This window comes from Ascaphus truei, chromosome 2 (assembly GCF_040206685.1).
Source record: "Ascaphus truei isolate aAscTru1 chromosome 2, aAscTru1.hap1, whole genome shotgun sequence".
Classification (NCBI taxonomy): Eukaryota; Metazoa; Chordata; class Amphibia; order Anura; family Ascaphidae; genus Ascaphus; species Ascaphus truei.
In genome coordinates, this window is record NC_134484.1 from 245,932,485 (window position 1) to 246,076,663 (window position 144,179).

Consider the following 144,179-nt stretch of genomic DNA (forward strand, 5'->3'; position numbering starts at 1 on the left):
TTGAGAAAGTTCCGCAAATTTTTTTGTCAATAATGTAGCATACAAATTTTGATCCTCATCTAAGGAGCTTCCATTGTAGACAAAAAGAATGGGGACAGAGGAAACACAGTGATAGAAATAATCTTGTGTTGCCGATGTTTTATATCTGTTTGTTCAAAGCTTAACAGCTGAAATGTGCTTCTCTGCGGAGAGTTGTTATAGAGGAGGAATTGTGGTCACAAAGTAGACATAATGAGATGGGGTTAAGTATGTATTTATGTACAGGAAACCTTCTTTTTAGACACTGTGCCATATTCTGTACCAAAATTGTGTTATATTTAAGTACCAAGTCTGTTGCTCCAGATTATTACATCTGACACAGATGTCTAAACAAGAAAGTTAACACCATCTCAGATTTTACAGAAATGTTGACTCAGCTTGAAAGGAGAAAAAGTTACACAAGTGCGCATAATTTCATTCATCTCATTATAATCTGTCCGTCATTTAACTCCTCATTTTTACACTCCCAAAATTTCAAGGTGAAACACATGGTGCATAAACTGGAGCAAAGTCCATTATACATTGAAACTAAGAGACACAACACAAAGATGTCAAAAATTATGGCAGTTTGATTAACAACAAATATGTGTAATATGTGTAAAGAACATAGTGAACATGGCATGCTTTATGCTTTAAAACACCAGCAGGTATTTTTTCTTTTTGCATTTAATCAGGGGCGGTATAACCATTAGGCGAACTAGGTGGCTGCCTATGGAGGCAAAATTGAGATGTTGGGGGGTATGTGGGAAGGGTGTCAGCCGCATAGTTTGCCTAATGCAGTTTCCAACAAGGCAGGGGATTTCCCTGAGCAGGGAGAGAACAGGGCTTTTGCTAGGGTGCTGGGCAGTTTCACCATCCTCATTGGCTGCTGCTTGTTAATGCAGCCAATCAGGAGAAGCTGTCAGGAGCCTGGCGTGGGGCCAAGAAGAGGTGGCAGCAGCATGGACCGGAAAAAGATGAGAAGTGTGTGTGTGTGTGTGTGCGCGCATGCACATTCACTGGCTGTGTGTATCTGTTCAGGTGTGTGTCAGTGCGGGAGTGAGTTTCAGTGTCAGTGGTGGGAGCGAGATTGTCAGTGCCAGTGGTAGAGAGAGAGTGTCAGTGTGGGTATATAGAGTGTCAGTGGGGGTGAGAGATTGCCAGTGTGGGGAGAGAGAGTGTCAGGGAGAGTGGAGGGAGAGAGAGTGTCAGTAGGGAAGATAAACTGTTGGGGTTAATGGGGCAAGAGGGGGTCAGGGAGGTGGGGAAGAGATAGTGTCGGGAGGTGGGGAAGAGAGTGTCGGGAGGTGGGAAGAGAGTGTTGGGGTGAGTGGGGGAGAATTTTTTAGTAGAAATTTATTTCTGAAAGTTAAATGGTGGGTGGGGAGAGGTAGCGCATTGCTGAAGGTTCCCCTAGGGTGACGAATACCCTTGCACCGACCCTGCATTCAATTAAATTATTTTTCACCTTTGTCCTTCTGAAACCTTATTGTTGGAGTTGCTTAGTTGTAATGGGAAGAACACAGCTCCATGTTCACAATGGATCCATTTTATATCCTAGGGAAAATAAAGATTCAGTGACTTTTCTTATGTCATTTGAATTTGATATGTCACTTTGCAATGGAACCATGACATTTCTAATTTATACATTAAGCTTTGCAAAATATTGAAAGCAATTTTTGCAGCCTATTTTTGTGTCACCCGGAATTTGCCTATGAAGTTTTTAAGGTAATGAGATTTTACATTGTAAACATTCAATGGAGAATAAGCACCCTTTTCTTAGAACTCACTGACTTGCAGTTTGTGTTGTGCTGCACATTATACATGTAAATGCAGTCAAGTGTTTTGGCCATGGAAGAGTTCATTAAATTATACATAATGTTGAAGTATTCAACACTTACTGAACATTAAATCATCAAACTGGAAAATGCTGTGCCCCCAGAGAAGGTTTTAGAATTAAGGGATACTGATGGATTAACACATGCATTTTGACATTTTAATTTCAGAAAATAATACTTTTTTGTGTATCTGTCATTGCAAAAACCTAACTTAGAAAGAAAGGTTGCCAATATATTGCAGTATTTTACCAGTAGATATCCTTGATATTTTTGAAGTTTCATTACAAATCATACTAATGCACTGATGGCATGCTTGATATTTCATTTGTAAGGAATATAATAAACTGTTTCCCAGTATTGATTGAGGAAATATAGTGCTTATTTTTTTGCTTGGCTTTCTAGTAGTTATTCAATAGGTCAAAGAGCAATGCCATCAGTTTCCTAATAGGACATTTTGTGTAAGATTTGCAAGTCCTACAGGTACCTTTAAGCATAGATAAATATGGACTCGTGGTTTCAGTTGGATAGTTTTTCACCACCAAAGGATGATTATGTTGTGTGCCTTGAGACATTGGCTATAATATATTTCCTGTCCCTTTATTGCATTTTGGAATCATAAACAATGACTGTTTGGCTCAAAGCCATTTATTCAGCCCAAAAAGACATTATTTGCACAACAAAAATCAATAAAAATGTTACTAGGTCTGGCTGGATATTTTGCTTAACTGTGATATTTGTCTGTCACTGATGGCATGCCATCTCTCGTAGGAGACTGGGGCCAAAACACAGCTATTGATCCAGTCATCAGTGATGGATACTGGCATTTGGAAAGAGCTGCAGCAGAGAATCTCGATTAAAAAATATTTCTATGTTTCGCCTGCAGCAGAGTCAAGATAACCTGAATGAGGAGATTTTCTTTGTTTTATTGGGCTTCTCTCTCTACTAGTTGTTAAATGCTCCAGACCAAAGTTCATTATTGAAAGAATTAAGTCAATCTATGTTTAGCCAAAGGCTGTGACATCACATCAAACCTAGCTGATTTAACCAAGACCTACTTGTCCTTTTCATCACCTTAAAAGTGCAAAGGAAACATTTCATATCTACTCATGTGCCACGGTCTGTGGTGATCTGTGGAGGTGCTAAGTCTGTTATTTGAGCAGAACTTATGCTATTCCACACAAATACTAGACTATAACATAGCATTTTACAATCTAGCTGAAGAAACCAATAAAAATACTTCAATGTGAGTGCTGTGGTGCACAAAGAGTAGCTCAATTATATTTTATTCGTTTTTTTCTATTTTGTGTTGGCTCATATAAGAAGAACAAGAGAATGCCGTTTGTCTATCATCCTATATAATGGAAGCATTATCACCGAGGCAAATTAATCTCTTCCTTGTGTAAAACATATTGTTTATTGGATCTGTTTTAAATTACTGAGTTACTTCCTAGAGACTAAGTCATGATGTAAAGTAAGTATACAAGTTGAAATGGGATAATACAATATTTTTTGCTATACATAATGTATATTTTCTTAATATTCAGAACTGATATTTGTATATCATGGGTATTTTAGAAGATTATGTTTATCTTTCTGTTTCTGCTGACAGAATATTGTATTCCCTCACCCAGTATAAACACACCACTGTACTTCATCCCACAATGGCAGGCTAGTATCTCATGACCTTTCTCCTTTACCAAGCTTCTGGGTCACAATGTTCATTATGAGTGGCAGCCTTTAGTGTTGCAATAAAAGTGTGTGTGTGTGTGTTTGTGTGTGTGTGTGTGTGTGTGTGTGTGTGTGTGTGTGTGTGTGTGTGTGTGTGTGTGTGTGTGTGTGTGTGTGTGTGTGTGTGTGTGTGTGTGTGTGTGTGTGTGTGTGTGTGTGTGTGTGTGGCAAAGCCACCCATGGTTATTACTCTACCCAATGTGCTGGCAGTAAACCCTGGTACTATCAGGTTGCCAGTAGTTGGTATGGGGTTTTCCCCCTCACCTTTGGTACAGCACTTGAGTGGCAGCATGGGGTGGTACATCCTGTTGTAGCTTGGACAACGGGGTGCCTGCCTTCTGGCTGTACTTAAGGGCAGGACCGCCCTAAAGTTAGTGTAGTTCCTTCTGCTCTGAGGAAGGCAGGTCACACAACTGGGAGCCTGAGATTGGGGCCTTCCCATGTGCTCTTCACCATGTGCGGGTGCCCTTGGCCTGTAGTGACGGTCCAGAGATCATCTTCAGTGATAGCTGAACTGACAGACTGTATCTGGCAGAAGATTGCATGTAACTGTTACAGCAGAGTGTAGCAATAAACCCATTCCTGTTTTGCAATATACTTCCTGCCTGGTGTGTGACCTTACTGGGGGGGGAGAGGTAATATATTCTATCGTGGGAGATAACCTTCAGTTCCTGGAGCCTACGGCAGATGGAGGCGCTGCACTGCAAAGGAGATATGTGGGGTATGAACCCCAGAAGCCTGTTCCTGTGTCCCCACTTCCATCGGCAGCCCTCCTATTACCAGCAGGTATATACACCATACACCCTCTAATGGCCCCTATCTGTGATTGTGTGGGGGCAACACTGTTAATATATATATATATATATATATATATATATATATATATAATATATATATATATATATATATATATCCAATAAAGAATATCACTTGTAAGCACATTCACATGTCTTAGACAGGTCTACAACCCTGCCTTTAAACCATTATCACCTAGAATACAGTGCTTCCACTGCAGCAAGGGTGTCTGGGAAATGACATGCAAATGAGCACACAATGTGTCACCTTTTGCCAGAAATTAATTTACATGGAACCCATATAAGCAAATGCTCTGCTGTTCACACAGCTTTTCAGCACAGTATGGGATTAGATGCAAAGCCAGTCAAACCTCTCACAGACATGATTCAACCTTAATAGATCATCAGTGTGAGGTTGGTTATACTGGCTTTGCAATTTTCAAGGCTGGGTAGATTTACCATACACATTTGAAGTTATGGTGTCGCCTTTTTCACCCACCATAACTTAAAGTGTGTGTGTGTGTGTGTGTGTGTGTGTGTGTGTGTGTGTGTGTGTGTGTGTGTGTGTGTGTGTGTGTGTGTGTGTGTGTGTGTGTGTGTGTGTGTGTGTGTGTGTGTGTGTGTGTATGACTGCTCATGTAGGTAAAAGAGTATCAATTTAGGGAAAGACAAAAAATATATATATTCTATGGGGATAGGAGGAAGGACAGGATAAAGAATTGGGGTAAATGTGGAATTCAATGAGTGAATTTTTTCGGGCTGCTAACCTTTTAAGCAAGCTAAAGGATCTGCTATAAAGTACAGATACAGAAAACATTACTTAATTTCTACCAATTTTCCCTTTCCCCACACATCAAGCCTCCTCTTTAATTGCAATGAGTCTGCCTACCCATAGGTAAGTTGTGCACTGGATCTTTAGTTGGCAGTCTTAAATCATGTCACCAACAATTTTGTGATAAACTATATTTGTTTAACATATACAGTATATATTGCTGTTTTCATCCATTTTACTCTCAAAGTGAAATGTGAAAGTTTCCAGATTGCAACTGCCATTTCACCAATAATACTCTGTCAGCAAAAACAGTAGGAAGAAAACATTCTTACAGAAAATAATATTATAATATAGTATCAGTTTTAAAACATTCTAAAATCTACATTACATCTCAAGCAGGTAAATCCACTGACACAGGATGTCTCAATTTTTACCAGTTCTTACTTGCAGAACACATTACAAATATGTGATGGTATTTGGGTGTAAGCAATATTTGTCCACACGGCCAAATAAATGAATATTGTGTAAGTACTCCTAAGTATTTGGTTACTTTGGTACAAATCATGCAACTCACCTACAGTACTTTTAACATATAGAACATGCCGCTGTCTACCACCAGATCTCTGAGGTCCTACTCCTAGGTGGGCTTCCCTTTAATATAATAGGAAATTCTGGAAAGAAATAAAGGATTGAGAAAATAGCATATCTTTGTCATCTACCCAAAATCTCAATACATGTGGAATTATGTGCAATGTTTGGTCTTTTCGAGTATGGAACAAGTTTAGACAGCATGTCTGAGACATGAATGCACACTTCAGTACAATTGGTTTGATTGTACCCTGAATATTGGGGGCATTGCATTCAAAAGGATAAATGAGCTGCTATAGAGCAGGTTGGATAGGTTTTACAAGCTGCTTATTTTGCAGAAAGTAGCTTTACCCTTGTACCCTTCCTCGATCCCAGCCCATTCCGTGCTTACTTGCTCCTTGTACCTCCATTTAATAACCCACCCAAATAAAGACAGACCATTTTATTGGATAAAAATGTCCACCACCTTTTATTAAATATAAAGCAACCTCCTACACCTGGTCAGCAAATAGCCCCAACCAGTGAACTCACTTCTGCTCACATGACCCAATGAGCATTTATAGTTCGCACAACTTGGGGTCCCTGTTAGGAGTACACCCTTAGGGTACGGCCCCAGTCATGGCGTGCACGCGCACGTCGGAGAGCCTGGCGCGCCTGCACCAGTTTCAGCTGCGATCTATGGTCTGGGAAGTGCGTCCAGAGCAGAGCAGGAGATCACAAAGGAAGGGAGGGGTGAGGCGTGGCGGGGCGCGGCCATGATGTCACGCGGCTGGTTCGCCCTCATTGCCTGGATCGCCGCGTAACGTTGCTATCGCTTGTCTTTTGGGAAAGGTGGCATCGAGCTTTCTGCAGGCACGCGCAGGTAGGAACTGGGGCCGGCCCCATAGAGGGCTATATCTTGTTCACACTGCGCACGCCGTAGTGCGTGTTGCCGTGAGCAGTGGGGACGAGGCCTTAGGCCTGCCGCTCGTGGCCGTGACCCAAGAGTGCATCCTGTTGGACCCCTCACATTCCACCAAATTAACCACTCAGGAAAATCTGACCAGTCTGCACCTCTCCAGCTGTGATAAAAATAATAGCACCATAAACACCTTTAACCTTACCCTTTCTTTCTGTATTCTTTTTTTTTTAAGTGTAACATGTTACAACACAATCATAACAACAAGCATAACATTTCCCCTAAACCTGAACCCCAAAAGGGTCATGAGGCCCCTTAAATAACCTGTCCCTCAACCTCCCTCCCGCCCAATGCATTACTCCATGACCCCTCGGGCCAAGGGTCATGCTACCCTTCCCCTATTGTCAGGGTTCCCTTTATGGTATACCTCTGCTACAAGGGAATTGGAATACAAAATGTGATACACTTGAGCATTTCTATGCATTGGTTTCCTCTTATTTTTGTTCTGACCCCCAAATACCACAAGAAAGATCATATGAGTTAAATCCAGAGCCTTGGCAATATTCTCATTCTTACATCCTATGTTGCTCTCGGCTGCCAAATTTCTATGAAATCTAATGTAATTAGTGTAATATGCAACGCATTTTAAGTTAATCTTTTATAGGGGACAAAAGGAATAAAGATGACGTAATCCGACAGTTATCAATCAAACATCTCTGTCCTTTCTTTAGCATCTGTGATGTGCTTGCATTGTAGTAAACTGATAGACTTGTTGTATTCCAGCAAATGTTCCGCTCCTTCACATTAGCAACAATATACAAGCAAAACATTAGCTTGAGTACTGCGCTCCTGTTTGTATGTCTAAGTGAGAGAAGGTTTGCTCACTGTACTGTAAATGTTGGCAGCGTCCCTGGGCCTATGCTGGCTAACGGGCTACATATTAGAATATAACCCTTTTCGCTGCCAAAGGGGACAGCGATTCAATACGCCACAGATTGGAAAGGGCTATATATTGACAATACAGCCTTTACGATCAAAAATATATATATTACTCCCTCCTCCTTAACATTCAATAAAGCACTGATGCATTTCTACTACACCACTTGAAGCAGCAACATTCCCATATCCTAAAAATAACAAGCAAAATGTATTTAACATTTCACACAATATTGACAGCCAGGATACTTTTTTTATTTATTTTTTATAGAAGTTGCACACTGCTGATGCTTTTGGAATCCAAATAGAAATTGTAGCACATGGTAATGATTTTGCAAATACTTTTCTAGTCCAAAATCAATGCTATCGATTGTCATTAAAGCAGCAAGCTAAAAACAATGAAGTGGTTTCTAATTTTCAGGCTCCTGGTGGACTCGGCTCTCTATCTCTTCGTCTTCCTAGTTAAGGGTATCATTAAATAGTAAAAGCAAACAGCATATCGAGAGGCCCAAGTGTTTTATTAATTCATCATCAGAATTATCTCAGTGCATTAATATTAATAGCTTCAAATTGGATTCCATTTAGGAAGTGAAATAAATATGCCGCTAGTAAAAGCCGATGAATCTGTGGAAATGGCACTTACAGTATGCAGGCAATACAAAAATAGGTTTCATAAGTCTTGTTGACTTCCTTGAACACCGGGGCACTTTCTATATAAAGTTTCATGCTTTGGACAAGCTTGCAAATCCTTTTCTATTTTAAATGAGTTTTGAATTCCCCCTTTGTGGAGGCTTCTTGCCTGTCTATTGTTTTCTTACACATCCCTCCAAATATTTTCCAAAGTTTTTTTTTTAAATTCTATAAATGCTGTTTAAAATAAATAAATAATAATAATTAAAAATTATATATATATATTTGTTTTGCTCTTACAGCCATTACAAAGCATGCAAATGTATGATTCCCCACAGTAAAGAAAGGCCCTGAAATACGGTATGGAGCATTTTGCAACCAACATGTCATTTCGAATCATGCGTAGGTGGTTAATTACTGCATATTATTACAACAATTCAATAGCCAAGGACATTGATCCACTCTTTCATCTTATGGTCCTTTACAAATAGCACAGACGCACACTGATGCAGCATTATGAGAAAAAATTGATCTGCCACGACTTGTATGTAACTGATAATTTTAATGTTCCATTATGTCTCCCGTGCACTATTCATTAGCCAAATAGAAATTGAAATAACAAACGCTATAAAATAAATACTGTTATTTCTGGTGATTGCCAATGTATTTTTGGAGGTAACACACTTATTAGAATTGCTCACTGGCCCAGGTGTTATGAATTTTATTTTACCTCTAATTCTGGTTCCTTGTTTTTGTTCTAGTTTTGGATTACTGGGGGCATTGGGTTTAGTATATATATATATATATATATATATATATATATATATATATACAGTGTTCGACAAACCTATACATTTGCTCGCCCCGGGCGAGTGGATTTAACCCCCGGGCGAGTAAATATTGGCCCAAGCAGCACATGTTTGGTACTAGGTGGCGAGTAGATTTTTTTGTGTGGCGAGTAGATTTTGTGGTGATTTGTCAACCACTGTATATATATATATATATATATATATATATATATATATATATATATATATATATATATATTCAATTGGCAAAACAAGGCAGTGAAATAAAAGGGGGCTTATTTGGATAATACCTCGGAAATACAACAAAACACAAAATACAGAAATATACACACTTACTGTCTTTGGTATGAGATCTAGCCATTCCTAGGTGCACCCGCTTGCAAGGGCTTACCCTGATTAGAACCTTGTTCCGGACATCCTGGACCAAGATTCCACAGAAACTCCTGACCGGGACCTAGTTCCGATACTCCTGGAACTGTTTTCGGTAGAAACTCCGACCGTGACTGTACGTTCTCAGATGAGAACTTGGTCCTCTCTCGTCTCTGCAGGCCAGACTTTCCTAGCTTCAAAACGAAGCCGGTTGCTCTGAAATTTGGGACAGAGCAACTTTGAAAAGCTTGCCCCAGCTTTATCAACTCAAGCCACAAAATCGTCTGGTTATCTGACTGGGGCTTCTCCTTACATACCCTCCGCTGAGCTATGTTCAGCATGGAGGAAGGAGTGACCAATCAGAGCGTGGGAACTCCTCCCCGCCAACCAATAGAAAAGGGGCTCATCTCTGGGCTGACGTCAGAGGAGGAGGCGTGCCAAGCCAGTTCGAAAAGCCAGGTGGGCGGAAATATAGATTAGTCAATGGGGAAAGCGCCTACACTCGCCATCTTTCCCTAGCTTACCCAATGACACCTGCTGGGCAGGCTCCACCAAGTCTGGCAGACACAAAAGGTGCCCCTACAGGGTGCACTTTGTTCTCCAGACTTGACAATTTGCCCTTCCTCGCCCATCAAACAGACTTTTCACCTCTGGACATCCTCTCCTCTGGGAATTACGGACTCTATACAGACATACTGGTGTCTATGCTGATGCCCTGGCTGACTTATAAAGTCTTATAGTAATTGTAAAACATCTTATAAAGTACATTTTAATAAATAATAAACTTTGGGGAACCTTATACATACTGTATACAGGAAATGGATTGGGGGTATTTTGGCTCAAAATTCAGGGGTCTGGGGAACACTGGGTAACCCCAGTGTAATTCACCCGGCATACCGTCAAATCATGCCTGCTCGCCGGGGAGAATTAAACGACTACCGGTAACTTTGGCCCCCGAAGTCCTGCAAACAAAATAATTTCATATCCACCCAAATATCCCACCTAAAACTGACACACAAGAATTCTCAAAGTTCTAGGGCTAAGGGAACATGAAAACAGCTTTTCCTCATCGGAATAATATTATTAGCTTCATCTCTAGAAGAGATGAAACCACTTCTCCTGGTATTCCTCGCTTCAGCTGTTTTTAACAGTTTGCCTCAAATAATACTTGTTGTAACAAATAGATAAATACTAAGGCTGCTATTAATAAAAGTTAAACAATATACAACACAAAAGAAAGTAGCGCCAAATAAACGTATTATTAATCAATAGATCAGTTCAATAATACATAACCTGCTAATAGAAGCAAAAGGCATTTGTCTGCTAAGCACTGTATGCTAGGTGATAATGGTGAATGGCAGGGTTGACCTGTCTAAGACATGTTAATGTGTACACAAGTGAACTTTTTATTTGCTATGCTATACGGTGGAGGTTTCTTGTTGCCTTTTTCACCCACCATAACTTAAAATGTGTGTGTATATATTATATATACTGTATATATATATATATATATATATATATATATATATATATATAGATTGATATATAAAAATAGGCAGATGGCACACACATAAACTGGAAATGTGTGCTTGTCTCATACAGATAATGCATAGATAGGTTCCTTACTGAGTAAATCCAGGATCCCAAGATCACGAGGCAAGAAAGAGACAGCACACTCAGGAGGTACCTCCTGAGTGTGCTGTCTCTTTCTTGCCTCGTGATCTTGGGATCCTGGATTTACTCAGTAAGGAACCTATCTATATATTGATATATATATAGATATATAGATATATATCGCACTTTCTCCCACCCCCTTGGAAAATGTGTGGCTACGGTGTGTGGCTCACTGAAGGTCTGAGCCTCTGCTGCAGGGAGCCTGGGGTGTAACTGGTACTGTGTTCTTCAGCGCCTCCACCTGTAACGGATTCTACTGTGTGGAATTACCAGTTACAGGACCTATATACATATACTTACAATAACCACACACAATGGGTAAAACATAAAATAACAATTTTACTACAGAACGATAATATTCTCATCTCATCCCTAATTTCTCGCTATGCACCATCCCGACTCTTGCTTTCTGCTCAAGGATGTCTTCTCTCTACCCCCTTTGTTTCTACAGCCCTTCCCGCCTTAAACCTTTCTTACTGACTGCCCCACATCTCTTGAATGCCCTTCCCCTTAATACCCGACTAGCACCCTCTCTATCCACCTTTAAGACCCACCTTAAGACACACTTGCTTAACGAAGCATATGATTAGCACCGTAGTACCGTATACAGTACAACAAAGAATGAAGGAGCCGCAACTTTAATTCCATTGCTGTCAAGGAGGAGGATCAGCAATGCAAACAGGGCTGTTTTTTCTTCTCCCAACTAAGTTGCTAAAGCAGCAGAGTCATCTATACTTTTATTTAAAAAAATATATATTTCATATTATTATGAAAAAATGGACTGAGTAAATGGTACCATTTACAAAATTAATTACATTATTGCAAAATTCTCATTTTATCTTTGGTCCTATCTGTTTTAAGAGGAGTTAAAGTAACTAGTTCACAAAACAACATTAAGGGGGTAATGCTGTAGCGTTTGATGCGGCCGTCCTGTACAGAATAAGGTCCTAAATCGTAAAATAACACTTTACTGGCATCACAATAACCGTTGGATATGGTATCTCACCTCACATGCTATTATGGTTGCAATGTCAATCATGTTACGACTGAATATATTTCAAAAATTCATTGCACAATATGTGCAGCATTCCTTTTTTGCATTAATTGGTATGCATCTCAATTTTAACTTTTGTTATTGCATGTATGTGTATATAACAGTGTACGCAACACTTTACAAAATTACAATGCAAGGTAAATAAAGTACAAACAATGGAGATAAGTGCAGAGAGCTCACAATCTATTTTTCTTTTAAATAAGTAGGATATTTAATAACACAGGGTACTATTTAAAATATTGTACCAATAATTTGATAGTCTTTCTAGATGTATCAGAAGCATTCAACATTACAACATATTCATATTACAGTTTACGATGCTCTTTATCTGGCTATCTTTGCTTCTGTATTTTACTTACATCTTTAACTAGCAGTCAGAGTTGTAGTAACATCGGTAACCCTGGATTTCAGTAACATAATGAGGCTCTTTCTCAATGTATCTATTTTCTGTAGTGAGTGCCAAGATGTGTAAACCAATAATATCTATTTAGTGTCTTGTCCTATTCCACTTGTAATAGCTCCTTGTGCCTACAAGCTGAAATAATAGCTACCAAGGACATTTGACTATTTATTTGTTGTTTCACTATGGCTTAATCAAGTTCACGTAAAGTTCATATCAAAACTAAATTTGTCATCCTAGACTGCAACCTTAAGTAAGAAGACAATGGGAAAAAAAAAGTAAATAGCTGTAAGGCTACTGTAATGTTTTAAAGTAGTGGCAATAAATTGCATGGACATTTTTATGGAGTATTTTAACCCCTGGCCTTTGTGGGTATAAAAAAATCAATAAGATATTAAGAAAATCAAGAATTAATGCTTCCTATACTGTACAAAGATATAATTCTTACAGGGTGTACAGCAGTGAAACCACATCCAACACAAAACACAACATAATATTGCAGTTCTTCTGATTGTGAGTCATTTTATTGCCCTGAACTACCATCAAACGTTAATGGAAAGCAAACCGTAGATGGCAGGTGTTTGTCATTTTTTATTATCTTCAAGAATGTTTACTTTTTCAAGAAGGAGAATGTTTTGTCCCCTTGTGGATCAATATAATGCATGGGCTCATCTTCCAACATAAATTACAATAGCAGTGAAACATTGTCTTCTTTGGAACACATGCTCGTTCCCTATTTTAACATGTATTTATAACAAGGCAGTGACATAAGCATTTAAGTGCAAAGTTAGAATGACTACTACGGTAGGAAGGAAAAAAAAGAGTACCAAACCAAAGGTTATTGTCATACGTTATGAAATGGGGGTAGACTGTACATTACAACTTGTGATTTGACAAGTTTACTGCAAAGTTTATAATTATTTAAACTGTTAAAATAATTAAGGGACATCCATATAAAAAAACCAAAACAAAAAAAAAACCGCATAGTCTGAAACTAATTTTATGGCAAATCTGCGGCATGTGATTGTCATTTTCTTGTTACCTGGTCAGACCATGTAATATCCTCTTCTTAGAAATGTTGTATTACACCATAAGCGTCCTCTGTAAAGCATAATATACAGTACACTGCAATTTCAGTAATGCAACTGCATAAACAATGAAAGTGTAAATAAGGTAGCTAGTCATCATTAAAAAAAAATACATATTGTAATAATTCTTAAATAAAGGATTAGCTGATGCTTTGTCTAGCCTATATAGAGTTGTCAGTTGTATGAGAAGACGGATAATCAGAAATCAATGTGACTAAATACAGACAATGTTGAATACTGTGCTTATTAACATGTAGTCTTCTCCCTTTCTTTTATTAGCATTATGTCCATAAGTAGTGCTTCTAAAGGGGTGTAGCATTCTGGTAATTTGCAATACATACATTTTTATTAATAGTGACAAGCTCAGTTCAAATAAAAGTACAGATGATAAATGACTCCAGATCATAGACAAAAATTTCACCCACACAATTTTCCCTTCCCTTCTCCATAGCAAGTTCCCACCCTTACCTGCAATTATACTAATCATTATTGCTCTGCTGCTGCCAGTGAACAAAGGCAAGGCAGGAGCAGCGGAGGCTATAGAAGAAAATGCTATAAAATGTTATGTGAATTACTATTTTTCAAATTGTAGAGGAAGTCATTAAGACTCATTGTGTAAGATTAAAAAGTAGACTTTGCATTGAATATGGGGTGACTACAATAATAGTTTAGATTCCTATGAACAAGCAGATGTTAATTTTAACAAACCTTTTTTTATCGTAGCAGCATACATCTCTTTGGAAGCACAAGTGCAGAAGGCACAGGGAAATTGTGACACGCATGACAGAGCTGAGAGGGGAAAAGTCCTGACAGTGATTGAATTATGGTGATCTTATCAGTAAAACAACCATCACTGGCACTGGAGACTTGGGACCATCAAGCTGTCTCTTGGCAGTGATCAGTACTCTGTGTGACACCTGAGGCGCGCTATGTTAACTCCATTGCTGAAAAGGGGCTATGAACTATGATCAGAGATAGAGACCCATCTATAGACATCTATTTTTCTGCTTAGCCATTAATGTCAAAGTTCTTAGACCCCTCACTCATACAGTATTCTATTGAAGGTTAAAGGCCTAGAACTGATATTAGACGCCTGTTATGACAGGTTTCATTTCTTCTTATCATACACTGTGATTAACACAATAATAAGCAGCAATTTCCAGCTTTTTTTAAACAACCTGTTCTTTTTTAGAGCCACCTCTATACACACCGGCCCCACACATACACACACAAATGACACAAAACGAATACAGTACATATAAATAAATAACTTGCAACACAAGCTATTGATGAGATGAGGGAGGCCATAAGTACATTGTTACCTGCACATTTCATAACCAATATTACAATTTTATGATGCAGCAAGCAAAACAAAATCGTACAAATGACAGGTTTTGAATGAAATTATTATGAATAATGGATTTCAGCACCACTTTGTCAAACTGTCATAGTGTGCGTACGTATTTTCTTAACACTGAATTTACTGGGAGGTGACACTAATGCTCTCAAGTTGTTCACACTTGTTTACAAATAGGTGCAGGCAGAAATGCGAAGTCCACACACTGATGTTGCTTGCCTGAAAGCATAGCCGGATGAAGTGCGCTCTGTTAAAAATTCATAAAGAACAATGCTTTTTATTTCTAGAGCAACAGGAGCAAAAGGATTTTGCAGTGCCCAGGGAAACAGGTTCAAAGATTGGGAAGTTGCTGGAGCAGATCAGAGCAATCCATTGACTGTGCCATTCTTTCTAGTGTCCTGGGTGATGTTGCTCAAGGAAAAGTGAGCAGGAATAGCCAATTTGCTGAGATTTGTTTAGTTCCCAAAATGACTAGTTCTTATTTACAATTTTGCATTAACTTGCTGAATAACATTATTACCCAAATTAAAGCACGTGTAAATATGCATGTGTGTCTATTAACATCATGCCTGGCTGGTTCTTTAACCCTTTGCAACACATTGTATGGAAGTGGTTAAGACTGCACATTAATCAGCTGCAAAACTAATGCTATGTACAATACTAAACGTATCAAAGAAAAATGTCCAGTTTAAAGCAATGTTTTCTTTTTCTTTTAATAAATGTAATGCTGCCTTTTACAGCAGTACTGTCCCACATCGGAATCCAAACGAGTTTAATAGATAATTCCCACTGTGCCTTTTAAAGTTAAAATTGCATACAGTACATTTAAATCAAAAACCCAGATGTACAGTGTCCATATTAGGACATCATCACTAATCAAGTATCAATTATCAAGAAAAACTTTGTCTGTTTTAGGCTGTGTCCATAGACACTGCAGCCGTGCGGAGGCGCGTGGAGGCTGAAGGAAAGCGGTGCTTTCCCTGGTCTTAGTACGCGCGCCTTCCGGGGGCGTGTCTATAGGCGGGCCAGTGACGTCACGGAGATGGTTCGCCCTCATTGGGCGAGAATTAAGTTTTAACTGATTTCTCGCGCATCGTGCGCCCACTCCCACTTCCGTGCGCATGCGCCCGCATGCTGTACAGATGCGATCACTGCCTTTAGGCAGTCTGAGCGCTCAGCGTGCGGACGTGTCCGCACAGTCTGCCTATCTATGGACGCAGCCTTAGTTGTCAGGTATGGGGAAAATGTCTACAATGTGTCAGAAAACGTCTATCATATATCAGGAAAACCTCATCACATATCAGAAAAAACTTCTATCATGTATCAGGAAAAACCTCTATCATGTACTGTATCAGGAAAACTTGTGTCAGGAAAAGCTCTATCATGTACCAAACCAATCTGTGCCTGTAAAAATTCCTTTGCGCTGCTTACCGCGCTCTATACTGTAGTTGTGAAGCATTTTCAATCCCAATGGGAGAAAAGCGCTATATGAAATAAAGTTATTATCCTTATGTATCAGGAAACTTCTGTCAAAAAAGTTTACAGGTATCAGAATCTCATGATTTTCGCTTCTGCTCTCTCTCCCACTATTTAGCAACCAACCTACTAAATAATCAGTGTAATGTCTCGTGTCCATACATATAATTGGCAATGTGCTGGTCATATAGGTCATGTGACCTATTTTTACAAATGCAATTAACAAAAAAGTTGGTGAAAATGAAAAAAAAATGCAATTTTCCTCAAATTTTGAAGAAAAAAAAAACCTACATTTTTTTTCTAATCTCCCTCCCCCCACAAAATGACACTAAATTGCAAAGTTTTGTGGAAAATCCACAAAATTAACCCTGTCAAGTTCAGAGATCTCTAGTTACCAGTCCCTACTCATTACCTAAATATAAAGAGAGGGTTGAAATCGGGTGCTCCTATTACTGGTCTATTATGTGATTCAAACTCATACAAACGTGCTCGTGCCCACATATATTTTATTTGAAATTAATCAATTTGATTGTACATGTGAAATAATCATTAATATAAACTAAAAAAATCTAATTTGACCACCACCAAAATAGTGATAAACCACTCAAGTAAAACATGTAAATACAAAGCAGCCCATTGAAGGACCGTCCTCTGGTCCAAAAATGACAGTAGTGTCTTCCAGATAAGGGGATTGTGAAGTGCCACAACGTGGATATGTGGAATAGAAAAAAATAACAGTGTAGCCAGTTATGACAATTGGTGTTGTGACAGGGTCATTGACTCCGTGTATGTGAATAGGAGATGGCAGTATGCATGCTATCAATTAAACGAGGGGTTAACTCAGCTTGTCAAGCAGACCACAGGTGATTTGAATTAAGCTCCTTCACCTGCTTTAAAAACAGGAAGAGGAAATACCTCTGGGGCGGCAGTCTCTCTCTCTGAGGCATAGAGGGAAGACAGAGGAATGTTAAGACAGACACAAGCTGCCCAAAGCGATCCTTTCCCAAGAGGGAAGAATAAAGCTCCCAGGTAAGGAGCCAACTGCGTTTGCTGTACTTTATTGGGCTGGAATAGGTTAGCTAGCCAGCCAGATAGTTAGCCTGCACTTTTGTTTAGCTAGTACCCCGACCGGGGTTAGGATTTTGTTTCGTTTCAATTTTAAAGGGACAGTGTACCCATTGTTTAGTTACCGTTTTTGGACAAATAAGCCCAAAAAGCATATTGTGACCTTGACGAAGAAGCCGCAGCAGACTATGACTGTCTGAAAAGCGAAATCCTTGCAAGGATTGGTGTGACTCCCGCAGTTTGTGCACAGAGGTTCCATAAGTGGAAATACCAGGAACAGAAGCCGCCCAGATCCCAGTTATGGGATTTGATTCACCTAGCGTCCAAGTGGCTAAAACCAGAGGAACATAGCCCGGCAAGGATCCTTGAGATGGTGGTGTTGGACCGCTTCATTCGAGCGTTACCCCAGGACCTTCAACAGTGGGTGGGACAGGGAGATCCCCTCTCTTGTGATGCCATGGTAGGCGCAGTGGAGCAGTTTCTGGCTACCCGTGAACTGTCACGCCCCACTCGCACCAACTACAACCCACGTCCCAACACGACCAGTAGAGGCCAGCGCTGGCGCCAGGACCCACGACCGTTCGCACGATTTGAACGGGTGGAAGAAAACCCGGATAGGGACAGAAACTCTAAATTTCAGAAAGGGTTTCAAGAACGAACTGGGCCAATTGTTTGTTTTGAGTGTGGGGAGACGGGGCATATTAAGGCTCACTGCCCACAGTTGTCTGAGCCAATGGAGTGAGCATATGGTTCTGTGAAATCTGAATTTTGTGGAGTGGTGGGTATGACCCGCGAGGGAAAATGTACCCACAACTTCCTCACCACGGTGATGTTAAATGGAAAACCAGTCTCCGCACTGGTAGACTCAGGGAGCAATATTAACTTGGTATCCGGGAAGTTGGTTAAGCCTCTCCGGTTACCCCAGGGTGAGAAGTTGCGGGTATTATGTGTACATGGGTGTACGCTTCCGTACACCACGACTCTGATAAAAGTAAAGGTCGAGGGGCAAGTCATCGAAACTATGGCAGCAATTGTACCAAAGTTACCCCATTCCCTAGTGTTAGGCTGTAATTTCCCTGGTTTTGACACCCTGATCAGAGGACAGCTCACCTTGAACAATCCTACTCCAGATGAGCTTTTTCCGTTTACAGACCCCGAATTAGTCGCCGAGGTGTCTAAAACCCCTAAGTCAAAACGAGAACGTAGGATCGAAAAAAAAAGAGGTACACCCCCACCCCAGTTAGCACTGGTCACTACTCTTAACGGAGAGAGACCAGAGGGAGAAGAGTTGTCCGAGACAGGGCCTGTTGATGCTCAGGTATATGAGTTACCCGTGGAGGTAACCGACCAAACTCCCGATGAGGAAGGTTTTGGAAATCTAGAACTGTCCCTAACTAACTTTGGTAGAGAACAGGCAAATGATCCCCAGTTGAAAAATGGGTTTAGCCAGGCGGTAGAAGTTAATCGGATCCCGGTAGAAGGAACCACAAAGGAATCCTATCCATATTTTTATATTAAGAATGATTTGTTATACCATGTGAGCCAAGAGGAGGGTCAAGAAATAGAAAAATTGTTAGTACCCAGTTCATTAGTGAGGAAGGTCCTAGAGCTAGCACACTCTCATTTGTTGGGGGGTCATCTGGGTGTAGAGAAGACACAGCAAAGAATCCTAAAAAGGTTTTACTGGCCAGGGATATATAATGCAGTAAAGAGATTCTGTGCCTCTTGTCCCGAGTGTCGGTTAACAGCCCCCCGACCAAGTTTGAGGGCCCCGTTGATCCCTATGCCTATTATTGAGGTCCCATTTGAGAGGATTGCCATGGATATAGTGGGTCCCTTGGAGAAATATGCCAAGGGTCATCAGTACATTCTGGTGATCCTAGACTATGCCACTCGATATCCAGAGGCACTACCTTTACGTAACACTTCCTTCAAAGCTATAGCTAAGGAATTGTTACAGGTGTTTTCCCGACTCGGGATACCGAAAGAAATTTTGACAGATCAGGGTACCCGTTTACATCTAAGCTTATGCGAGACTTATGTGTAGAGCTAAAAATACAGTCCCTAAGAACCTCTGTGTACCATCCGCAAACGGACGGACTAGTAGAACGATTTAATAAGACGTTGAAGATGATGTTGAGAAAGGTTGTCGCTAGTGATGGGAAGAACTGGGACACCTTGTTGCCTTATCTCTTGTTTGCTCTCCGAGAGGTACCACAGACTCTACGGGGTTTTCCCCATTTGAACTCCTGTATGGAAGTCGCCCAAGAGGGATTCTGGATAGCCTCAAAGAAGAGTGGGAGCAACAAGCTGTGCCAGGGAAAAATGTTGTCCAATTTGTGGAAGATTTGAAAGACCGTATTGCGCATATTACCCCCATAGTCAGACAGCATCTAGAAGAGGCACAGAGGGCCCAACGGAACCTTTACAACAGACAGGCTACGGTTCGTAACTTCCGACCAGGGGACCGAGTAATGGTCCTTGTTCCCACGGCCGAAAGCAAGCTGTTATCACGTTGGCAGGGGCCATATGAGGTTCTTGAACAGGTCGGCCCGGTGAATTATAAAATTCGACAGCCAGACCGGAGGAAGGTAGAGCAGATATATCACATAAATCTATTAAAAGCCTGGAAGGATAGAGAGGTATGTCTGTCCGTAGTAGCTAACGAATCCAGGAAAGGGGAGGAACCACTTGTTCAAATATCGGCAGAACTTACGCCTGAACAACACAGAGAAGCTGTAGATTTGGTAAAGAGGAACAGAGATGTCTTTTCCAGCGTACCAGGGAAAACTAGGATGGTTTCTCATGATATCGTCACCAAGCCTGGGGTAGTCATTAAGATAAGACCTTATAGAATCCCAGAAGCTAGAAGAGGGGCTATTCAGTCATAGGTAAAGAAAATGCTAGATCAGGCATAATTGAGGAGTCCCATAGTCAATGGTCCAGCCCTATTGTCTTGGTACCTAAGCCAGATGGGACAATACGGTTCTGTAACGACTTTAGAAAAGTAAACGAAGTCTCGAAGTTTGATGCCTATCCTATGCCACGGGTAGACGAGTTAATTGAGAAGTTGGCGAGGGCACATTTTCTAACCACTTTAGATCTTACAAAGGGTTATTATCAAATCCCCTTAACAAGGTCAGCAAAAGATTAAACGGCCTTCTCCACACCTGATGGTCTATTTCAGTATACTGTTTTACCCTTTGGTCTTCATGGGGCGCCTGCAACCTTCCAAAGGTTGATGAATAAGTTGCTACACTCACACTTGAACTACGCCTCAGCGTACTTAGACGATGTAGTAATTCATAGTCCAGATTGGGACTCACATCTAGTAAAGGTTGAAGCAGTGTTAAGAACCTTTCGGGAGGCGGGTCTTACAGCCAATCCAGCTAAATGTTCAGTCGGCCTAGCAGAGGCAAAATATCTTGGCTATGTTGTGGGAAGGGGGACAGTAAAACCCCAGCTCAATAAAGTTGAGGCCATTGAGAGTTGGCCCCGTCCCCTTAAAAAGAAACAGGTTAGGACGTTTCTGGGCATTGTAGGTTACTACAGGCGATTTATACCCCATTTTGCAACCCGGGCTGCACAGCTTTCAGATCTAGTAAAGGCAAAGGCACCTGATGTTGTAAAATGGAACGTTAATGCGGAGACCGCATTTGTAGACCTACGCACAGCGCTCTGTAGTCACCCAGTCTTGGTAGCCCCGGATTTTAAAAAGGAGTTTTTTTTGCAAACGGACGCCTCCGAAGTAGGTCTCGGAGCTGTACTGTCCCAGTTTGTAGGAGAAAAGGAACACCCGGTCCTCTATTTAAGTCGCAAATTGTGTCCCCGCGAACAAAGATATGCCACAGTGGAAAAAGAGTGCCTGGACGTAAAGTGGGCAACAGACACATTGAAATATTACCTTTTAGGCAGGTCTTTTACACTCATAACAGATCACGCACCACTACAGTGGATGCACAGAAATAAAGAAAAGAACTCGAGAGTTACCGTTGTTCCTGTCGTTACAACCTTTTAACTTTACAATCCAACATCGGCCAGGAATACTGCACGGTAATGCTGATGCACTCTCTAGGGTGCACAGTCTCGGTGCACGGGCCGCTCCACTCAGTAACGTTACGCTGGGAAGGGGGATATGTGACAGGGTCATTGACTCCGTGTATGTGAATAGGAGATGGCAGTATGCATGCAATCCAGTAAACGAGGGGTTAACTCAGCTTTAAAGCAGACCTGCTTTAAAAACAGGAAGAGGAAATACCTCTTGGGCGGCAGTCTCTCTCTCTGAGGCATAGAGGGAAGACAGAGGAGTGTTAAGACAGACACAAGCTGCCCAAAGCGATCCTGTCCCAAGAGGGAAGAATAAAGCTCCCAGGTAAGGAGCCAACTGCGTTTGCTGTACTTTATTGGGCTGGAATAGGTTAGCTAGCCAGCCAGATAGTTAGCCTGCACTTTTGTTTAGCTAGTACCCCGACCGGGGTTAGGATTTTGTTTCGTTTCAATTTTAAAGGGACAGTGTACCCATTGTTTAGTTACCGTTTTTGGACAAATAAACCCATCCGCATTATTTCACCGGAAAAGACGTGTTGTCTCCTCACTTACCACGACCATCCTGCCACAGTATATAGAAATTAAGTATGTGTATGGTTCCACTCACAAATTGATCATTAAATATCAGGCATATCAGAGATTCAATCTCTCTCTAATGGGAGCAGTTGTAAGGATTCCCCAAAGAGATGTGTCCCCTTTCTTTCCAGTTTACCGAGATAAAAGAGAAAAAGACAATTATCATATACTAAAATGTATTAAGTATACAATGTTAAACTCACATTTTGCACAAAGTAACGGGCATGGTAGAGGTAAGTGTTGGAGACCTGTGGTGTTCTGCCAGTCTGTACCTGCTCTCTTCCAAATCCGTTACTTCCTGTGATGTCTCAACTGTGTGCAGAAGCTGCAGGACTCGGATAACTTGGCTGCCAGGGCTCTAACTCAAGACCTCCACCCGCCGATAGATGCTTGATTCAACATGTTGCAACGGAGCTTCGTCAGGACTCCTGACGCAGCTCCTGCGAAACGTATTGAATCAAGCATCTAAAACTATACAAACATATGTCATTTTTAGCGTGTTTTATCTTTGTATAAAACTATTTTATATTAATACATATCAGATGATAAGAAGGTCAGTAGCAATTTAACATATAGACTAAATTTGATATTTGAGTGGGAGGAGTTAGGGTAGCGTTACATGTTGATGCAGGTCTACTGTAGATATTAATAAATGTGCGGCTTACATTACTTGTCTTTACAGCTTTCTATGTTTGTTTTGTCCATCACCTTAAAGGTGACATAAATCGTTTTTTAGAATGTGCCAAATTCTACAACAGTAGAAATAATCTAAGTAAATGTTGTATTTCAGACAAAAAAATATTTTTAACTTGTTTTACTCAAATGCATCGGAGCAGATCATCTTATTGATGCATAGACCCCACTGAGATTTTTTTAGGGCAAGCTTCATGAATGTAAAACCCTTTCTGGAAACAATAAAATAAAGTTGTGTATGGTTCAAAGGTCCAACAAATACGAAATTAATTCAAGAATATTGAATATTACAGAATAATAAAACAGAGGAACAGTTTTACAAGAGACAAAACAATTGGTTCCCAGGAAAAAGAAAAACAAGAGTTTTATTAGATGCACTCCAGGATCCAAGTGAAACAAATGGATATGACAATTTATTCCCAGCACCGTAAACATTCAAATAAAGACTAAGGCCCGGATACATCAAGCTCAGTTAAAACAGAGTTATTATCGCACCAGGCAAAAGAAAAAAAAAATAACCATGCCTTATTACCACAATTTTATGACAGAAGTCATCAAGATTGCGGTAGTAATTTACATGAGGTGATATTTGACCAATAGTCGAAATGCGGGAATTAACCTGACTGCTAATAACGGGTTTATTACAGCATCAACATTGTAGACTTCTATAATATCTATTATTTCAGAACCCTTTGGTAGAAATAATATTAACTGTTGAAGCCTGTGATTACCATGGTGTACCACAGGTATCAAAAAGTTTAATACACCCTAAAAATGCATTGCTTATACCCCTTGACTACTCCATTTGCTAGTAAAGCATTGCCAGACAATGTTTTACTAATCTCTCAGTCAAACAAGAGGTTCACCCCTACCACTCCATCCCCTCTCCCCCACTCACAGGGAGGCTTCACCCCCACCCCAAACCACACCCCAAACCATAAAAAAAATCCAAAGCCTGATGGCTAAAAAAAACCCCATCCTAAACCAGATACAATAAATCCAAACCCCGATGTCAAATATAAAATGTTAAAAATATATCCCACGCCCGATAGTCTATATAAAATCCAGTGCCATGGGGGGCTATAACATTTGGATCCACAATTTGCCAAGAAGCCATCAATCCTCTCTTGAATGAAGTCTTCTTCTGTAAGTTTTTCTGTTCTATCTTTATTTCATCCTCTCTCGAATTATGTCTTCTTTCTTCTTCTTGCTTCGGCCACCAGATGTGAGATCTTTAGTAACTTTGGGCCTTTTGAGAGGGCATAACTTTATATAAGGCCTTAACATCGCAGGATGTCTGACGTCACTTGGGACATCAATCAATCAGGTTGGTTTGTTTCCCGTACTTCTAGATGACATCAACCACTGGTGTAATCTAAAATTGCTGTAAACACATGGTACATCAACAAGTTAATGTATTTAAAGTAATATTTTTATCACCTATTTCAGGTTTGTGTAGCTTATCTTACCAATGTATATTATGGCCAATATATTGGCCATTATATTTGTAGGCAAGACAGGGGTAACACCAGCCTGGAGAAGGTGATAAAAAAGGTGCAGCATTTTTGCAATTATGGCATGATAGTTACATAATTACATTGTAGATGAGGTTGAAAAAAGATGTACATCCATAAAGTTCAACCTACAGTATGCAAATTTAGACAACAGATACTTTATCCTATATCTATACTTACTTATTGATCCAGAGGAAGGCAAACAAAAAACCCCAGTGTCATATCATCGAATGATATCTCATAAGGGGAAAAATAAATTATTTCCCGACTCCAAGAATTGGCAATCGGATTAATCCCTGGATCAACATCCTTTCCATGTATACTTATTTGGTATATATCCCTGTATACCTTTCCTTTCTAAAAAGATGTCCAACCTTTATGATAATACAAACAAAAGTAGTGGTGTTGATGTATTGATCTCACACTCCATTCTTCTCCTCACTTTTAAAACTTTACACTCTTCTGCCCCTCCTTACAACTCAGCCCTAATTTCTCGTTATGCACCATCCAGACTCTTGCGTTCTTCTCAAGGAGGTCTTCTTTCTACCCCCTTTGTATCTAAAGCCCTCTCCCGCCTTAAACCTTTTTCACTGACTGCCCCACACCTCTGGAATGCCCTTCCCCTCAGTACCCGACTAGCACCCTCTCTATCCATCTTTAAGACCCAACTTACGACACTCTTGCTTAAAGAAGCATATGAATAGCACTGTGGATATTCTGAACACATGATCACATTGGCACTATGTTCAGCACTATAATAAGGGAGTATTAGGAGACCAATGATAGAAAAGACTTAACTCACTTTTCTCAATAACCAGCAGTGGGAAAATGCATTAAAACATAGGTATAACTTCAAGCAAAGGCACTTCGTGTATGTGAACCATTACAAAGTGATTTCAAGTTGAGTCAAGTACTGTAGCAATTAACATGTGACAGTCGTTTTATAGCGGGTTTTATATATTACAAAATGTTATATAGTTGTCTGTCTTTTTTCATGTGCCGTTAGTAAAATACTGCATGTATATTTACCATCCTATTTTCAGAAAAACATATTAGTCCACCCTACAACAGACCCTTATCCAGTCTTAATATATGTTGTGTATCATTCTATAATACATTCCCACTGCCTCCGCTATACACACATGCTTGTTGCAGCATCTTCTTTATCTCGTCCCAGGCCATCCTTTTCTCTGAAAAATTTCAGACCGTTTTTCAAAGCAGCAAAATTCTATAAAAAGCAGTAAAACAAGTATCTTATATCAAGTGAGATGGGACCAAATATATTCCTATAATAAGAGGCCATAAATCAGAATTCAATTGGTAGACAAAATTATCTGTTGAATCTGATGATATGAGAACACTCATTTTTCATATTGTAAGAGTACAAAAATGACTAAACTCTGTGCTCTCTGCATATTCCCTCTCAATACCTTCTGAACTAAGTGTCAGATATCTCCAAAACCCCTGGTTTTAGTGCGCTGTTCAATAGAGGACCTATCATTGTAGGTCATGTGTTACTTACCTCCCCAACACCATAGCTGTGCATTTTTTTTTATCTTGTATGAGTTATAAATGGTGAACTGATAAAACTGTAAGGCATCCAATTAAGCATCTTAATGGCAAACAACACATTGTCCTTGTATGTATCTCAACTGTTATTCAAAGTCAATTAAATGTGTGAGCCAAACGCCTTTATGCCATTGTTAGCCATGGAGGCATTCTGAAACATTAGTCTATAAAAGTTTTAGAAAGCTAATTCACAATTTTATTTAAATATATTAATATATTTTGGATGTGTGTGGCATTCTGACACAATTATTACTGGAATATCTAAACTTCAGTGAATACATTTGATCTGCAAGTACTTGCACAAACTGTAGCTGTGAAACTGAAGTCAGAGCACAGATTACACTATTTTCACCCATAATTCTTTTTTTTTTCAAATAATCCTCTGTTACATATGAGTAATTATGATTTATCTTTCTTTTGTAGGGTTGCCTTTATTATAATATGCTGACAGACAAGGGCTGTATATATACATTCAGGCAATGGTAATCCATAGATCTGTGCACGTTTGTTATATTTATGGCCAAGTAGCATTGTTACCTATACATCCTGGAAAGGATTACATGTATGTTTTACTTTACAAAGGATTCACATTTTTTTCCCCCATGTCTTTTTTTATGTATGCCCTTTGCTTCTAACTTGTGTACAACCTACATAACCATAACCCATAGATGGACAATAAGCCATAATGACATCATTACATATTTGATTTATATTAAATGTCCAAAATGGTTTAAAAATATACAAATGATTTAAACTCCCCAAATTGCCTTGAATATTATGCACATATGTAGCAGAGAGCGAAAGAAGAAAAGGTAATGCACAGAAAGGAAAAGGGAGAGCGGTTGTTGGCAGGCAATGGATTGGAATGAGTTAGAATCATGAGGAGGGCTAGTATAAAGGGGGGAGGTGAGGACAGGAGCAGATAGAACTTAGACAGGGTCCTATATAGGGAGAGATCCCCAGAAGAAAAAGGAGAAGCATGGAAAGGAAGTGGAGGTGAGGAAGATTTACAAGTGTCCCCAAGGAGAAGAGAAGGGAAGTCAAATCAGATGCCAAGCAAAATCCTCTAAACTGCACTGCTGTACAAGTCCTGAAAGCTTGTTCTGATCTCATCAGCGCCTCCAATTGTAACACAGTCCCCCCCACCCCCTATGGAAGATGTACTACTGGTTACTGCTGTTTCTGGTGTGGTCATACCTAGGATGGTCCAGGAGAGCTGAGTGGTCCACAATGGTGTGTGGACCAGAATAGGCTTTTGTAGATCTTCAATGTTCACTCAGGTTGTCTGCGCCTCCAGTTCCATTGGGCTCCAGGATTTCCAGAGTCAGTCACCCACTAGGGCAGATTCCATCCATACCCATACCCAATAGCCTGAAAGCTCAGGCATAGGTATATAAAAAGGGATGATTTATTGTAGAAACCACTGCTAGCAGTACAGCGTATGCATGAGGATTGATCTGGATCCCCAGACCTTTGGATGGTGCCTTGGCTCTCTGGTAGACTTGAGGCCTATAATCTCTCTTGCAGGAAACATTTCAGTGTGAATTTTTACTAAACGTGATAATTTTTCATGCACAATATCTATCAGATACAGGAGACTAGTAAGTAGTGTGCCAAGATAAGCGTGCATTAGAATATTTTGAAAAGTGTATAAAAGCGTAGAAAAGTAATAAAAGGGACAGTAATATTTTGTTTTTTTTCGATATCTCATGCCATCATACTCATCATCTGATGGCTGTGTGCTGTGGATATTGATTTAGCATGCTATCGATTCTGGAAAAAAAAGAACAGGATGCTTAAAGTATACAGGTACTTGAGTTAATTGTATTATGTGAATTATGTTATTATCTTTACTACTAGCCCACCCAAAACAACCCAGTTAAGTAGGGCCCGAAAAAACGGGAAATGTCTCACGAACAGGAACTGAAGTACAGTACTGTATGTAACGGAGATCAACACTAAGAATGTATGTAATGTATACCGTATTCTGTGTCACTCGTTTGGAAAAAGTGCAATAAAATCTAAGTTACAAAAAAAAAAAGTATACAGGTACTATACACCAGGGGTGAATATTCTGTTGGGCACAGGATTTTTATCATATCAATATATGATCAGTATTAAGGGCTATTCGTGTCATAGGGCACAAAGGTTAATAAAATATTTTATATTATATTTAACTTCATTAGAATCCTTGCCAACCTTGCTGATGTGGACGATATTCAGCAGGATCATATTTGAATAGTTGTCCATACTGAGCATTAGAGGTAAAATCAAGGTTCGACTGCTGTAGATAGTAGTCAGGTAGGACCAGGTTACCAGGTGGACCTGTCAAGGTATAATCAGGTTGGGTCTGCTGTTCGCGATGATTTTCAGATGGTGTCCTTTTGCATGTTTGGAAAGTATGATTCAATCTGTTGGTCCAACTTCTTCTCCTTCTCCTTTTGAAGTTGCCATGATCAAACATATTCGCAAAGGATGGGTCCAATACCCAAAAACCTTCTCTGACACCCAGATTCGGGGGGCGGGAGGGGATGCGAATGATGCAAGCATTAATTGACAAAGTAAAGCGTACTGACTTCTTCCATTTATTAGTCAGCTGAATCCCTGAAGTATTCAGAATTGGCAATGAGATATATATCTGATATAGTGGCTTTCTTATCTACTGCATCATTAATTGCTGAATATATGAGAAAAATTAAGCTAGAATCTTGTTTCTCCAACTGACATTGCACTCTTTCTCAGCTCACAAAACAGTCAGAAGTGAGTGAACACAAAGTATAAGTCGAATACATTGAACATTTACATTTTGCAACAAAAAATTAAAACAACCACATTTTTATAATGTCTGTAATGGTCAAGAGCATAAAACAATGAGGAATTGTAATGAATTGTAGTATATTGCTGGATCAGTCTGGCACCTGCTTGAGACTTACAACACACTGTATAGATTAACTAACTTAACACATTCACTGTGCCATCTGGCGGACAGGCACTGAATTTCAAACAACAAATCTGAAACCTGTCTACCATATCCCTGTTTCATTCAGGTGTGAATAACAACACAGAGAGCTGTCTCCAGTTTTCTACAACTAAACAAGATATTTATTGATTACATCTTCAAAACAAAACTATTGATGTCCGGATTTTACTTAAGGAAAACTGAACATTCTGTACAGACTATATCTGTAGTAAGTGAGTGAAATTACTAAGATGACTATACAGTTCCCACCAAAGCAGCATTTAGCAATGGGTTATTACTGAATGAATTTACATAGAGACACTGAGGAAACAACAGACCTCAACTCCTCTGAGTTTGTAAGATAAGCTGCCACCGCCCCCAGCCAGGCTCATTGGGGCCTTGACTTTTTTCCACTGCATCATTGGTCACACCAGCATGAGGAACAAGAAAGCAGGGGAAAGTAAAGACTAATGTTCCAGAACAACCAGCCTGTCAGTCTCTCAACTCTTCTGTGTTCAATTGGGGTGCTAGAGCATGGAAATATGGCCCAGAACCACTTGGTAAAGTGCCATTGAGAGAACCATCGGCACTGCAAACAAGAATGGATGCTGAACTGGCTCTAGCACCACTTATACTAAGAGATGGGCAAATCCGCCCAAATCAGTTTCCCAGATTTTCGTTGATGTTACCCCCAAAATCCATTTAGCAGTGTAAAATCTGCGTACGGTTTGGCAATTTCAATCAGCGAGGATTCATCAAAATCCACCATTGGATACAACCAGTGAACGGATTTCTTGAATTCAATACGCGGATTCAGCAATCCATTGGCGGATTCTTAAGAATACGCCAACGGATTGCTGAATTCGCAGATTGGATTCTACAAATCCATCCACGGGTTGCAGAATCCATGGAATGTATTGGTAATAAAAAATCTGCAAAACGCGGATTGCCTTTTATGACATTGATCCGATGAAATCTGCAGACAAAAGGAACCGGACGATCTGCTGCAGATCCAGATTCTCAAAATAAATTCACCCATCTCTACTTATACTTCATATACTAATATTCCCGTACATTTGACGAAAATCATGGTCTTTCGCAAAGAGAACTGTGAGATATTTGCACATCTCTAAATATGGCTTAATGAGAAAACTTAAACATAAGGGTCATGTTTAGTAAGCGCTACTGAGCCATATTTACAAAGCCTTATAGTGGGGTAACACACGTTATGGCCCTTTCACTTATGCCTTAACCCCATTTAATAAATACTGTATCTGGACAAAATATCTTGTTGGGAATAACTTTACAATTGAGAGATGGTTGGTTTTTGAACAATCCTGTGTATTATTCGAACTTTAAATATTTGCCAGTATTTCCCATTTCCAAAGCTGATTTTATTACAATTTAGTATTTGTTCACTGTGCATCGCTTATCTGTGCCCTGATCTTGAATCTTTTTTTTTTTTTTTACCATTCTTTAAAAGGTAGAATATTTTTGTATTTTGCCTTCATGATAATATATAAATATATGTATTACAGCACGTGCCTTCAACCTGGTTGCAAAAGTAACTTGAAGAATGTCGATAATACATTGTCAGTGTTCTGTACAACACATTCTAGTTAACATGAAAATATTTAATTGACACTTTCATGATCTCCCTCGTCCATCACTGTCACATTAGCTGTGAATACTTCAGATCACGCACTTCTCTTAGCACTTCACCACAGATTAAGAGTCATTTTACAGGACATGTTACTGATTCATAAATCATGCACTACTCTGGTAATGTTATTATGACTTGGCTCCTGATTTTACAGTTGAAATATTATCAACTGTCTTTATGGGTTTTGCACCAAAACAAATTACACTTAAGCATCAGTCCTCTAATTAAAGGGTACTTAGGAATTATGCAATTGAGCACAGTTATTCAAGGGACAATCGACAGAATTCAATCATTTAATTCTTAATTTAAGCACCACAACAACACAGAATAGTTTTCCTTTTTTCAAAACAGTTAAGGGAGTAAGTTAAAAACCGGACGGTAGTTTATCTTACAATCATTTTTAAAATCTATTTTCACATGATTAATATTTCTTGATTTCCCATTACTACATATTTTGTGCTGATGGTAATCAGTGGCAACATTTTAGTGTTATTTAATTCCTAGATTGTGAGCTCTTGGGGGCAGAAGCTCCTTTTCCTAAGTGTCACTTTTATGCCTAACGCACTTCTTCCCATTAAGTGTTATTTGTATTATTTGTTATATATGATTGTCACGTGAATTACTATTGTGAAGCGCCATCTACATTAATGGTGCTATATAAATAAAGACACATACATACACACATACATACACACATACACACATACACACATACACACATACACACATACACACATACACACATACACACATACACACATACACACATACACACACACATACACACATACACACATACACACATACACACATACACACATACATACACACATACACACATACAATAGTCTACAAAAATGTAATGTATTGCATTCTCTCTATTAGTTTACAGAATGGGTAAAGGGTTGTTTGCATGTCAGAAAGGTGGGTTCAATCCACGCAATATAAATATTTTATTCCTATGAAATTTAACTTGATTTACCTACTTTCAACCCCAATTCTATTTGCTTCAGTTCTAAGGCAATAACAGCAGTAAAAATAATATTAAAGCATATATTATTGCGACACTGATATTTTGTAAAAATGAAAGCCCATTTCTGTAGTTAGTTTACCATATTATTTTACATTGTTCATCCCCCATTTGTATTTCACAAAATTAATAAATGGAAAAACATGACATGAAGAAATTGTAGCCTTACTACTAATTAGTGTAAAGTAAAAGGAGGAAGGAGTGAGCACTGCGAAGGTAAAAGCTTGGCTGGAGGCAGAAAAAAAAATCTAATAATTTGTTAGGCATAATAGCCAAACTACAAAAAAACTAAAAATAATCCAGAATCCTCTGACACTTTTCCCACCTCTATGACACTTTATCAAAGAGTGACTATTGTTTGGCAAGCAATCCTATAAGTAACAACCTCCCCGTGGACAGGTGCTACCCTCCTCCGCCTCTAATCAACCCGATATAGGAGAGTCAGGTAAAACTAGATGAAAACTGGCCAAAGAGGGTCCACAAGGCCACCTGGAGGCAATCACACTCACAGGATCATGTTAAGACATCTAGGAATCATCAACATATATAAACACAATTGTTGTTGATACCACTTCTCTCCTGAAAGGCACTGCCGCCACAGTTAAACCCTTAACTTTGAAAGTCATGATAAGTCATATGCATTGGCATAAATGCCAAGAAAGTTTGTAAATGTACAGTAACTAACCATAGGTGAATTAGACCACAGCAAGGCAGCCCATCCAGAAAAGGAGGCTACCATAGCACACCATAAACTAACATTACATTCAAACGTGCCATACGCATACAACACTATATAGAGAAAATACATATATACATACATGAAAAAACCCATATGTACTAAATATACATAATACAAAAACATGTAAAATGATACATGTAGTTATGTGGTGTCATGTGTAACACAGACATCACTTCACTCTCTAGCAATATGTAGATAGTTAATTGCTATTATACACAATAGTAACAAAATCACCAACAAATTGCCATAAATCCATTATTAAATTTTAGATCATGGGTTATTGATTTCCATAGGCATTTTGGTGAGGACAACAGGAGGATACAATGTGTCCAAAAATGACAGGACCTATTGTGGTAAAATATACAATTTAGCACAATGCATAAATCCAGCTACTTAACTACACCATTAGATGTGTACTGTATATTCATTATACATACCAGACCTAAGTTATCCTCAAAGATATGAGGAGGCATACAGTATTATCTCAGATTTAATATAAATGATACTCTAATGCATATACTGACTTAGTGACATAATTTTTGAGCATTCCCACCAAAAGACTTAGCACTAATACATATAAATCAGATATCATGATGACTGTAGACAATATCCTAGTCTTGTCTATGTCAAACTAGACCGGGGATAAACCCAAGAGGAGATCCAAAAAACAGGAGGGGGTGGGAGGGCGGGGGAAAGAAGGGATGGTAGAAGGGAGGAAGGGTAGAAGGTGGAGGGAAGGAACAGGAGGGGTGAGGGGTTTGGGGGGACAAGGAAATTAAGGGAAGGGGCGGGGGGAGAGGGAAGGGAAATGAATAGAGGGGGAGGGGGAGGGAGGAGGCCCAAAATGACCTGCATTTCATTTGGCATGAAATTGACATGTAATTCAATGAATATACCATCAACAGATAGATAAACCTAATAGTGTGATTCGTCATAGAAGCATATTCCACAATAATCAGTACTAAATAGTACTAACCTTATCAGTAAATCAGTACTAACCTTATATTATATAATCTATTTGTATAGAACCTTCTGCCTACAGAAAATGTGTAAGGTCCCAATCCACATTTATACCCGCTGGGTGTAAAGTGTCCATGCTAAATATCCAGAACATCTCTCATTTGTTGAGCATGTTCAATCTGTCACTTCCTCCCCCCACCCACCCCCTGATTGGGGGCTTGAACATACTCAACACCCGAAAAAGAGAATCCTCGGATACCACCCATCAGGCATTTGACAAAGTGCTTGGAGACTGGGTGTAGAAGATCACTTTTTTTTTATTGCATGGACATGTTCCATAATCCTCTTTTTAAGAGGTCTAAATGTCCGTGCTATGTACATTTTATGGCAGCCCCACTTAAGCATATATATCACGGGACTGGTATTAGAATGAATAAATGTCTGCACTGTCTTGCGTGTTTTGGGTTTGATACAATTTGTGGAAACCCCTAGAAATACTCTTTATTCCGCCATCAACATGTTGTGAATTGAATAAACTGGGGGACAGGAAAGTTGCCAAAGATTTGGCTTTCCTGAATACAAATTTTGGTCCCTCGTCTATTATCGACTTCAGTCCCTTGTCCAATTTCAATGTACCCCAATGCTTTGAAACAATGGATCGTACAGCATCAGCTTGTCTGCTCTGCTGTGTAACAGAAAATAGTGAAGAACCAATTTTTTGAGGCCGTTGCTGCCTCTAGTGAAGAGGACCCCCTGCTCATCTACACTAGTCTTAAAATATATATTAAAATATCTCCCCGGTCCATTTGTTTAACTGCATTGAGTGCTTAATTTAGATTTAGATTATTATATCCTCTGGCACAAATCCTGGCCATCAGATCTTGAAATTGCATTTCAAAGCTTTCGTCTGTGGAGCATAACCTCTTCAACCTTAGGAATTATCCTTTCGGTATTCCCTTCTTCAAAGGTATAGCATGGTTACTACTGGCCATGAGGAACAAGTTCCTAGAGTTGGGCTTCCTGTACATGTATGTCTGAATATTACCACAAAGATCTATGTAAAACATAAGAACCAAGTAATAAATGTGTTGAATATTGTGTTCATATGTGAAGTGCAAATTATAAGCCCCGAATACCAGTGATAGTAACATTTGCAAATTTGGTGAATAGCTGGCGACGAGATACTCGACCCCCTGAAAAGGGCTCACCTGGCGAGTTGATTCTGCTGCAGAGAGAGAGAGACGCCTCTCCCTGCGCAACTCTCGTCGGAAATTCATTATTTTGAATTTCAATTTTTATTACTATTGTACGTGAGCAGGGGTCTCCGCAGCAGAACCGCGTTGATTTCAGGACCGGGGACCCCCTGCTTCATGAGATACAGGCCCCGTTATGGGGTGCCAGTATCTCCTATGAATTTAAATATCCCAGTCACGTGACGTGGGACATTTCAATGCTTAGGAGACACTGGCACCCCATAACTGGGCCTGTATCCCGGGAAGTAGGGGGTTCCCGGACATGAAATCAACAAGGTTCTTCTCCGGAGACCCCCTGCTCATCTACACTAGTCTTAAAATATATATTAAAATATGTAGTAATTACCAATATAAACCCCACCCCCTGTGCCCCTACATTAAACCATTATTTATTTATTTTAACACACGATTGATAACATAGATTGGCGGGGGTCCCCACTGGTGTCTGGGGGCCCACAGAGGTCTTTGGGTAGTCCCCGTGGGCATCCAGGGGTCCTTGGATGGTCCCGTTCGTTTTGTAAAAATAAATAAAGCCTACATTTCAATAAATACACCTCCCCCCCCCAAACACATGCAGTACAGTAATGTGCAAAATAACTATTATCCAGATATGGGTAATAGATAATTTGCCCATTATTAAACAAAACATTAACCATACTGCATAATTAAAATAAATAAAACTGTTCTACTTACCCCTGCCATTATGAAGGGCATCCTTGTCAGCATACTGCAGGTCGATGTCCTCCGTTGTCAGAAAGAATACATAAAAGATACTATAAATAAGGTAATGAAGTTGCCTGTAAATGCATTTTTCATGCATCTGATTCATGCCAGGGGTCTCCGGTGGTGACATTAATGGGTATCAGAAAGTATAAGGTTTTTATCAGCACCTAAAATGAAGCATATAAACAGGTAAAGACAGAAGTGGTGCACGAGAACAAGGAGGGACCCTAATTTCCTCCAAAATTACAATGTAGAACATGGGGTATGTTACCAGCAAACAACAAGAATACAATTGTAATAAATTATCAAAAAGGTTTTTTCAAAAAATATAGTCTTTACTTATATATTGAACATTACATGGAGTAAACATCTACATATATCCAAGATACCAAAGTAGACTAAATAATATTACAGAAATATAAAATACTATGTCACAAAGTATATAGACATATAAGGTAGAAAAAATGCACTAGAAAAAGGGAGACAAGTTAAGGGGAGACAAGAGGAAAGGTGGGGGAGGGAGATAAAACAGGGGAATAAGGGGGGCAATGTTTTGGGGCTCCTAGCCCCTTCTTCTGGCCTGTTCCCTTAGGTCAATCTGATCTAGGTTCTTCCCTTACCCCTGTCACATACAAATGCTCCCAAACATTATGAACTCAGTATCAAAAGATATACAAAAAGGAGGAATGCCCATGCAAAGGTATCCCACTGAGAGAAAATACACTGTTCCTATTAAAAGTACCAAACACTGCATTAGTATCCAGATAAATACTCATAATAATAATAATACTAAAACAATATCTTAAACATTCTAATAACAAGCTAGCGACACATGGATTAACCTTCGGTTGTTTTAATGGGCAAAATTGAATATTTGTGTATTATACACTCTAAGCATTACACTGTATTAACTCTTTAAAATGTTTTTTCTCTTTAAAAACCTCAACTCAAATCATTGCACACCTTCCCCATAAATATGGAGATAATATGTGTTCATAGGGAATTTTAAAAATTATTATTATTTTAATTGAATACGATAACTTACACCCTACATTCCTAACTTCCATATATATCACATTTAAATTTAATTAGTATGACAGGAATTACAGAAATTACATTACTTGTGTGGGAGGCCTTCAAAAGTATATATTTAGACTTTATTATCATAAAAATGAAAAGAACAATTGGGGAGGATGGCCCCCCCCAAACAAACATGTGCTGCAGAGTGTGAATCCAAAAGTATAAAGTTCATGTAATAGATGCAAAACAGCTCCGAATACAGAGGAGTTAACTGGGTAATAATATACCATATGAACAACCTGTCTTGACCCCTATTTAAGGGACAAGCCTAGCGATGGGGACAGGGTTGACTGGAGCTGGTCTTTCGACCAGAAACAGACCCCTATAAGAATAAACCCCGCATAAATGGCTATATTCCCTGGGAGGTTTAAATAAAGTCACTTACTCCATGAAGTAATCATCCGGATAGGCGTGCTCCAGGCTGTAGGTGTGATTGAACAAAAAAGCCTCTCTACAGGGAAAGAGAATCCTACATTTTTTGCTCATGGATTAAATAAAAGCATTATTGTTTAGCACAGTCCAGCCTTCATTTTTTTGCCTGCAGTGCCCGTTGATTCTCTTTCCCTGTAGAGAGGCTTTTTTGTTCATAAAAATTAAACAAGATTAATTTCCTCATTGACACCTTTTGGTGAAAGAGAACCAAATTCATGAATCCAAAAGGTTTCTCTCTGCTGTAATTTTAGGAATCTGTCTCCTCCCTTCATTCCCATCTCAACATGTTCTTTACCTATCATGCAAAGTCCCCTTGGGTCCATATTATGCTTTAGTTTAAAATGCCAGGACACCCCATGTGTTAGAACTCCTTTGAGAACATTTTCCTGTGTTCTAAAAATCTCTGTTTAAGGGTTCTCTGAGTTCTTCCTACATATTGTAATGCACATCCACAAATTAAAACATACAGTACAAATTTAGTGTTACAGTTAATAAAACTTCGAATTGGATAGGTTTTGCTAGGCGTATGTAACAGTTACAGACCATATTAAAATGTGAGGCAGCTTTAGCTTTGAAAGAACTTAGACTGGTGGTGGTTGTGCACAGTAAGAGGAGGAGCGGCCGGATACTATGCTGAACCTTGGGACCATGAACAGTCTTTTGGAGTCATATGACTCAGATGAGTCAGATGATGTGCTGCATGTGGTAGGGGTGAGGAGCTTGTTCTGATAAATGAGTAGTTTGCCCAGAAAGTATTTAAAGGTAAGACAGGAAAGATGAACTTAGACTCAAGTGATGACAAATCTAGTTCTTTGAGCATTTCTCAGTGATGTGTGTTGTAGTTGCATTGGAGAACAAAACGGCATATTGAATTGTAGAGGGTGTCAAGTTTGCTAATTTGATTTTGGGGTGCCGAGCCATATACTTTGTCCTCATAGTCGATAATTGGCATTAGAATCTGCTGTGCGATACGCTATCTGACCAGCATACTTAGGGACAATTTGTTAATGTAGAGTACTCCTAGTTTGGCATAGGTTTTGATTGTCAGGGTATCAATGGGCATCCCGATTTTTAAATGGGAGTTAAACCATATGCCCAACTATTTAAAACTAGTAAGAGGAGTTAGGGTGGTTTTAGCATTGGTTCTGATCTGGAGCTCAGTCGTTGGAAGCTTTAGAAATGTAGCCTTGGTCCCAAATACCATTGTTACAGTCTGGTCAATGTTTAAAAACAGTTTGTTTTGGGAAATCCAATTTTAAAGTCTCAAAAAGTCAGATTGAAGTATGTGTTCAAGGTCAGAGAGGCTATGGATGTGTACATTTAAGATTGTGTCATCTGCATACATGTGTATTGAGGCTCCCTTACAAGCTGTTGGAAGATCATTGATGAACACTGAGCAGAGTAGGGGCCCCAAAACAGAGCCTTGCGGAACATCAAAGGTGATATCCAAGGGGTTGGAGTTAGAGCCTGTGATAGACACATGTTGGGATCTACCTGATAGGTAGGAATTAAACCAGTTTAAAGCATGCTTCCCTATTCCAGAGCACTGGAGTTTGTTAAGCAAGATAACATGATCAACCGTATCAAAAGCCTTTGCAAAATCTAGGAAAATTCCACCAGTGAGTTGTCCCTGTTCCATCCCACACTAGATTTCATTGCAAACTTTTAGCAGGGTAGTTACTTAGTACTAAATACAACTTCTTTAGACTTATCTTTTTTATTTTCCATGTTGTCCCTACTTTCCAATATTGTTGGTCTCTCTAGTGATAAAGATCTAGCGTATGCTTTGTCTATATTTGCTAATGTGTGTCCCTTAAATAAAAAAAATATTTTTCAAAGAAACAGTACCTGTGGGTGTCCTGTGATGTCAAATCACTATACAAGTATTGGACATAAATTTGGAATAGAGGATATGGAATTTCTCTTAAAGAAGGTGCCACAATATCAAATATACAGAGAGAGTTCATTTTCACTTGCGTGTATTTGATTTTAACTCATAATTATTTAAAATTTGAGGGATAATTCTACCTCTAAAAGAAAGGGACAGCTATGGGTACAATGTTTGCTCCCAGTTTTGCTAACATCATGCTGGAATACTGGGAGCAATCTTTTATTTGGAAGAATAATCAATTTTTTTAACATTTAAGAGATTTTAGTCGGTTCATACAAGACATTTTAATAGTTTGAGAAGGTAGCATTGAAGTACTGACTATCTTTGTGGAACATATGAATGCAAATCCTTTTAATCTCAAATTCACGTACAGTGTCAACGCACAGAGTATTGCATTTTTAGATCTCGTAATTTTTATAGCTGAAAATGGGAGTATACAGACTAGGACGTTCTATAAAGATGTAGACTCTAATAAATCTAGAAGCCTCAAGTAATCATCACCAACAGTGGATAAGAAACATACCTTTTGGACAATTCCAGAGAGTAAGGAGAAATTGTTTTAGAATGGAAGATTTTGTCAGTCAGTCTGCTTCTTTGAAAAATAAGTTTCTATCATAGGGACACACATTAGCAAATATAGAAAAAAAATATACACTAGACCTTTATCACTAGACAGACCAACAATATTGGAAAGTAGGGATAATACGAATAATAAAAAAGATAAGTCTAAAGAAGTTGTTTTAATTACTAAGTTCAATGGTGCAAGACAGATTAATAATATTGTGTCAAAACATTGGGGGATCCTCCAATGTGATCCAATCCTTAAAAATATTATTACAGAACGTCCAAAGGTGGTGAACAGGACAGCCAACACGTTTAAAAAATGTGTTGGCCCCTACACTTCTTAGGACTAACAAAAATGTAGGTAAAGCTGAACGTACCATAAATCCATCATTAAAGGGTTTAAATAGATGATGTGGGAGATGCCTGACATGCAATTATGTTGTGGACAAACAGATTTCTTTTCAATCAAATAACTCTAGCAAAACCTATCCAATTCGAAGTTTTATTAACTGTAACACTAAATTTGTAGTGTTGGTTATAAAATGTGGATGTGGGTTATAATATGTAGGATGAACTAAGAGAACCCTTAATCAGAGATTTTTAGAACACAGGGGAAATATTCTCAAAGGAGTTCTAACACATGGGGTGTCCTGGCATGTTAAACTAAAGCATAATATGGACCCAACGTGACTTCACGTGATGGGTATAGAACATGTTGAGATGGGAATGAAGGGAGGAGACAGATTCCTAAAATTACAGCAGAGATAAACCTTTTGGATACATGAATTAGTTTCTCTTTCACCAAAAGGTCTCAATGAGGAAATTGATCTAGTTTCATTTTTATGTAATAAAGTCTAAATGTGTACTTTTTAAGGCCTTCCACACGAGTAACATATTTTTAGTAATTCCTTTCATACTAATTTCAATTTAATTTGATATATATGGAAGTTAGGAATGTAGGGTGTAAGTTAAGTTAAGTTATTAAAATAATAATAATTTTTTTAATTCCCTTTGAACACATACTTTATCCATATTTATGGGGAAGGTGTGCAATGACTCGAGTTGAGGTTTTTAAAGAGTAAAAAGGTTTAAGAGTTAATACAGTGTAATGCTTAGTGTATAATACACAAATATTCAATTTTGCCTAATACAACAACCAAAAGGTTAATCCATGTGTCGCTATCTTGTTATTAGAATGTTTAAGAGATTATTTTAGTATTATTATTTTTATTATTATTTTGAGTATTTATCTGGTTACTAATGCAGTGTTTGGTACTTTTAATAGGAAGAGTGTATTTGACTGCATGCATTTCTATTTCTATATCTATATTTATTGTGTATTTGTATATGTATTTTTATTGTTAATAATTACAAGGCATGCAACTTATGCATGAATGATATATGGTTATGCTTAGTACATGCATCTGGATTACTTGTTTTAATTTTCTGTTCACATTTTGACTGTACTTAGCCTATACCTTAATCATACCAGAGGGGGAGGAAGACTATTTAAGTCAACTAAAGATGAGTTTGGATGATGCAAGTTACCCCATGGAGGGAGTTACCAAGAAAGTATAGTTGATAGGAGGACTAAATGTATTGAAATGAAAGGACTACCATGGGAAACCCCAACCCTGATGAAGAGGCCACACCTCGAAACACATAGGTTGGTTCCCATTGGTAGCGAAGAGAGGCTGGAAGTTGGAGGATTAGATTGCATATCACTGTGGAGGAGGAAGGGAGTGTGCTATCTTTGGAGCCATGCTGTGTTACGATCATCCCTGATCTGCCCCAAAGAAGCGACGTGAGGAGATAGTGGCATAGTGATGCTGGGACGCACCATTCTAAGATCACGTGGTGAAGAAGAACAGCTGAGGCACTACCCAAGCATCTGCCAGCAGTGGACGTGCCAACTAAATAGGCGAAGTATCCTTGCAGAGCATTAACGCTCTTCATATCCACACAACCTCTAAAGCTACTGCTTTTAAAACTTGGATGTTTGTGAGTGCATTTCTATTATTCTTTGTGTTTAGTTAAAGATATTATTGCACCATGAGGTGTGTGCTTTCCTTTCTTTTTCTCTTAGGAAGAGGAGTGAGCATGTTCTCATCACAAGTTCTTAGATTTGTAGCTTCGGAGCATAATCACATCGACCCCACCGTAAGATCATCCGTAAACTCCCAATCTGAAGTAATGGGATAAGCACCAACCCAGCACCCTGAACAAGTATGAGATACTGAGCACAGCCATCTATATATCCAACTCAATGTAAACTTCTCTAGAGCCAGGCAAGGAGGGTTACATTAGGAATAGAAAAAAAAGTAAATACAATTTGTTATTGTTATCACTCAAGCATTCCTGATTTTACTGCACAACCATTTGTCTATACTTGATTAACAGCCAACCACAATGTCTCAAATTTGAAGTTATGCAGTCCCAACTTGTTCTTAAATCAAATATTGATTTATTGTAAGAAGATGAAAAACTGAGAAAATGTCAACGTCTAGATTATTTATCAAGTCCAAAGTTGACGAAATGTTATCTACAATGAATGTGGGTAGCATCATATTTAGAATTTTTAGTACCTGTAACATCACCAGTGCTGCAACCAAAATGTTTACATTAAATGTAGTTTTGATAATATGTTTTGGTTAGAGATGGGCAATTTTTTGGGGGCGAATTTTAATCCGCAGCAGATCGGTCGGTTCCTTTGGTCCATGGATTTCAGCGGACCAATCTCAGATTTTTTATCTGTTTGTTCAGACTTATTTAGGCCTGTAGAAACAGGAACTGTCCCCAGCCATGTTGAACATGAGTTACACAAGAATGTCTTACACAATCTACTGTCCTGAAGAATAATATTTCCTTTAACGGCCTCCAAGCTCGGTACCCAAGCCACTTCCCAGATCGTAAACTGTCTAACTGTCATTTGCTGAGGTAGACAGACTATGACTTAAAGGGGAAGTAAATTACTCGTATCTGTGTTTTTTCTATGTTCAAGATGGCTATATAAACTGACTGTAAACCCTTTAATAAACGAGAGAACAGTTTTTGACAAAGCTTCACTGGTTGTCTGACTCAATTACTGCCCTCTCCCGAGCTCGTCCGCCATTTTGTTTTTCCAGATATCAACGCTTTAAGAGTGGGTTAAAGCCTCCGGAGGTGAAGTCATTTCGAGTGGCAGCAGGAGGGTTCTCACGCAGCGACGTTAGAGAACAGGATACTTTCAATTACCAATACACTCCACGGATTCCGCAAATACAATTCTTAAGAATCTGCCAACGGATTGCTGAATCCGCAGATTGGATTCTACAAATCCATCCACGGGTTGTATCCAATGGTGATTTTTAATGAGTCGGCGTGGATTGAAACCGTCCAAAACCGTTTGCGGTATTTGCATCAGTGAAAATCCAGTAAATGGATTTGGGCAGATTCGCCCATCTCCAGTTTTGATTTCTTCATCCCTTGTAAACACTTTTGATGCAACTTAGAACAATTCTAAATTGGTAAAAAATATGCATGAGCATGTTTGTGGGTTCAAAATTTAAGCCTACCTATCCCATAGATGTTAGTGGAACCAAATGTGGATCAGGTTTATGGGCCCTTGTTTTTGCTTTTGATTTGATCTAAGGTCCTACTCCTTCAAATTTTACTCCATAGACTTTACAGTTGTGGGTCTGTTCCACCTCTGGTACAACTGTAGGGTAGTTAGGGGTTAACTGTAGACAGAAAGCTATCTGTAGCCTGCTGGGCATGAAAGGTTAAAAGGCAGCCTCCAATCATCAGTTAACCCATGATCACCCTATAGTTATACCATAGGATGGGTGTTCACCCTCATGTAAATCTCTCCCAAAGTTCACCCCCTACATTCCTTTCTTTATCCCCTATGTTAACATCATGTATTTATCATAAAGATAGAAAGCAATTCAAATTACTGCATCTTTAAGAATCTTCATCAGGATGGAAAAGATGTGACCATGAAGCAAAATGAATCAGGAAATTGACTAAGCATCTGCAGCATGTTTTTTTGTCTAGCTGAACACAAGTTAAAGTGCAAATATACATTTTTCTATAAAGCAAAGTAATGCAACATCACTATAGTTAACAATCTTTATGACATGGTGATATATAATTGATGTAATAGGGATACAACAACTAGGATAAAAAAAGTAGTTTCTGTTTAATTAGCTTTTCTTTCCTTTTTGCACACAGTCAAATCAAAACAAACATGTCAAATTTGCTAGCACTCATTACACAGTTTCTGCATGTTGATGCTCCCTGTGCTGCTGAATTGTGGAGACAATGACTTGAAAAGTTTGATCATTTCATAGAAGCTATGGGAGGGACTTTTGACAGTAAGAAGAATCAGTGCTGGACCTAAGATTAATGAGTTATATGAAAACATGCCTGAGACAGAAACCAAATAATATATCAAATGCAGTGATGCTTAAACTGTTCATTTTGCTCCAAATATGCAGCTTATCATGTGCAAAATATATTTTTTGAACAGCTCTGCAACTGCAAGCGTAATCTGTTGAATATATTACCAGGATGGGACCCTTAGGAAAGTCATTAGAACGATTGAAGGAGAACACATAAACACACCCATATGGTGTAGTATCCTTTTTTAACTAGCAAAAGAATGAAAAACTCGGTCTCACTCACATATCCATCAAAGCACATAAGGTAGTTCATGCATTACATGTATGGTCCCGCCAAGTTGGTCCAGCTGGTGAATGTGACACCCTCATCACTTATCTTCCCCATGACCGACGGAACATGCTCTACCTTTGGTGCTGTGTTGGAGACAGCGAGACTGATTTTGTTTAATCACATTGCTGGGCTGCCTGCAACAGGAGAAGTTTACTGCCAGGGCCTGTTTTTTGCCATTTGACATTTCCTGTATTTACTGGACTCAAAGCTCTCCAGCGTGGGGCATTAACCCTTTAGCACCTGCTTTGCCAGCTAACTTCACTGCTACTTAAATAGCCTTTATATTGTTGATATATACCTTTTAGGTTTAGACCCTTATCATCCAGTTTCTCTGTTACTCACTTAGGGTTAGTTGGTCTGAGTCTTGTGCCTCACAGCCTACCTTCATTCTGTTGGGATATTCAGTGATAGTTTGTCACTGTGTCTCCCAGGGACATTGTTGCAGGGTTTAGGGAAGTACCAGGTGACTACAGTCTACCTGGGAACGGGCTTGTAGAAGGGGTTCCTATACCCCGAAACGTGACGTTGCCCCCCTTGCCCTGGACTTTTAACTCCCCGTGTTTTCCCTTTTCTTTCCCTCTCCCCTCTCCCTTTTCCCCTTCCCTGTCCTTGTCCCTGCCTTAGCACATAGTGCTTTCTTTTTTGGTCTTTGTTTGACCATTTTTTGCATCATTCGTGTACCATTAAATACTTACTTTTGGCTGATCCATTTACTATCTGTTCTTTCCGTTTGAGTGCTGGGAACATTTGTGTTTTATTGATTATTTGGGAGGAATCAGGGTCCTCCTTGTTCCCGTCTTGCACCTATTATTTCACTTTATACAGAGTTTTGTGTGCTGTCTAATACTGTTTGTTATATTTAATAAAGAGTATTCCATCATAAAGGTGTGTCTGTTTGTGCTCCTCCAATCTTTCTATTGGCTACTATTCTCAAAATCAGTCTGCAAGAATCTACCACCTACTAACTGTGATACATTGGTGTATGGACAATATGAACTGTTGAGTGACACTACAATATTGGTGTATTTGCTGAGCAAAGTGGTTCTCTATATATTTTTTGCTTAGGAAAGACGTCAGTTAAATGATCCTGAAGATGAAATCAAGCAGCAGTTAAATGCATTTGGAACATCTGGCAAGTTGTGCTGATATTCTCTCAAGTCTGAAATGACACTGACAGAGCTACAACAATATGCTTGGAGTCTTAAACTCTCAGAAATACATACAGTACTACAGACATGGGAATGAACATGAGCAAGCTGCAGGTTTTCAACAAAAAAACATACTGTTACAGTGAAAGTCAAGCACAATGGAGACCTGAAAAACATGGTACAAGTGTGGGCGATTTTATCCACATAAAGGCACAGGGTAAAACTACAGTATTGTGGCAAAATGAACCACTTTACAGCAGTGTGCAAATCTAACACAATAAAAGCTACTACAAATAATTCTAAGAAAAACAAAAAACTGTGCACTAAACCGTGATTTTGTGATACATGTAATAAATATGATGTAATCCAAAAATATATATTATACCAATAATTAATGATAAATAAAAAGTGCACTGAATGGTTTTTAAAAGAAACACAAAGTTGTTTTCTTAAATAGTGAAATAAGTGAATTATAATAAATTACATACAAAAACCTCTACTCATTTGTAGAGAGTCTGCAGCCTGTTAAAGTGGATGACTCAACATCACACAGGGATCATGCAAAAGAGAAGAAAACAAAGTGCACAACTCTCATAGGGTAAATAAGTAAATATATTGTGACAATATAGAGTGTAAGAAATGCACGTACTAGAAGGTTATTCAAACAAGCAGGGCATGTTTAGGGTACATGTTACCACTCCTGGATAAAGGTGACTTGCTTCACAAGGGAAAATCTGCATGCACAGCCTCCAGTCCGGTCAGAAGCCTTTCTCATCTTTTGCAGCATGAAACATCCAAGTATACTATGTAGCAAAGTCTGTGGCACAGTGCCCACAGGGACACTTGAAGGACACACTGGAACAAGCTCTCCTTGTCCACAATATCAAAAGACAATCCTACATGTTTTGTAGATTACTCTACTTCATCAGGGTTATTGGCTATGATAACTATGATAAAACTAATGGCATATAAACCCTACAAAAGCCAATGATTGGTGAATAAAAAAATCCAATTAACCTACCACAGCATAGGGCATGTAGCTAGCACAGGTGAAATCTAACTACCATAAACATTGCACAATCCAAATACTTATGCTAAACATATACAATAATCTTTATTATACAAAGTTAATTAAAACAGTAAATATAAAGTAAAAAGCCTTAAAAACAGACACTGAAACAAGAAAATAGAATTAGTATATAATAGTACAAATGTATATAATATACATCAAAAATGATTCTAGGCATTACAAATGTAAACAATAGTACGCTGTGTGGATAGGATTTTTTCACCATTCACACGTGAATAAATTGTCAGAGAGTTATTTAGCATCATAAGAGTATGTCTACATTATACATTAGTTTGACAAAATAAGTCCGGTCCAATGATTGAGGTAAACCTGAAAAAAAGTTTAACTTCTGTGACAGAAACCAGGGGTTGGTAATAAACTCCATATACAGGGCTCCCAGGATACTGAACAGTTTCTGTCCTGTCTAAGCTGAACAGGGCAGCCTCGTGGTACAGGCACTCCATTCCACAGTTTGTCTGCTGCCTGTTTTCTGTCACCTGTCATGCTGATTAGAGTTCAGGTATATAAGACCTGTTTCCTGTTTCCTCTGGGCCCCCGCCCAAGAGCCTGGAAGGCTGCTGAACTGCAGAGGGGTGAGAAAGCCTCTTTCCCAAATCGCTTCATTCATTCTGTTAGTTTGTCTAAAGACTGCAAAGGTACTTATTTTGTTGGTGGAAGTGGACAAGCCACTTCCAACTCTGAGTCAGGGACATCTAAGTTTAAGTTATCGCTCAGACGAGCAGTTTTTTTGTTTGGCTTTGTTTTCTGTTTAAACTGTGGCAGTCTCAGTGCCTGGGACTGAATAAACCAGGCATAGCCTGTTTAAAGGAACAGTACGTGACGTCTCATCATTTAAACCTACCCTAAAAGACCGTGTTCTAACAGTCCCGGACAGACGGCGGAGCCCCGGAGTAAGCCGTTTGTCACATATGGTGGAGAATGCGGGCAGAACACTGAAAGGTCTGGGGGTTAAAGAACTTTAAAAAAAAAAAAAAAAGAAGGTTTTTTTTTCTCTCTCTCCAAACAAGATGGAAGACGTGGTGAGTGCGCTGGTACGCAATGTCGCTGTCCAGAAAGACGCGAATGAAGCCCAGCAACAGGCGAGTGAAACCCAGCGACAGCTGTTAATAGCCCAGCAAGAGACTAATGCAAACCAGCAAGAGACAAACCGCCTGCTGAGAGAGGAGCAAAAGCGGTTCGCTCAGGGCTTACAGCAGGAACTCGAGATCCTGAGGGGGACTATCAGTAACCTTCCACTGGCAGAGGCAGCCCCAGTTCCGAAAATGACCAGGGCAAGCCACTACCTTCAGAAGATGGGACCCTCGGATGATGTGGAAGCCTATCTTCTCACGTTTGAACGCACGGCACAGAGAGAGGGATGGCCAGAAGCTGAGTGGGCTGGTCTAATCGCACCCTTCCTAAGCGGCGAACCCCAGAAGGCTTACTTTGATCTAGAGCCAGCCGAAGCTAACGTCTATGCAAAATTGAAGTTCGAGATCCTCGCCCGCCTCGGCGTAACCACGGCTGTTCGTGCCCAAAGGTTTCACGCATGGTCCTTCACGATGGATAAAGCCACCCGAAGCCAGATGTATGACCTCATCCACCTCGCCCGGAAGTGGCTACAACCCGAGATCAACTCAGCAAGCCACATCGTGGAACGGTTGGTCATGGACCAGTTCTTGAGGAAACTTCCCTCTGCCTTACGCCGTTGGGTCAGTCGGAGTGACCCCCACAATGCGGATGAGCTTGTGGCCCTTGTAGAAAGGTACAGTGCAGCAGAAGAGCACCCGCAACCCACAGTCGTGGAGCAACCCCACTATCCGAGGTTCCAGGACTCTTCCAGAGACGGTAAAAGGGTACCGGGGTTAAGGGGCGCTGAAGAGCGGCGACCACCTTCACGCCGCTCCAGCAACAGTGGTTCGCACACTAAGGGCAATAGCCAACATGGGGAGCCGGGAAAAGGCTCTAAGTGGGACACAGACTATGTACCTAAATGTGTAAATTGTCATGAGAGGGGCCACACAGCAAAAATCTGCCCACTAAATGATGAGCCCATGCAATGCAACAGCGTGGAACCTTATTCGCTGTTGTCCCAATGTATGGGCCCTAGCCCAGAGGACCCCTTGAATAACCATCTGTGGGCATTTGTAAAGGTTAATGGTAAGAGGGTTCGGGCACTTCTTGACTCTGGGAGTATGGTCACACTAGTGTCCGAATACCTATTGCCCATTAAGAAGAAACAGGTAAACAGTTCACAAAGAGTGGCAATTTGTTGTATACATGGGGATAATCATGAATATTCCACTGTTGATGTTTTTTTTGAAACAGAATTTGGTTCTTTAGATTTCAAGGTGGGTGTTGTACCCAAACTGGCACATGATGTGTTAATAGGGACCGACTTTCCCCATTTTCTAAAAATGTGGTCCCCAGCTCAGAATAGCGCCCAGAGTTCAATAGCAGACCATAACGAAGTGTTAGAAGAAACAAATCCTTTCCCTTTTTCAGAAATGGAGGTTGACGAGGGCCCAAATAAGAAGGGGGAAAAGGAGGAGTGCTGTGAAATTCCCTTCCCCATCACTACTTTGGTAGGGAATACCCCAAATCAAGATGTTGATCAGGCACTTACCACCCCAGTACAGGATAAGACCCTCGCTGACCTAGAGGTCAGTCCTGGGAGTTTTAAGAAGGCCCAGTGGGAGGACCCCACATTAGCGGTAGCAAGGGGAAATATACGGGACCAGAATAGTACTCATGGCCAACCAGATAGGTCACTTGCTTACCCCTACTTCGAGGTAGAGAACGACCTAGTATATCGGGTTGATAAAAGAAAATCAGTTACAACTAAACAATTGTTGGTACCACGGACATTCCGTAACGTAGTATTACACCTCGCACATAGTCATCCATTGGGGGGACACCTAGGGGTGGAAAAGACAAAAGAAAAGGTTCTCCGAAGCTTTTATTGGCCTGGGGTTCTGGCAGAAATTACAAACTATTGTTCCTCATGCCCAGAATGTCAGATCACCGCCCCGTTCAAAGCATACCGCAGCCCATTGGTACCCCTTCCCATAATAGAGGTACCATTTGACCGGATTGCTATGGATCTAGTAGGACCCCTAATAAAGTCTGCTAGGGGACATCAGCATATATTGGTAATATTAGATTATGCTACCCGATATCCGGAGGCAGTTCCCCTACGTAGCACCTCTGCTAAAAACATAGCAAAAGAGTTAGTACTTCTGTTTTCCCGGGTCGGAATTCCTAAAGAGATCTTATCTGACCAGGGAACACCATTTATGTCCCAAGTAACAAAAGAGCTATGTAAACTCCTAAAAATCAAGCATCTCAGAACCTCAGTCTATCATCCACAAACAGATGGTTTAGTGGAAAGGTTCAATAAAACCTTAAAGAGCATGTTACGCCGGGCGGTCGATAAGGATGGGAAAAACTGGGACTGTTTGTTACCATACCTGTTATTTGCCATTAGGGAAGTTCCCCAGTCATCCACAGGCTTCTCCCCGTTTGAACTATTGTATGGCCGACATCCAAGGGGCTTACTGGATATAGCCAAAGAAACTTGGGAACACGAGGTTACCCCTTACAGAAGTGTAATAGAGCATGTTGCCCAAATGCAGGACCGCATTGCTGCAGTCCTACCCATAGTGAGGGAACACATGGAGAAAGCTCAAGAAGCACAAAGGAATACGTATAATAAGGGTGCTAGGGTCAGAATTTTTTTTCCAGGTGATAGGGTACTAGTTCTGGTTCCCACCGTGGAGAGTAAATTCCTTGCTAAATGGCATGGGCCATATGAGGTCTTGGAAAGAGTGGGAGAAGTAAATTATAGGGTAAGGCAGCCAGGTAGGAGGAAACCTGAGCAAATTTACCATATAAACCTACTCAAGCCCTGGAAAGATAGAGAGGTCTTGTTAACCCTAGTACCCCCAGGTCCGTCAGAGAATCAAGAAACTGACCCAGAGGTTAGCATAGCTGAAACACTGTCCGTGCATCAGAAACGAGAGGTCCAGAGTTTAGTGAGAAGGAACAAAGAAATCTTCTCTACACAGCCAGGTAAAACTAACGTAATTAAACATGACATAGTCTCTGAACCGGGGGTCCGAGTTAACCTTAAACCGTACCGAATCCCAGAGGCCAAGAGAGAGGCTATAAGTTTAGAGGTTAAAAAAATGCTAAAACTAGGCGTAATTGAGGAATCCCAAAGTGGGTGGAACAGCCCTATAGTTTTAGTCCCAAAGCCAGACGGTACAACAAGGTTTTGTAATGACTACCGGAAACTAAACGCGGTGTCAAAATTTGATACTTATCCTATGCCCAGGGTGGATGAACTTGTAGAGAGACTGGGCAAAGCCCGATATCTCACAACCCTAGACCTAACAAAAGGGTACTGGCAGGTTCCCCTCACAGAAAGGGCAAAAGAAAAAACAGCCTTCTCAACCCCAGACGGCCTCTTTCAATATAAGGTGCTGCCTTTTGGCTTACATGGAGCTCCCGCCACATTCCAAAGAATGATGGATAAAATTTTAAAACCACATGTTCGGTACGCTGCCGCCTACCTGGATGATGTGGTAATCCATAGTGAAGATTGGCAGTCCCACCTTCCAAAGGTCCAAGCTGTGCTCGACGCAGTTCGGTCTGCTGGACTAACTGCTAACCCCGCTAAATGCACTATTGGTCTGGAGGAGGCCAAGTATCTGGGGTATTCTATTGGTAGAGGGTTACTCAAACCACAAACACTCAAAGTAGAGGCGATACAAAATTGGCCAAGGCCAGTCACAAAAAAACAAGTAAGGACCTTTTTGGGGTTAATTGGCTACTATAGGAGGTTTATTCCCAATTTTGCAACTAAGGCAACCCCACTAACCGACCTCACAAAAGCAAGAGGACCGCTAATGGTAAAGTGGTCCCCCGAAGCCGAACAGGCCTTTAGAAGCCTGAAAGAAGCTCTCTGTGCCCAACCAGTGTTGGTCACACCTGACTTCTCCAAAGAGTTCGTAGTCCAAACCGACGCATCTGAGGTAGGGCTGGGGGCGGTACTCTCCCAGGAGTCTCAAGGGGAGGAGCACCCCATCCTTTATTTAAGTAGGAAACTAAATCCCCAGGAGAAAAATTACTCCATAGTCGAGAAAGAGTGTCTCGCAATAAAGTGGGCTGTAGAGACACTCAAGTATTATCTGTTGGGGAGAAAGTTCCGATTGGTCACAGATCATGCACCCCTTACCTGGATGTGTCAAAATAGGGAGAAGAACGCTAGGGTGACCAGGTGGTTCCTAAGCCTACAGCCCTTTAAATTTTCTGTGGAACACAGGTCGGGGCACAAACATGGCAATGCCGACGGGTTGTCAAGGATGCACTCCCTAATATCCATGGTCGCTCACCCCTCGAGGTCTGAGCTGGGGGGGAGGATATGTGACAGAAACCAGGGGTTGGTAATAAACTCCATATACAGGGCTCCCAGGATACTGAACAGTTTCTGTCCTGTCTAAGCTGAACAGGGCAGCCTCGTGGTACAGGCACTCCATTCCACAGTTTGTCTGCTGCCTGTTTTCTGTCACCTGTCATGCTGATTAGAGTTCAGGTATATAAGACCTGTTTCCTGTTTCCTCTGGGCCCCCGCCCAAGAGCCTGGAAGGCTGCTGAACTGCAGAGGGGTGAGAAAGCCTCTTTCCCAAATCGCTTCATTCATTCTGTTAGTTTGTCTAAAGACTGCAAAGGTACTTATTTTGTTGGTGGAAGTGGACAAGCCACTTCCAACTCTGAGTCAGGGACATCTAAGTTTAAGTTATCGCTCAGACGAGCAGTTTTTTTGTTTGGCTTTGTTTTCTGTTTAAACTGTGGCAGTCTCAGTGCCTGGGACTGAATAAACCAGGCATAGCCTGTTTAAAGGAACAGTACGTGACGTCTCATCATTTAAACCTACCCTAAAAGACCGTGTTCTAACAGTCCCGGACAGACGGCGGAGCCCCGGAGTAAGCCGTTTGTCACACTTCTCATAGCCTTAAGAAGTTAAATACTGTAGCTACGTGCTTCTTTAACGTCAACTAATTTTCAAATATTTACTTATAGGAATTTGCAACCACTTCCATTACAATGGTCTTTTGAAGCTATGGTACATAAAAATTAAAAAGATATCTAGTGGTTTAATTCTTTGCAACCAATTATGCAAGAGGAAATCTCTTAGGATTTGATACTACATCAACTGTTGGTCTGATACATATATTGTGGCAAACACCCATAACTTCAGTTTGCACAAAGACAAAGCAATATCAACACAAATGACTTGCATACCTTAATTAGTGAAGTATATCTATCAAGTACATCTACATATTGATCACTCCATTGTCCCAACTGCTCGGGAACATCAACGTATTCCTAGAAATATAAGCAAACAGGTGGAGGATGAAATAAAGATGAAGTAGACATAGATGAAAATGTTTCTGGCCCAACACCATGAGTATCATCAAATATGGGTTTACCTAAGTCAAATCAACCAGATATAGTGAGAATGTGTTGATATGTGTTGTCTTAATGTAGCCTTTAAGAGGGAGCGCACTATAACTCCTACAAGGACATTATACATAGAATCAAAGGTGCATGATTTCTCAAAACTGGACTTGAACAAAGGTGATCACAAAATAGAATTGATGAAGGGTCATGACAAATACCAACATTGTCAAGCGATGTAGGGTTGTGAAGAGAAAACAAGCTGTCATTTGTATTGTATTGTTTTTTTTTTTTTGGGGGGGGGGGGATTTTACTCCGTAAATGACATTGCTTCATCTTTTATAAGGTAAGGAGCGATGCGTTATGGAAGCCAGCGGCAGGATGTTCAATACGTCTGTAGTGATTCCGCGCCATTGATCTCGATTTAGGGCAGCTTTTTGGGCTTCGGCTAATTTGAAGTGGAGCGCTTTGAGATCTTGCGCCACCTGGTTCGACCACGTTTTCTTTGGAGCATTTCGGTCCACTTTCAAGTCTATGGGTCGTGTGGTGTTGAGGCACTGGTATGGTAATCTGGTGATGTCCATACGGTAGATGTGGCCAAACCACCTAAGTCATTGTCGCTTAATGTACTGGTCGATTGTGGATTGGTTTTGACAGGCTAACCATACATCTTCATTTTTCCATCGGTATCGTAGCGTAATATGGAGTATGTTACGTAGACATCTTAGTTGTAATCGTTCGAGTAGATTGATATCGCTTTTGAGTAGTGTCTATGTTTCTGAGCGATACAGTAAAATGGTGCGTATTGAGGCATTACAAATTTGCATTTTTGTTACATTTGTCATGTCCTGTTGTTTCCACAAATATTTCTTTAAGGAGGCGAATGCAGAAGTGTTGCTACCGATGCGGCTTTTGATGTCGTTCGCAGCTGCTATGCTTTGGCTATCAATAATAGACCCTAGATATTTGAATGAGTCCACTCGCTCGAGTGGGTTGCCGTCCAGTTGAAGTTGAATCTGTTGGGTACCAGTTAATAAGCCGAGCTTCTTTTCATTGGTTTGCATGTCGTTCAAAGTTTCTTGTGCCTCTTGGGCTATATCCACTAAGAACACGATGTCATCGGCGTATGCAAGGTCTGTGATAAAAAAACTTGCTTCCCACTTGTACACCAGACCTGTCTTTAAATGTTTTTTCTGAGAATCCAATCCATGGTAATATTGAATAACATAGGCGATATTATGCAACCTTGTTTGACTCCCGAGGATATGGAGAATGGCGCGGATATGTTGCCTATGTGTTTGACTCTGCTTGTACCTCCTTCATAAAAAGCTCTTAGCACATTGAGAGTGGAAAAGACCACCCACAAATGAGGAAGAAATTCAAACAGCAATCAAATGCCTAAAGAATATTAAAGCACAGGCATTGATGCCTGTAAGGATCAGGGAGTCACACAGCCCTCGGCACGCTCTCCATTCACCCCTGCCTGCAACCAACAACTCAGCTTCCTGAGCTGATAGGGACACCTCTCCTTCGGGGACCACCCGGCAAATGACTTGTGCACACGCTCCCCACTCCAGGCTTAATGTCTCTCTCCGGTCCCACCGTTGGGCTCCGCCCACGTGGCTTTGTCAGGATGCGGCATGCACACGTGATGCGCGATCAGCGCTTGCAGGACACGCGTCAGCCTATCAGTACCTGGGTACCTCCCCACATCTCTCCTGCTCACCTGAACGGCCAATAGCTGCCAGCCTTACTGGAATACCTCCACACCTCCTCCTGCCTCATTGGTCGCCTTCTCCTTCATATGCTCAGCGGTGCCACTGGCACATTGTCTAAGCATAATCCTATGTTCCTTTGTGTTAATTTCTTCCTAGCCTTTGCAGTCACATCTTGTCCTCTTGTTCGCAGCTCTCTGTTATTGACCCAGCTTGTTTTGGACTCCGCTCTTCTGTACTCCTGACCCTGACTTTCTATGACAATTCTCATCTCTCCAACCCCGACCTCGGCACCCGTACAACGACTATTCTCCTCTCTCCAACCCAGACCACGGCTAATAGTACCTGCAACTATTCATACCTCTCCAACTCAGACCCCGGCAAGTATATCGACTATCCGTACTTTTCCAACCCAGACCCGGTTATCTTAACCAACCTACACTTCAGACACAGTCTTTATATATAGGGAACCATGTTAAAAATGGTTATTGAGGCAAAAAGTGACACTGTGTGCTCATTTGCATGTCATTTCCCAGAATCCCTTGCTGCAATGGAAGTGATGTATGCTGGGTGATAATGGGGAAAGGCGGTGTTGCAGACCTGCCTAAGACATGCAGATGAGCATACAGCTATATTTGCATATTTGCTTTCCTGTGGAGGGTTTTTGTCACTTTTTTTACTCACCATAACTTAACTCAGTATTATGGTTTAGCCTATCCCATAGCCTCTTTTGCATTCCCAGTAAAATCAACCCCACACTGATGAGACCGATCAAGGTCGAAACAGCTGTCTGTGGGTGGTTTTCTGGGTATGCACCTTAACCCTGGCTGTGCTCAAAGCTGTGACCATGCAGCAAGCTTAAGCCTATAGGGAACCATGTTAAAAATGGTTATTGAGGCAAAAAGTGACACTGTGTGCTCATTTGCATGTCATTTCCCAGAATCCCTTGCTGCAGTGGAAGTGCTGTATGTTGGGTGATAATGGGGAAAGGCGGGGTTGCAGACCTGCCTAAGACATGCAGATGAGCATACAGCTATATTTGCATATATATATATATATATATATACATATATATATATATATATATATATATATATATATATATATATATATATATATATATATATAAAGCAAGGCTCCTTATCAGGCATACCAGAAAATCCAGGAGATCCACGGAACACAAAATAAGGAAGAGACAGCACTCAGGGTAATATCACAAGTAGAGTTGTATTCAAAAGCAGACACAGTCACCCATATATATATATATAGTGAATTGGGTAGCCGACACTCCAATTGCAATGGGAAAAGACCTGGTGCTTGTTCCATAAATGGATACAAAAGAAACAATAGCATTGATGAGAACGACAATAAGGAGTCAGCACTCAAGGTGATGAGAAATGTATATTAAGAAGATCCCTCTGTGTGGATCGAAACGTCGGATTTTGTGTTATTATGTGTCATTTCTCATCATCTTGAGGGCTGTATCCTCATTGCCATTCTCATCAATGCTATTATATATATATATATATATATATATATATATATATATATATATAGTGCAGAATAAATGAGTTCTTCAGTATTCGGTGATACCTTTTTTATTGGACTAACAATTTATGTCATAGGACAAGCTTTCGAGAGTTATCCTCTCTTCTTCAGGTCAAGCAATACTGATATACAAAGGAATCTATGGCTAAAACAGTGTGGAGAGAGGGAAAAAAATAAAACAACAGATATTTACTGTAGATAAGGTAGGGTGTTAAGTGTTTGAAGCCAGGGGACAGTGTAAAAGAAAGGTGGGGAGGGGGAGGGATACTGGGGGGGGGGGAGAGAAAGTGTGGATAAGAATAGAGGCAAGCAGGATGATTACAAGCAATTTTGATAGGGTGTGAGAAAACCCATGTCCGCATTAAGTCCTTTGGTTTTGGTGTCAAAGAGTCTTATCATTCTGAGTTCAAATGTTTTCCGTTCTTGAGTGCTTTTTTTTTTTTTAAATATTTTTTTTCCTTTATTGGTGTCTTTTAAAGCACATACATGTGTATATTGATATAACATTCACAGCACAGCATAACAAATCATTGTGAAATACAGGCACATGGCAGTGAGGTATTCTGAGACACACAATAAACCTTTTTTCCTACTTTCAGTAGTGAAAAGAGAGGGGATGACGAGGGACGGGTGGATAGTTGGGAACGACATGGGGAAAAAGAGGGGGGTGGAGGGGGGGGGAGGGATTGTGGAGGGTAATGCGCATCGGCCCTCGGCCCCGAGGGTATCAGAGTTGGACCAGGGCTTGCATCAGTGTCGGGGCCCCCGAGCCTGGCCAAGGCTCCCAGGTTCTATAGAATTGAGGCATTCTTTGCTTCAACATGGCTGTCAGTCTCTCCATATTCATGACCCCGTCTATTCTTTTAATTACTATTCTCCTGGAAGGGGCCTTGACTTGTTTCCAGGCCGCCGCAATGCAGCATCTGGCGGCCGTAAGGATCGCAGAGGAAAGTCTGGCTATAGGGGCGGGAAGGTCTTCAATTGGTTTTCCCAGCACGTACGTCAGGGCGTCCAGGGGACCTCCAGATCCAAAGTTTCAATCAGGAGACTCTGGATCCTGATCCAGAACTTCTGGATCTCTGGGCATGCCCACCAAATATGGGGCATGTCCCCCCTTTGACCACATCCTCTCCAGCACACGTCTGAGGTGCCTGGGTAGGTCTGGCTCAGTCTACTCGGGGTTAGGTACCATTGGAATAAAATTTTATAAATATTTTTCTTCGTGATTGAGCAAATTGATGTTCTGGTAGCAGCTTCCCAGATATCCTCCCAGTCTTCCAGGTCGATTGAGGTATTTAGATCAGCGCTCCATTTTTGCACATAGTAGTTTGAGGGGGGGATTGAGATGCCTCTAATGTTCTATACACTTCGGAAATTAAACCTCTCTGATATTCCCCTTTGAGGCAGAGGGTCTCGAATCTAGTGCACACTGGGAATTTAAGGCTAGGGGATTGGGCTCGCAGGAAGTGCCTAATCTGAAGTTATTTGAAGATGGGGAGGTCTGGGGAAGAGAACTTATTTTTAAGTTCTTGGAAGGGCAGGACCTCATCACTTTCCAGCAGATCCACAATCACTCTGATATTTAGGCCCTGGAATTGGCCAAATTGGGTACGAGAGCACCCGGGTGGGAAGTCCGGGTTCCCGAAAATGAGGGTGAGTTGTGAGGCGGATGAAGCTAAGCCATGTTTCCCTTTAGCTTTAATCCAAGTAGACCACGTGCACCTCATTGCCCTGAGCTCGAATCTCAGGGGCCTTCTGCCTTTGTGAGCCTGAGACCATAGTAGGGCCGAGAGGGGGGTGGGGGCCGCGTGGTGTGTTTCTATCTCCAACCAGCAATTGGAGGTCGGGGGGTTATTCCAAACCACCGCCTGCCTCAGCTGGGCCGCCTGGTAGTATCTGACTACATCCGGGGCCCCCAGACCCCCTCTCGTCCTTGAAGCCAACAGCACCGATCTCGGCACCCTTGTCTACGCTGCTTCCATATAAAGCGGAGAATATGGGCCTGCATGTTTCGAAGTTCTACTAGTAGGACAGGGACTGGGAGGGTTTGAAAATAGTAAAGTAATCGGGGGAGGACATTCATTTGGGTGGACACAAATCTTCCAAACCAAGAGATCTGATGGGCATGCCAGGTCTCCAAGTCTCTCTTGATCTGGCGGAAAAGGGGGGGGGGGTAGTTGGCTTGATATAGCGAGCTGTACGAGCTTGCTATTTTTATCCCTAGATATTTAATGTGGGAGTTATTCCACTTATATTTGAAATTAGTTTGTAGGAGTTTCCATGTAGGGTCTGGGAGAGAAATATTGAGCGCCTCGGACTTGTCCTTATTTATTTTATAATCGAACACACTGCTAAATTGGTCCAACAGTTTCTCGAGGTTGGGAAGGGAGGTGTGCGGTTCGGCCAAGGTCAGAATGACGTCATCCGCAAAGAGGGATATTTTGTATTCCCTGTCTGCGATTGGAATGCCCATTATGCTGGGTTCAGCTCTGATCCTAGCAGCTAATGGCTCTATTGATAGGGCAAATAGTAGGGGGGATAGGGGGCAACCTTGCCTGGTACCATTTTTAATTGTTATTGGGTTGGAGTTCCCTCCTGGGAGTTTTAAGAGAGCGGTAGGGTTGTTATAGAGGGCTTGTACCCCTTCGAGGAACGGACCCGAGAAGCAAACCGGAGCATAGTTTGGTCGAGAAAGGACCATTTGATTTGGTCGAAAGCCTTTTTGGCATCATGGCTTAGAATCATGGCCTGAGACTTATTGAGGTGAACGTGGTCTATAATATTAATAATTTTGCGGGTGTTGTCAGAGGCCTGTCTTCCTGACACAAAGCCCACCTGGTCTATATGAATCAATCTGGGGAGAATAGGGTTCAGTCTGTTTGCTAGGATCTTACTGAAAAGCTTGAGGTCAGTATTGAGTAGGGAGATCGGTCTATAACTACCGCATTGTAGCGGGTCTCTACCCTCCTTGTGAATGATGGCAAGGTTGGCAGCCAAAATTGTGCCTGGAATTGGTTCTCCTTCTAGGAAGGAATTGAACATATCCAGTATGTAAGGGGAGAGGGATGCTGCAAATTTTTTATAATAAGCGTTGGAGAATCCGTCTGGCCCAGGTGTCTTGGCTATTTTAAGTGAGGAAATGGCTTGGGATAGCTCCTCTTGAGTTATTTTCTGGTTAAGGAACTCAAGCTCTTCCGCTGAAAGGGATGGGAGGTTACATTGGGTTAGGTATTCTGCGGCCGTTTTGGCACTGTCGCGTTCCTGGTTGGGGGGATGGAGGGTATATAGATCTTTGTAGAACTCAGCAAATTCCTGCGCTATTTCTTTCTCATTGTATTTTATCTGCCCATTTCTGGTGCGGATTTTTGTGATCTGGGCTTTGGTCTTAACACCCCTTAGTTTCGAGGCCAGGAGTTTATCTGCTTTATTGACCCTATCATAGAACTTCTGGTTAGTCCATTTCAGCGCTCTCTCTACCTCGTCAAGCTGCAGTACTTTTAGTTCAGTTCTTGCCTTATCTAGGGTTCTAAACACTTTTTTTGAAGAGGACTGCTTATGTTGGACTTCTAGGGCCAAAATCTTTCAAGTGAGTTTTTGTTGCGCTTTGTGTTTCATCTTTTTCTTATAGGAGGCTAGAGAGATAAGGTCTCCTCTAATGGTAGCTTTGTGAGCTTCCTTCCCAGAGCATTGCTGCTGCTGAGACCGAACCGTTATTTATTTGAAAAAAAGTGTTTAGTTTTTGTTTGATTGTTTTGACCACCTGGAGGTAATTGAGGAGCGAATGAGTTCAGTCTCCATTTGTACGCAGAGGTTTTGACGAACGGCAGAGAGAGGGTGAGTTCGATAGGGGCGTGGTTTGACCAACTAATTGGGCCTATGTTGGAGTGGGAGGATGCCTGGAGGACATTATTGGTACATAGAAAGTAGTCAATCCGCGAGTAAGACTGATGGGGGGCCGAGAAGAACGTATAGTCCCTCTGGCCTACGTGCTGGGTCCTCCAAATATCTAAAGTAGGGGGAGCGAGGGATAAGTAGATGTACAGATAGGACAAATACAGACGATTCAACAGAGTAAACCCAGTACAGGAAATGAAAGGGACGGTGTAGAGTAAAATAAATATAATCAATGATGTATGCTTACACGGCCTTGTGTAAACCTTGTCCCAAGATGGTATCTTTGTGATAGATGGTTACCCTTCCGCAGTTAAGTGCAGGAGGGGTCGTGGTAATGCACAATATAAATATATAAATACTCACACGGCCCAGTGTGAGTACAGTCGCAGGGCAGTTGTCTTTAAGGCATACACCTATGTTCCCCGTCAGAGATACTCCCAGGGGTGTTGTATGCGTTCCTGCTGGCGGGCAGGGGGTTCAATGCAGGTCTCAATTATAGTTCCCCCGTTCTGGGCTTCTTCCCCTCCCCGTTACAGAGAGGGGCGTGGGTGAGGCAAAATAATGTACTGGGATCAGCAGTGCTCGTTTTAAAACTTCAACGTTTAATGCACATCAATAAAATCCACAATAAATGCACTCACATAGTATTTACATAAAGCTGGTGTGTTCCCGTGGCTGCGGTTTGCACCGGTCCCCAGCTGCTCTCTCCTCCGCGTCCGGAGTTGGAATCGATGACGGTTCCTGGCGCGGCTGTGACTGTAGACTGCTCCCCTCAGCTACGGAAGCCCCAGTGGTCCAAAAGACTTCCACGAATAAGAGCAACGCGTTTCGCCGATTGGACGGCTTCCTCAGGCTCTTTTGGAAACCACGACCCCTCCTGCACTTAACTGCGGAAGGGTAACCATCTATCACAAAGATACCATCTTGGGACAAGGTTTACACAGGGCCGTGTAAGCATACATCATTGATTATATTTATTTTACTCTACACCGTCCCTTTCATTTCCTGTACTGGGTTTACTCTGTTGAATCGTCTGTATTTGTCCTATCTGTACATCTACTTATCCCTCGCTCCCCCTACTTTGTTTTGTCTATACGTTTCCATAAGGGCTTTGGATCATCCCTTTATTAGGGGTAGAAGCAGAAGGGATTGCAAGAACGACTCCGCACCATTAGCAAATAACCACAATAGTTGGTTTCAACGCTCTTCTGAGATTCTGTCACTTAAGGTAAGCGCCTGGTTCTTCTATATTGTTCGTCCTCCAAATATCTGACAGGGAGTCGTTTGTCAGGATTTCCCGAAACTTTTTGGCCTTTTTCTGTGTCTGAGCAGTGTGTGGTGTCGCGGGCTGAGTGGATTTGTCTTGGTCTGGGCAAAGGACCATGTTTGCGTCTCCAACTAGCAGTAGCGACAAGAGCACTGATTGATCTAATGAACCAAGTAGATTCTCGAGGAATTGGGTTTGGTTGTCATTAGGGGCGTACATATTCAGAATGGATATGGGGGTTCCTCGGAATACACCGGAATCACAAACTTATACAGTGCCTAAACAGTGCTCCTAACTACTGGGGGGAAGGGGGGGGGGGGGGCACCTTAATAGACATCGGAATTGAAGACCTATATAGTGCTCATACAGTGTTCCTAAATCCTGCTTCAGCAAGTCAGCTGGAGAAGGGCCACATAAACCTTTTGGGAGCTCTTGGTCCTGCATGGACAGTATTGCATATATAGGGGGAGGGGGAGGGGGGGGAAGGGGGGAGAGGGTAGGGGAGTGGGGAAGTCGTGACAGAGGACAGGACCACTTGCATGTGGAATGTTTAAACCGTGCTCCTACAGCCTAGATCAGCTGATTCGCTGGTCTGGGAACACAACCACAATCTGGGCTCTCTTGACCCTGCGTGGGCACCGTTACATGGATATACATGGATATACATGGATATACATAGAGCTAGCAGCATTTGTCCTTGAGGTAATGTGGGGGGGGAGTATGGAAGGGGAGGGGGGGTGGGGGTACTATGGCAGCGGGCAAAGTCAAAGTCAGGGGCCTATGCATTGTCCAAGCAGCGCTCCTATATCATTTATATACTGGGGGGGTAGGGGGGGTGGAAGGGTAGGGGGGCACAGGGGGGGTCTAGAAGCATTCATACGACCTGTTCTCCTCGGGACAGGAATGGGGGGGGGGGGGGTCCGGATAGATGTCTTTGGCTGACAAGTAATTTCGGGGCCAAATCGGTGTTCGAGCAGGATGGCAGCAGAACCGGGTTGGGCTTGAGGGAGACCAGCTGTGTGCGGGATCCCCTCCGGGGAGTGGAGTAAAGGCAGACGAATGAAGGCCTCGATCCGGGATCGTGATGGGCTCGATCCGGGTACATGCCAGCGGGGGACGGAGGGGTCCTCATCCTGTTGTCGGATACCTGGCAGGTGAGTGGCGAGGTTTCTTGGCGGGGGGAGGATGGGGAGAGAGGGTGGGGGGGAAGGTGGGGGGGACAGGACGTGGGGGAGGGGGGGTGGGGGGGACGGGATGGGGGGGGAGTGATAGAAGGAGTCAGCTTGCTGGGCGTTCATGGGGAGCCTGGGGATGCAGAGCTTCCATGGTGGCCATCTTTGGTGTTCCTGAGGGCTTAGCTGGAGCGTTCCCTGCTGGCAGTTATGCGGGAAGCTGGGTGGATGGAAGCCGTCGCGGCCGATAAGGAGTTGATTCTTCAGGTGGAGAGAGAGGGAGCGGCAAAGGACCGTACAGACCTGAGGCCTTGGGATGCGAGGTCAGTCTTCATCCAACCGGAGGGGGCCTTGTTCTCATGGGAGGTGGACTGCACAGTCACCGAGATTTTTGGCTGGCCAGCCTCTCGGATGCTCGGGGGGTGTCCGGGGGGTTCGACCCTGCCACTGGATGGGAGGAGCGGTTGTCGCTGTGTGGTGGGGGGATCCCTAGGGCTTTGAGGAAGTCCCTTGCATCCTCTGGGGCTGTGATTGTGAAGTGGCGTCCATTGCGGAGCACCACTAGCTTGAAAGGGAACCCCCAGCGATATTTGACTCCCTGGTCGCGGAGGTAGTTGGTGAGGTGCTTCAACTCCCGTCTCTTCATCATTGTGATTCTGGACAAGTCATTGAACAGCTGTATGTCTGTGTCGTCCACTTGTATGCTGCGTTGACCTCTGGCGGCATTCATTACTCGCTCCTTGGTGTTATAAGCATGTAGCCGTACTATTATGTCCCTGTGATGGTTGGGGTCTGTTGGCTTCGGGCCCAGGGCATGGTGGGCCCGATCCATAAGGAGCTCATGCTCAGAGAGGCCAGGCACCAGCTGGAGGAAAACTCTGCGGAGGTAGGCCTGCAGGTCCTTGTGGGAGATTGCTTCAGGCAGATTTCTGAGGCGTATGTTCTGCCTCCTTTCCCGGTTTTAAAGGTCCTCCAGGGCGTTCTGGAGGTCCCTGATTTCAGCATCGCATCTCACGACTTCTTCTTGGGCCTCAGACTGGAAGCTGATGGCTCCCTCGATTTTGGCCTCCAGCTCGTCTGTTCTCCCAGACAGGGCTCCCAAGTCTGCTCTGATGCTTTGAAGGGCCTTTTCTGTATCCTCTTGTACCCCTCTCCTCATTTTGAGGATCATGGTATTAAAGAATTCTTTATTTAAGACGGGGGGGTCCGATTCCAGATGGTCTTGGTGTTCTTCGAGCGCCGCGTGCTCCGGCTCCTCGGCGCCATCTTGGGAGTCTGGATTCAGCTCCAGCTCAGCCCGGCGTGGTGCGGGGGCAAAGAACTTTGCGACGGTGTTCTGTGTCTTCTTTGACTTGGCCGCCATCACGGCTGTGTCAGGGTCAGTTGTGGGAACTGAAATCGGGCGATTTGGTGTGGGGGGGGTTGCGTTTTCTACTCTTTTCTTACGAGGGTATTGGGAGCTCCTCAGCTAGTTATCCACCCGTGGTGACGTCACCGGAAGTCCTCCCGTTCTTGAGTGCTTTTAAACATTCCATTGAGGATTTAGATTTTTAGATCATTTATGGAATGATCTGGTTGTGAGAAGTGATGTCCCACAGGTGAGCAGTATCTTCCTTCTTCGTGATGGAGTATAGAGTGTCTGTGCAACTCCAGCTTCCATCCCACTCATACAAAACAAGGTATCATACACAGCCAGGCTATAAGATACCACCGCTTATGCTCTAACACTGAAGACAGATACAGGCATCTCACAACCCTGACCAAATCATTCAGACAGAAGGGATACAAACCAAAGACCATTGCCAGAACTATTACATCTGCAATAAAAGCCCCACGAGAACACCTGCTACAATACAGACAGAATGAACCTACCACACGCATAACATTAGTGACCACATACAACCCTACCCTAGAGGGTATACAAAAAATAATCAAAGATCTGCAACCCATGCTGACAGAGGATGCGACATTAAAAGAAATCTTTCCCAAACCTCCCATTCTTGCATTCCGGCAACCACCAAACCTCAAACAGAAATTAGTCAGCAGAAAACTTCACAACAATTTTAAAGACATGGATAATGGCACAAAACCGTGCAGCAACAAACGCTGCAAAATCTGCAAACATATTTGCCAGGATCCCACAGCCAGTCACAACCATAGAACATTCAATGTTAAAAGATCATGCAGCTGCACATCCAGGAATTTAGTGTATATGATTCAGTGCAACAAATGTGACCAATGTTGCTACATTGGGGAAACCAGCCAAAAACTACAAGGAAGAATGAATATGCACAGACACTCTATACTCCATCACAAAGAAGGAAGATACTGCTCACCTGTGGGACATCACTTCTCACAACCAGATCATTCCATAAATGATCTAAAAATCAAAATCCTCAATGGAATGTTTAAAAGCACCCAAGAACGGAAAACATTTGAACTCAGAATGATAAGACTCTTTGACATCAAAACCAAAGGATTTAATGTGGACATGGGTTTTCTCACACCCTATCAAAATTGCTTGTAATCATCCTGCTTGCCTCTATTCTTATCCACACTTTTTCTCTCCCCCCCCAGTATCCCTCCCCCTCCCCACCTTTCTTTGACACTGTCCCCTGGCTTCAAACACTTAACACCCTACCTTATCTACAGTAAATACCTGTTTTTTTTTCCTCTCTCCACACTGTTTTAGCCATAGATTCCTTTGTATATCAGTATTGCTTGACCTGAAGAAGAGAGGATAACTCTCGAAAGCTTGTCCTATGACATAAATTGTTAGTCCAATAAAAAAGGTATCACCGAATACTGAAGAACTCATTTATTCTGCACTATCGCAACTGGACTAACACGGCTATTTTCTGCTTTATATATATATATATATATATATATATATATATATATATATATATATATATATATATATATTAACACAAAAGCCCAGCAAGCTCAAACGCACACACCCACCTAATCTTGACTATATGTAATGTCACATAGAGTGCCAGAGGCCTGTGGCAAGTGAATATAGCAAACGACAGGGGGTGCCCAGTGCTACATCCAAATGACAGAACATACATGGTAATAATTACAAGAAATAATGCTTCAGTACTAATAATAATGCTAATACTAATAATAATAAAATATGTTTTTTTAGTTAGATATTTTGGCCAAAGCATCACAAGCCTGCACACCAAAGTCAAGGTAAACAATAATAAGTGCAAGTCCTACACTACACTGCATCTGTTCCCTAAACCTCTGTATGAGGGAGAAGAACCATAATAGATTCCTTACCTGCAGCAAAATGAGATCCACCATTAAAAAGGGGGAGGTGACGTGAGCTCTGGGGGAGGTGCCATAACCTCATACAACTGATTCCAGTCAGAAATTAATTAACACACAAGCCCAGCAAGCTCAAACGCCCACACCCACCTAATCTTGACTATATGTAATGTCACATAGAGTGCCAGAGGGCTGTGGCAAGTGAATATAGCAAACGACAGGTGCTACATCCCCTGGTGAAATCAGCTTAGTCTGAAGAAACGCATAGGGACGTGTTACTACTGTCATTCTATGAGTGCTCGCAATCAGTGCCAGTTGTGTGAGTGAAGCCAGACCCTGTTCCGGTGCACTGGGACTCTTTACCATGAAGGGAACTTACGCCCAAGAGACGGGTGTTGCCGGAGGAACCTCCAAAGTGTAACACCAACCAGAGAGGCGTGATGTCAGTCCGGAGCATCTCCAGTGGAGCAGAGGCACTGTGGCAGCTACACACGACGGGTCGGAGCATGAGTATTACTCATACAATGCTTTAATTATTTGGAACCTTGTGAGTTTTGAATCGTGATGTCCATGATTTATTAAATTTTATTTACGATAATTCACGAAGATCGGGCGCTTTTTCTTCTTCTTTTTTTCTGTTATATTTATATATTATATCTAGCTAGACAGACAGACAGACAGACAGACAGACAGACAGACAGACAGACAGACAGACAGACAGACAGACAGACAGACAGACAGACAGACAGACAGACAGACAGACAGATAGATAGATAGATAGATAGATAGATAGATAGATAGCAGGATAGATCTAACAAACACAAAACGGTGTTGCTCACACCACAAAAAATAAACGGTGATAAAAACCAATCAGAAATAAAATAATTATTGAGTTTACCATGAAACCAATAATCTAATGACTGGTGGTGCTTGGGAATATACTAATATATAAATACACAAAAGACGGACAGAATCCCACTAATAGCACTCAAAAAATAACCATAAATTACAAAAAAATTAAATAAATGTAAAGACTGGATCAGAAAATCAAATGAATTTTAATTGAGCCAAAAAAGAAACACTTACAATTTAAAAAACATACAGAAAACGGACCATGGAGAGAACCACCAAAAATAATGAAAGGAAAATGATACCAAAAACCAATGTTAATGCAGTGACCTATAGAACCACTATCAAGATTCCATAAGGGCAGACCGCATAAGGTCAAAAGCACAGACCCATCTAGAGTTATATAAATGAACCCCAAATGAACCACTGCAAAAAATGATATGGGATTGAGCTATATTATCATACCCTGATAAAAGAATCCATGCTGTTACTATAGAGATACTACAGCTACTGCTAGCTGGCAAGTATAATAACTGACCAGAAGAGATATGCTACTAAATAAGCTAGTAAGAATGCATGTAAAACAGTGCAGCTATGCATAACACAAAGGGTAAGGTGGATACACACTGACAAAATGGTTTCTCTTCTCAGGGTATTATTATATAGCTCCTATAGGTTACTACAAAGACAGTACTTGGGGGATCATGATCAACGCCTCGCCCTACATGAGAAACAACTGTGACGGATGTGTGGTGCGATGCAGGACTTAGTCACCCACACAGGCACCTATCAGCCAGACATGAGGGCTGCATATGCGGCACCAATACAGCTCCCGTTATCACCAGTGATCAGAGAACCTCAGATCCCATCTCCTCTATGGTATGGTGGGAACCCTACTGCACCGACACACTTTATTCGAGCAAATACCCAGTATGTACCTGGCAGATACCTGGAATGCGCCGCTCCTCACCGCTGACAAGCCTCGTTGTGTTTGCCTTCCCAGCCTGGGTTCATGCCTGGCTGACGGGCGGCTGATCTGTTAAATGATAATGATTAGGATTTAATAGGCTGCAATGCTTCGCGTGTCTACCAGATGGCATAAATTCATGAATTGTAATGCAGTATATATATATATATACTGTGCAGTATTACAGCCAGCGGGAATAAAATGCTTCAATCCCTGCCTGGAAAATACCTCAATGCACTCGGGCAGAAAACAGTCACAAACCTCAATACACCCGGGTATACCCGAATTCGTGGGACTAGCCGAGCTCGAATAAAGTGTGTCGCCAGTGTATGACATAGAGGGGATTTCTTAATCAATGTTCTATTCAATTTGAATTACAACTGTCTATTTTCACCACGGACGAGCCAGGGTAGCCTATATAATTTCTCTTCTCACTGACCTGGGCCTCACCTCTCTGTGAGAAGGATTATGTCATTATCAGTGATTCCCCTGCCTTCATCCGTGCCTTCAAGGTGGTGTTTGACAATCCAGGACGAGTGTCTTCAGCTTCAGCTTCACTCCTGCGGTAGGCCAATATGCCATTGAGTTTTGTACCATCGCGGTTGAGGCCGGTTGGAATAATGAAGCTCAAGTAGTGGCCTTTTGGCAGGGACTATACGAGAAGTGCCATGCTCTTACTAGCCCAACTTCTCGGTTGGCCCCAAAATTCATTTCTCCGCCCCCTCCAGATGATGAGCCTATGCAGCTAGTTACTACCATACTGTCAGAGGAAGCAGGAGGTGTACCTTGGACTTGTGCCTGTATTGTGGATCCCAGGTCCACCGGATCCGTGACTGCCTGATCGTTTCGGGTCTGGGAATATGCCTATGTCCAGTGAAGTTGGAAGAGCATATGCTGGACATCACTACCATCCCTCCTCCCTCTGTGCCTGCCCGGATTCTTCTGCCAGTTTCCCTCTCATGGGGTTTGGCCACAGTTTCTACTCAGGCCTTCGGGGATTCCGGAGCAGCCGGTAACTTCCTCAATCTTTTGTTCGCCAAGCAGCACGCCATTCCCCTTGCTCTTTGGAGATTCCGTTAGAGATTACGGCTATCGACAGAAGACCCGTAGTACCCAGAACCATCACCCAAGTCTATCTCCCTGAGAATGAGTATCAGAGTTCTACATAAGGAGCTACTACCTTTCGTGGTAATCCACGACCCTCGGAACCTGTAGTATTAGGTCTTCCTTGGTTAAATTCCCACATCCCTATAATCAACTGGGTAATGAGACAAGTGACCGCTTTAGGCAAGCAATGTCACAGGACTTGTCTGACTACGCCTCATCCCAGCTCTTTCTCACTGCTGTCGTCCGTGTCTCGCCCCACTGGTCTTCCCTTCGTCTACCAAGATTTTTGGGATTTTCTTAACGAGAAACAAGCCGAGGAGTTACCATCGCATCAGGAATGTGATTGTACAATCGACATGATCCCAGGAATCATTCCACCATCTCAGATTATTTCAGCAGTTTCATTCACTCTATTACAACGGATATCGGAATCACAGTCAAAGGATCCTAGGCCTACGTCCGCGCGTAAATCCAAGTTGTTTGTTTCTCCCCAGTTTCAAAGTGTGGTCATCAATCCAAGCAGGCTGATCAACCGGGAGTTAGGAAGACCTGGGATTTCATAGAACGCCTCTTCTGGTAGCCAGATAGTAATAAGGATGTTAAGAACTTTGTAGCCGCCTGTGCTGTCTGAGCTCAAACAAAGTTACCACGGACTCTGCCTTTTGTGTTCCATCCTTCAGCTCTCCCAGCATCCGTCTTTCTTTCTGGAGTTCCTGCGGCGGATGACAAGCATCAGGAGCTACAGTCTCTGTAGAAGAGGATTCATGCCATTTTAGCTAAGGCCTTTCTTCTGCAGAAGGACCTTGCGGATTAGCGTCGGTGGCCAGCTGCGAAGTTTCAGGTGGGAGACCACGTCTGGCTGTCTACTAGGAACATCCGTGTGAAGATTCCTTCCCTGAAGATCGGAACCAGGTTTATAGGCCCCTACAATATTATGAAACAAGTAAATACAGTCATGTTTAAATTGGAACTACAAGATACCTTAAAGATTCCACCAGGTCTTCCTTGAGTCTTTACTAAAGGCGGTGGTCCGCAACAACTTCTCTTTTGCTCCCACCCTTCCAGGACCGGTTCTGGTGGACGGTAAAGAGGATTATGTAATTTGTTGGATTTTGGATTCTCATAGATCTCGAGGCAGTCTCCATTACTTGGTGTCTTGGAGAGGATATGATCTAGAAGATAATTCTTGGGTGAAGGCTGGTGATGTCCACGCTTCCTCCTTGATCCGAGGATTCCACTGGAGATTCCCCGACAAGCCCATCTAAATCATCCAGAGATCGATTCTGGAAGGGGGGGGAGGGCATATATATACTGATGCAGTGGCCATTATTCGAACACATCACGGTGCCGATTCTGAGTTCTCTGCTGTTCCCCACGCAGCATGAACGCGGCCAATCGCCCCATGCACCAGCGCTTATCGCGGATGTTTTGTTTGAAATCATGGATTCTATTTCTTCGTTTGCAATAAAATGGATGAATTGTAATGTGTACAGTACTGTGCTACTGTGCTATGGTGTCAATTTCATGTTTTTAAAAGCCAGAAAACTAAAATTCATTTTTCTGCACGCGCCGCTCTCGCATCTTAGTGCGCGAAGGTTGGAATTCATCCCGCGGTTTTAAATCGGGATTCCAATGTACATGACGTGTGAAGTGTTCGAATAACGGCCGCTGCATCAGTATATACATAGTGACATAGTCCCAGGATAATGGGAAGCTTTCTGTCTAATTTATATAAGAAAGTGAAGACTTAGGGGGCTATGCACTAAGCTCAATGGCTTTGCGTTTTGATTTGGCCAAAAAGCAGGTGCGTTAAAAAGTGAGGCCGGGGACGCGATGCACTAAGGCCTTGAGGCCATTTTTTAACGTATCTGTTCAAAATAGCTCAAAACAGCCACAGTGTTCGAGTTGCATTTTTTACCCCTGCTAGCGTTCTGAAAACATTTTAATAATAGTGTACATGAGCAGGGGGTCTCCCGAGCTGAACCGCATTGGTTTCAGGTCCGAGGAACCCTTACTTCAGGAGTTACAGGCCCCGTTATGGGGTGCCGGTATCCCCTGCAGTTTAAAGCTCCCGCGTCACGTGACCGGGTTATTTACATTCTGCAGGGGATACCGGCACCCCATAAAGGGGCCTGTATCTCCTGAAGTAGGGGGTCCTCGGACCTGAAACCAATGCGGTTCAGCTCAGGAGACCCCTTACACATCTACACTAGTATTAAAACATACATAACAATAAACAATAATTCATTACCGTAGCGGCTATCCGCTATGGTAATGAAGCAGCATTAATGTATTTTAAATAATAGTGTGTGGGAGCAGGGGTTCCTCTGAGCTGAACCGCATTGATTTCTGACTCAGAGACCCCCTGCTTCCCGAGTTATAGGCCCCGGTATGGGGCATCGGGTGCCAGTGCAGCCGCCATCTTAATAGCGTCCAAGAAGCGACGTGGGCTCTATAAAGATGGCGTCCGCACTGGCACCGATGCCCCAAACCGGGGCCTGTAACTCGGGAAGCAGGGGGTCTCTGAGGCAGAAATCAATGCGGTTCAGCTCAGGGGACCCCCTGCTCCTGCACACTATTAATAAAAATACATTAATGCAGCTTCATTACCCTAGCGGATAACCGCTAAGGCAATGAAGGGGTTAAGGCACATTAGCATGTTTATTGGGGACAATTGCCCCCAATAAACAACAATCATCCCCCCCGCCCCTTAAAACATACAGTACTGTAATGGGCAAAATTACTCATATCCACATATGGATAATAATGCATCTGCCCATTTTAAATACATTTAAATTACAATAAATACAGTCAAAATATTTAACACTTACATTTTACAGGCACCCACGATGAAGGCCGTCTTCATCCTCATCTTCATTCTGCCCATGCCCCTACGGTGCTGCAAAACATGCACAACAATTACAATAGCCAATGTAATGTCCCCTAACCCCTTAATCACCATAGCGGTTATTAACCGCTATCGTCATTAGGGGTTAACCCACCCTCACCCACCACTTGGGAGGCCTACATACCCTGCCACTCTAACCCCCCACCCCGTGAGGCCTAACCACCCTCACCCACTACCCACAAGGGAGGCCTACCCACATACCCTTGGGGCCAATACACCCCACCGCCCCCCCCAACAGCTACAGTACAATAATGTGCCAAATAACTATTATCCAGATATGGATAATATATTATTTGCCCATTATGAAACACATAAAACATGCACAAATCAAAACATGAATTTTTAATCTTAAAATCAACACATTGTACAATAAATCTAGCATCTATTGCAAATATAAGCCAACAAATCAGCAGCTCCACAAATGTATATGAAATGTCACACAATTGATTAGAGTGTGTACATGATGCAATTAATCAGTGCATCATATAACACTATGCAAAATATGTAACAATAAAATACACTATGAACAATGTCCCCTAACCACCAATGCCATCCTGAAAATCAATTAGAAACTAACCAACATCAATACAATTAGCATCAGTCAATTAATCCATTTCCTCAAACAATTAAAATACAATATAAATCAATTATACAATTCCCTATTCAATTGCTAAAGCCAAATCATTGCAAAAATAATTCTAATTTAAAGTAACCACCATCATTCTAATCTTACTATCATAAAGAAGCCTTTAGCTAAATACAAATAACATTATTCACAACAATGACAAAATAAAGATGCTAAATACATTATCCATACATGAAAATAACCTAAACATGAGCCAAACAATCAATTATTATCCCTGTATGTCTATCCATACAGATAGATAAACATAACATACAGGGGCAATAATACAGCATCAAATACAATGCATTTACATACAAAATTCACATACAATATACCCATTGATTGTCCGTGAATGTATTATATACATAGATATATTAACGGGCATTAAATGGGAGTGAAAAAATAAAAGACATGCATGAAAAATCATAAAAACCTGTAAAAGTAAAAATAATAAACTTTTCTTTTTTTTACTCATCATTAGATGTCCACTCTCCGAAATCCAAGCGAGCCGGAAGCACAGGAACCAATCCACAGGTAAGCCATAAAATAAAAAACCATAACAAATCCACGTCTGTGTCTTCTTTCTTCTTTGGGGTCTTCTGGGGTCTTCTTCCATCTTCTTCCATCTTCTTCCGGCTTCTTCCGTCTTCTTAGGCCACGCCCTTCTTCTCTTCTTAGGAGGGGAGATGTTCCCTCCTCGGCGACTAGCTTCAAAATGAGGCGACATAGGCTTTTATAGGCCTATGACGTCACATTTTGGTCAAATGTTTCACATGGTCCTGATTGGGCCGTGAAAAACATGTGATTTGGCCGATGGATAAAAAAATGATGACGTCATTTAAAGGCAATGAAAGCACAGCCAATCAGAATGGCTTTGCTTCAATTGCCTTTAAGATGACGTCATTAAAAGAAACATGGCCGGTCTCACATGGTACCGTAGCCAATCAGAGCATGGGAACTCCATCCCATCTCTGATTGGCTCTAGTAGACCATGTGAAAGAGGCTTGGGGGAGAACGGATGTGACGTCTTTGAAAGCCTGTCACATGGTACTAGAGCCAATCAGAGTTGGGATGTATTTCCCACGCTCTGATTGGCTACCGTACAATGTGAGACCGGCCATGTTTCTTATAATGACGTCATCTTAAAGGCAATTGAAGAAAAGCTATTCTGATTGACTGTGCTTTCATTGCCTTTAAATGACGTAATCATTTTTTTTTCCATCGGCCAAATCACATGTTTTTCACGGCCCAATCAGGACCGTGTGAAACATTTGACCAAAATGTGACGTCATAGGCCTATAAAAGCCTATGTCGCCTCATTTTGAAGCTAGTCGCCGAGGAGGGAACATCTCCCCTCCTAAGAAGAGAAGAAGGGCGTGGCCTAAGAAGCCGGAAGAAGCCGGAAGAAGATGGAAGAAGACCCCAGAAGACCCCAAAGAAGAAAGAAGACACAGACGTGGATTTGTTATGGTTTTTTATTTTATGGCTTACCTGTGGATTGGTTCCTGTGCTTCCGGCTCGCTTGTATTTCGGAGAGTGGACATCTAATGGTGAGTAAACAAAAGAAAAGTTTATTATTTTTACTTTTACAGGTTTTAATGATTTTTCATGCATGTCTTTTATTTTTTCACTCCCATTTAATGCCCGTTAATGTATCTTTTACATATATGTATATAATACATTCACGGACACTGAATGGGTGTATTGTATGTAAATTTTGTATGTAAATGCATTGTATTTGATGCTGTATTATTGCCCCTGTATGTTATGTTTATCTATCTGTATGGATAGACATACAGGGATAATAATTGATTGTTTGGCTCATGTTTAGGTTATTTTCATGTATGGATAATGTAGTTAGCATCTTTATTTTGTCATTGTTGTGAATAATGTTATTTGTATTTAGCTAAAGGCTTCTTTATGGTAGTAAGATTAGAATGATGGTGTTTACTTTAAATTAGAATTGTTTTGGCAATGGTTTGGCTTTAGTAATTGAATAGGGAATTATATAATTGATTTGTATTGTATTTTAATTGTTTGAGGAAATGGATTAATTGACTGATGCTAATTGTATTGATGTTGGTTAGTTTCTAATTGATTTTCAGGATGGCATTGGTGGTTAGGGGACATTGTTCATAGTGTATTTTATTGTTACATATTTTGCATAGTGTTATATGATGCACTGATTAATTGCATCATGTACACACTCTAATCAATTGTGTGACATTTCATATACATTTGTGGAGCTGCTGATTTGTTGGCTTATATTTGCAATAGATGCTAGATTTATTGTACAATGTGTTGATTTTAAGATTAAAAATTCATGTTTTGATTTGTGCATGTTTTATGTGTTTCATAATGGGCAAATAATATATTATCCATATCTGGATAATAGTTATTTGGCACATTATTGTACTGTAGCTGTTGGGGGGGGGGGGTGTATTGGCCCCAAGGGTATGTGGGTAGGCCTCCCTTGTGGGTAGTGGGTGAGGGTGGTTAGGCCTCACGGGTTGGGGGGTTAGAGTGGGAGGGTATGTAGGCCTCCCGAGTGGTGGGTGAGGGTGGGTTAACCACTAATGACGATAGCGGTTAATAACCGCTATGGTGATTAAGGGGTTAGGGGACATTACATTGGCTATTGTAATTGTTGTGCATGTTTTGCAGCACCGTAGGGGCATGGGCAGAATGAAGATGAGGATGAAGACGGCCTTCATCGTGGGTGCCTGTAAAATGTAAGTGTTAAATGTTTTTATTGTATTTATTGTAATTTATGTGTATTTAAAATGGCCAAATGCATTATTATCCATATTTGGATAATAGTAATGTTGGCCATTACAGTATAGTATGTGTTAGGGAGTGTATTTAGTTAGAATGGTTGTTTTTTATTTTTGGACGTGCAACATTGGTACCGCAGGCCCACGGGTACCCCGGGACTCCCGCGGGGACCCCGGAACGGCTGCGGGGTCCCCCGGACTCCCGCAGGAACCCCTGCACTCCCGAGGGGACCTCCGCATGGTGAGCTGGGGACCCCCGGACCCCTGCAGGTTCAGCCGGGGACACCTGCGCGTCCCCCGGGCTCCGTCGGGACCCCCGTGGGGTCAGCCGGGGACACCCGCCTGCCTGCTCTATGGGTTTTGCGCATGCAAAAATAAAAAGTCAGAATTTTTTCTAAGTCCAGATTTCTTTGCGTCTACTCTGACCTGACGTGTTCTAATCAACGCAACTTTCACGCTTGCAAAGGTTGCGTTGCTTAGTGCATCCCGCTTAAGGGCGGAATTTCACGCAAACAGGGCTGCGATCGAGCAAAGTTGGACTTAGAATAAATCCCTGAAAAATGTAATTTCTAGAGCGCAGAGTGCCTGTTTGCGTTGCTTAGTGCATCGGGTTGAGCCAAAAATCACGATCGAAGAGCACTTTGCGCTTTAAAAGTGACTTATCGGAGCTTAGTGCATAGCCCCTTTAGTGTAGAAGTGATCCGCTCCACAGATTCACAGTCACTAAGGCTGGTGGATAGGCAATCCATACCAGACTTTGCAAGGGTGCTGGTTTCTCACTCACCTGTTCACCTAATTACTAGAACAGGTATTTAGAGCATAGAGGGTTGCTTTTTCACTCTCTCTTCTAGAGCCAGTGGCTGGGGCATGTTGCTCCCCTGTATTCAGCTCGGCACGGTTGCCCCCGTCATGACCTTCACTGTCCGGAAGAATTACCTGGACTCCGGGGACGCTGTCCCCCATCTATCAGTTAAGCTGTGTCTAAAAACTGTGGATATTATTGTGTATCTAGTGACCCTAAATGAGAGGGTATTATTCAAGCTGGGGAACCAGGTTAGTTTTCCCAGCAACAGTTAGAGAGGCTTATACTGCTATGTAGTTGGATCCCTGAAAAGGATAGGATTTCTTTTTATTATTTCTTTGGTTTCTTAAAGTGACAGTGTGTGAAATATTGTGTCACTGACATATGAGTAAACCGCTGAAGGTTAATGCCCGAGTGCCTCCTACTTATACCTGTTAAAGATGCAGTCCCTTAGTGGGATGAAAATAAAGCGGGCAGAAGCCTGAGTTAAACAACGTAATGCTTCATTTTATCCTGTTATTTCTCTAATTAACCCTAGAAGACTGTGTCATGAGGAGCCCAGACAGACGTCAGTGCTACAAAAGACGGGACACGTGTGTCCCTGTCCCCACAAGCATCCCTCCAAATAAATTAGGGAGACATGCCCGTGCTGAAAAAGCAGCCCACCTTAACAATATGCTAATGACTATGCAAAGTATATTTAAATGAGTTCCATCCCACACTTTCTAAAAAGATTCCCATACTGACTATATAGGTCTAGAACCCACAATTACTGCTTTTCTAGGCCACAGCACTAGCAGTGTGAGCTAAATCAACTGATGATGGGAAGTATTATTGTCACATCCTACTTTTAAGCTGCTAACACATGTAGCTAATCTAGTTATTAGTGTATCTCACAGGTATCTCATGTGTGCACCACAAGGAACATTAAATTATCAACCAAGAAGTGGTCTGATTGTAAAGAAACTAAAATTGAAAATAGCTGCACATAGATAAATAATAAAAAACAAAGATACAACTACTTGTGCTTCTGGTCCAGGAAAATCTGTGTATTATCCCTGGGTTAATCAATAAGGGAGGCAAGGCACTGCGGATTTTCATGAAGCTATTTATTTCCAAATGATTGACGTTTCGACCTCAAAGGGTCTTTTTCAAAATGAATACAAAAAACAGTCTCCAGGGCACTCCTAAGCCAAACAGGATCCCAACTGAATGAATAATAAATGCTGGTCTCAGAAAATTGAATAAAGTGAAAAAATAATTTATTGCAACATAGGTGAATAATAAAAGTACCTCCTACGTGTTTCAACCAACTTTGTCAAGTGACAAAGACCACTAGTTGGTTGAAACGATTTTGGTGTGCGGAACGGATTTCGGCAAAATAATCAGCAGAATTTTGGGAACCGACATTTGACAGTTTCTCCCATCTCTAATTAATACCAATTTCCTCCTCTCCTCTCACCCCCCATCACAAGGGGGCTGAGACTTTTCAGTACAGTTCTAATGGAAATATTTTCAGAAGTTAGAGGTGTGAGTAACTTTAATATACTTTGCATATTTTAATAGCATATCTCCCAGGTATCTACGGTGTTTCAAAGAGTAAATGCTGCACACCACAATATGATAAAGAGTGATACAATTATCGGTGCTCCCATCAATGTACGATCGGTTGCATCCAATCCACGGCATACAAAAAGGAATGAAGATGGGGCACACGGATTTCCAAAATAAGAGATTTATTAAAGCATTCACAACGTTTCGACCCTAAGGTCTTTTTCAAGTGCAAAAAGAGGCTTAATGAACAGAACACCAACGAATCTTTAAATAACACCCATAATTACCCACAGTGCTTCCTGTTCTAATTGTTCAGCTTAAACACATGTGGAACTGCCTACTCATCATCCATTGACATAATTAAGGCTCCACCTCCCTTCCCTTCATAATTATACATGCAGCAATAAAAGTCATCTAACCCTAATACTCCGTCATTTTAGCTTCTGGCAAGCATTGCATATTATTAACAGTGTTCCCGTATATTAATATTGACCGCAAAAACTTAATCCGGCTAGCATCTATGCTATCGTCGCTCCGTTGACATCATCAGTCGATGGCTCCTCCTCTTTGTATCCTGTAACCCTCGGCAACGAAACCACCGTCCGTGGTCTTGCCTCCTGGGTAATGTCGCTCTGATGACATCATCAATCGGCGAATCCAACTCCTCCTTGTAACCCTTATCAACGAAACCACCATCCGTGGTCTTGCCTCCTGGGTACTGTCGCTCCGTTAATGTCATCAATCAGCGAATCCAACTCCTCCTTGTCGCTTAGCAACTGGAAAACAGCCATTGAGTGCCTCACAACAAGCAAGACAGATGCTAGCCGGGTGAAGTTTTTGCGGTCATTATTAATATACGGGAACACTGTTAATAATATGCAATGCTTGCCAGAAGCTAAAATGACGGAGTATTAGGGTTAAATTACTTTTATTGCTGCATGTATAATTATGAAGGGAAGGGAGGTGGAGCCTTAATTATGTCAATGGATGATGAGTAGGCAGTTCCACATGTGTTTAAGCTGAACAATTAGAACAGGAAGCACTGTGGGTAATTATGGGTGTTATTTAAAGATTCATTGGTGTTAAGCCACTTTTTGCACTTGACAAAGACCTTAGGGTCGAAACATTGTGTATGCTTTAATAAATCTCTTATCTACGGTGTTTCTCCATATGTTTTTAGGAGGGAGGTACTTGAGACTCTACAAAAATAGGTCTAGTCTATCTGTTCTCTGCACGCAACTGCTACAGTATGTTATGCAGCATTAAGATTTTTTGGTCACTGTAAGAGATGTGTGCATAGGTACATATAATGGAGACTGATTTGGGTGAAAATTATAACTTGGCGTTATTTACCCTGTTCCTTTATCAATGCAAAACCTACAAATACAACAAAATAACAAACCCCTATCCCTTTGTAAGGGCTAACTTACATCCCCAGATCCTATCTGCAGGACTGGAGTGATTTTCCCATTACCAGTCTATCACCCCAAAGTCAGGAAGTAAATTAAGCAGGTGGCCCTCCATGTCAGTCACTGGCAGGTTCCTGGGTCCTCTGTGACCAGGAAATATAGGTGTCTGGGGGTCTGGATGTCTTGATCTCAGCACACCTTTGTGCTCAAGACAGTGTCTATGTGTAGGCTTCTCTGCTTTCTATGTATGTATGTCTTTATTTATATAGCACTATTAATGTACAAAGCGTTTCACAGTAGTAATACACGTGACAATCATATAAATAACAAATAACTACAAATAAGAGATCATGGGAATAAGTGCTTCAGACATAAATGTAACATTGTGGAAGGGGAGTCCCTGCTCTGAAGAGCTTACAATCTAATTGGTAGGGAGACCGTTCAGAGACAGTAGGAGGGCATTCTGGTAAATGCATCTGTAGGGGCCCAAGCTTTATGTATTGTGTATAGTATTAGCCACGGTGCTACTTATATGCTTCTTTATGCAAGTGTGTCCTACGGTGGGTCTTAAAGGTGTATAGAGATGGTGCTAAATGGGTATTGAGGGGAAGGGCATTCCAGAAGTGTGGGGCAGTCAGTGAGAAAAGTTTAAGGCGGGAGAGGGCTTTAGATACAAAGGGGGTAGAGAGAAGACATCCTTGAGCTGAACGCAAGAGTTGGGATGGTGCACAGCGAGAAATTAGGGCTGAGATGTAAGGAGGAGTAGAAGAGTGTAAAGCTTTAAAGGTGAGGAGGAGAACTGAGTGTGAGATGCAGGATTTGATTGGAAGCCAGAACAGTGATTTCATCAGGGAGACGCTGAGACAGATTTAGGAAAGAGTAGAGTGATTCTGGCAGCAGCGTTAATATCGATTGTAGGGGAGACAGGTGAGAGGCAGAAAGGCTTGACAGCAGGAGGTTATAGTAATCGAGACAGGGAAGAATGAGGGCCTGCGTAAAAGTTTTAGCAGTCAAGTAACAGAGGAAAGGGCGTATCTTTGTAATTTTGCGGAGGAAAAAGCGACAGGTTTTAGATGCATTTTGAATGTGAGGGGAGAATGTGAGAGAGGAGTCGAGTGTGACCCCCTAGGCAGCGTGATTGGGCTACTGGGTGAATGATGGCACTTACAACAGTAATGTGAAAAGAGGTAGTAGGGCCAGGTTTGGGAGAAAGTTTTGGGAGGAGCTCTGTTTTTGCCATGTTAAGTTTAAGTCGGAGGAAGGCCATCCAGGATTATGTCACAGAGAGACATTCAGAAACTTTGGTCTGTACAGCAGGTGTAAGGTGAGGTATTGAAAGTACATTTGTGTGACGTCAGAATAGAGGTGATATTTAAACCCAAGATATGTGATTAGGTCACCTAGAGAAAGTGTGTACAGAGAATAAAGAGGTCCCAGGACAGAGCACAATGGTACCCCCGCAGAGAGATCTATAGAGGAGGAGTGGGTGTTAGCAAAAGAGACACTGAAATTACGATGGGAGAGGTAGGAGAAGATCCAGATTAGAACTTTGTTACAAATACCAAGAATATGTAGAATGTGAAGGAGAGGAGGATAGTCCACGGTATCAAATGCTGCAGAGAGGTTGAGTAATATGAGCAGAGTGTAATGACCTCTGTCTTTGGTAGCATGGAGGTCATTAGTTATTTTAGTGAAGGCTGTTTCAGTGGAGTGAGCATTGCGGAAGCCAGATTGTAGAGGGTCTAGGAGAGAATAGGTGTTGAGAAAATGGAGCAAACAAGAGAATAGGTTAACAAAACACAGAACCCCAGCAAGCTCTTTTTGGGAACACCTGAGCCCCCACAAAATATATATATATATGTATTTAAGTGTCAAAATGGAGTGCTATTGAGCGTGACATATGTATACAACAGACGACAGAGAAGCCCAATGCTACATCCCACATGACAGAAATACACAGTAAAATACTTATATATTCTCTTGAAATAGGGTCATTTAGTTTAACCCTAGTTTAACCCAAGAGAATACAAGATGTTCAAGGAGTTTGTGTCAGCCCAATTGTGAGCAAAGGAATCACTCTCCTTTTTCTCATATCAGGCTTTTCTCAAGAATCCTAATCAGCCAGGTGGAGTCTGGTTGATTGCCTGGGTGCAATTGCCACTAAGAGGCAGTTTCCCTCAAACAGTGAAAAGTCCCTGTTACATTCACGAATTACTTACACAGGCAGCACCAAGGTTAAGACTTGAATTATGGATAACCAAGTTATGATACAGTTTTAGAGCACATTGACCTGCCATTTGATGTAGTTGACAAATCAAATTTTGAGCATAGATAGCAATTTTAAAAATTATACACCTAAAGTTAGTTTCTCTAGTCATTTTTTATACCAAACATTTTTTTATTTTTCTATTTACTGCAAAGACCTTGTCAGATTCCTATCACCCAAATCTTTTACAGTTAGTAAAATATGGTCAACCTGAAACTTCCAGACAAGATTCACTTGGCCTAAACTCTTCTACTTTTATAGCCCGCTTATACTATATGCTAATAGTAATAATAATTCTGTTTATACCAACTCTGCTTAAAATGTCACTCTTTAAGCATTGCGTTATAATGGTACATGTGAAAAAGTACAATGGACTATACTTCTTGAATAAAGAGCAGAAAAATAGTAAGAAATCCCTTCTGCTAGTTAAGACCATTTTTTTTTAATATATAGCCATTTTGACACAGATCACTAGTCATTAACTTGAGACGGGCTGCTGGTGCAGTCAAAACATCAGATTCCTATGACAAAATAAAGATGTACAGTAACTTTTTTTAAATAAAACTATGCAGTGCCTACTCCTCAACATTATTGTGCATTGCATGCCTTAGAAGAGGATTGAAACAATGTAGTGCCATTTCTAAAGAAGTAATTTTACCTAACGTGTAAGCATTTCATAGTAAAGTCTATTTATTGCCTTATTGCAAACTGAGTTCGCAGACTTTTAAAAGCATATTCCACCGAAGTCTCCTTGTACTGTATTAACTTTCCTGATGATGTCCAGTTTAGTTTTAAGTACAGTGGTGCTAACTCATAAAATTAATTCCCATTTTGTGGGATTGTCAGAAATGAACATTGTTCTGACCCTTGTTTGAACTCATCAGCTGAAATGAAGTTGTTCAGTGAGCTGGAGAAGACAAAGCTTGGTTCCAAGAAATTAATCAACTCCATCAGCCTTCGCAATAGGCCGGAAAATGGCACACAACATACTGACCCTGAACAGCTTTCGGATTCCCTTCGTAAATGAAAGCCATCATTCTTGGCAAGGAAGATACTAAATTATAGGCCTTTAAATTTAATTTTCAACATACTTGTGTTTTCGATTAGTGTGCCATGTTTGATAAAGAAAGTAGTACCTTTAAAGTAGTTAATGTTTCCTCCCAGTTGCTCAGCGTTTGCTGCAATGAAAAGGTAACTTAAAGCTAAGGATTGGTAGCAAATGACACATGTGGCTAATTTTTTTTCCCAAGTAACACCTTAAGCAACAATACCAAATTATTTTCTTCATGCTAAAATCAATAACTGGCTTGGAAATAAAAAGTAATCCCAGAGCCTAAGGCCACAGATTTCCCTGACAGGCTACTAAAACTATGTTTTAGTAGCCTGAAGCTCTGCCTGCTAATCATTCACTTTCCTTTTGCTACTTAGTTGTAGGATATCTCTGCGGGCTACTAAAACTTAAAGGCGATCTGACAAATCGTCTGCTGAGGAAACACTGTCCATTTCCATCCTCATACAAGTTCATTTTTCCAAACAGATAATGACAAGTTAGCACTGCGGCAGTTCTGTGTAAAATGTGCCACTTACAAGGCAAAAAGCCATTTGTATATTTTATTCAGAAGAGCTTTACTTAAAAGCTGACAGCTTTTTTCAAGTCTTAGACAAGTAATGTTAACTAGAATGTGATCTGAATAGACAATGCTATGTTTTAAGTAGGACATAGCGAATCATCCATTCTTAAGAATAACCCCTCTGTAAAATGTGTGTAACATACTGTATTAGTCAACTTCTATGAATTTCTTTACCCAGCTTGGTCTGTTTAAACAGCTCAGGAAGAAACAACATAGAGGCTGAGATCACATGATTATGAGGAACGTCGAGCAGGCCAGATGTTTTCAGCGGACTCCCTTACTGATTTCACAGCAAGAGGGAGGCATGATTAACGTTTGCATCTCTGCTAAGGAGAATGGTCTAATATCTAACAGAGTAATGTGTTGATGGGCCACCATACCCTGATGACCGGGGCCATCTCCAGGATCAAACACAATGTGTAATGTTTCATTATGGTGTTCTTGTAGTGTGGAGTGAAAGACAGGTTTAGATTATTGTGACGGTAGGGGTAGCTGACAGTCCTAATAAAGAGAAATCCCAGCTATTTACCCCTAAATAAGTGTAACTTGGCTGTCCTAGTAATATGTCATCCAGCCAAATGTCTTTAATATCTGGGAGGAACAGGGAATGTGTAAATGTAACCCATGTCAGTAAGAATATATTTCAAAGCATGTATTCTTTATTCCCTGTGACAATCCTTCCCCCAGTTTAGAAAGCCGGCATTGTCTTATGATGTGATTTGGGCTAGCTGTGTGTAATTCTAAGTCCTGTCTTTTACATAAATACCTTATATCTGTATTTATACCTGTGCAGCAATTCCCCCCAGCTTAGATACTTGGTATTGTGTGGTGATGGAATTAAGATTCCAGCCCTGCAATAAACTAAATTATATATTCCACTGTTACTGTCATTTCTTTGGTGAAAGACTAAGCAATCCACTTAGTTGAAGCTTCCATAGAAATAATAGGATTAGAACCAGAGTTGGGACAGCTAGGTGTCAGAACTCTTAGGAGGAGGTGAAAGGCTGCTGATCAGATCTGGGAGTAAGAGCATTGTACTTTCCAGACTTTGAGGCTCCTACCCAGTGGGAGGTCTTGAGTGCCTTAGAACACACTCCTCTGGCTTTTGTGGCACCAACCTAATCCGTGCTCTGATTGGCCAGCAGCCCCCTCCCATGTAAAGGATAGCCACAAAAGGCTATAAAAGGGGTGTTGCTGATCAGAGCATTAGATTACCCTCAGAGGGAGAGGCATTCTGGGAAGGAGGGTGGAGATACCCTCAGAGGACAATCTGAGAAACACTCTGGGAAGGAGTGTGGAGTTGGACTGTGACCAGCTGGAGAAACATGTCAGACTGGCTGCTGTTTGTTCAGCATTCTGGTATCCGGAAGCAGAGAAGCGGACAGGGGAAACCCATTTGAAGTGGGTGCAGCCCAACAGATAAGCATGTGTTTGCTAAAATATTCCACAGCTACATGACGAAATCAAAATTGCACTTTAGATAAAGTTCTTCATAGTTATTAAAAATTTGAATTTCTAATTCTATTTTCTTCTCTTTCTTTTAATTAAATGTCCATGACCCTTATTCAATATGCGGTAAAGCCATTTCATGGTGTTGAAGAAAAGATCAACTCCATTCAAATAAAGGATTTAATTAGACATATTTCTTTGCATATTTTAAATGCAAGCATATATCTGCATTAGTGAACTAAAATGTTTGTCACAACACCCTGCTTGCTCACTAGCTCTATGCATTAAACTGGAAGAGGATAGAGATCATTATAGCACAGCAGGAATGATCAACAAATTGATGTCATGCAAAAAAGGGATGTATGTGATGCTGATCATTAGTGTTGGTTGATGCAGTTGATGTGACACGTTCATTTTTGTGTGAAAAGTTTAGTCAGATATTAGAAACAGTTTCCGATGCATGGTGCAGTTTGTTAAAAAAAAAACCACACACAGAAAGATGTTTTAAGGTGGCGCTCCTAGTATAAAAATGCTAAACTTGTGTTAAGCACTTAAAACCAAATCCATATGGCAGCCTCATGTGCAATTGTGTGTCATAACATGACAAAACCTGTAACTTCAATAAATTTGAATACAAACATAAGTGATGGACCCGTTTGTGAAAATAGTGACACTAGAATAAAGTGAAAATGTAATCGGAGTCCATGCTGCTCAAACCCAGGTGAGTAATTGTTTCTCCAGGTCTTCCAGGGGATCGTTTTTCTCCAAAGACAGACGGGCGCAGGTAATAAACAGGCAATGAAAAATAAAATAAACACACAATACCGATGTGGCAGGACGGCCTTTAGCCGAGGTCAGGAAACAGTCCACACGTGTAGTTTCAGGGTAAATGAAAACGTTCAGTGGCTTTATTTCTCCACAGCAACATAACATGCGGGTACACTGTCCCTTTAAACAAAGCAAATCCTGCTCCACAGTGGGAGAAACTGACTAACACAGCAGGCCTATCTAGCAGGCTGGTTGGCTAAACCATAACCAAACTGTAAGTGTCTTTTAAGCAGTCAGAAAAACAAAGGAACAAATCTTACTTTGGTTGCAGTAAGTAGTGTGCTGTATCCGTCTGGCTAGCAGCACATATATCCGTGTGCTCTGGTCTGAGAGAAAGCCACCTACTGCTAGTAACAAGATCCTTTTCTACCTTGCTGGCTCTCAGGTGTCAGCTTACATCCTGACTACCTAACTTCCACCTGAGTTAACCCTTATGAGTGCTGGATGAAGCACTCAGACATATGTCTCCCAGGCGTAACTGATAGGAGTTGACTTCACTCTGTCACAACCGGGAATAAGAAATATATCCTACGCACATATGGTGTAATACCAGTCAAAACAAGTATAAATCACAATCCTGCCAATCTTGTTATCAGTGGTCAGTGTAGCAGGCAATCTCAGGGAAATAGAGATTGGAGACAATAGTGCAGACTGTCTGCCAATATTCTTTATGAATTTGTTGGAGAATATTTTGGGTAGCATTAAGTTTAATAACTTTAATGTGGCTTTTACCTCTAAGTACATCATAACATTTTTTGGGATCTTATGTTTTATGTGGAGGATAATCATTTGCAAGCTGAAACCTCCTTTAAACCCATGGATGGGAATCATTTTATTCTGCCATCGAATTGTCACCATCCCTGCTGGACTAGAAATATCCCCTTTGGGCAAATCAGGAACTGTACTGAGGAGGATGTTTTCGGTCAACAATCAAATATATTTAAACATAGATTTTTGGAACGTGATTACAATAAAGCACAGGTAGATGAAGCCTTACAAAAAAAAGTAAGTTAATCATGAAAGATCTTCTTGGGATGGGTAATCCAAGGGACAATACTCAAGCCAAGAACAACTGTGAAGTACCCTTTATTACGCAATACAACAGGGAGGCCAATGAGATGTTGAGGTTAGTGAAGAAACACTAGCATATCCTGAGGACGATACAATTTTGAGAGATGAAATTCCAGAAAGACTGAATGTTATTTGTAAAAGAGCGCCTAATCTAAAAAATAAATTGGCTCCAAGTTGTCTTACAGACAAGACAAAAACAACTACCAGTTGGCTGGGATCCATCAAGGTATTTCATGAATGTATGACCTGCAAAGCGTGCAAATTCAGTGTCAAATATAAAATGGAATTTAGATCAAATCCAAAAGTGGAAGTCTTCAAAATTAGCAAATTTATGAACTGTAAATATGATTGCATTATATATCTGTTGGAGTACCCATGTGGCCTCCAGTATGTAGATAAAACCATCAGACCTGTAAAAATCCAAATTCTGGAACATATAGGAAACATACACAGGAAGGTCCTAACACATAACATATCCTAAACATTTTGCCATCAGTCAGACCCCCAAGGGTTAAAATACTCAGGTATAGAACATGTTTTACCACACTGGGGAGGTGGAGATCACAATATAAAACTAACAAAATGTGAGACATTTTGGATTCACAAATTAGGGAACCAAGGATGGCTAAATGTGGATATAGAAATGTAATGTTTAAAGAGAAAAAAATAATGCGCTACTAATGAGATGGTAAGAGCTAAAAAAAAAAGTATAAAAATCTGTGAAAAAAGTGAAAAAAAAAACCACAATTATAGGATAACGATTATCCAGTGAAAAACAGTGAATATCAATACCATAATAATTCAATAACAGTGACCCACAGTCTAAAAACATATATAAAGTAATTTGATCAAGATATTAATCAAATAATGATAGATCTGATAGATAGAAATTGGAGCTTTTCTGGTGTAATTTCAACTGTCCATAATCTAGTATGAATCGATTTTTGATCCCACAATTCCAGAATAAATGCAATTCTCATGTGGGTCAAAATAGGTGGTCTTCCAATACTTTTCCTCTTCTAAGGGCAGAGAATGCATAGATACCTAAACCTTAGTTTCATACACTAATGGCTCTCGTGGTTCTAAACACTTTGTAGTCACAAAGTGTACATTTTTTTACACATAACATGTAGATTGACTTTTATATACAAGTAAGAAAGATTTATGTAACCCTACCTGCCCGGCATCTAGGGAGATTACATTGGTGTGCTATATGTGGCTACTCTGCATGGGTTACCTTGACTCAGGGTACTGGATTCAGTCAGCTGGACAATTAGATAGCAAGGTTGAAGAATAATAGGCGCTAGGAACTTTTGTCATACAAAAGTCTTTTATTCAGGTTCCCAGGTATAGGGATCACAAACTACACTTCAAACAAAGGTGTATGTTTGCATTTAAAGAATTTTCATGTATTTGTTTCAGATGTAATCCCCTATCTGAGTAATACAAATTAGCAATGCAGTGCAATTCCTGTAGTTATAATAAACTAGCTGAGAGCCCCGGCGTTGCCCGGGATGTTTGTGGTGTGGGTGTGGCATTTGGATGGGGAGTGGTCCACGCGGCCCATGTGCGGTGGTAGTGCTGCTGTGGCTGTACTGATGGTGATTGTATTGGTGTGCTGATTTGGGAGGGTTTGGTGCTGATGTGGGGGTGCGGATGTGAGTGTGCCGATGGGGGAGGTGCAAAGGTGGCGATGTGTGGGTGCTGATGGTGTTGATGGGGGCTGGGAATGGTGGGGAGGCGAGAATGCCAGTGTGCTGGGGGGGCATACCGGTGTGCTGATGTGGTGGTGCTGGGGTGTGTGTGTGTATACATGTTTGTGTGTATACATTGTATGTGTGTGTGTGTACATGTGTGTGTGTGTGTATGTGTACGTGTGTGTGTATACACGTGTGTGTGTATACACGTATGTGTGTGTATACACATGTGTGTGTATACACGTGTGTGTGTGTATACACGTGTGTGTGTGTATACACGTGTGTGTATACACGTGTGTGTGTGTATACACGTGTGTGTGTATACACATGTGTGTGTGTGTATACACGTGTGTGTATACACATGTGTGTGTATACATTGTGTGTATGTATATATTGTGTGTGTGTATACGTGTGTGTGTATACACATGTGTGTGTATACACGTGTATACATGTTTGTGTGTGTGTATACATGTTTGTGTGTATACATTGTATGTGTGTGTGTGTATAAGTGTGTGTGTGTGTGTGTGTATACATGTGTGTGTGTGTATACATGTGTATGTGTGTATACATGTGTGTGTGTGTATACATGTGTGTGTATATACATGTGTGTGTATATACATGTGTGTGTATACACATGTGTGTGTGTGTGTGTACACATGTGTGTGTGTGTACACGTGTGTGTGTGTATACACATGTGTGTGTGTATACACATGTGTGTGTGTATACACGTGTGTGTGTGTATACACGTGTGTGTGTGTGTATACATGTGTGTGTGTATACATGTGTGTGTGTATACATGTGTGTGTGTGTATACATGTGTGTGTGTGTATACATGTGTGTGTATACATGTGTGTGTATACATGTGTGTGTGTGTATACATTATGTGTATGTATACCTGTGTGTATACGTGTGTGAGTGTATACGTGTGTGTGTATGTGTACATGTGTGTGTGTGTATGTCTCCATGTGTGTGTGTGTGTATGTCTCCATGTGTGTGTGTGTATGTCTCCATGTGTGTGTGTACGTGTACATGTGTGTGAGTATACGTGTACATGTGTGTGTGTGTACGTGTGTACGTGTACATGTGTGTGTGTGTACGTGTACATGTGTGTGTGTGTGTACGTGTCTACGTGTACATGTGTGTGTGTGTCTACGTGTACGTGTGTGTGTGTCTACGTGCGTGTGTGTACGTGTGTGTGTGTGTACGTGTGTGTGTGTGTGTGTACGTGTGTGTCTACGTGTGTGTCTATGTGTGTGTGTGTCTACGTGTGTGTGTTTGTGTCTACGTGTGTGTGTTTGTGTATACGTGTGTGTGTATACGTGTGTGTGTGTGTGTATACGTGTGTGTGTCTACGTCTGTGTGTGTGTGTGTGTCTACGTGTGTGTGTCTGTGTCCCTGTGTGTCCTTTGGCCCGTGACTCTGCCTCAGGGAAGGGGGGGGGTGGGGGGGGAGGTGGTGGGAAGGAGGGGGGTGGGGGGGGAAGGGGAGGTGGGGGGGAGGTGGTGGGAAGGGGGGGGGTGGGGGGGAGGGGGGGGAGGTGGTGGGGAGTTGGGAAGGGGGGTGGGGGAGGTGGGAAGGGGGGTGGAGGTGGTGAGGAGGTGGTGGGAGGTTGTGAAGGGGGGGTGAAGGTGGGGGTGGAGGGGAGGTGAAGGGTGGGGGTGGAGGGGAGGTGAAGGGGGGGGTGGAGGGGAGGTGAAGGGGGGGGTGGAGGGGAGGTGAAGGGGGGGGGGTGGAGGGGAGGTGAAGGGGGGGGTGGAGGGGAGGTGAAGGGGGGGGTGGAGGGGAGGTGAAGGGGGGGTGGAGGGGAGGTGAGGGGGGGGGAGTGGAGGGGAGGTGAAGGGGGGGGTGGAGGGGAGGTGAAGGGGGGGTGGAGGGGAGGTGAAGGGGGGGTGGAGGGGAGGTGAAGGGGGGGTGGAGGGGAGGTGAAGGGGGGGTGGGGGGTGAAGGGGAGGTGGGGGGGGGTGAAGGGGAGGTGGAGGGAGGTGGAAGGGAAGGAAAGTGGAGTGAGGGGAGGTGAGGGGTGGGTGAGGGGAGGTGAGGTGAAGGGGGGTGAGGGGAGGTGAAGTGGGGTGAGGGGAGGTGAAGGCCGCTCCCTCACCCGTCCGGCCGCTCACTCACCCGTCCGGCAGCTCCCTCACCCGTCCGGCCGCTCCCACGTGGATCTGAGGCGGGAGGCAGCTTGTTGTGGCCGCTCCCCCGCTGTGTCCCGGGCGCTCGCTCGCTCCGCTGACTGTAGCGGCGCCGGGGGGGGGGGTTGGAGGGGAGGTGATTTGAAGGGGGGTGAGGGGTGGGTGAAGGCCGCTCACTCACCCGTCCGGCCGCTCCCACGTGGAACTGAGGCGGGAGGCAGCTTGTTGTGGCCGCTCCCCCGCTGTGTCCCGGGCGCTCGCTCGCTCCGCTGACTGTAGCGGCGCCGGGGGGGGGGGGTTGGAGGGGAGGTGATTTGAAGGGGGTGAGGGGTGGGTGAAGGCCGCTCACTCACCCGTCCGGCCGCTCCCACGTGGAACTGAGGCGGGAGGCAGCTTGTTGTGGCCGCTCCCCAGCTGTGTCCCGGGCACTCGCTCCTCCGCTCACTGTAGCGGTGCCGGGGGGGGGGGGGTGTTTGAAAGCGCGGGAGACACGGGGAGAGGAGGAGGTGCGCGCAGGTGTGGAGGCTGATTTCGGGGAGGAAGAGGCGGAGGCGGAGGCGGGTATGTGAGCCCCCCCCGGGTTATACAATGCTGCTAATGTGTGAAGGGGGGGTGGAGGGGAGGTGAAGGGGGGGTGTGGGGTGAAGGGGAGGTGGGGGGGGGTGAAGGGGAGGTGGAGGGAGGTGGAAGGGAAGGAAAGTGGAGTGAGGGGAGGTGAGGGGTGGGTGAGGGGAGGTGAGGTGAAGGGGGGTGAGGGGAGGTGAAGGGGGGTGAGGGGAGGTGAAGGCCGCTCCCTCACCCGTCCGGCCGCTCACTCACCCGTCCGGCAGCTCCCTCACCCGTCCGGCCGGCCGCTCCCACGTGGATCTGAGGCGGGAGGCAGCTTGTTGTGGCCGCTCCCCCGCTGTGTCCCGGGCGCTCGCTCGCTCCGCTGACTGTAGCGGCGCCGGGGGGGGGGGGGGGGGTTGGAGGGGAGGTGATTTGAAGGGGGGTGAGGGGTGGGTGAAGGCCGCTCACTCACCCGTCCGGCCGCTCCCACGTGGAACTGAGGCGGGAGGCAGCTTGTTGTGGCCGCTCCCCCGCTGTGTCCCGGGCGCTCGCTCGCTCCGCTGACTGTAGCGGCACCGGGGGGGGGGGGGTTGGAGGGGAGGTGATTTGAAGGGGGGTGAGGGGTGGGTGAAGGCCGCTCACTCACCCGTCCGGCCGCTCCCACGTGGAACTGAGGCGGGAGGCAGCTTGTTGTGGCCGCTCCCCCGCTGTGTCCCGGGCACTCGCTCCTCCGCTCACTGTAGCGGCGCCGGGGGGGGGGGGTGTTTGAAAGCGCGGGAGACACGGGGAGAGGAGGAGGTGCGCGCAGGTGTGGAGGCTGATTTCGGGGAGGAAGAGGCGGAGGCGGAGGCGGGTATGTGAGCCCCCCCCGGGTTATACAATGCTGCTAATGTACACCCCCCCCCTACTGTGTGTGTGTGTGTGTGTGTCCCTGTGTGTGTGTGTGTGTGTGTGTGTGTGTGTGTGTGTGTGTGTGTGTGTGTGTGTGTGTGTGTGTGTGTGTGTGTGTGTGTGTGTGTGTGTGTGTGTGTGTCCCTGTGTGTGTCCCTGTGTGTGTCCCTGTGTGTGTGTTTGTGTCCCTGTGTGTGCTTTGGGCCGTCACTCCGCCTCAGGCCAATGAGAGGTGTGCGGGGGCGGCCCAAGGGACCAATGAGATTTCCCCTAGGGACACCGGACATCCAGCAGGCAGGCAGGCTGGCATGCATGCATGCAGGCAGGCATACAGTGCTTTCACTAATATAGTATAAGATGGTAGTTGTATTCCTGTATATTACATCAGTTAGAGATCTATATAAATTATATTTTGACATTGCTAATGTTGCTACCATAACATTCAGTAACTGTAACATTCAGATAGAGACTATTAATATAATTTGTAACCAGGGAACCACATTGATGCTCTGTGCAATGATGGTTTAAAAGACGCAATATTGAATAATTAGAATGAATCTAATGGGAGTATAAATGCCAGTGGTTAGGCAGAGCATGATCATTTATTCCTGAGGAAGCCTGCAAAAGGTGAAACGTGTAGAGTTGGGAAGTCCCTGGATAGAGATAGATGCTTGCGTTCTTTTCTGCATTTCCCATCCGGTTACTGAACACATGGGATGCCGATTTAAGCTGGAGCAGTGAACAGCCCAGACGCTCTTGTAAACTGTTGCAAAATATTTTAAAGAGCATTCAGATTGTGAGTAAGCATTTTATTGTTTTATATTTTTTGATACTTAAAGATTATTGATGGATATTCTGCACTATTGTCACCAAAATCGGTTTCTCTGAGACTGCTACACTGACCACTGATATCAAGATTGCCACAAGTTGGGATCTATGCTTGTTTTGACTGAGTGCATGTGAGTAAAATTATTTACCAACCCCAATATTACTTATCCCTTTTGGGGCGTGTTGTGATGCTATTTGCGTCAGTTCTGTGCCAAAATTTTGTTAGCACATAGACCTACATTTTATAAATTCATTTAATTTGAACATTTGTGCTACAACACCATGCCAACTACTCATCCAATGTTTCCTTAAATTCTATGTTCTAAATCTCATCAGATCAAAGCTATAGATTCAGAAATTTGGAATGAATAAACATTATTACAGTAACTTATTGATATTTCATTTTTGCAGGGCTATTGTATGTTGTTGTTTATTGCTGTTAAATGCAAGTTGCCATGAGTCTATAGTTGGTCATGAGGGATGTGCAAATATCTTCAAATGTGTTTTATTTTGTCAACTACCAATTTGCTCAAAATGTCACCAGGATTTTTCAAAAATGGCAGTATAGATGGGGCCATGTGACCTGTATTTATGTCATGTGACCTGAATTTATGTCATGTGACCTGCACATTGACTTCTAATGGTTGTCAATATCTTTTTATATACTACGCAAATATTTGCTGAATTTTGTGAGAGAAAAGGCAAAATTTTGCCTGGTTTGCAAACTTTAACACAAATCTAGCACGTCTCTACATTTGTTCTAATGCTGCAAATTGTACTGTAAATGGCACAGAGTAGATGTATTAAATGTTGTGATTACTGTTAATTGACCAACCAGCAGCTTGTTCACAGAAAGACAGTGCTTACAGAGCTTTTGCAAACACACGTCACTTTTTCATGTGTCATATATGTTTTGCACAAGGTACATTTTTGACATTTTCAAGTAACTAGAAAAAAGCATGTTTTTTAATTGTGAATTTTTATGCATCACACAGGTATCACTGTTTTTTTTGTGCAGCGCTGATGTAAAAATATATTTATAACAGAACAAATGGAACTTCAGTTGCATCTTTCTTCATTGATAACCCGTTTCAGCTTCTTCTACCATTATTACGCCAAGCGCCCATTGTTGCAGGATCACCCCAGTTGTTTAAAATGTTCCTAGAAGACTAGTGAACAGTTTTGTTTAGAGCACACGTGGGGAACAAATTCTTCTCCCTAAACTTTAACATCACCAAAAAAATCAAGTTATTGGCAAGTGTGTCAAACACACTTTGTGGGTCAGTTGAGAATATTTTCGTATTCTCAGTATCTGTATCTAAAAATACATAGCCTTGTCTCTGTCACTCATTCTTCTTTTTTTTTTTTTCACAAAGAAATTCTCTCCCAGCACCAGTGTTTCTGACTTCTGTATAGCGCATCAGTTGTATCATTGTTGGCAGCTGATCCACTGGTATGCCTGTGTTTAATGATGCATAGATGATTTAACCTTTCAGATTTTCTCTCCCTGAGGAGCATCAGCTTTCTCCAAGAATTTTAGTCAGAGAAACATGCTAATTATTTTTTTTTTTGTTGCCAGTTTTCATTTTCAGCTTAGTACTATGGTAAATTGCTATCTGCCTGTATTTTAATGTATTGCCAAAACACACATGCTTCACTATAAACGCTTCTTTTACATTGTTGCTTTTACCAGAAAATCCCCAGATGCCCTCACTTCATTTAATTGATCAGTTTGCATGCAGGAAAGCTATTTGATGTGAAAAAACATTTTTATGGTATAAAATAGAAGAATTCAAGCATATATCAGCAAGCTCAATACACACCGAGATGGCTTCAGTATCAGAACCTTGTGCTCCAAAGTGAATACTTCTCACGGGTGGCCTATTTTATGCTACTGATCTTATTTAACTGAATGATTTATTGAGTATAACCTCAAATCAGTGGTGACATATCATTTACATGATGAATTCATTTCTAAATGGTGAATTGTGTGCTCTATCAGTGATGACGACTTTTTCTGTATTCACAAAGTTGTTTTGTGCTGCTTCATTGTACTTTCCAATGGCCCTCTACTGTAGCTGTATCTTGTACTACATAGGGAGGTTTGTTCAAAGATGTAGCGAACGTTATTGTACTTGCTGGCCAGTGGGTGCTATAACATGTTAGCTACGGCCATTTTGTGCGAGTACCTAATTCAAATATAATGGTGTCTGCTCTTGTTGGTTTGTTGTGTGTCCCCAGCTACAATGCGCCAGCGGGAACAATAATGTCTGCTACCTCTGTATATGGCATTAAGCTTTCAAACAACATCACAACTATAGCAGAATATGGGGCAAGGCGCTGTAGCATCAGTTACGTTTTTATTATATTTTTTACTTATTCCTTCTCCTCCGATAGCCAGTACTTGATCTTAGTGAGCCTCCTGCTAAGTGAGCTTTCTCTCACTTGTTTATACAACAGTGGCATTTTCTACTGCTACTCATCTGCACCCTCTTCAAACAATACATGTACATCACTGTCCCCTCTGCTGCGTTATGATAGGATGTGTTGTGATATTCTGCACCAGTACCGTCATTGAGTTCTATGGAAACTTTGAGATATTCTGCATTATAAGGAGATATATTGTGTTATCTGGGTGGACATACTATGGGGCTTATTCACTAAACTTTGATAAGTGACTTAAAGCACAATAAATGCCATTACAGTGCAATATTGCCTGTGGCTATTCACAAAGCTCCGATAACAGTGCAATATCGCACTAAAATTGCTTTTTATAGTACTATAACACTCTGGCAAAAACAAGCCATGTGGTAAGCCAAAAAATGCCCCAAATTCATTTTTTTGTAAGAAACTGCTATTCGCTAAACTGTGATATGCATATAGCACTATAAAAACTTGCAATCTTTTCTCTCCAGAAAGGAATTGCAATATGCATAAAAGGAGTTTCTTTCATTTTTACTGCACAGGATTGATACTGGAGGCTGGCAGGGACCCCCCTCAAACCAACGGAAACCCCCCGGTGATTCGGGGATCCCCAGGGGGTTCCCGCAGGTCCCAGGGGGTTCCCACAGGACCCTGTATCTTCTGGACTCCCTTGGGGTCCCAGCATCTCCAGGTTGCCCCTTGGGTCACCACGGGTCTCTAGAGATCAATGGTATCAATCCTGTGCAAAAAAAAATTGATTGCAGCCAGTTTCATTACCTAGCGGCTAACCGCTAAGGTAATTAAAGGGTTAAATAGCAGGCACTGATTTGTTGTTGGTACAGGGGGTGGGTGAAGCTTGCAGTTGCCACAGGGTGGGTGTTTAGGCTTTGCGGGAGGGTGGCAGAATACGTTAACCCCTTCATTGCCTTAGCGGTTACTATACATTAGAATTAAATAAAACTAAAGCTTTTGCCTAAAATTCATTGCTTGTCACTGTGCTTATCTAAAGCCCGAAGGCCAACTCTTGACCCTCGACACAACTCTTCTCAAACAGCCTATGCGAAGAAGTCCCTGATCATATGCTGATAGAAGAAACGTCTCGCTGGTAAATTCTTCTTTTCTCCTTTCTTTCTTTGTAATCCAAATTGGGCACAGAGATGTTGATCCAACGTCTTCTTGGCATCAAATGAGATGGGACAGGCCATACATAAGGCCTGTGACATCACATTTCAGTGTCAAATGGTACACCCCGCATCCGATTGGCTGTTGTACCATGTGACAGAATTTTTTTTTTTTTAAAGGAATGTGAGGTCATCAAAGGGGATGGAAGCCAGCCAGTCAGGAAGGATATCCATCCCTCCCTGTTAAGATTACGTCACCCAAAAAATGGCTGCCATCTCATGGTACTCCAACAGAATGGATTGGAAGATATACCATGTGAGGCATCACATGGTACACCCCCAATCCAATTGTTTGGAGTACCATGTGACAGCTTCCATTTTTTTAGAAGATGTTATATCATTTTAATGGGAGGGACATCACATCCTTTAAAAAATATGGAAGCTGTCACATGGTACACCAACCAATCGGATTTGGGGTGTACCATGTGATGCTTCACATGGTATATCTCACCATCCGATTGGTTGGAGTACCATGTGATGGCAGCCATTTTTTTTTCTGCTGACATCATCTTAAAGGGAGGGAAGCATATCCTTCCGGATTTGCTTGCTTCCCTCCCTTTAAGATGATGTCACATCCTTTTAAAAAAAAAACTCACATGGTACACCAGCCAATCTTATTGGGGGTATACATCGGATATGCAAATGTGATGTCACAGGCCTTATATAAGGCCTGTCCCAACTCATTTGAGCTCAAGAAGACGACATGACAACAACCGCCCCATTGGATTACAAAGACAGAAGAAAAGAAGAAAGAACTCACCCGGGAGAAGTCTCTTCAATCAACATTTGATCGTAGACTTCTTCACATTGGCTGTTTGATGAGCATTGCATCTAGGGTCAAGAGATGGTTCTCTCGTAGAATGGGGTGAAGACAGCAAAGGTAAGAAACACATGGATTGTATTTGATGTAATTGTGTATTTTTTTGGGATGCCCATTGACTGCCAATGTGCTTATCCATGCCCCTTACTGGGTATAGGTAAACACAGTGACAAGCAATGCGTTTTAGGCAAATGTTCTTTTGAATTTCATTGTAATGTATTGTATATTTAGTTGTGTTTTATTTAGCTTGTCCATTGACTGCCAATGTGCTTATCTGTGCCCCATAAATGGAATATATGTACAGTGACAAGCAATGCATTTTTTTCCCCAAATGCTTGTTTTAATTTCATTGTTATGTATTGTATTTTTGGTGGGTTTTTTAGGTTGCCCATTGACGGCTATTGTGGCAAACCATGCACATATTATGATGCAGTATCCCCATGCATTATTTAAATCCCCCGGTCACATGGGCAGTGATGCGGAGGGTTTGAAAATGGCAGGGATACTGGTACCCCATAGCGGGGCCTGTTACTCAGGAAGCAGGAGGTCCCCGAGGCTGAAATCAATGTGGTTCAGCTCAGGAGACCCCCTGCTCTCGTACACTATTATTAAAATGAACATTTAAACTGCACAATCGCCATGCATGGAGACGCAGCATCTCCATACAGCTCTTCCAGGCTGCAGTTTAAACAAACAGTTTCAGCGTGATAACACTTAGGCCGTGTCCATAGATGGACAGGCCGTGCTGAGGCGTGCGGACGCTCCGCGCTGAGCCCCTGCATCCTCAATGAGGATGCCTTGAGAGGGGGCTCACGCGAGCGTCCGCAGGCGTGCGGAGGAGTTGGAGGTTTCAGCCGAGCGCCAAGCTGTTTTTCAGCGCGCTGTCGGCTGAAACCCTCCAATGAGAGTGGGGCTGCGTCAACGTCACGGCGCCGTGACGTCGGCGCCGTGACGTCGACGTCAGTGCGTCGCGGGCGATTGGCCCAGCGACGTCACTGCCCCGCCTCCCTACAGTCTCCCCCCACCTCCGATCGCGGACGCTGGCTCGCCTGTATGGGCATGAAATCGCCCAGCTTCTGCAGGCAAGCCTCAGCGTCCGCTCGCCTCAGCACGGCTCCCCCCCTCTATGGCCCGGGCCTAAGAAAGAAAACAAACCAAGTAGTGCAATCTTGCCTTGTCAGACCAAACTTTAAAACAATTGTGTTTTTTCTTTGTGAATACCGTTTTGACACATGTTTTATAGTGGGGTAAAATAATGCAAAGTTGCTCCGCAATGCACTGAATTTACAGAGATTTAGTGAATAGGCCCCTACATTGTATATTGCAGCTGTTTGTGTCACTGGCTGCCTGAGAGCTTGACCCATATAAAAAGTTCTTCCAGAGATTTGATCAGTTTTATACAGAAAACAGGCAAAGCAGCAAACTTTATTTTAGTTTTCAAAGTGTAGACAGTACTCTCTTCTGTTTTGTTTATGTGGTTTTATTTTCATGTAAGTAATTGGTACTAACAGACTACGTGAACGATAAATGCTGCTGGGAAGAGCTTCTAACTAAGCAAATGTTTGTCAAACATTAAGGCCTATATTTACTAAGCTGTGCTATGCCAAAAACACCTTCAGGTGCTGGTAGACACTTTCCTGTCTATTTAAATGAATGGTCACAACTCATAAGGGCTCATATTTACAATCTTGTGGTGCTGTAAAGCACCTTACAACTCATTTTAGTAAATGGGCTGTAAATTGTCTACCGGCGCCAAGTGGCTTTTTATGGCACAGTACCGGTTATTAAATATGAACCTGAATGTTTAGTCTGGGCCATATATGAACTAATGCTTAGGAAAGTAGTATGTACATACTATACACTGACACGTTTTTCAATGTGTGTCAGTGATGCCACATTTCAATCAATACCAGCATGTATAGGAATGCATGGTATGGAAATGGATGCATGCTATACATGAACAAACTAATAGTACCATTTTTCTGTGTCCACAGAAGTGACTTTCAAGCTGTTTAAAAAAAGACAGCAATAGCCAAAAGTTGCTGAAAATTAGATCTCTTTGAGAAATTGACAGGTGATACTTTTGGAATACAAGTGCAGTGACATCTGGTGGCTGAGGAATGAATATATTAATGCTATTTATTGCTACATGTATTACAATTTAAAATATAAAGATGGTGCATACCGGAGCATAAGATGGTAATTAATTGTTTAAAGGCAGAGGCCAATTTGGTAATTCAGAGAACTCGAAGAGTCTTAAGTAGTACAGAGTTGCAGAGATTTGAGGATTATTCATAGTTACCGCACATATATGCAAATGTATCCACTTTGTGCCTGACAATCATTACATTGTTTAAAAAAAATAATCAAACAAAAACTATTCTTTTATATTGGTGATTATGATTGCCCCATAAATAGCAAGCATTTATAATTTCAAGAAAGGCTTACAACAATCTTGGTATAGCTAAACTATAAAAGGGGCAAATGCCACTTTTTTTATAAGAGTGTAAAGCTAAAATGCTGAAATGAAATTCATTTCTAAAATAATAGGAGCATTATGGTATATGTATATATATATTTATATATATATATATATATATATTTTTTTTTTTTTAAACTAAAGCTATCAAATTCAAACAGATAAAGGTTATTTTTAGGGGGGTACTTAATTGTCCCCCTGAACACTTTTCTCACTACTGGTTTAGAAGATGCATGTTTTTGCATTTGTTAAAGTCAAAGTTGATTACTGGAGTAATTCCAATTTGTTATGAATCTTGCCCCTTAAAATAGGTTTACCCCTGCGGTAAAAATGTGTCAACACCTTCATCAGATGTCCACTTAACTATTATTATTGTCTCAGTTTAATTTAAGATGTTGATCATAAACAAACGTAAGCAGAGAGTTCTATGTAAAGTGAAGACAAACTGTGTCAGTGACAGATATCCCAATAGACACCACTTATAAATCCTTGAGTGTAAACTCAGCACAGGTGGCAAGAAAAATGTCTCCATCATTTAAATATTCAAAGCACCTGCAGAAATATAACTCTGGAAAGTCAATAGGCAGTATACATATACCATTGGGACTTATTTAGGAACCAATTAGTCAGCAAGATATATACTATGCTCTTCTTTGGTAAATATTTAAATCTTATTAAAATGAAAGCTAATAGAATACAGGTTTGCAGATAATCTGTGAACCGTGCATATTTAAGTATTTTGTGACTGATTGGTAAATTTGCTATAAAAAAAACATACATAACAAAACTTCGGCATTGAAAGGGAGTATAGCATAATCAATTTAACAAAGAAAATTATGTAATCCTCATCCTACTACACAGTCCAAGAAGACTGTGAACAATAGATCATAATCATCAGGAAATTGTCCAAAAATATCATGTACACAATAACATTATCTGTAATTGGTAAGTATTCAGGATAAAAGCTCCTTATACTGTATGATACACTATAGAGCAGCGGTGCGCAAAATGTGGGGCGCGACCCTCAGGGGGGGCGCGAGACTGCCGACGGGGGGGGGCGAGGGGTTTACAGAGGCCCCGCGCGCTTCCCGAAGGCACTTAAATTAAGTGCCGGGGGAGCTGCAGGGCCTCTGTAAACCTAACATACCGTGGCTCCGGCGGCTTCCTCCCTGCGTCGCCATGGCAACGCTGCATCAAAATTATGCTGCGAGGTCATGTGACGTCACGTTGCTATGGCAACGTGACATCATTACGCTGGAGCGCGGGTAAGTTGGGGTTGGGGGGGGGCGCGGGAGTGAGGGGACAGCCGGCAGGGGGGCACAGGGAAAAAAGTTTGCGCCCCCCTGCTATAGAGAGTCATGTCTCAAGGCAAAAGTGGTGAAATTGTGGGGCAAAACAAACGGCAGCAAGGGTTAACAATGAAAAAAAGTCCTGTTGATTTATTATTTTCGTTGATACCAATGGTGCAGATCTGTTGCCCAAGAAAGGGAGCACATTTGCCTTGATACATAGACCCCTTTTATTTTAATTCTATTTGTATATCATTACGGAGAATCATTGTCTTACGCATAACAATGAGGTAAATGTAACAAGATTAAGGGCCCTGTAGACCTGTGGAGGACCTTTGAATGTGCACATGGGTTCCTTGTCTTTTACCATGTACAGTGGATGATTTTTGCCTCTTTTTGTACCTGCTATGCCAATGTACCTGCTATACCAATATTATTACTGGAATTGTGGTAACAGATATTAAGCAGATTTAAAACATCCTGTAGAGATTATTAGTTAAGAAATGTGCATCATTAATTTTTGTCTAAATGTGTCATTTATAATGTTTATTATTGTCTCCTTTTAATCTAAAATGTATTACTTAGAAGTTTGCTAAACAAAAACAGCTGCATTTTTAAAGGATTGCCTGGAAAACAAATGTTGTGATCACAAATTAATCATCCAACAAATCAATCTAACAGAATGACAGATGTCACTGGGCGGGTAGATAGTGGTGTAATCTCTAATGAAAGAAACCTACAGTATCATAGTGATGTAACCCCTTATCTTTTAGCTCTCGGACTTACAACTATAGATGAGGTGGGGGCTTGAGTCCCTTGTTACTTACTGAGCCACACATGGCCTACGGTCACAAAGTAGGAATAATAATAACACAGTATGTACAATTAACTTAGTTTGTTAATTTATTAAACTCAGGCACCTTGTGATCCTCAGCAGAAGATCACTACACACTGTACACATATACAACACAATCCCCAAATAGCGCTTATCAGGTGAGTCAGTGTCAGTGGTGTAGTACCCACCCAGTCCTGGGTATGTTGGCTTATGATGGTGCCGACTAGAGATGGGTGAATTTTGGGGGCAGATTTGGATCCGCCATGGATCGGCCGGTGCATTTGTTCTGTGGATTTCCGGGAATCAGTCTCAAAAATGGCGATTCGCCTTTTGCAGATTTTTTTTAAAGCAGCAATCTGCTAATGGATTTTAAGACTACAATCCGTGTGCGGATTTCTGAATTCGCAGATTGGATTATTAAAATCCATTAAGGAATTGCAGAATCCGCAGAGGGATTCTTAAAATTTACCAGTGGTAGTTTTGGATTAATCCAAGCGGATTGAAACTGTAACAATCTGTCGGCGGATTTTACACGGCGGAACATATTTTGAATAGCACTCCTTGGGGCATGAGATCAAATTGATAGAACACCAACAGACATATAAAAGCAGTCTTATCTTTATCTTGCTTGCACATTGGACTCTGTTAATATCCACTGCTGAGGTCCGAGGCCGAAAATCATTTGCTCCCCATGAGGCAATCCAATGCATTCAGCATGCGATAATGAATGCACATTCTTACCACTCCATTTTTCTTCTGGGCAACCATTATGGATGATGTGCATGGCTCCAGGATTCAGAGTTTATGCCAGCCCCCATTAATTCCTGGAGAAGCCGTCTCACATCTTCCACATCAGCCTGGGCCAATCTCTGTGGCCTTTCCCTGAAAGGGCGAGGATCATGAAGGCGTATCTGGTGTTCAGCATCATGGGTTTTTCCTACATCCCATTCTTGAGTAGAGAAAATCTCTGGCCTACGAGCCATTTGCAGCTGTTTATCCCAGTGTTCTGGAGCCGGACAGTCGCCAAAATTAAACATAGCCAGAATCAATCTATTCGGGGGCCCATCACTTCGGCACTATACAGGAGCCACCACTGTGCCACTTCATATCATACATCATGGGCGGTCTCATTTCTTACTTCTACTCCTGGTGTCCATTTTCCCTTCTGTATGGACAGCACTCCAGTCTTTACTAGTAGATCACCAGAGTATCCTCTATGGGCTGGACTATCAATCATCACAGTGATGTGCGCTGTTGGGGGTCACTGGCACTGGGTAGGGTCCTGCCCACATGACCTACCCCAAGAGCCCCTCACTCAGAGCCCTGTCTTTTCTCTCCATCCACTGTTATGCCTTCAAACACAAAGTATTGATGGTCAAATGTCTATCTTTAATAATTTCCACCTATGGTCTGGCACCATTTTGCTAGTTTTTCAAAAATATTGTCATTCATGACAATTATGGCTCCAGTTTTTTTCCTTGCTGAGGACTTCAGGGCATATGACTGCCACCACCGTTAACGATCCTACTCTTGTTATCTTCTTTGAATATTCAAGCTTCACAACTACATACCCAAGCATCACGGCGGCCCCACATACCCAAGCCCTCCAGTAGTTGCAATGGCAGATGTTTGAGGTACCGATCGTTCCAGGATTTTAAAATAATGGATACATGAGACCCACTATTTAGGAGTACATCGCATACTTGTCCCTCGATTTTCACCTTCGTTCGGGCCAAAGGACCAAGGAGGCCTTTAGGAAAGTGAGATCGTTCTGATCTGTAAGCAGGGATAGTCTTAGCAGAGCCTTGCTTGATGTGGTTCCCAGTATGTTCCTTCACTGGGTCCCTTTTTTTGTTTCCATGGTAAGACTTTTAACAGATGAATCTCTTAATCATATATTGCAGATTTTCACGTTTTCTACATTACTTGGAAAATTGTCCCTCTTTGCCACACCTATAGCAAAAGTCATGGCTAGTGTCCATTAGAGTGGGAAGTCCTCTTGTATTCATCCCCCTTGTAGAGGGCATTTCTCTTCTGGGGGTCCTCCTCAGCCTTTCCTCTCAATCGGATAGAGCATTTTCTCACAGCACCTCTTTTTTTTGTAATGAAGCCAGAAGCTCTGGCACCACATTGGGGTGCTCACCTGATATGTCACCTGCTCTGCAATTCCCCGCTGGCTGCTAGTCATGACACTCTTATTTGACCTCAATATGGGCAGACACACAGTCAGATAAGTTCCTCTTAACTTATCTTCCTTAGGAGCTCTTGGAATTTTGGGGGTGTCTCTCTCTGTTCTCGGAGCCAAAGGTATAGCATCATCACGTCTCTCTTGGGGACCCACCATATTAATTATTCCACTCTGGGGAAGTCAACTGGAAATAGAGCTCTTCTCCACGTTCGGTAGCATTGAATGTACTTTCTAAGGCGTGCATGTATGCACCAGGGATGACAGCTTCTTTCCCTTCTCTAACTGCCCTTACTAATGCCAACGTGAGTTCTTTGAGGCTTTTCGCAATCTGGACTCTCTTGTCCTGCTATGAGTTCGCATATTTTTGTACCATATATCTGGTCCTGCCCTATCCAGTTCTCAAAATCGTTCTCTCCTGGTGGGGTAGGCTGTCTCCCTGGCGGGATTGCATGCACTTTTCCACTAATTCCCCTCCTTAGCTGTGAACTCTTGGACCTTGTCTATAATAGTGTGATAGGCGGCATTGCTAGGGCTAGCAACAGGTTCACAACAAACTGTTATATCCCACATTTCATTTTCCCTTCCTGCAATATGGACTAATGCTTTGTTACAATCCAAGCTGCCCGTGTGCTCGACCTACTTAAAATGGCCACCGTCATGGTGAGGAACTTCCAGTTAAAGTCGCTAAGGGGTGCTACAGGGTGGCTGATCTAGTAGATTCTTACATTTTTCCCGGCTATGGGGTATAATCTATGTGACGATAGCTTTAAGACAGGTTGTAATTTACACAAAATATATATATATATATATATATATATATATAATATATATATATATATATATATATATATATATATATATATATATATATATATATATATATATAACTGGGTCTGAACTGGGACGAGACTTAGATATGATAAAATATAATTTATTCCTTGATAAAGGTGAACACATCAGATATACAAACAGGCAAAATATAGACACTTACTTTAAAGATGGAAATGATGAAACAGTCACATCTGGACTGGCAGTTCATACAGCAATCAAGATGGTATCAAAGAACACTCAGATGATATCAGAAGACCAACTAACCCAGGATAAAAGGTTGACCACAGATTATATACCTTTTGTGACCCTATCCTTAACATTAAGTACAGGTGATTGGTTTTCAATTACCTCTAGCCACTCACTAACATTGGAACACATTTTGATCCATGCCCCCCTGCTAGTTGACACATGCGCATTAGGACTCTGGGGTCTCATTTCTGTAGCCCCTCATCTGCATCAGGAATGCCAGCTAGTCTACCAAATTGTATTCCTGGCAGGATATTCTTTGTTGTGAGGTGTGAAATGGAACACTTAAAGACTGCTCTGGTTTGAGCCGTCTCCGCCCTCAGGTAAACAGTGAAGGTGACAAAATCCTTTGAACAATACTTAAGTCCTAGACATTGGGTCGCCTCTCTGGCCATATGCTACCCTGGCATGCAAAGGAATTTCCTCTGGGTTTTATCCCTGCTTTGGGACACAGCATAAAAGATAAAACACAAACATATTCAAATATCCGGTTCCGTTGGGTCCAGCGGGTCCAAACTTCCCAGTTCTCAATGCCGGAACTAGGACACCCTATGGTCCAATTTGTGACTTGCTACGACCTTTGGAACCGGAGTTACACAAATACACCTAAAACCGTTTCCTATTTTAATACAAAAAACTCCGCTATAAATTAAATCCCGTTTTTTCACTAAATCCCCATTGAAAACAACGGGCTCCGCCGCCATAGACTTTCAATGGCAAACTGCCGCCGTTGGCGGCTATGGGAATCCGCCGCCATAGACTTTCAACAGGGCTGCGCCGCTGTTGAAGTCAATGGGGGTTTTCCGCCATAGCCGGTCAATGGAGATTGGCCGCCATTGGAGTCTATGGGAAAAGTCCCGAACTTTCAAGGGGGTCCATACTCCGTCGGGTTGGTCCAAGAGGGTCAAGGATGGTTCTGCAGCGATGCCAGAGCAGTGACTACAGATACCAAAAACCCTGATCCCCTGGACCCTCCGGAGCCGGAGCTATGGATACCCAAATTTCAGCTTTTGACACTTAGCCGTTTTACTGAGCTGTTTCTGCCGCCGCCATTGGAACCTATGGCGCGACCCGCTCTTCTCGGTTCGACCCTTATCGGGGGTCCAGGATATGGGGACCTGGTTGTGGTCGAGTGGGGGGAGGTCTAGGAACTAGGGGCAAAAAGAATTTTATTCCTAGGTGCTCTAGAACTGTTTAATCCCACGCCACTTGTCGTTGAACTTGACTAATCAGTGATCAAAGCTCTTTTTTAGAAAAAGTATCCACTTTGCGGTTTTGCGGTTTGGACGGCAGCCAACTTGTTCCTGGAAAGCGCCGTCGAGGAACCTCCATTGAAGTCAATGAGCCCATTGACTTACAATGGGAAACCGCCGCTCCTCCTCTCGGACGTCATCTGCTGGTTTTCTCAGGAAACAGGGCCAAAACAGCAAGATTCGCCATTAGAAAGCATTTAGCCCTAATGGCGGCCTATGGGACCCAGCAAAATGGTGCCTGAAAAGGCGGGAACATTACACAAAGGGCTATAATCATTAAAGGACTATTAACCCTTGTACTCCCGGATGGATCCTTGTATGTGTGTGATGCAGACACTGATATAACAATAAAACCTGGGAACAGGGGAATACACATTGTCATGTTATAACAAGGGTTAAATCACATTTCTGGACCTCAGCCCAGTTAACCCCTTGTCTCCCTGGTGAGGTCAGGGGTTGGCCAATTGGGGTGTAACCACTTTAATCCCGGGCCAAATCCTCCCCATCGTCACAATCTAACCTTGTCCTTGTCTGACCATTTACTATAGGGGACAGTATAGTGGGTATACACCAACCCCAAAATGGAAATCTCAGCAATGCCTCCACTGTAACCACTCAACCCCTCTACTTTTACCTCAGAGTCCTTTGTTATTTACTGAGCCACACATGGACTACGGTCAGACGGCAGGAATAATACACACAGTATGGGTAATTCACTTAGTTTACTATACACTTATTAAACTCAGGCACCCAGTGATCCTAAGGAGAGGGTCACTATGCACTGTACACATATACAACACAATCCCCAAATTGCACTGTGTGGGTGTGCGTCAGTGTTAGTGATGTAGTAGCCACTCAATCCTGGATATGTTGGCTTGTGATGGTGACGACGCACAGTGGGAGCTCGGTTGTACTGAACCTGTTGCAGGCCTGTTCTTCAAAAAAGGTGCTTTGGTATCACTGTGTCTATAGCCGGTAAGGGTTCCCTCCAGTGGCACGGGATCTCTTTTCCATTCTGGAACTGAAGCTCTCAGCTCTTGTCACCATGTGCATATGTGCACTCTCTCTGCAGACCTCGAATGAACCTGCTGTGCTCAGGTCTACGCAGATCTGATATAACATTTCTGCCTCCTGTGTTAAAATCACCTGTCCCTCAAAGTTCGTGCTCTTCCACAGCTGTTAATATTGGCTGCTCTCATGTTCATTACAGTCACTTGTCAGAGAACATTGTAAAGAAACCTGCCAGGGGGCAGTGTTTTAGTGTGTGAGTTTATCACACAGGGGATAACAGTCAGTGGCGGATTTCCCACTAGGGCGGCAAGAATGTCCGCCCTCATATACATTTGCTGCGCTCTCGGGCCTATCGGGCCTGATGGGAGGTACTTAAATGGGTCGGACACCTCCTTGATGCCTCCTTGCTGCCTTCTCCTTCTGAACAACAGTGCTAAATGATGCCGCGGATAACACCAACGTGACGCCACATGGCTTCTCGTTGCCATGGCAATGCGATGTCGCAGAGTCAAATGGTGCCGTGTTTCCATGGCAACGCAATGCCATGCGACGTCACATTGGTGACATCCACGGCATCATTTGACCCTGTGGTTCAGAAGGAGAAGGGGGGCAGCAGAAAAGAGTCGGCAGCCACATGTACGTGCCTATGGGCAGTGAATTTGCAAGTCCACTTCTGGTTACAGTTATGTATTTTCATAATGACACTGATGATAATTGAAGTAAAAAGTCACGTAACAAAGTTCTTATGGGTGTTCTCTGCAAAATAATTTCCATTGTGTGATCTCGGGGAAACAGTGCATAGAAAATATCATAGGAAATGCAAAATTTAAATTTGGCATGAGGAACGGTTCTTATGGAATATTGAATGATGATCTAACATAAAATAAACGTTTTAACATTTCCTAAGATCCTCCAAAATATACTGTAGATGGAGCAAATGTCCTTCAGTACTGTTTCTCTACTTGAACCACATGATCATATATTGAGAGATTAAATGAATGGCAACACTTTAAGGTTGAAGTGGAGTTTTGAAAATTAAGTACAATTAAGCAATGCCTTACTAGCCATTTTGGCAAGCATATTTAGTGTAGTGTTTGGTATACAATAATCACGTTGTAGCACATAGTGGCCAGCTCACCATGGCTATTATGCACAGTTCAAGCTGCAGTTCAAGCTGCCGTTTAAAAAAGTGTATATATATATTCCCACTCAATATGTGCATCAATACAATCTGCACACTGACAAGTGATTAGCTAAGATGCAGATCGATCCGTTCTCCTGTAATCGAGGGTTTGCCCCGGATTATTTAATTCAGTTCTTGCACAGCATTTTGGGCAATGTAGTTCCTAGAATATGATTGACTAGGCAGTTACTAAATACAATTGGTTCGCTACTAGAGAGAGGGCGCTACTCAAGAGTCAGAGCCTATCAGAAGGGGAAGGGGGCTGTCACTTTGGAAATGCTTCCTACATTAGAAACATTAAAAATTTCTTTAAAACAATCTCTTTTTTTTAAATTTTAAATGCTACAGTATTTTCTTATAGTACAGAACTGATTTATTTTAAAAAAACACACATGTAGGATATTACTTGAACTGCTGCTTTAATATCTATTAAAAAATTGATACAAATACATGTTATTACATTTTATCTCGTATTATAGATATTGCCTTTGTCGTGTTATACCAAACTAAGGTTTAGGTATAACTCAAATAGCGTGACATTATTTCCTCATGTTATTTTAACGGAGCTTATGACTCATTTGCATGTCATTTGCATATCATTTTTCTAACGGCCATTGTTTAACAGAAGTCATAAACTTTAATGTATTCATCGCTATACTACATTTTTATGAAACTTTGCAGATGTTGGTTTAAAGTCTATTTCTTCAGTCACAAATTTAAGAGGCAATTTTATAGACTTCAATGGGAATTTTTGACCAAAAGCTGCCCGAAATGATCGCTTTGATGTGTATACAATAATTCTGTTAAAAATCAGCATTATCAATTTATCTTTGCCAATTGTTCTGAAATTCTTCATAATCCACAAATATTGGACAAAATCCATCAAAATTTGCCAATATCTGCTAACTTTTTTTTAAAGAAATGCTCAAACGTTTGTACCAATGTGCTCTCTAAGTAAGATATTTCTGATGATATTGTCAGCCACTGGAATCCACAATTTCTAAGCAATTACTGAATTTTTATGTTTTAATCCTTTCCTTCAAACATACCCAAGTGCAATTCAATTATTTTATTATCTCTTGTAGAATATTCACACACTTAGACTTAGATTGACCTAGCTCCGTTACCTAAAACAGGAATTAATCTTATTTTCCCTGCGTCAGAGGGGAGTGTCACGCATCCCGCGACAGCCAGTGAAGTAAGACCGACTGGAACTCGAATGGAGCTGAGCACGCAAACAGCAACCACGCAATGCCATTAGATCACACTTGCGCAGGGACAGCTCAGTTAAGTACTCAGTGTCCTCTCTAACTCTTTCTGTCCTCTTCCCATCTCTTTCCCCCCTCTGTGACTCAGGGTTATGTTATTGAGGGATAGGGCAAGCGGGTCTGTGCAAATCATCCATTACACACCTCTGGAAGTATACCGCAGGGTCAGTATAGATTGGTTTGTAGGGACTTGTACTCCCTCTCCCTTCCCTGCGTGTAGGTGTTTGTTGATTTGAGGTTCAGTTACTGGTCATCTACATCAATATCAGTACTGCTGCGGCCGAGTTTATTCGAGCATTTGCCCGTTCTCGGCCGCAGCAGTAACCTGGCGCGCGCCGGAGGGTGCCGGGCGCGCGCCGAAGCAGCGGAAGAGAGCCCTCCGATCGGGGCGCTCTCCCTCCCGCTGCCGGGTCCGCCGGGTCCCCCGGAACCCCCTGCCGCCGTCCCCCACATCGTGGGACACCAGGGCTCTCTCGGGGAGCCCTGGACGCGTGTGCAGGGGGCGCAGGCACCCGATGACGCGTGACCGCGCATCGGTGATGCGCGGCACGCTGAGGGAGTGCGGCTAGCACGCCGGGGCATCCCCCGGCTTGCGGTGCTAGCCGTGCTCGAATTAAACGTGTCGGTAGTGTACATACAATTATGTAGCAGTTTTATATATTTACTGCTCATATTGTTCATTGATCACAGTATCATTATGAGTTTTCTGTTAGTACCACACTACTGACTTACCTACTGCATATGGCTATATGCAGGGGCTTTTTTACATTCGTGGTACGACTTTCCCATCGCCTCATTGATAGGGCTGTGGATAGTATATATGACCCCCATGGTTGCTGCTTGTTCTTTTGGGATAGTTTATCCCTAGCCATTTTTTGGCCTGCGTGACCTCTTACTTGAGACATTTGCCACTAATATATGTTTTTATTGTATTCACTATATTCACAATAATCTGTTCTGAATATTTTAATGCATACCTAATAAATAGCTCTTTTAACTCAACCATTATGCAATACATTTACCGTAGGACCAGTACTGTTGCCTTTATCTGCTTAATTAACTTGTGCAAGGGTACTTTCCCACTACAAACAAAGAGTGCACGCTACAGGGGCTTATCCATTTGGTAGTGTCTTTGATCCATTGGTGTTTTCTATTTGTTGTCCTTCTATGCTATATTCACTATGATAATTGTAGGCAAAAAAATGGCCATCCTTGACCTCATTGGCATTGCCTAGACCAGGGGTGCGCAAATGTTTCAGTCTGCACCCTTCTGCCTGCTCTCCCTCTCTGCTAGCGCCCCCCCCGGTCCTTACCTTGTTTTCGGCATCAAATGACACCTCGGGTCACATGACCCTGTGGCATCATTTAATGCCAAGTTGCCATGGTGACGCGTCACCAAAGACATGGTAAGGGAAGTTACAGAGGCCTCATGCGATCCCCCAGCATTTAATTTAAATGCCTTGGGCAAGAGCCCGAGGCCTCTGTAACCGCCATGCCCCCCCCATGAAAATTTTGCACCCTCCAGTTTGCGCACCCCTGGCCTAGACATCACGTTATTTCAGATAAATGCTAAAACAACAAGGAAGACACCGCGCACCAGAGGGGCGTTGTAAATAAATGTATTAAAAACACACAACAAGCATGAATAACTTACATTTGAGTGAATAAAAGTAGGCACAACACTGTGTTCAGAGTAACAGGGGGTCCATAGATGGAATTCTGTTAGGTCCTGGTGCACTTGGTCCCCGGACCACAACTTGCAGGTCAGTAATAGCAGGGACATACACGCATCACAACAAAAGATGCAAGAAAATTATGATGTCAATTGTGAGATACGCAATGTACTGTAACATGCTTCATCAGGGGATGATAAATGCAGATAAATACTACATTATCTTCACATAACTTCACATTACTAACGTCTTGGCATTACTTCTATCCAGACCATGAAAGAGGGCTTGATGGGGAGAGAAAACAAGAGATGTTAACAGTTAAAAAAGTCAACTATTATCGACTTTTTAATGTATTAATCCATTAGTCAACCAAATGGCCCAAATAGCCACAAATGGCCTGCTAGTCATGGGCAACCTATGATTAGCTTGTTCCTTTATGCTGCAAAGGGGTTAATATATACCAAACATTACACTAACTCACCCCTTTGCATACCTAAGAGGCTTTGCCTAGTAAGGGCATAGGGGAAGTAGTTAGTGTCGCGTTTAGCATATATTAACCTCTTTGTAGCATGTAGATGGCAGCTAGTCATAGGTTGGCCATGACATGGGTTATCAATCGGTGAATAAGAGTTACTTTAAAGATACTTTATCGGGGGGGTCTTCCGGTGACGTCATCTGGTATGGTTGAGTGTTAGGAGAGCTCCGTGGACCCGCACGAATAACCGCAATATTCGGCAACCTCCCCCCGAGTTTTTTCAAATTTTTCAACCATCCTCAGAATGGCGAACAGGGCGGCGATGCAAGCGAGACCCAAAAAACCCACAAACCAGGGAGTTGTAAAATGTTTTCCCCCGTCGCAGAGGAGCCCAGAAGTAAGGGCTGAAATGCAAGATGGCGCCGGCAGCGGCGAGAAGGCAATCACAACCGAGGGAGAACCCTAGTCCAGAGGACCCAATTTCAAGATCATATATGGAAGATCTAATGACTACAATGCACAATAAGTTGCACACTTCGCTGCAAGATGATCTTAAGGTGGTAGTCTCGGGCGTGGCTGACAGAACAGCCGAACTGGAAATTAAACAAGGAGAATCCCTCCAACGACAAACAGAGGCTGGGGATGAGATCTTCCGCTTGGGGGAAGAGGTGGCAGGCCTTAAAGAAGACATGGAGGATCATGAGAACCGGGACAGGAAGCAGAATCTCCGAATTTGAAACGTCCCAGAATCGGTTCTCCCTGATCCCCTCCGTCCATATCTGACTAAACTATTTACCTCCGTCTGCAAAGACCTGGAACACAGAGATCTTGAAATCGATTGGGCGCATCGAGCCCTAGGACCTAGATCAGATTACCCGAATCGACGGAGAGATTTGATTGTCAGATTCCATAGCTACTCAGCTAAAGTGTACTGAACGGAAAAATAACACAGAAGGAGTTGGCGGACGCAGTAAAAGCATTGAAAATCTCCAAAGCCCCTGGCCCTGATGGCTTCACCAATGTTTATTATAAGAGATTTATTCCAACCCTGTCTACCCATTTGTTAGACCTGTTCAATTCCTTCATGGAAGGCAACCCAATACCAGAATCAATGTCTCTAGCCAATCTTGTGATTATCCATAAAGAGGGCAGAGACCCGATGCAGTGTGGGAGTTACCGCCCAATTTCCCTATTAAACAATGACCTTAAATTGTACAGTAAAATACTAGCAAATAGATTGAACCCTATTCTACCCAGACTTATAAATATCGACCAAGTTGGGTTTGTGTCTGGCCGTCAAGCCTCAGACAATACTCGCAAAATAATAAATATAGTGGATCATATTAACCTTTCAAACACCAGGGCAGTTCTTCTAAGTTTAGATGCAGAGAAGGCGTTTGACAGAATCGATTGGTTATTTCTTGACAAAACTATGCAGAAATTCGGCTTCAGAGACTCGTTCCTCGAGGGGGTCCGGGCACTTTACCGCAATCCATCTGTGGTGGTTAAACTCCCAGGAGGTGCAGCGCAGAAATTTGAGATCAAAAATGGCACAAGACAGGGTTGTCCCCTGTCCCCACTTCTCTCGCTCTGACAATTGAACCCTTAGCGGCCAAAATCCGCGACAGTATAAATATTCAGGGCGTACTAATCGTGAGAGAAATTATAAAATTTCTCTATTCGCTGATGATATTATACTGACGCTGACCCATCCACAAACCTCCCTCCCCAATCTCCATAAAGAATTACTAGAATTTGGCAAAATCTCAGATTATAAAATTAACAATGACAAATCTGAAGCCCTAAATCTAAATTTATCAGAGCCAGAAAGTAGAGAGAAGGATATTCAGCGCTCGTGCTGCGGATGTATTGGATGGAAAAATCCCTGTGCTGCACGTGCATGGAGCGTCTCCCCAGAAGCTCCCACTTCAGAGGTGATCCCCCCTAAAAGGGGGGAGGACACCCTGAGAAACAGAGAAGAAAAAAAGAGAAGAAAAAAAATCAGAGCCAGAAGTTAAACTGCTGAAATTAAACTTCAATTATAGGTGGAGTTCCACATACATCAAATACTTAGGAGTAAATGTATCATGAAGCTACCAAACATTATATCGACACAACTATCCAGCCCTGTTTGGGAAAATTAAAAAAGATCTGGACAAATGGGAGGGGTACCAGATCTCATGGATTGGGAGAATGATCTCAGTTAAGATGAATATACTCCCCAGATTGTTATATTTTTTTCAGACTCTCCCAGTCCATGTCCCTGGCTCTGAACTAAAAAACATCCAAAATAGATTATTTAACTTTATATGGCAGCGCAAAAGACCCAGGGTTGCAAGGTCAGTTCTTATGTCACCAAGAAGAAGAGGTGGTCTGGGGGTGCCAGATATTGTAAAATACTATCAAGCGGCTCAGCTGCGGCAAGCTGTAGTGTGGAACGCAGACCCGAACCAATATTGTTGGACAGATATTGAATCCCACTACGCCAAAATGCCTTCCCTGCAAGCCTGCCTTTGGTGTATGGATAGAAGTGATAAGCTTGCGCACAAATTTGAACTTGGGGCGATGAGACACACTTGGGAATTCTGGAAGAAATGTAAAACTAAGTTCGAACTCACATCCACGGGCTCACAGCTCACCCAGATTAAAAACAATCCCAAGTTCCCACCAGGATCTGAACCCAAACAGTTTGAACAATTCAGATTGAAGGGGATCAGGGCGGTCACCGACCTATTGAGCGATGGAAGACTGATGAGCTTTCAAGATTTACATACCAAATATGAGGCACCAGAACTGGGTGCATTCAAATTTCTCCAAATTCGACATTTCCTCCAAAAAATGTCCCCAAAACTTGAATTTCCCCCTCTCACAAACGTTGAGATGCTGTGCCTGGCTGACACTCATCAAAAAGGTCTAATAACTGAAATATACGCTGAAATGGAGATATCAGCGGACTCCCCCGCACATGATTATATGCTCAAGTGGGCAGCGGAATTGAACATAGTTATAGACAGAGAGGATTGGGAAGATATTTGGGACGCAGCCTCAGGAACTTCCATATGTACCCCATCAAAGGAAAATACCTACAAAATCTTGTTTCATTGGTATCTTACCCCAGTTAGATTGAAACAAATCTACCCATTGGCATCAGATCTATGTTGGAGAGGTTGTGGACAGAGAGGGGACATGACCCACATTTGGTGGTCATGTCCAAGAATTCAGAATTTTTGGCTCACAATACAAATTCTAATAAACGAGGTAACCAACCTCACTATCCCTGTTGATCCACTAACCTTCCTACTGGGCAGGCCGATAGAGGAAATTGACCACCCAATATGGAAATGAATCTCCTTTATTTTAACAGCAGCAAGGTGTGCGGTGGCGTTCTCCTGGAAAAAGGTACTACCTCCCTCTAAACAGATGGTTAAAAGAAGAATAGATGAGGTTATGTTGATGGAGAGATTAATAGCGTTTCTCAAACGTAAGACCGAGGGATTCTACAAAATCTGGGAATTTTGGCTTAGCCACTAACCTCACTTAATCAAAAAAAAAAGAAAAAGTAGAACCCCACTTAAACAGGTACCGTGGGAGAAGCAAAATCCTCTGCTCAGATAGTTGAGTCCTAGCAACTGGGGACGGGACCTCCCACCCCTGCCCCCCCCTTCCCTCCCCCTCTTTTTTTCCGACCTTTCTTTCACTGGTCCACTGTGTGGTCCAGAGGTCTTGCCTCTCTTGGCGATGCTCTCTTTCTGTCCTTTTACTTTCAAAAAAGAAAAAACCTACCTTGTATTAGGCTGACTCTGATTGTTATATGCCTGTATTATTGAATTTTGCCTAATAAAAACATTTGAAAAAAAAAAAGATCCTTTATCTATTATTGTAGCTATTCGCTTTGTCATACGTTATGAATATTGCCAGGTTTAGGTATCACTTAAATAATTTAATGTTATTTTCTCAATCTAATCTTAACATAGCCTAGTGAAAATAGTGTGTTTATGAAAACAGCTCATTTGCATATAATTTCCACTAACGGCCATATAAGGCTAATAATCCTATGCTTTTTGTGAGGGAAAACTGGGTTAACATTACATTATAAACATTACTGAACACAGCGTTTGTCCTGTGTGTTTGTCCTTTGTCAGGCACCAGCTCTCCCCAGTGAAAGTTGTGTGTCCCTGTTCTGAAGCAGCCAGGGTTGCTGTGTAGTTGCAACATTGTTGATACAATAAAGCCTTTCCACAAGCCATACATCTGGTGTGAAGGAGGGGGGAAGGAGGGGAAGAGAGGGAGGGAGGGAGGGAGGAGAGGAGTTGAGAGGGAAGGAGGGAAAGTGATACCCCTACTTAGTTGGATTCCGTATGGAAGGGAGCGCAAACTTTTACAGCTGCTCCCCCCTGTCTTCCCTGCCTCGGTGCTGGCGCCCCCTTCCCTACCTTAGAGCTGCGTCAAATGATGCTCGGGGTCACGTGACGTCACGAGACCCACAGCGTCATTTGATGCGTGTGACGTCACATGGCCCGCGGCATAATTTGATGCAGTGTTGCCATGGCAATGCGTCACAAAGCATCTGAATCAAGGTAAGTATACCTTTGCAGAGGCCTCACGTGATCCCCTGGCATTTTATTAAAATGCCTCGGGGAAGAGTGCGGGGCTTCTGCAATGGCCCGCGCCCGCCCCCCCCCCCAGAAAAATATCACGTCCCCCCTGGGACGCGCCCCCCAGTTTGCACACCGCTGCCGTATGGGTTAAATTGTGTAATAGTTAAGGTGCTGAGCTGAGAAATGGGCTAATAATCTACAAACAAAAAAAAAGAAAACAGAACTCAGCTTAAAAACCACTCTATAACCGAATGTCTGTTAGTGGATGATTTAAAAATAATCTTTAATAGTATCGTAATTAAAATAGGCTGTACAAAAAAGAGACAAACTAGTAACTAACATGTGACAGCATATAGTCTAGATAGTGTCTTCTGGATTATAGTTCCACCTAGTCAGTGGAAAGTGACTGAATGTAACAGTGTTTTAATCAGTCTATATATAATCACATCCAGCCCTTAGAAGGTAGCTGAATGGTTGGTGGATATTAGAGCAGTGATTTATCAGAATCACATTGTATTCATTTCAAATGGAATTGACTAATGGTATCTGAATTCAGAGTGTCAGTATTGTCCCTGTTCATGTTATAGTTACATATTGTGGTTAGGAGAGATGTTACAGTTAACCTTGTGTGGTGATACAGTACTTTGTGATTGAACTAAAATGTTACCATACAGTGGTCAAATGCTAACACATGAGTCTGCTCACTTGATTTTAGTCACAATGTTGCATATTGTACTACCACAATATTAGGAGTGATCTGATATATCTATAGCCCTATGTATTTATTGATCTCCAGATATATTGCACCTTAGCTGAAAAAATGGTCAATTTGGAAAATCAAGAAAGATCCAGATACATTATACTGGATTCAGTGTTGGATATGTACAGTGCAATTATAGTCTGTGGTATAATTCACCATTTGTCATTACATTCACAGCTATAGAAAACATTGTATCAAGCATTAGTACTATAATATACAGTATGCTGAGTACAAGTACCTTGCCATGGTTCCCAGTCCTGTGTCTACCGGCATACAAATGCTGGCAGCAAAGGTAACCTGCTTGTGTGGTGTTCACAACCACTAACCTCAAAATTGCAACTGTTAGGCTTATCTATAGTGGCTAAAATCTATAGTAGACTCAGAATAATACTGCACGTTTACTTAGTCAGTGTCTGCCAATTATACTGAATTCAGTGTTGGACATGTACAGAGCAATTGTAGTCTGTGGTATAATTCACCATTTGTCATGACATTCACAGCTTTGGAAATAATTGTATCAGGCATTAGTAGTATAATATACTGTATGCTGAGTATAAGTACCTTGCGTGATTCCTAGTCCTGTGTTTACCGGGATACAAATTCTGGCTGCTAAGGCTAACTGCTTATGTGATGTTCACAACCATTAGCCTGAAACTCACAACCATTATGCTTATCTATAGTGGCTAAAATGTAGAGTAGACTCAGAATAATACTGCCTGTTTACTTATTCAGCTTCTGCGGACGATCGTTTCGTACTCTGGGGCGCTTTGTCAAGACTGATTAGGCTGGCTACCACTGCCCTCAACCACACAACTGGTGGTACTGCACCGACACACTTTATTCGAGCAAATACCCAGTATGTACCTGGCAGATACCTGGAATGCGCCGCTCCTCACCTCTGACAAGCCCCGTTGCGTTTGCCTTCCCAGCCTGGATTCATGCCTGGCTGACGGGCGGCTGATCTGTTAAATTATAATGATTAGGATTTAATAGGCTGCAATGCTTCGCGTGTCTACCAGATGGCATAAATTCATGAATTGTAATGCAGTATATATATATATACTGTGCAGTATTGCAGCCAGCGGGAATAAAATGCTTCAATCCCTGCCTGGAAAATAACCCAATGCACTCGGGCAGAAAACAGTCACAAACCTCAATACACCCGGGTATACCCGAATTCGTGGGACTAGCCGAGCTCGAATAAAGTGTGTCGCCAGTGTAGAAAACACAGCTGTCATGGTAAGCCTCCTTTCAAAAGGCTAAGTACTATCAGCACAGTGACCGAGACAAAGATGGTCATCCCCAGTTGTGTCAAAAGGGGGTTGCATACAGACCAGACAAACTGTGTCAATGAATAAGGGAACCTCTCTAAAGGGAGTTCCTTCTGGAAGCAGAAACCTATGACCAACAAGGGCGACCCCACAAGAACAGGTGGGCGCCTTACCAATCCCCAAGTGCGCTGGGAACGCACGGTTGGAATTACCCTATCAACCAGTCTTCACGACCCTGGAGGCAAGTCCAGCCCGACTTTCCCATGAGCCTTGACAACGCTCATGGATGCGATTCCAGTCTTTGTCTGTACCAGAACTTTTGCCAGGATTTTGTGGACTTGGGACACCACTACCTTGGTGTCCCTACTATTATCATTCACGGGCCTCACCTTTCTATGGACTCATAAAAGACATTGTGGAGCTCCCAGCCATCCTGGACTGCTGCGCTTACTTGGCATCCCTTGCCAAAGGGGATCTTGGAGTCAGTGGTACTGACCAGCACCACATTGGACTTTATACATTGTTGTTGTATTTTATATGTTACACATTTATGTTAGATATAGTGGTTTTTATAGATACCAGACAGGGAGTGTCCTGGAACAGGATTGTATATTTTCTGTGTATTTTTTCTGTCTCAGGCTGCCAGCTCTCCCCAGTGAAAGTTGCATGTTTCCCTGTTTTGAAGCTGCCGGTGCTGCTGTGTAGTTGCAACATTGTTGCTACAATATAGCCTTTCCACAAGCCACTAGTCAGTTGCCTTGCCAACCTCTCACTGCTCATAGCTTGAGTTGGTTAAGCCCCTGCCTTTCTCTGTTTATTAGTATGCCCCTTTGGCTTGTTCCTGTATGGAAAGGAAAGTGTGTGTTCTCTTATCATCAGTAGACACAGTGAGTAGATGCATCTTCCACTACTCCCTTAGAAAGGGATTCCTTTTTACCTTCCCCTCTCAAGAGCAACTTCCTACCACAAAAACTACATGCAAGTGCTTTTATATTTCTGTTAACCGCACCCAATAAAGTTAAAGAAAATAGAAGGACTTTGTGTGCTTTTAAAGGGGACAAGTTTATGCTACATGAACCTACTCACATGCTACAGTGGCCTTGGGTTCAGAATAGTGTTACTATAAACTTAACTTCCTCTTTGGTTAGTGTCATGTTAAGTACGTAGTCTATCATAGCTTAGTGAGTCTAGGCCTCAGTGGCTTAACTGGTGTTACATATACCTTTTGTCTTCTATGATGTTATTGACTGGTAACAAGAAAAAGTCAGTTATATGAGTCCAATATAAACATTCACACATAGATTTATTTTTCAATATGAATAGTGAAATGCAAATGGAAGGTATTAAAAGCTATGATGTCATTTTATGTATGAATTATTTGGGATATCAGATTTCTGATGGAACAAATGATAATTGACAAGTGATTCGTTCAGCACACGGAGAGAAAGAAGGTCAATGTGGAAATGTTATAGGGGCTGCTTTCATCCTACAGAAAGAAGCAATGGGAAAACAGGAGCTATAAATGGCACTCACTGGGGAGATGATGGATTACATTTGGGAGTAAACTGTTGATGCTTATGTAATAGAACTTCCGCCTCTTCCTAGGTTTATAATTCAGATCCACTGTATCTATTGCCATTAAAAACATTGCAGAAAAGAGGACACTTCATTCTTTACACAGACTATTTCCTCTAGTAACAGGAAGAGTTTAGAGCAATGTTTTTAATGTGAAATGGGGCTTTATTTTACAGCATGAAGAGAAGGATAGTAGAGAAGAAGAAATGCTAAATTTATTATTATTATTATTGTTAGAAGACATTACATATATTGCCAAAAGAGCTTGGATAATATATACATACACTTGTTACAACAGAGCAAATGTTAGTATGTCAGTCAGAAAAATGATCAAGGATTTATACAAAAATATGTTAAGTACGTTTATTTTAATATTTATTGATATAAATTCACCATAAGTCAATAGACTTCTAACAATAACCCAGATATATAGTTTTTAGTTTGAACCCGTATCAAATCTAAGAAAATGACTTATCAGACCCTGCAGAATTATTCAATTATTCATTTTTTAATTATTAAAAAAAGATCTAAACGTTTGTTTCAGAGATGCAGACTTTAATAATTTTGCATCTAGTGACTCCCACCCTAACTTCTGCTATAACCTATTTCTGAACCACTCATTAATGTGAGCCACAGAAAATTGATGCAAATTGCCTTTATAAATTGACACTAAAATGTATCTTGAATTCCTTTTCCACTATGGCAAAGGATCATCCTCCAGACTTTAGGTTTACCCCTTTTAGTGTTGTAATGATGCAGGGTCCTACAATGGGTTAATCTACATAGGGCCATCTAGTGGAATTTTATTGCCGAAACAGGTATCAAGTATAAATAAAAAAAAAACCTCCTCCAATTGTTTGGCATTGTTGAGAAATTACTGCATTGTTTTTCTGTCAATCCACTGCAATTCAATCCAAAAATAAAAATTCCAACATTGCATTCCTTCCTCATGTCCCACCTTTAAGAATTTTGTTTTGGATGTGCCTTCCCTGTCACCATCCTCAGAAAGATTACAAAACAAGTCCAAATAAATTGTTGACCGTATTTTCAGGCTCCATAATGTCTCAATATATTTTTTAAACCAAGTATTTCAACAAAGGCTTTTGTGATGTGATAAAGCTGTGGCTCACGGTGATCAGGAAAGCTCAATGTAACACAGACATCAAAGGCAAGGATTCCATATGAATTTCTCTGATTCACAACATTGGTTATAATCTCTTTGTCTAAAAAATAAGTCTTAAGACACTTTTGTTATTTCATTGACCTTTCCCAGAATTGTTTGCAGTCTAAAATTTCAACATACCAAACCTGTAACTGTTTTGACTGGAGTATTTTGCCTGTCAGGATTAAGTTAATGTTGTTATCTTTGGCTGTAATGGGTTTTGAGCCTGCTGTTGCCTGCCTGCAAATGCAACAGTAAATTACTTTACAGTAAGACATGATGATTTGCTAAGTCTCTTGATAGGTTCTTTAGTCAGATTTAGTGTAAAATTGTAATGTAAAAAAAAAAGTTTTTTAAGGGACCAGAATTATCTGTTACGGTTAATGTGTCCATAACATTTTGTTATTTTAAGATACCAGATGTTGCTTTTTAAAAAAAAAATTTAAATCAGCATATTGAATACAATAGAATTGATGTCCTTCTTGAAAATGAGAAATGTATAATAATACAATATACTAGTTAGGTACTCTTTGGAAATATCTGCTACTATCATGGCCTTAAACACACCTGCAAATAGTCTAAACTTTATTAAAATACAGGTTATACTATGATCTTTTTCATCATAAACTTCTGAGTTGGTGTTTCAAATGAGGACAATTTAAGCCTCGTCCATGCTGATCACAAGCTTGTGCACATGCGCACGAGCTGTGTTATCAAATCAATGTAAATCCATTGGAGCGCCCATACTGCGCTATGCGTGCAGAGACAAAAATGTTTGTCTTTGTTGCGTGATGGGCCGGTCATGTGCGAGGCTCAGCCAATGAGGGAGCACCGCACACATGATGTCACGGACATGCCCCCCATCGTGCAACCCTGCAGGCCAGGAATTGCCCCTGCTGCAAGCAAGCATGACGTCACGGCGCTCGGTCTCGCGCTCGTGAGCAGGCAGCATAGACGCAGCCTTAGCAGTTTTGTTACTTTCAGAGGAGAGCAAAACTGATTGGTTCATGAATAAATGGCCAAACAAAACACTGCCAAAATATAATGAAGATCAGCAAATTTCACAATAGAAACCCCCTTGTCTAAACTAGATGGAAATTGTGAAAGCTATTAACATTTTTCCATATGGTTTCAGTCATATTTCTGTAACTGGTCAAGGTTGGTTCAATTCCCCAGGAAAGGGAAAATCGCCTTATCCTGTATTTGTTGACCATATGTGCCTTTGTCACATATACAGGCACCGAGATTATTATGAGAGTCATCTTTGATGGAATTAAGGGAGAGTGACGATGATGTCACCATGACGCAGATACAAGTTATGGTTGAAGGAAACATTTTAAGGTATGCTAAAATGAAAAACAAAACTAATTTTTAGAGCAACAGAACAGTTTTTTTTATGTATAATTTTTCTGTTACTAGCAAGACAGAGGAATATGTATCAAGGGATGCAGGCAGACATTGTGATTTACTGTTTACAAAATAAACACCAATATCTGGATGCTTCTTTTTGCATCACTGTATATCGGGTCCTCTGTGTCAAATCTGCTTAGTCAGTGAGCAATTTAGGGACTGTTTTTTTTTTTATTAGTTGGGTGTGAAGTTGCATTGCACTTTAAAATTATATAATGTATCAATGTTTACATTAATAAAAACAATAGTGCAGTACTCCTTACATATTGAAGTTTAAGGCTTTGATATTTTTTTTCTCAAAAGACTAGCATTATAATACATCAAAAAAGACATCTATTAAATTTGCAGATGTTGCAAATTGTTGCAAAATAAACTTCTGATCAAATTATCATCTTCATATACACCCAGAAGTAGACATATTAATCCAGTGAAATGCATAGCTTATATTGTTTAGGAACCGTATACAAGAAAAATAACCTAGTTTCTATCCCTCAATCATTAACTGGTGGATTCTGAAATAATTTAAATAAATGTATTGTCAAACAAGAATGTAAAATATAGGGTTTTAAAAGAAATGCAACGTACGCTATGTAGCTATGATCAGAGGGTGAGTACTGTATAAGTGCTCATGATCAAACATGTATGCGTATGATGTGCTAGTGTGCAAATATCATTGGTAGTCCAATTCTGTGTTGTAATAAAAAACCCTAGAAGGAGTGGAGGAGGGGTAAAATATAGTGCCCCTTGCCCTGTTCTACTATTAAATAGAAAACTACGTTTGTATTTCCTGACCTTATAGTATAAGTGGTCAGATGCTAGAAAGATTTCCAGAATGTAGTGTCCCGGATGGGTAGGTATACTCATTTGCATGTCATTTCCCAGAATCCCTTGCTGCAGTGGAAGTGCTGTGTGCTTGGTGATAATGGTGAAAGGCAGTGTTGCGCACCTGTCTTAGACATGCAAATGAGCATACAGTAATATTTCCATTTGCTATATGCTTTACTGTGGAGGGTTTTTGTTATATACAAAAAATATACAGAGCTTGAGAAAAGACCTTGTGGTCTGAAGCGTCCGTTGCTGTGGAATTTTGGTGATTGCCTGATGATTTATCGAGATTAAATAATCCTTTTTCTATTGAGTGTGCTGCGGACTTCATGTTTTATATCCATTTATATATTGGATAGTCATATAAAAGTAAAATATTGTGTGTTTGTGGCTTGGCGAAGCGTTGGCGTATGGGAAACAAGTTTCTTCAAATCGGTGAAGGAACTTTCCCCACTCAGTCGGCATCGGGGGGGGGGGGGAAGGAACACGGCAGTCAGCCACAAGGACCGGGGGTAAGGAACACCGCCCACTACCACCTCCCGCCCCACGTGGGCAGCGGGAGCGCCGGGGACTGGGGGGGGGGGAAGGAACACGGCAGCCAGCCATGGGGACCAGGGGGGAGGGAAGGAACACCCCTGCTACTACCACCTCCCGCCCCGCACAGGCAGCCAGCCACAGGGACCAGGAGCAGGAGGGGGACACACCGCACGAGCAGGAGGAGCAGCAACACCCCCCCCCATTTCTCACCTGTGCAGGTTTGAAGTCCTGGCAGCTCCATCCTGCATCACGACAGGGTCAGTACACGTGGACACGAAATCCCGGACAATGCCGGGTATATAATAATAATAATATTATAATAATAATAGCATGTTCTTGTATAGCATACAGGACCCCTATAAGCTCATATTGAACCCCCAAAATAACCACTATATATATATATATAGTTATACGTTACAGTTTCAAGGATTGGTAAACAAGAGACAGCACTCAATGAAACCCGGGTTTCTGGATGTATTTTTGCTATCACTAATACACTTTGATTTTGAACATTGAGTGCTGTCTCTTGTTTACCAATCCTTGGAACGGTAACGTATAACTACATACTCTATATGGGATGTACACCTGTGGCTTACCAGCACCTATTGGAGTGCCAACTGCCTTATCTGACTATATATATGTATTAGTGTCACTGGATGTAGCACTGAGCTCTGTCTGTGTTTCATGTTCTGTCTCTGGTTTTAATATATATTGCCATGCTCTGTAGCACTCCTCTTGGACACTTATACACATATATATATATATATATATATATATATATATATATATATATATATATATATATATATATATATATATATACATATATATATATATATATATATATATATATATATATATACACAGTGGTTGACAAATCACCAAAAAATCTACTCGCCACACAAAAAAATCTACTTGCCACCTAGTACCAAACGTGTGCTGCTTGGGCCAATATTTACTCGCCCGGGGGTTAAATCCACTCGCCCGGGGTGAGCAAATGTATAGGTTTGTCGAACACTGTATATATATATATATATATATATATATATATATATATATATATACAGTGTTTGACAAATCACCCAAAAATCTACTCACCCAACCAAAAAATCTACTCGCCCCCCAACCCCACCCCTAGTCCCGCCCCCAACCCCGCCCCTAGTCCCGCCACCAACCCCGCTTTAAAATAAAATATATAAATAACATACATTTAATAAATTCCTAGTTATAACAACATTCGTTTTTGACATAAATGTATTTATTATATTACATTATACTACAATTAGTCCTTGTTACGTGTGTATGTGTGTGTGTGTGTGTGTGTAAATGTCGGATCTAGAAATAAAAGCCAGGTGTGAATGACTAGTTTCCTGAACCCCTTAACCAGTGCCTGGACGCCCCCGCGTCACAATATCTAAAGCAGCAATCCCATCTGGGATCTTACCTGATCCGCAGTCCCTCAAAGTCCAGGTACCCTAATTCCCGCAATGTTATACATTGGAGGGGAGGTGTTCCCTACCTGTCTTCTGGGTTAGGGAGGGTTCCGATGTCTTCCGTGTGAAGCTTGAGTCAAATCTGGAAGAAAGCAGTATAGGTTATTTCGGTGTAGTATAGGGCAGTTAAGATATATAGGGTGAATAAGACATCCAGAGTGTGAGAGAGTGTGGGTGATAGAGAGAGAGAGAGATAGAGAGTGAGTGTGGGTGAGAGAGAGAGAAAGAATGAATGTGAGAGAGAGAGAGAGAGAGAGGGGGGGAGAGAGAGAGAGGGTGAGAGAGAGAGTGGGGGGGGAGAAAGAGAGAGTGTGGGGGAGAGAGAGAGAGTGTGGGGGAGAGAGAGAGAGTGTGGGGGAGAGAGAGAGAGAGTGGGGGAGAGAGAGAGTGTGGGGGAGAGATAAAGAGAGAGAGTGTGGGGGAGAGAGAGAGAGTGTGGGGGAGAGAGAGTGGGGGAGAGAGAGTGGGAGAGAGAGAGAGTGGGAGAGAGAGAGAGTGTGGGTGAGAGAGAGAGTGTGGGGGGGAGAGAGAGAGTGTGGGGGGGAGAGAGAGTGTGGGGGGGAGAGAGAGAGTGTGGGGGAGAGAGAGAAAGAGAGAGTGTGGGGGAGAGAGAGAGAGAGTGGGGGAGAGAGAGAGAGAGAGTGTGGGGGAGAGATAGAGAGTGTGGGGGAGAGAGAGAGAGTGTGGGGGAGAGATATAGAGAGTGCGGGGGAGAGAGAGTGGGGAGAGAGAGTGGGAGAGAGAGAGAGTGGGAGAGAGAGAGTGTGGGTGAGAGAGAGAGTGTGGGGGGGAGAGAGAGAGAGTGGGGGGGAGAAAGAGAGAGTGTGGGGGAGAGAGAGAAAGAGAGAGTGTGGGGGAGAGAGAGAGAGAGAGTGGGGGAGAGAGAGAGAGAGAGAGTGGGGGAGAGAGAGAGTGTGGGGGAGAGATAGAGAGAGAGAGTGTGGGGGAGAGAGAGAGAGTGTGGGGGAGAGAGGTATAGAGTGTGGGGGAGAGAGAGTGGGGGAGAGAGAGTGGGAGAGAGAGAGAGTGGGAGAGAGAGAGAGTGTGGGTGAGAGAGAGTGTGTGGGGGGGAGAGAGAGAGTGTTGGGGGGAGAAAGAGAGAGTGTGGGGGAGAGAGAGAAAGAGAGAGTGTGGGGGAGAGAGAGAGAGAGTGGGGGAGAGAGAGAGAGTGGGGGAGAGAGAGAGAGAGAGTTTGGGGGAGAGATAGAGAGAGAGTGTGGGGGAGAGAGAGAGAGTGTGGGGGAGAGAGATAGAGAGTGTGGGGGAGAGAGAGTGGGGGAGAGAGAGTGGGAGAGAGAGAGTGGGAGAGAGAGAGTGTGGGTGAGAGAGAGAGTGTGGGGGGGAGAGAGAGAGAGTGGGGGGGGGAAAGAGAGAGTGTGGGGGAGAGAGAGAAAGAGAGAGTGTGGGGGAGAGAGAGAGAGTGGGGGAGAGAGAGAGAGTGGGGGAGAGAGAGAGAGTGTGGGGGAGAGATAGAGAGAGAGAGTGTGGGGGAGAGATAGAGAGAGAGAGTGTGGGGGAGAGAGATAGAGAGAGTGGGGGAGAGATAGTGGGAGAGAGAGAGAGTGGGAGAGAGAGAGAGTGTGGGTGAGAGAGAGAGTATGGGGGGGAGAGAGAGAGTGTGGGGGGGAGAAAGAGAGAGTGTGGGGGAGAGAGAGAAAGAGAGAGTGTGTGGGAGAGAGAGAGAGAGTGGGGAGAGTGGGGAGAGAGAGAGAGTGTGGGGGAGAGAGAGAGATTGTGGGGGAGAGAGATGAGTGTGGGGAGAGTAGAGTGTGGGGGAGAGAGAGTGGGGGGATGGAGAGTGGGAGAGTGGGAGAGAGAGAGAGTGTGGGTGAGAGAGAGAGTGTGGGGGGAGAGAGAGAGAGTGGGGGGAGAAGAGAGAGTGTGGGAGGAGAGAAGAGAGAGTGTGGGGGAGAGAGAGAGAGAGTGGGAGAGAGAAAGAGAGTGTGGGGAGAGATAGAGAGAGAGTGTGGGGAGAGAGAGAGAGTGGGTGGGAGAGAGAGTGGGAGAGGAGAGAGAGTGGGAGAGAGAGAGTGTGTGGAGTGAGAGAGAGAGTGTGGGGGGAGAGAGAGAGTGTGGGGGAGAGAGTGTGGGGGGGAGAGAGAGTGTGGGGGTGGGAGGGTGAGAGAGAGTGTGGGGGGGGGGAGTGTGAGGGAGAGAGAGTGTGGGGGGGGGGAGATAGAGTGTGTGGGGGGGGAGAGAGAGAGTGTGGGGGGGAGAGGAGAGTGTGGGGGGAGAGTGAGTGTGGGGGTGAGAGGTGAGGAAGTGTGAGAGAATGCAGAGTGCGAGGGGGGAGAGAGAGAGAGAGTGTGAGGGGGGAGACACAGAGGGGGGAGACACAGAGAGAGATAGGGTGGGTGACTGACAAATATATATCCTGATTCGTGAGAACAGGGTATATATGAATGCCCCTAAATGAAATTAATGTCAATACCTAGTAATAGAGGTGCAAATACTGCTCCTAAGATTGCCTCCCATATACTGTTTATAATAAACAAGCCATGTCCTAATACGCGTGCAGTGAAAAATACTGGTATAGGGAGAAAATTCCCTGTGGCAGAAAATTGTTACTTGGTTACAGTGAACCCATAGTGTAAAATCCGTACAGTAGTGTTAATCTGTTGGCTGTCGTTATATAAATGCTGTGTTTCTGATTGTTCAGACCATAAATAATAATAGTAGTAGGGTAGTAAAACATGGCTCGATCAACGTGATTTGCAGTGACACTGCCTCATGGAATTTGATTCCCAATATACCTTTAGTGTGCTTTATTCAGTACACGCATTTATATATACTGTATATATATATAAAAAAAAAATTTTTTGCAAATTTTGTTGCAAATACAACTGTATGCTCATCTGCATGTCTATAGGGAACCATGTTAAAAATGGTTATTGAGGCAAATAGTGACACTGTGCGCTCATTTGCATGTCATTTCCCAGAATCCCTTGCTGCAGTGGAAGTGCTGTATGCTGGGTGATAATGGGGAAAGGCGGGGTTGCAGACCTGCCTAAGACATGCAGATGAGCATACAGCTATATTTGCATATTTGCTTTCCTGTGGAGGGTTTTTGTCACTTTTTTTACTCACCATAACTTAACTCAGTATTAGGGTATAGCCTATCCCATAGACTCTCTTGCATTCCCAGTAAAATCAACCCCACACTGATGAGACCCATCAAGGTCGAAACAGCTGTCTGTGGGTGCTTTTCTGGGTATGCACCTTAACCCTGGCTGTCTTCAAAGCTGTGACCATGCAGCAAGCTTAAGCCTATAGGGAACCATGTTAAAAATGGTTATTGAGGCAAAAAGTGACACTGTGTGCTCATTTGCATGTCATTTCCCAGAATCCCTTGCTGCAGTGGAAGTGCTGTATGCTGGGTGATAATGGGGAAAGGCGGGGTTGCAGACCTGCCTAAGACATGCAGATGAGCATACAGCTATATTTGCATATATATATATATATATATACATATATATATATATATATATATATATATACAGAAATAGCCCTGTTAGTCCAGTTACGATAGTGCAGAATTAATGAGTTCTTCAGTATTAGGTGATACCTTTTTTAATTTGGACTAACAATTTATGTCATAGGACAAGCTTTCGAGAGTTCTCTCTTCTTCAGGTCACAATACTGATTGACAGAGGAATGTATGGCTAAAACAGTGTTTGGGAGAGCAGGAAAAAAACCCACAGAGATGTACTGTAGATAAGGTAGGGGGAAAATGTGTTTGAAGACATGGAAGGGTAACAAGGAACAGCATGGAAGAGGGAAGGGGATGCTGGGGGGGGTATGTGTGGATAAGAGAGGCAGGCAGGATGACTACAAACAATTGTGATAGTGTGTGATAAACCCCATATCCGCAGTGTCCTTTTGTTTTGGTGTCAAAGAGTCTTATCATTCTGAGTTCAAATGTTTTCCGTTCTTGGGTGCATTTAAACATTCCATTGAGGATTTAGATTTTTAAATCATTTATGGAATGATCTGGTTGTGAGAAATGATGTCCAACAGGTGAGCAGTATCTTCCTTGTTCGTGGGGGAGTATAGAGTGTCTGTGCATATTCATTCTGCCTTCAAGTTTTTGGCTGGTTTCCCCAATGCAGCATCCTTGGTCACATTTGTTGCACTGAATCATATACACCAGATGTAGTGCAGATGTAATAGTTTTGGTAATGGTCTTTGGTTTGTATCCCTTCTGTCTGAACGATTCAGTCAGGGTTGTGAGATACCTGTTTCTGTCTTCAGTGTCAGAGCATATGCGGTGGTGTCTTATAGCCTGGCTGTGTATGATACCTTGTTTTGTATGAGTGGGATGGAAGCTGGAGTTGTGGAGGTAACTGCATCTGTCTGTTGGTTTCTTAAATACAGATGTGTGTAGTTTGCCATTTTTCAGTGTTACTGTTGTATCTAGAAAGTTTACAAGGTTTGCCGAATAATCGATTTTGCGTTTAATTGATGGATGGAATGAGTTCAGGGACTCGTGGAATTGTTTTAGGTTACCTTCACCCTCTGTCCATATTATCAACAACTTGCTCCTGAGGAAGCTGTCTTGATACAACGAAACGCATAGAGCTATCCGTTGGTTTGCTGCAGCTGCTCCAGAAGTGAAGACGGTAGAGTTTGCTGTGGTTTTTCCTCGCTGTTTGCTTACCTGGTTCCCGAACGGACATTGTCACTCCCTTACCGGATGTGACGTCATACGCCATCCATCGGCAGCACGACGGGAGTCAGAGACGGCACAGCAAACGGTTCCACACGGACCCAGCACTCTACTGTCTCAAGGTAACGTTATGTGTACATGCGTGGTGTACTTATTGTAAGTACATTTCTTACCTTGTTTCTTTTATAAATTTTATATGACATCTACACTATAGTCCGCCTCTGTCTTTCATGATCTCATCACGAATTGGAGTGATCCTGTAACACCTCCGTACCGTACCTGTTTGAGAAGTTTTCCCCTGCTACATCTCCTGTTCTGAATACCTATTTCTGCTGGTGATCCAGTCCGCTTTCTATCGGCTCAATAGACCATTGCTGTTTTTATTCTGATCTATTGTTAGTAGGCACTTCTACAGAGCCAAGACTTCACCTGACTATTTATTGTGTTGATATACTACCCTATTATTGCCTTTCTATTTTTTCTGGTGTGTTCCTGAGAATATCGCTCCCTTCCCACCCTGGATCAACATATTATAAACATGTCATCAATGTATCTGTAGTATTTGTAGGTTTTGTGGGTGCATGTAGTTAGGAATCTTGTCAGAAAGTGTTGTCAGAATGTGTCTAGGTAGTTGGTGTCCAGAGTTGATGGATACCCCAAAAATGTTCCGGGAATCAGGTCGGATTCCCGGATACATATAGGCACATTGTCCCAGCAAAGTCTCCCCTTAAACGCTTGCACGACTCACCACTAGGTGTAAGGTCCAGGGGAACACCTCTACCTAAGGGGGTTCCTCCCGCGACTTTGCTTACCCGACATGCTCAGGTTCTGCTGTCTCGTCGCCACGAGCAGCATCCTCCTTCCTCTTCTCTGATCCCCGCGGAGGTTGCAGAACGCGCGCATGCACGCGCAGGACCACGCACTTTTACGTCCTCCTGCAGGAGGAGCTCCCGCCCCCAGCTCAGGCCACGCGTACCTCTCCCGCGCGGCGCACACGCCTGATGCACGTGCACCGCCCACAAGCCTCGCATCAAGCTATCAGCTGTGGCAATATTTCCTTCACCAATCCCTATCTTCCTTGGGGCCGCTCCCCCGTCACTCCCCCTCTTCCTATTGGTCCTTCCTCCTATTTATACCCTGCTCAGCCAATCCTTCTTTGGCTGAGCATAGCTTTGTTTGAACTATGTTACCCACGGCCGTGCTTGCCTTAGTTCTTGTCTCTTTTTCTTCCCTAATGATCCCTTGTGTACCGAACCGGCTTGGCTGTGGACCCGCTCTGGACTTCGACCCTTGGCTTACCCTCTGACCTCCCGAACTCTCCGACCCTTTACCTCGGCTTACGGATTACGACTTACCCCCGGCTCTGGACCCCAGGTTCTCGGTACCGACTATTCTTCTGGAACTTCCCTATACATCCGGCGAGTATCTAAACTTCATCTTATAATCCTGCACAGCTCCGGACGCCTACCATCCACTTTCCAGGCGTGTCCCCGTAGCTGTGGGTGCAGGTGTTACCCTTTTCACCTCAGTTTCGGGGTCCCTCCTTGTCCACGGTGAGCACAGCGTGACACTAGGATTCCATGCTTCTGCACAGACCAGAAATGGGGCATAAGGATGCGAGGTGTCCCTGGAACGGTCAAGGGGTCCCTAGGTTAAGGGGGATACCAGTTAATACCCAGGTCACCCAGAACCCGGTATAGGGGTACTGAGGTGCTCAAAACAAAGACAAGGTTGTGAGGAGTTTTAAAAGTCTAAGTCTATTTTATAGTGTGTGGGGAATATGATAAGTAAGGAATAAAGTGCAGCTTCTTATTCTTTTTCCCATATCAGAAGACTTAGGAAAGTTTTAAGTATATATTTTATTAACAGAGTGATTTAAAATACATACCTTATTTCCTCGATTTTATGACGCCATTGATTCTAAGACAAACTCTTTATTTAGTTAAAAAATAATAATAATTAATATATTAAATGTGCAAAACAATTTTTAAGTAGCAGACAATACCATACATTTATCTACATTACACTACACTGCACTGCACAACCACTTTATGCTGTGGCCACGCTGCTGCTGAGCGCGCTTGGCGAGATCACTTCAGTGATTCCCAATAAGTACAGCACTCATGTGGTGCTCGTGCGCACGTACACTCTCCAAAGCTCAGCGCTTGGAGAGACATGGAAATTTGATTTCCAAGTGATCAGCAGGGTCACATGATCCTTCAATAACCAATGGGGAGAGAGAGACAGACACAGAATGGGGAGAGAGAGGCAGACACAGAATTGGGAGAGAGGGACAGACACAGAATGGGAGAGAGAGACAGTATCGGATGAGCAGAGAGAGAATGGATGGATGGGGGGGAGGATAGAATGGAGGGAAGGGGGGGTAAATGAGGGGAGGGAGAGAATGGAGGGGAGGGAGAATGGAGTGGAGGGAGAAAATGAAGGGGAGGGGGATAATGGAGGGGAAGGAGAGAATGGATGGAAGGGGGAGGGAGAGAATGGAGGGAACAGGGGAGGGAGAGATTGTAGGGAAAGTGGAGGGATCAAGTGGAGGGAAGGGGGGAGGAAGAGAATGGAGGGGAGGGGGAGAGAATGAAGGGGAGTGAGAGAATGGAGGGAAGTGGGAGGGAGAGAATGGAGGAAAGGGGGGAAGGAGAGAATGGAGGGAAGGGGAGGATGGAGAGAATGGAGGGAGACACACACACAGTCACACACACACACACAGACACACAAACCCACAGCCACAGACACACATCCACAGACACACACACAGACACACAAAAAGACACACACACAGACACAGACACACAGACACACAGAGACACACACACAGAGACACACACACAGAGACACACACACAGAGACACACACACAGAGACACATACAGCCCCCTCTGCACCTTTTGCAGGTCACACAGAGATTTGACAGGGTGAGGGGGGTGGGGGGTTGCTGGACAATGTTAAGATCCATGGCAGGCATCTCCCGCTGTACCTCCTGCAGGGGGGGGGGTGGCCAGGATCGGAGCCATGCTGCTGCACTCTGAAGATCCCAGTCAGGCATCTCCAGCTGATTTCTCTGCACCTCATGGAAGAGGAGGAGGGGCATCATCAGAGCCATGCTTCTGCACTGTGAATATCCCTGGCCGGAATCTCCAGAAGCGCACCCTAGCAGTTTTTTTTCACGTACATCGATTCTAAGATGCATCCCTATTTCAGACATGTGAAAATGGGGAAAATGGTGCATCTTAGAATCGAGGAAATACGGTATATGCTTTGTGCACAGTATTATGAGCTGGGACTTTCAGATCCAATGTTCTGACACTGGGGTACCAACTTGGTGACTGTAAGTCTACTCAGACATCGGACATCAAAGCAACAGAGGATGCCAGAAGTGTGAAGGACATTTGGGCAGGATGACTAGGCTCAAGTACCCACGTCCTGGGATGAATAGAAGTTCTTGGGATTACCATATGCTCCACCAGACTGTGAGAAGCCTAGCCCAGCAGATGGCTTCTGAATAGCAATTGGCTATGGTGGCAAACTTGCGCATGGCCTTGGCTGATTCAGAAGTCCCACTTGCCCGGCTGCAGAAGACTGGCATCACTCTGATTGGCTGGTGAAAAAGTTCCCACACTGGAATTGGCTGTAGTATTTCATGAATGAATTCAGAAATACTATAATAATCCCTCAGCCAATCCGGTCAGCAGATTCTAAGCGTCAGAACAGCAGCGGCAAATTTGAATGCACCAAAAGATGCTCTCGGAGAAATTGCAAGAGACCGGCTTCAAATATTTCAAGGCAAAAAAATTTCTAAGTCCAGTTCTCAAAAAGGAATATAGCGGTCGCGGCTGGGATTGCAAGATTAATTTAGTTCCAGGGCGTTTGGAGCTAACTCCCAGTGAAGTGATTTCAAGTCCTCCGGAGGAAAGAGAGCGGTGGCGTCAGGAACTTCAAGCCGATGTGAGTTCCAGGACATTTTGGGCTAAGTCCCGTTCAACTAAAGTCTCTTGTTTTACATTCAATTCAACAAGGAAAGTCTAGTTTTGTAGCTCAGACCCCCAGAAAGTGTGTCTTTCATATTGTAACACGTACCACAAATGAAGCGCGACCACGGTGCTGAGGTAGGGGTGATTAATGCCATCCCACAGCCATGCGGGCGCGCCTAGGATGTAGATTGGTCGTGCAAGCCAGGTCAGGATTATAGATGTGAGAATAGTTGTAAGTACTTGCCAGGTCAGAAGTGGAGAGTTGCGGATCGTCAGGGTGCGTAGCCAAGTTCAGGATTGGAGAGTAGCGGATCGTCGGGGTACGTAGCCAGGTTCAGGATAGGAGAGTATCGGATCATGGGAGTACTTAGCCAAGAACAAAAAACAGCAACCGTGTATGAGCTCCAAGAGCAAGTGTGAACAAGTATTAAGTGCCAAGCAGGGCAGTCATGGGAGCAATAAATAATAATAATAATTAATAAAGTAATAATATTGTGCTGTTCATTTTTTTGATTTTATGTAGTTTAATAAAGCAATAATATTAAGGAGAGTGTTTGTGCTGTTCGTTTTTTTGATTTTATATAGTTTAATAAAGCAATAATATTTTTAACCTCTCTGCTGGTGAGTACTCACTTTTTTTGGAGTAGATGGGCCCCGGATACTTTTTTCTGTCTATCGAGTACTTAGCCAAGGTCTGGACTGGAGACAGGAGCATGGTCGCTCGTACAGGAATGCAGCAAGGCACGGCATCACACTAGACTATGCTCAGCAATGAGAGTGCAGCAGGAAGGTATATATAGGAAGACCTTCCAATAGCAAGCCAGGGCGGAACCAGGAAGTAGCATCCAATAGGCTGCTGGTACACACCTATGATACAGCCTGATCAGGAACAGAGGCGGGGCCGATCGTGCGCCAACCCGCGCTTGTCACAGAGGTCAGTGGGCGGAGCCTAGAACGCACGTCACTCCCACGCTGGTCCTGTCCATAATCAGAGCTGGGGCAAAGCTTGGAACGCGCGTCAGCGGGGAGGCTGGACAAACGCACCCGTCGTGCGCCAGAGTGGGTTGTGGAGTCAGAACCCGCGGACGAAGAATTAGACCGTGCATGATTCGTGCACGCACACGCGTAACTGGACCACGAGATAACGCATCCTGGGTGTCCATCACGGGAAGGTCATTGAGGTGAGGAGACGGTCTGCGACCGCCAGAATGGTGAATCCTCACACTTATGTATTTTGTGTTCCATTGTGTGTATGCCTATTTTAAGTGAATAAACTACAATTTATTTCATTATCTTATTTTGCTCAATGAATTATCATGGTAAAAAGGTGTATACTGCCTTGTCTCCCATGACACAGGGTAGGGAGGCTCTAATAACCCCAATAGAGGCGCTAAGCTGCCAGTGAATCTGTAGATCAAGCGTAATGAAACTTGTTATATTTAAAAGCAGAACTCCGCAACATAGTAACTTTTCTGATGATAGTCTGCGGTCATAATGTAACGACCTGCGCGTGCATGTAGCTGGCCGACACGTGCGTTTCACGTAAAACGCTTCTTTAGGGCAAGTATCACAAGGGGGGTGGCCCATTGGAGGTGTTTGGGTTTTTATAGCCACAGCAATTTACTGTTGCCGAGGTTAACCCCTTCAATACCAGAATTGGGCAGGTGAAGAGACCTAGCTCAATAAACTTGTTGAGAACAGCCCAATAAAGTGCACCTTGGTACCAGACTGATAGTGAACACATCGAGGAGTGGTAGATTGCCTCCCCTTTTTTGTGATCACTCAGTTTCTATGGGTAGTTGGAGAAATTAAAGAATGAAAGGCATCTGTAAGTGCCAGTCATTGAATGGGGTTAACACTATGTAATAACATTCACAGCATGTTGTTGGTCAATGTAGTTGACCTATCAGTAGACTCTAAGGATAATGGGAATATCCTACATGGGTAACAGATGCCCACTGTGTTTAGTAATAAAATATAGTATTGCAGGATGTCTAGACTGTACCAAACCCATGATTGGCATACAATTGGTAAAGAGGCGTGTGGGATATTCTATGTCACATTCCGGATGGGTATTAGATAAAGGGGGTTTACATGAAATCCTCATTGAGACTGTTTGGTGCTAGGGTCCCTAGTGTGTAAAGCCGTGATTCCTTTTGGAGGAGCTCTGTGTCCCAGTCTCCTTTCCTTATCCTGTTGAATATTGGTCTATGCCTTCAAAATGCATTGACAATGTTTCCATTGTGATAGGTGTTAATATGTTTTGCTACTGGAGAATCAAGACTGTTGCGAACTGAACCAATGTGATCCAGTATGCGTTGTTTGAATTGGTGTCTTGTTTCCTACATATTTTTTTCCCACATACGCAGGTGCCCAGGTAGATTACTCCTGTAGTTGTACAGTTTATGAATTTCCGAATCATGAAATTCCATGATCCATCATGATTGCTGAATTCTTTAGACACTTTTATATATTGGCAGCCCTTGCATCTCTGGCATTGAAATGTTCCTACTGGTCTTGGTGGTAGCCATGTTGGCTGTCCACAGAAGTGGCTATGTACCAGAGTATCCCTCAGGTTCCACGCCCATCTGCTCACCATGGATGAGTGGGTAGGACGTTGTGGATGTCAATATCTGCCTTCAAGATATTCCAATGTTTAGATAAAATGTCACGTGCTTGTTTCTTTTGTTTGTTATATGTACCCACAAACCTAACCATATTTTGGTCTTGGCCTTTTATGTTATCCCTTAGTAAATCTGCATGTATTTGTTGTTTGGCCCTTTTATAGGTGTATTTGATGACCTTTTTACTGTATCCCCATTCGAGGATACAGGAAAATACATGATGGCTTCCAAACCTGGACCATGCTTAATGCTTGAGTAAAGACCCTTGACATCAAGGTTGAAAAGGACAGAATAATTTGTCACTATTACACGCTCTAGTTTTTAAAGACATTTTTCGTGTCTCTTATGTAGGATGGGAGTGCTGTCACAAAAGGTCCAATACTTGGTTGACATATGAACTGGCGTGCTCAGTAAGGAAACCTATAATTAAATTGTGAAATTCTGCTAATAGTGCGTCTGAGATCAGATGCATTGTAAAGAACCCCAAACCACACTAATAGTGTGTCTAAGATCAGATGAATTGTAAGTAACCCCGACCCTCTCTAATAGTGCATCTGAGATCAGGTGCATTGTTAAGAACCCCAACCCTCTCTAATAGCAAGTCTGAGATCTGATGCATTATAAGGAACCCCACCACTCTCTAATAGCGTGTCTGAGATCAGATGCATTGCAAGGAACCTCAACACTCTCTAATAGCGTGTCTGAGATCAAATGTATTGTAAGGAACCCCAACCCTCTCTAATAGTGTGTCTAATATCAGATGCATTGTAAGGAACCCCATCCCTCTTTAATTGTGTGTCTGAGATAAGATGCATTGTAAAGAACCCCAATCCTCTCTAATAGCGTGTCTAAGGCCATGGGCATGGTCAGCGCCATGCTGACCCACGCTGACGCTCGACAGTGAGCCCCTGCAGCCGCAATTAGAGCGACTTTAGTAGGGGCTTGCGCACGCTTCCGCAGGCGTGCGGAAGCGTGCTGACTTTCACCCGACAGTGACATTTTAGATTGAACGGTGAGTCCGTCACGTGACTTCCAAAGCAACCAATGAGGAGAGGTGAGTGGAGCAGGGGGAGAGATGTGGACGGGAGCGGGGTGAGTTGTTGCATGGGGGGGGGGGAGAAGAAGTGTCCCAAAGGGGATGGGGAGAGACTGTCTACCAGCGGGGTTGGTGAGTTTATGCTCTTGAGTGTCCTAAGTACCGCCTCACGTCCCGCGCCCCGCCTCCCGCCCCGCCTCCCGCCCGCCTCGCAAGCGTGCTCACTGCCTCGCCGGCCAGGCCAGGCAAAGCTCCTGCTTGCGTTGGCCAGGCACAGCGTGAGCGCGCCTCAGCATGAGAGGCAGGAGTATGGACACGGCCAAAGATCAGATGTATTGTAAGGAACCCAAACCCTCTCTAGTATTGTGTCTAAAATCAGATGCATTGTAAGGAACCCCAACCCTCTCTAATAGCGTTTCTGTGATCAGATGCATTGTAAATTCTTCTGTATTTGGTACAATTTTCAAATTACTTTAAAATTGCTAGTAACCCTTTAGGGACGCCTGCCAAACCCCTCTTGAAAAACACTGCCAAAGATGAAAATGTCTTAACAATTTTATTATGTTTTGTTATTTAAAAGGATATGTAAATTTTATAACAAGCATTTGGAAGCTAACCTTTTCCTTTCACTGGAACAACATTTAATGGCACATAACAAATGTGCAGAATAAAATGTCTCTAATATTTACATCTTCCATGATTCATTTTTTTTTAACCTTTTTCATTTTTTTTTTTTTTTCACTGATAAATATTGAACACCAATAAGGGCTAATGCACATTGCATTTTTTATTTACATTTTAATTTGCATTTATTTTCTCTATTCACTCTTGACCAGCTGATATCTCACCACATTTGTATGAAGACATCATATATGCACAGGAGGAAATGTCTGCAGTTATGCACATGTGTTCTTGGGTTTATTTATTGTAGTTAACAGTCTCATACACATTCCCCTGAATGCAGAATTATAATGAAATCTGTCTCCTGTGGTTACCTATTAAATACTTATTTAACAGTAATAATAACAAGTAATTTAAAAATCACATTGCTAATAAATCTTGAGCATGCCTCACTGACTGCTTATTAATTAAGCTACCACTAAGTATGCTCCTGACATGCAGTGGGAACTTATAGATTTATGGTGACAGTTATTATCTGTGATTTTCTAGGAATATATGGCTCATATCCTAACAAGATTATGTGCATAGTTTTATGTGGCTCAGTAAGATGGTTAGTATCAATATTTCCTGAATCCTACCAAAAAAAAAAATGTAGACCACTGAATTCCCATTAAACCAAGACAAGCACATGTTTTTCTTAATGTTAAACATGTGCATCTTACAGATCTTCATCTTTTAAATATTCTGATCTCTGATTATATTACCCACTAAATAGCAAATTTGGTCATACAGTTAAGGATGCATGTTGTTTTCAATAAGTATGCATCAATACCCATATCCTTTTTTCAGAAATGATTAAATATTATTATAACTTGTAGAACTGCAATTCATTTGGAATCTTAGTTCATATTCACTGCTAGATTTGTGCAGCATCTTTATGGCATCTCTGGATTGCTATTTAATAGATACTGTACAGATGTAAGAGATGTCTTATTTGATGTATTATAATGCTAGTCTCGGCAGTACAGTATATTTCATATTAAAGTAATATCACCTATACATTTCAATATTTTTTTATATGTATAGAGGAACTATTTATTTATACTATGCATTCATAATAATATAGACTTCGTTTTACTAAATGGTGGAAAGTAAATGACTCTTAAAGTACTTAAAGTCTAAAAACAATGTAAATGTAAAGATGGGTGATTTTTTTCCCGCGGAACTGGATCCGCAGCGGTTCCTTTGGGTCGTGGATACAAGTGGATTCATCTCAAAAAGGGCGATTCATGTTTTGTGGATTTTTTATTATTATTGTCAATGCACTCCACCTGTGGACAGATATGTAGAATCCAAACCGTGAATTTAGCAAACCGCTGACGGGGTTTAAAGAATCTGCCAATATGTTGCTGAATCTGTGGATTTGATTCTAGAAATCTGTCAACGGATTGTATCCAATGGTGGTTTTTGATAAATCCGCTTGGATTAAAACCGACCAAATCTGTTTGCGCAAAACGGATTTTGTGGGGAAAATGGGAGAAAATCTGGGAAACAGATTCAGGCTGATTAGCACATCTCTATGTACATGAGACTTGGCATAGAATAAAATGTAAAACATCTAAACATTACTTTATTATGCATTGATGTGTGTTGATCCTATCGTTTACATATACAAACTTTATTAATCCACATTTTGATTTTGCTGATATTGTTGTACAGAAAATATTTGGTCAAAGCAATATTCATTACTCTGGATTAGGCAATGTCTTCATATGGGCTGCACAACATTTGTAACTTTTTTTTAATGTAGGGTTTTTGGGAAATTTTCATAACCATTGCTCAAAATCTCACCAATTTCGCAAGCATTTTCCAAAGATGGCTGTATATAAAGGTTCATATTACCTGAATTTGGAGTCACGTGGCCTGCACTTTCACTTTTAATGTGAGACAATGACAAAAAAATAGCAAACGTTTAACATTTTTGAGGAAAAAAAGGACATTCCATCGGGTTTATGAATTTCTGTACTCTAAACCAGAGGTACAAAAATTGGGGGGTGGGGAGGTGCCCACCAGGGGGTCATGGTTGCAGAGGCCCCGCGCTTTTCCCCCAAGGCATTTAAATTAATACTGAGGGGTCGCGTAAGGCCTCTGCAACATCCCTTACCTTGTTTTTGGTGACGCGTCGCCATGGGAACACAAAGTAAAATGATGCTGCGGTCTCACGTGACCCCGCGGCATCATTTGACGCTGAAGACAAGGTAAGGAGCGCGGTGTGAGCAAGGAGGAAGAGCAGGGCGGAGGGGAGCAGCGGGGAAAGTTTGCGCACCCCTGCTCTAAACAATACCTACAAATGACGAATGGAATGAAAGGCAGAACCGTTATGTCTAAATACCTTTATTTTACTATCCCTGCCTAATCCTAGGAAAGTGTAAACTTATTTTCTTGTAAAATCTGCAAAGTATAATGGATAAGAAATGACTGAAGCCTTAAAGCAGTAAACGAGAAAAAGCTACAGTATATTTAGATTGATAGCATTATATCTAGTTTGTGACTTGAGAGATATATTCACTCTTCCCAAATGTCCCAGAGGCAGGTGTGTCTATAATAGATATGTTTATTTAAATGTGTCCACCACCCACTCAGTTTCAGAGAGAAATTGAGACTGCAAGCACTGGTATCGTGAGAAAATTCATGAAGTCTGCAGGCCTCTAGAGATCCACTTCCCTCCCTTTGAATGAAATAAACATGCTTCCTTGAAAACCAGGGCCACAGCTTTATTACACTATATGAACAAGCAGAGGACCTTGCCAGGATCACCTATAGTAAACTTGAGACAAGGCATTGTTGCAGTTTTTGATACCTATCAGAGATGGAATCTTTGCACCAGCAGATGTATTATTGAAAATGGGGAACATTCCCCAAACTGAATAGCCCCAAAGGGTCATGATGACCAATTGTATACAAACTGTTACAATTCGACTCATCAAATAATTGGGCCCCCTGCCTGACAAAAAAAACTCCAACAAATTACAATGTGACAAATTACACACTTCAACAAAGTTCTATAAAAATGACTTTTTTCATTTTAATATTTATATCTATTTTAGCAAAGGAGTAACAACAGACAACACAAATGAAATAGGGTTGGAAGACTGCTTCAATTGCAGGCCATGGCTATTCCATTTGACTCCTCTCATACGGTCTCAGCTGAGGACTCTTCCTTATAGAAACTAATCCATAGCCTCCCTTGGGAACTGTTATAGTGTTATAGGGAGGGTGCAGAGCCACCTGGTGATTCTGCACCATCTTTTGTGCTTTCTTTACACATTTAATAATACAATCTTGTTACTTTATTGACCTGTGTAGTTCTAACATTTTTTATTGCAAGGTGAAGCTTTATATACGCCTTCAGACCCGGCACATATTAGACAAATGTTTATACCCGGAGATGATTATGAAATCTGGTCTGGATCAGGGCTACCATTCTATTCCAGGACATGGTGGTAACATTCCCTTTCCTGTTACAACGAAAGAGGCGCGAGGAGATTGGAGAGGAGTTGCCTAAACAAGAGGGTCATACTGTGAATGAATCTGTTCTGGTTATGGTCAATAGAATCCTAATTGGCATTATCAAAGTTTAATGAAGAAGATCCCAGGACCAGACCTGATAAAGTGAAATGGAGCGCACTTGATAATTCTCAGGCAGTCATTTCACTGAAATTTGGCAACCTGCATTAACAATCAGAGGCAGGCAGTGTTATAGCTTAAGGACCCTATTCTATATTGTCCAATGCAGACATTCTGGCTGTTGAACGGCTGCTTCGGACCAATATAGGATTACCCTCTTAATGTTATAATATTGGATTAGTGTTTGAAATTCAATTTGTATTTCAAGTTTTAAGTGGAAGAATCCTTTATGATTAATGATGGACACATTTTCTTCTTGTGATTTGTTATGAACACATTTTGAGAACTGTGGCTGTTTTTCCTTCTAACCTAATGAATTTATCAATACGGTTTCTCTTTTCCATCCAAGGTCTCGGCTTTTTTTGCTCCATCCTACTGTTTATCCTATTATAAACTTTAATAATCTACAATTTTTCTGTTCACTACACAGTACATTGTTTAACAACAGTTGATGTTTTATTTATATGAAAAATAAATTGTCAGTGTTGAAAAAAAAATAGTACATTTTGTTCTTGGCAACACTTTCCTTTTATCACACAAATAATTTATTGCCTTTTTCCCTAGATGAGATCCATTGCTGACCTTTACAGGTATGATGTATGTAGCCACATATTTGTTATTCTTAATGGTTTAAAAATTAGCTTAGTCATGCTGTTAACACATGTTGTCTTAGGTATTCAGTTAAGCTGCTGCTATTACATACTTCAGATATTATAAATTGTTATCGTTAATTTAAAGGGTGTTTCGAAGGAAAAAGGTTTTCATTAATGCTGGAATACAATTTTCAAAATCACATTGCAGTTACAGTAAAGCAGAGATAAGCCAGATAAAATGAATGCAGAGTTATTGAATAAAACGTAGCCTTGCTTTTTTTTAGTAATACATCACCTTTGGCATATGCAATTTGTATCAGAACTACCCATATGCATGTTTTGAATTGCAGTGCATTTTTTTTGTACTACCGTATATTCCGGCGTATAAGACGACTTTTTAAACCAGGAAAATCTTCTCAAAAGTCGGGGGTCGTCTTATACGCCGGGTATAGTCTTATACGCCGGCAAAGTGCAAAGTGCGGGCAGACGCGGCTTCCTTATTTATTTTTTCCGGCGTGCCGCGTGTCAGCCGGGCGCCGGTCACGTGTGTGTGTGTGTGTGTGTGTGTGTGTGTGTGTGTGTGTGTGTGTGTGTGTGTGTGTGTAGTGATGTGTGTGTGTGTGTGTGTGTGTGTATAGTGATGTGTGTGTGTGTGTATATATAGTGATGTGTGTGTATGTGTATATATATATGTATAGTGGTGTGTTTGTGTGTGTGTGTGTGTGTGTGTGTATAGTGATGTATGTGTGTGTGTGTGTAGTGATGTGTGTGTGTGTGTATAATGATGTGTGTGTGTATAGTGATGTGTGTGTGTGTGTGTGTGTATATAGTGATGTGTGTGTGTGTGTATGTATATATGTATAGTGGTGTGTGTGTGTGTGTGTGTTTATATATATATATATATATATTTATATATATATATATATGTATAGTGGTGTGTGTGTGTGTGTATCCCAAACTCTATATTTTAACTGGAAAAGTTGGGGGTCGTCTCATACGCCCAGTCGTCTTATACGCTGGAATATACGGTAATCTGAAGGCAGAATTAAATAATATAAATGTCTTATCTCGTTTTTCTTTTGGTGTAATGTAATTATTACTTTGCATTGCTTTTGGTTTACTTTTCACTAAGGGTGCTCATAAGTTCGTATCCGAACTTCCCGAAAAATCGTTCGTAAGTCAAACTTCGGAATTACATTTCTATTTCAAGCCAAATTCAAGGCAACACTTGAGACAGCCTCATCCTGGGATTCGTTTATTTAATTTAGTGGGTAATTGAAAACACTTAAAAGCATTTGCAAAAAATGTTCAACCAAATTCCAAAATGTGTTTATTTTTTTTCCACTACCCAGTACAGGCATACCCCGCATTAACGTACGGAATGGGACCGGAGCATGTATGTAAAGTGAAAATGTACTTAAAGTGAAGTACTAACTTTTTTCCACTTATCGAGGCATGTACTGTACTGCAATCATCCTATACGTGCATAACTGATGTAAATAACACATTTGTAACAGACTCTATAGTCTCCCTGCTTGCACACAGCTTCGGTACAGGTAAGGAGTTAGTATTGCTGTTCAGGACGTGCTGACAGGCGCATGCGCGAGCTGCCATTTGCCTATTGGGCGATATGTCCTTACTCGTGAGTGTACTTAAAGTGAGTGTCCTTAAACCGGGGTATGCCTGTATATAAGTTATGGTGGGTGGGTAAAAAAGTAACAAAAACCCTCCACTGTACATTGATTTTTTTCTTTTTTGTGCTCTACATTTATTTTCTTGAATTTTTTACAAATCCAAAATCCAATATTTTAAATAGAAGTAATATACTACTACACAAAGAATAAAAAAATACAGAAAGGATTCTGAGGAAGATGTTGCTGATGTTATGAAAGTGATTTCCTATCCCCCCTGATAGCCCGTTCCTCTTTTGCCCGTGGCTTTGGCTGTCTGAGCCCCTAGCAGTTGCGTGTGCCCTTCCCACATCCTGGCTACCAGTGGTGACGTCAGCGTATATCTCGAGACCTTCTGGTCTGCGTGACTATCCCTGGGAGTCCTTCGGCGGCACTGAGCCTGGGCGGCTTCCTATCCCAGAGCTCATCAGCGTTGAAGACAGGTATGGTGGCTGGCGGCGTGGAGCCTCAGCGTCTGGGCTTCCTAACTGTGCAGGATTTACAGGCGATCGAGCGGTATCATCTTCCCTCCAGGCACCGGAGCGTTCAGTGGTTTTGAGCTACAGGTTTATAATTATTGGCTTTGCTGTAAGTAGGGTTTCAATTTTAGCCCCTTTGGATGCCATCACTTTAAATAGTGGTTTTTGCCCAACTAACATATGTTTGTTGTTTTATATTATTTAATTCTTTTATTAAATTGCTGTCTATTATAGCTTACTTTATAT